This window comes from Oncorhynchus mykiss, chromosome 19 (genome assembly GCF_013265735.2).
Source record: "Oncorhynchus mykiss isolate Arlee chromosome 19, USDA_OmykA_1.1, whole genome shotgun sequence".
Lineage (NCBI taxonomy): Eukaryota > Metazoa > Chordata > Actinopteri > Salmoniformes > Salmonidae > Oncorhynchus > Oncorhynchus mykiss.
Window position 1 is genome coordinate 28435246 of NC_048583.1, and position 121896 is coordinate 28557141.

Sequence of the window (121896 nt, forward strand, 5' to 3'; positions counted from 1 at the left end):
AATTAGAGGGATTACACTAGTGGAAAGACAAGTGCTCCTCGCCTCCTCTCGACTCTCCTCTTGGTTTCACCTTTCCTCCCCATTCTCCTTCATTTTCCTCCCCTCACAGCTCTCATCCCTCTCTCCTTACCTATTTCTCCCCTTCTCTCCCATCTCTCTCTTCCTCTCCTTCCATCTCATCTCTTTCCCTTTTCCTACCCCCTCCTCCTCATCCTTCTTCCTCCCTCCTTAACCCCAGCACTCTACATTGACCCCCTGACCCCACCCCCCATCACACCCACATCACGTACGGGTCATCAGCTTTAAGAAAAGGAGATTTAATGGCTAGTCTGGTCCTGGCAGAGGGAAGGGAGTTGGGGGGGGGGGGGGGGGGGGGGGGCTACCAACACACATACCACATACATATACACACACACAGTTTGTCTACAAACAGTGAATCACGATCCAACGGTTAATATGTATATAGTGGATTGCATTGCAAGGCATTGGTTCCTGGTAGCCTATATTCCATATCTCCTCTCTAACTCAATAGTTACCTGCAGAACTAGAACAGAGCAAGGGACTTGTAGGATTACTGCTCCGATCATTAACACTATTAAAGCCTAATGCATTCAGTGGGGGCGGTTAGTACATAGTCAAGCCTTTTGGAGCAAGGCAGGAAGCTCCTGCACATCAAAGAGACTCTTTGTGAGGAGAAGTCCCGATTAGATGCTCTGACGCAGGTATAGGACACCCCCACACAGCGATGGGACGGGAGGTATGAGTGGCAAGGGAGGGCTGGAGGGCCATGAATACTGACACGCTCAGATCACATCACCCAGGACAACTGCATGGTTCAAGGCATGGCTCCACTGCACTTAAATTCAATCTTTTCATTACAGTCTAATGTGATGAATGACTGTCTCACTGTCTGACTGTCGTATATGATGAATCACTGTCTCATTGTCTTTCTGTCTAATATGATGAATGACTGTCTCACTGTCTTACTGTCGTATATGATGAATGACTGTCTCACTGTCTTACTGTCGTATATGATGAATGACTGTCTCACTGTCTTACTGTCTAATATGACGAATGACTGTCTCACTGTCTTGCTGTCTAATATGATGAATGGCTGTCTCATTGTCTTTCTGTCGTATATGATGAATGACTGTCTCACTGTTTATCTGTCGTATATGATGAATGACTGTCTCACTGTCTCACTGTCTAATATGATGAACGACTGTCTCACTGTCTGATGGATATCCACATTGATTCACACTGAAGGCTCACAAACAATTCCTAGAACCACTGCTAATGTCATTATGTAGATTCATGCATGGAAGTAGCAACAGCTGCATTCGCATACACACTCAAATCAAGTCATACATAGTTCCCTGTTTTATTACGGTACATTCCCACTTTGATCTAATTTGAACATTACATTCTATTAAAATACATTGCATTAGGCCTGCTACATATCTGTAGGCCATGAACCGGAGGGTAGAACCACCCGGATCAACAGTACCACTGTCCCAAAAACAGACCCAAATAGAGATTGGGAAGAAATACACTATTTCATTAGATTAGAAACAACGAAAAACCACCGCTGAAGGGACTAGAAATGAAACCCAACCCCACCAAGTAAGTTATATGAAGCTGATTTCCCAAGGGTGGTTAATGTAAATATTCTGTAAAACCAAGCAAAACAAAAACTAAGCCCTCCCCCTTCCCCCTCATCCCGACTACCCCCCTCCTTCTCCTCCACATTTCGCCTCCTCCTCCACTCTCCACCATTCTCCTTCTATTCTTCCCTCTCTCCTCCTCCCCCCCCCCCCCCCCCCCCCCCCCCCCCCCCCCCCCCCCCCCCCCCCCCCCCCCCCCCCCCCCCCCCCCCCCCCCCCCCCCCCCCCCCCCCCCCCCCCCCCCCCCCCCCCCCCCCCCCCCCCCCCCCCCCCCTCCTCCCATTTTTACAATGCCCAGCTTCCTAATAAACTTTTGTGGTGTTTGGAATCCATTAAGAGCAATATCCCTCTTCTCAAAACATCCTGACTCCTCATGGGGGGAGTGGGGCAGGGAGACGGGGGACAACAGCGGAGGGAGGGGGGAGCAGAGTGGAACCTGGGAAGAGGAAAGTGGGGGGCAGATTTCCATTTCTATTGAATACAGACAGAGCGGAGAGAGAGAGAGAGAGAGAGAGAGAGAGAGAGAGAGAGAGAGAGTGAGAGAGAGAGAGAGAGAGAGAGAGAGAGAGAGAGAGAGAGAGTGAGAGAGAGAGAGAGAGAGAGAGTGAGAGAGAGAGAGAGAGAGAGAGAGAGAGAGAGAGAGAGAGAGAGAGAGAGAGAGAGTGGGAGGGAGGGAGGGAGGGAGGGAAGGTGGGAGGGAGTGAGTGAAGGAGAGTGGGAGGGCGAGTGGGAGGGAGGGAGGGAGGGAGGGAGGGAGGGAGGGAGGGAGGGGTGCCATAAGATTACAGATAAAGCAGGAGTAAACACTCCTTCAAAAAAAAACAGCCTCACACTTTATAACTATAGCTTCCTGGCAGGGAACAGCAACAAAGACACTTCCTCCATGCATGCGCCGTTACTTCCTGAATGAAGCGTCAGGCCGCTCACTTCCTGCTCATGTGCCCTCATTTCCTGTTTGGGGCCAGGGCCGGCAATCCAACATGTGCCTGACACAGTCGCAGTCACCCCTCCATCTCCTAACCAGTCATCGTTCTCTGACCCCCCCCCCCCCACACACACACAAACAGACACACAAACAAACAAACACACACACACACACACACACACACACATACACACAGACACACACCATCACTATCACACCAAGACCTTTACTTCACCCAAAACTATAATCAGACTCCCACGCTTCCCTATGTTCCTCCGTTCTGGTTCCACTTGAGTTCCCATGTGAGTCATGAGACAATAAAACACTGAATGACACATAGAACGTATTATACACTGAGTGTACAAAAAATGTGGACACTACAAGGTGTCGAAAGCATTCCCACAGTTGTGTCCAGTTGGCTGGATGTTCTTTGGGTGGTGGATCGTTCTTGATACAAGCAGGAAAAGGTTGAGGGTGAGAAACCCAGCAGCGTTGCAATTCTTGACACACTCAAACCGGTGCACATGTCACCTACTGCTATACCCTGTTCAAAGACACTTAAATATTTTGCCATGCCTATTCACCCTCTGAATGGCACACATACACCATCCATGTCTCAACTGTCTCGAGGCTTAAAAATCCCTCTTTAACCCGTCTCCTCCCCTTCATCTACACTGATTGAGGTGGATTTAATAAGTGACATCAATAAGGGATCAAAGCCTTCACATGGATTCACCTGGTCAGTCTGTGTGATGGAAAGAGCAGGGGTTCTTAATGTTTTGGACACTCAGTGTACATTCAATGTTGAACAGAGAATGAACCTCACTCTGGGATTGCTTTCAGATGTTATATCTGTTGCATCTCACACTGGGTATCTCAAACACAATCCCTGTGTTGGCCTTGTATTTCATGTCCTGAGTCATGTCCTGACATGGTGTTAACTAAATGGCACGTTTCTGGATGGCACTTTCTTATGGACACAATAAGTTTCCTCCTAAATCAGGACCCCAGAAGACGATTTCAGCACTGCACACTTTTATGATTCTAGTGGAGGAGGGGATATGAGGATCATCAAATAGAGAAATGGAGAACAGAGGGGTTGTTGGTAATTATGGTTGGTAGTGGGAGAGGGAGAGAGAGAAAACGAGAGAGATAGAAAGAGAGAGATAGAAAGAGAGAGAGAGAGAGAGAGAGAGAGAGAGAGACAGACAGACAGACAGACTCGGCCAGGGCCAGATGTGTGAGGAATGTTCTGGCTGCTGGTGTGTGTGTGTGTGTGTGTGTGTGTGTGTGTGTGTGTGTGTGTGTGTGTGTGTGTGTGTGTGTGTGTGTGTGTGTGTGTACACCACCGCCTGCAGATTGTTAAGGAGCTGTCAAGCCTCCAGTGCTCTACTGTGTGTTCCTTTAACATCATTTCCCACCAGCCACACCACACACACACACACACACACACTAATAACACACACACTAATAACACACACACACACACACACACACACACACACACACACACACACACACACACACACACACACACACACACATGCTCCTGTACTCCTCGTCACATGACTGAGGACTGAGACCCTCTAAACCACACAATCGCCTCACCACAGCACCACAGCATTCTGGGAACATCCTCACAGACAGACCAGACCCATATAGCACCTGGAGAGCAGAGCCTGCGTCACAGACTGAGGTTCTTTTAAACCGCACCTTCCATCTAGTTCTTGTCATCCATCCATGTCCTCCCCCTCTCCCTCTCGGCTCCCTGGATCCATAAATCCTGCCCTCTCTGTCTCTCCTTTTCTCCCTCTCTATCTCTCCTTCTCCATCTATTTTCCTTCACATATCCATCCTGCCAATTATCCCTTTCCCTCTCCACTCTTCTTGAGCAATGCCTTCAAAGTAGATCTACACTGCTTACTGCATCCTACCACAAAACCCAGAGACCAACTGAGACCATGGCATGTATATAAAGGACTCCACAGCTGTCCCTTACTCTACATTTCCTGACCTGACCACTAGACCACCAGACCACCCCTCCAGCCGTTCATATCCCCTCCAGACCACCCCTCCAGCCATCTTATTTTCAATGACGGCCTAGGAACAGTGGGTTAACTGCCTGTTCAGGGGGAGAACGACAGATTTGTACCTTGTCAGCTCAACTTGCAACCACTAGGCTACCCTGCCACCCCTCCTACCCTATCATATCCACCCCATCAGCTCTCACCATACTCCCCAGCTATCCAATCATATCCACCCCATCAGCTCTCACCATACTCCCCAGCTACCCAATCATATCCACCCCACCAGTTCTCACCATACTCCCCAGCTACCCAATCATATCCACCCCACCAGCTCTCACCATACTCCCCAGCTACCCAATCATATCCACCCCATCAGCTCTCACCATACTCCCCAGCTACCCAATCATATCCACCCCACCAGCCCTCACCATACTCCCCTGATACCCAATCATATCCACCCCACCAGCTCTCACGATACACCCCTAATACCCCATCATATCCACCCCATCAGCTCTCACCATACTCCCCTAATCCCCAATCATATCAAATCAAATGTATTTACATAAACCTAGAGAGTATCCAGGCTATGAGGGTGGCCAGTCCTCTTCTGGTTGTGCCGGGTGGAGATTATAACAGAACATGGCCAAGATGTTCAAATGTTCATAAATGACCAGCATGGTCAAATAATAATAATCACAGTAGCTGTCGAGTGTTCAACAAGTCAGTACCTCAGGAGTAAATGTCAGTTGGCTTTTCATAGCCGATCATTGAGAGTATATCCACCCCCTCAGCCTTCACCATACTCCCCTAATACCCAATCATATCCACCCCACCAGCCCTCACCATACTCCCCTAATACCCAATCATATCCACCCCACCAGCCCTCAGCATACTCCCCTAATACCCAATCATATCCACCCCCTCAGCCCTCAGCATACTCCCCTAATACCCAATCATATCCACCCCACCAGCCCTCACCATACTCCCCTAATACCCAATCATATCCACCCCACCAGCCCTAACCATACTCCCCTAATACCCAATCATATCCACCCCACCAGCCCTCACCATACTCCCCTAATACCCAATCATATCCACCCCATCAGCCCTCACCATACTCCCCTAATACCCAATCATATCCACCCCACCAGCCCTCACCATACTCCCCTAATACCCAATCATATCCACCCCACCAGCCCTCAGCATACTCCCCTAATACCCAATCATATCCACCCCACCAGCCCTCACCATACTCCCCTAATACCCAATCATATCCACCCCACCAGCCCTCAGCATACTCCCCTAATACCCAATCATATCCACCCCACCAGCCCTCACCATACTCCCCTAATACCCAATCATATCCACCCCACCAGCCCTCAGCATACTCCCCTAATACCCAATCATATCCACCCCACCAGCCCTCACCATACTCCCCTAATACCCAATCATATCCACCCCACCAGCCTGTACCATACTGCCCAGCCTCCGTGTCCAACTCACCACCACAACTACTACTAGCCCTCCCGTGTTCTCAAAGCCATTTGTCTTGAGAGCATTGGCCTACTGGTATTTGCTGCCAGATTTCAGTGCTAGAGAGCTCAGGCTGGGGCTGGAGATGGGATATGTTTGGGTGGCTGGTGCTGGGGCTGGGGATGGGATATGTTTGGGTGGCTGGTGCTGGGGCTGGGAGACTGGAGCTGGGGCTGGGAGACTGGAGCTGGGACTGGGAACTGAGGTATAGGGCTGGGGAAGACAGGCTCAGGCTGAGTCTGGGTAGTGGGGCTGGGGGGAGGGAAGGCTGAGCTGTTTGTTCAGCTGCTGAGGAGCTCTGAGAGAGACCCAGGGAGGCCACAGAAAATGTATACCTTCCATTCATCACAGAAGAGAGGATGGGATAGAGAGAGAAAGAGTTGGGGTAACCAAACAACGACAGTGCAGTGTTTCCCCCCATATTATTTTCCCCTGAATGCTGACTGAGAAGACATATTCAACTAGAAGAATAGATGGACTATCTATCTATCTATCTATCTATCTATCTATCTATCTATCTATCTATCTATCTGGTAGATTGAGGGCTCTGCCAACTACTGTCTGACTCATACTATGAGTATGTCTGCTCATGTTGGATTCATAGTGTGCCTTGACACTTTACTGCCATGGGTTGGACACCATCTGACTGGCTGGAACTCCCAAATGACCAAACCTGCCCATACTGGTGACCAAGGAGTGACATTACAACCTTGTCGTTTCCAATCATGATTCAGACTTTTTATTTCACTAGTGTTTTGAAACCATGCTTGTGTGATGAGTAATCTTGTCTAAGACTTGCATTTACTCCACGAGCGGACTTACACAGTTCAGGAGACCCGGGTTTGAATCTTAGTCTGTCACTCACATAAGCAACTCTCATCTCCACACCTCCCCAGTTACTAATGGCCACACGGACCGAACCCTCTCTATCTCTGTCTCTGTCTCTCTCTCTCTCTCTCTTGCTCTCTCCATCCTGTTGCTCTTCAGTCAGATAGCAGCCAGCCAGCCAGCCAGCCAGTACGCCAGGGGGTTCGGCTTATACTGTCCCGTCAGCACCTCTCACTTTCCTGCAAAAACACGGCTCCATGACTGATCCCGGATCAGATTAAATAAGGCTGCAGTCAGAAAATAACACCAGCCACGTGAGCGACACACAGCAAGCACTAAGAACAGCTGTGTTACCATACTGCTGATTCAACATAATATACCAGCCCAGTGGAGGGAAATTCATACATAATATCAACCTTGTGGACGGAGTGAATTTCATTTTCTAACCATTAGAAATGAGTTTGTAGATAAATATTTTTTACGTAATCACATTTCCTCTCTATAATAACATGAGCAGCACCAGTTTAGCCAAAATCTGCAGCGTTATGGCTTTCTATTAAAGTAACCAATGGAGGAATGGGGAGAAAAACCAGGGCGGGAAAACCACACAGAGGGGTTGTTTTGAGAGCCAAATAGTTTGTTAGCCTCGATTTTCAGCCGCTGAAATTTCAGGCTCTCTGGGAGGGGAAGCTAGACCCGCCAGTCATCCCTGAGCTATAACAGCTCTCACCCACCACACACGGCTCCCGTCCCTGTCTCCCTCTGTGTTTCATCCTTCTCTCTCCCCCGCTATCCATCTTCTGACGGCCAGTCATCCCAGAACAAACCACACTCAGCTCTCACCCCACCCCCTTTCTCTCTTGTCTATCTACCTCTTCCTCCACTTTCCACCCATCTCCCTCCCAGCCAGGTAATCAATGGGATACGCCCACACACATGAACAGCACAATATGGCCATAAGAACTATCTGTTAGGCCAGAAATCTCAGATGCCCATGCTGTTTGTTCCAAAACTAACTGTTGTCACACTGACTCCACAAAACAAATCTGTCACCAGTCAGTCTACAGACTGTGTTTGCCTGTTTGTTTCTATGGCTACTGAATGTTCATTTGTATTCTTGCTTTGTTTTCTTATCGTGACATTATTATATTAGTCACACATTTACCGGTCAGAATTTATCCGAGCCTTTGTAAAGATAAAAAATGGCTGGGAAGGCGATATTGAACGTTTTCAGAAGAAGAATGGCTTATTACAGTATAGAACTCCATAACACACTGCAATACAAAGAGGCTGGAGGTTAAAGGGCATATTTAAAGAGTCCTAGTAAAATGGGCCATAAAAAAAGGAACATAAGGGCATGAAGTCTCCTCTCCTCTCCTCTCCTCTCCTCTCCTCCTCTCCTCTCCTCTCCTCTCCTCTCCTCTCCTCTCCTCTCCTCTCCTCTCCTCTCCTCTCCTCTCCTCTCCTCTCCTCGCCTCTCCTCTCCTCTCCTCTCCTCTCCTCTACCCTCCCATGCTGTCCTCCTCTCTTCCTCACTGAAGGATTAGCACCAGACACTTTGGTGTTATTATCAGGCAGTTAGTCTGGCACTTGAGGAAGGCTGCCTACACATATTTAGCAGATGTTATTGCGGGTGTAGCGAAATGTTTGTGTTCCTAACTCCTACAGTGCAGTAATATCCAAGAACAGACAACAATACAAACAAATCCAAAAAAAGTAAAATAATGGAATTAAGAAATATAGAAATACTAGGACGAGCAATGTCAGAGTCCGGAAAGTATTCAGACCCCTTGACTTTTTCTAAATGTTGTTGCGTTACAGCCTTATTCTAAAAAAAAAAAATTTTTATTTGAATCCTCAGCGATCCTCAACAATACCCCATAATGACAGAGCGAAAACAGGTTCCTAGAAATCTTTGCAAATGTATTAAAAATAAACAACAGAAATACCTTATTTACATAAGTATTCAGACCCTTTGCTAAATTGAGCTCAGGTGCATCCTTTCCAATGATCATCCTTGAGATGTTTCTACAACTTGATTGGAGTCCACCTGTGGTATATTCAAATTGATTGGACATGATTTGGAAAGGCACACACCTGTGTATAAAAGGTCCCACAGTTGAAAGAAAATGTCAGAGCAAAAACCAGGCCATAAGGTTGAACGAATTGTCTGTAGAGCGCTGAGACAGGATTGCGTTGAAGCACAGATCTGGGAAAGGGTAACAAAACATTTCTGCAGCATTGAAGGTCCCCAAGAACAAAATGGCCTCCGTTATTCGTAAATGTAATTAGTTTGGAACCACCAAGACTCTTCCTAGAGCTGGCCGCCTGGCCAAACTGGTAATGGAGGTGACCGAGAACCCGATGGGTTCCTCTGTGGAGATGGGAGCACCTACCAGAAGGACAATCATCTCTGCAGCACTCCACCAATCAGGCCTTTTATTGTAGACTCGCAAGACGGAAGTGACTCCTCAGTAAAAGGCACATGACAGCCCGCTTGGAGTTTGCCAAAAGGCACCTAAAGACTCTCAGACCATGAGAAACAAGATTCTCTGCTCTGATAAAACCAAGATTGAACTCTTTGGCCTGAATGCCAAAAGTCACATCTGGAGGAAACCTGGCACCGTCCCTACGATGAAGCATGGTGGTGTGGGGATGTTTTTCAGCGGCAGGGGCTGGGAGACTAGTCAAGTCTCTGAATGTCCTTGAGTGGCCCAGCCAGAGCCCGGACATGAAATCGATCGAATACCTCTGGAGAGACCTGAAAATAGCTGTCCAGAGACCCTTCCCATCCAACCTGACAGAGCTTGAGAGGATCTGCTGAAAAGAATGGGAGAAACTCCCCAAATACAGGTGTTCCAAGCCTGTAGCGTCATACCCAAGAAGACTTGAGGCTGTAATCCCTGCCAAAGGTGCTTCAACAAAGTACTGTGTAAAGGGTCTGAATACTTATGTAAATGTGATATTTCCGTTTCGTATTTTTTTATTCATTTACAAAAAAATCGGTTTTTGCTTTGTCATTATGGGGTATTGTGTGTAGATTTATGAGGATTTTTATTTGTTTAATTCATTTTAGAATAAGGCTGTAACGTAACAACATGTGGAAAAAGGGAAGGGGTCTGTGGTGTGTGTGAGTGGGGACAGGCCTACTAGGAGAAGGGTGCAGTGGGTGCCAATAGTAGGAGAAGAGGGTGCCAATAGTAGGAGAAGAGTCCAGTGGGTGCCAATAGTAGGAAAAGAGGGTGCCAATAGTAGGAGAAGAGTCCAGTGGGTGCCAATAGTAGGAGAAGAGGGTGGAAATAGTAGGAGAAGAGGGTGCCAATAGTAGGAGAAGAGTCCAGTGGGTGCCAATAGTAGGAGAAGAGGGTGCCAATAGTAGGAAAAGAGGGTGCCAATAGTAGGAGAAAAGTCCAGTGGGTGCCAATAGTAGGAGAAGAGGGTGCCAATAGTAGGAGAAGAGGGTGCCAATAGTAGTAGAAGAGTCCAGTGGGTGCCAATAGTAGGAGAAGGGGGTGCCAATAGTAGGAAAAGAGGGTGCCAATAGTAGGAGAAAAGTCCAATGGGTGCCAATAGTAGGAGAAGAGGGTGCCAATAGTAGGAGAAGAGTCCAGTGGGTGCCAATAGTAGGAGAAGAGGGTGGAAATAGTAGGAGAAGAGGGTGCCAATAGTAGGAGAAGAGTCCAGTGGGTGCCAATAGTAGGAGAAGAGGGTGCCAATAGTAGGAAAAGAGGGTGCCAATAGTAGGAGAAAAGTCCAGTGGGTGCCAATAGTAGGAGAAGAGGGTGCCAATAGTAGGAGAAGAGGGTGCCAATAGTAGTAGAAGAGTCCAGTGGGTGCCAATAGTAGGAGAAGGGGGTGCCAATAGTAGGAAAAGAGGGTGCCAATAGTAGGAGAAAAGTCCAATGGGTGCCAATAGTAGGAGAAGAGGGTGCCAATAGTAGGAGAAGAGTCCAGTGGGTGCCAATAGTAGGAGAAGAGGGTGCCAATAGTAGGAAAAGAGGGTGCCAATAGTAGGAGAAGAGGGTGCCAATAGTAGGAGAAGAGTGCAGTGGGTGCCAATAGTGGCAGCTAGTCCTCAATCTGGTGAGATGCGTTACCATGGTGATAGGATGACACTTAAAGAGCAGTCTGGGAAAGGTTGCTATGGGAGGTTGATGGGGGTTTAGTAGTGGTTGTCTGGGGGTAAAGAGGTGGTGGTGCTCTTGGGGCATAGTGGTTCTTCATTGTAGGGTGATGGGCGGAAGAGAAGAAAAGGGTAAGGAGGGTACAGGGCCCAGCAGATGTTTCAGCTTTGGGTTTTTGGCTGGAAAGGGCAATTATGAGCGTGTCTTAATGACTGACGCTGGCAGCCGTCTGTGTATGTATGTGTGTGTGTGAGTGTGTGTCTGTGCGTGTGTGAAGGACTGAAGCTGGCAGAGCCCCATAAACCTGGTTAAACCTGGCTCAGTGAGGAGAGCTGCTCATTACACTGACCGGCCCACAGAACACCACTCAACACACACACATACACACCCTGGGACAGGAAGTACCAGAGCAAGGTCTGAAAGACAGACAGGGGGACAGAACGGTCTGATGCTGGGGCTGAACTAAACATAAAGACCTGTGTTCCTTTACGTCTCGTCTCCCCGGCGATAATGACTGTGTGTGTGTGTGTGCATGCGTGTGTGCGTGTGTGTGTGTGTGTGTGTGTGTGTGTGTGTGTGTGTGTGTGTGTGTGTGTGTGTGTGTGTGTGTGTGTGTGTGTGTGTGTGTGTGTGTGTGTGTGTGTGTGTGCGTGCGTGTGTGTGTGCGTGTGTGCGTGTGTGTGTGTGTGATTGTGTGTGAGACTGCCAGACTCAGTGTGGTAACTGGTAATGATGCAGGTTTTCCATGATGTAGCTCTGTGCCCAAGACCCAGAAAGCTGGAAGACACAGAGAGCCCGTCAACTATATGGGGGAGGGATGGGATAGTGGTGGGGATTAGGGTTAGGGGAATTGGAGAGCTCAGCTCAGCACATTACAACACCAATATAAAGCATCCTGTAATTTACACGAATGATTTTCCCACCCTTTTATGCATACAGTGGGGCGAAAAAGTATTTAGTCAGCCACCAATTGTGCAAGTTCTCCCACTTAAAAAGATGAGAGAGGCCTGTAATTTTCATCATAAGTACACTTCAACTATGACAGACAAAATTAGAAAAAAAAATCCAGAAAATCACATTGTAGGATTTCTAATGAATTTATTTGCAAATTATGGTGGAAAATAAGTATTTGGTCACCTACAAACAAGCAAGATTTCTGGCTCTCACAGACCTGTAACTTCTTCTTTAAGAGGCTCCTCTGTCCTCCACTCGTTACCTGTATTAATGGCACCTGTTTGGACTTATTATCAGTATAAAAGACACCTGTCCACAACCTCAAACAGTCACACTCCAAACTCCACTATGGCCAAGACCAAAGAGCTGTCAAAGGACACCAGAAACAAAATTGTAGACCTGCACCAGGCTGGGAAGACTGAATCTGCAATAGGTAAGCAGCTTGGTTTGAAGAAATCAACTGTGGGAGCAATTATTAGGAAATGGAAGACATACAAGACCACTGATAATCTCCCTCGATCTGGGGCTCCACGCAAGATCTCACCCCGTGGGGTCAAAATGATCACAAGAACGGTGAGCAAAAATCCCAGAACCACACGGGGGGACCTAGTGAATGACCTGCAGAGAGCTGGGACCAAAGTAACAAAGCCTACCATCAGCAAGGGCATTGAAGATGAAACGTGGCTGGGTCTTTCAGCATGACAGTGGCCTAGCCAGTCTCCAGATCAAAGTACGTGTTGCCCAGCACCAGCCCCAAAACATCACTGCTCTAGAGGAGATCTGCATGGAGGAATGGGCCAAAATACCAGCAACAGTGTGTGAAAACCTTGTGAAGACTTACAGAAAACGTTTGACCTCTGTCATTGTCAACAAAGGGTATATAACAAAGTATTGAGATAAACATTTGTTATTGACCAAATACTTATTTTCCACCATAATTTGCAAATAAATTCATTAAAAATCCTACAATGTGATTTTCTGGATTTTTTTTCTCATTTTGTCTGTCATAGTTGAAGTGTACCTAGGATGAAAGTTACAGGCCTCTCTCATCTTTTTAAGTTGGAGAACTTGCACAATTGGTGGCTGACTAAATACTTTTTTGCCCCACTGTATAAATGTCTGGACTATGGCAATTTCGGAGAATCTCTTATACAATGGGTTAAAGTTATGCACTGTGCATTCAGAAAGTATTCACAACCCTTGAATTTTGATCAATCCGGATCAATTGACACACAATACCCCATAATGACAAAGCAAAAAAAAAAAAAAGACATTTTTGCAAGTGTATTCAAAATAAAAAACTGAAATATCACATTTACATAACTATTCAGACCCTTTACTCAGTACTTTGTTGAAGCACCTCTGGCAGCGATTACAGCCTTGAGTCTTCTTGGGTATGACGCTACAAAATTGGCACAGCTGAATTTGGGGAGTATCTCCATTCTTCTCCACAAATCTTCTCAAGCTCTGTCAGGTTGGATGTGGAGCGTCTCTGGACAGCTATTTTCAGGTCTCTCCAGAGATATTAGATCGGGTTCAAGTCCGGGCTCTGGCTGGGCCACTCAAGGACATTAAGAGACTTGTCCCAAAGCCACTCCTGCGTTGTCTTGGCTGTGTGCTTAAGGTAGTTGTCCTCTTGGAAGGTGAACCTTTGCCCCCAGTCTGAGGTCCTGAGCGCTCTGGAGCAGGTTTTCATCAAGGATCTCTCTGTATTTTGTCCGTTCATCTTTCCCTCGATCCTGACAAGTCTCCCAGTCCCTGCCACTGAAAAACATCCCCACAGCATGATGATGCCACCACCGTGCATCACCGGAGAGGGTGCAAGGTTTTCTCCAGACGTGACGCTTGGCATTCAGGCCACAGAGTTCAATCTTGTTTTCATCAGACCAGAGAATCTTGTTTCTTATGGTCTGAGAGTCCTTTAGGTGCCTTTTAGTAAACTCCAAGCGACTGTAATGTGACTCATACTGAGGAGTGGCTTCCATATGGCCACTCAACCATAAAAGCCTGATTGGTGGAGTGCTGCAGAGATGGTTGTCATTCTGGAAGGTTGTCCCATCTCCACAGAGGAACTCTGGAGCTCTGTCAGTGACCATCGGTTTCTTGGTCCCTGACCAATACACTTTTCTCTCGATTGCTCAGTTTGGCTGGGTGGCCAGTTCTAGGAAGAGTCTTGGTGGTTCCAAACTTCTTCCCTTTATTAAGAATGGTGGATGACACTGTGTTATTGGGGACCTTCAATGATCTTTGAGAAATTGAAGATGGACCACCGGAAGATTGAGGTGGAGCACGCCCACAGGACTGGAAAACCCACCACCGTGACAGGCCCAGGCCGACAGTGGTCAAGTTCCTGAGGTCAAGTTCCTGAGGTCAAGGACAAGGTAGCTGTTCTGGACGATGTGATATGATCACACAATTGACCATTGAAAATAAGTTATGATCACACAAACATGCTCAGAAGGCCTAGCTAGATAAGATATGGTGAGTGTTGCAGACTGGCCTGTTGTATGTGTGAGCCACCATCTGAGAGAAACACTATGTAGGGAATAGTGTACCATTGAGGCAATGAAGTTGTAGTTCAACGCGGACTATCCTGAAGCTGTGCGCCAGAAGAGGAAAGAACTGATCCCAGCCATGAAAGCTGCCAGAGCCATTGCTTACATTGCTTTCATCTGCTATGACAGGCTCATTGTCTAACCTCCCTCCCAGAAGCCTGGAAGCTATGAGAGAGTCAAGCCTATGGGTTCAAAGCTTCAACAACGCAGCACACACACACACACACACACACACACACACACACACACACACACACACACACACACACACACACACACACACACACACACACACACACACACACACACACACACACACCAACTGATTAATGGACTGCTGAATGTATATTTTTTCTCTTGCTTTGTCTGCTCTTTTCAGTATTATGTCTATCTTTGATAAGCTACCCAGGAAATGGCTGAAAATAGCCCATATTAATACATGTAGCCTTAGAAATAAGGTTTGTGAAATCAATAACTTGCTAACGTCAGATAACATTCATATATTAGCCATTTCTGAGACTTACTTGATAATTAATTTGGTGATACAACAGTAGCAATACAAGGATATAACATCTATAGAAGATACAGAAATACTTATGGGGGAGGTGTTGCTGTATATATTCAGAGCCATGTCCCTGTAATGCTTAGAGGAGATCTTATGTCAAGTGTTATTGAAGTGTTGTTGTTGCAGGTTCACTAAAGCCTTTTCTTTTTGGGGTGTTGCTATAGGCCAGCAAGTGCTAACAGTCAGTATCTAAATAATATGTGTGAAATGCTTGATAGCGTATGTGATGTAAACAGAGAGGTTTACTTTCTTGGGGACCTGAATATTGACTGGTTTTCATCAAGCTGTCTGCTCAAGAGGATGCTTCTCACTAACCAGTGCCTGTGATCTGGTTCAGGTTATTAATCAACTTACCAGGGTGTTTACAAACACTACAGGAACCAGAACATCCACATGTATAGATCACATTTTTACTAATACTGTAGAACTTTGTTCTAAAGCTGTATCCACACCCATTGGATGCAGTGATCACAATATAGTGGCTATATCCAGGAAAGACAAAGTTTCAATAGCTGGGCCTAAAATACTGTATAAGAGATCATACAAAATATTTTGCTGTGACTTATGTGGATGATGTAAAAATATGTGTTGGTCTAATGTGATTAATGAGGAGCATCCAGACACTGCATTTAATGGATTTATGAAATTGCTTCTTCCAATTATTGCTAAACATGCACTTGTTAAAAAACTGACTGTTAGAACTGTTAAGGCTCCATGGATTGATGAGGAATTGAAAAACTGTATGGTTGAAAGAGATGGGGCAAAAGGAGTGGCGCATAAGTCTGGCTGCACATCTGACTGGCTAATTTACTGCAAATTGAGAAATTATGTAAATTATGTGACTAAACTCAATAAAAATAAGAAGAAACTGTATTATGAAGCCAAGATCAATGATATGAAGAATGATGGAAAAAAACTTTGGAGTACTTTAAATGAAATTATGAACAGAAAGAGAAATCACTAATCGAATCAGATGTCTTATTCATCACAAAATAATTTGATATTAACAATTATTTTAATGATAACTTCATTGGCAAAGTTAGCAAACTTAGGCAGAAAATGCCAACAACAAACAGTGAGCAATTGTTTTCATGCATTAAAAATAATTATGAAAGAAAAGCATAGCAAGTTTGAATTTTGTAAAGTTAGTGTGGGAGAGGTGGAAAAAGTATGGTTAGCGATCAATAATGACATTGACAGCTTAGATGGAAATCTACTGAGGATGGTAGCTGACTCTATAGCGACTCCTATCTGTCATATCTTTAATCTGAGCCTAGAGGAAAGTCTTTGTCCTCAGGCCTGGAGGGAAGCCAAAGTAATTCCGCTGCCCAAGAGTGGTAAAGCAGCCATTACTGGTTCTAACAGCAGACCTATGAGCTTGCTGCTAGCTCTTAGCAAACTGTTGGAAAAATGATGTTTGGCCAAATACAATGCTATTTCTCTGTAAACAAATTAACAACAGACTGTCAGCATGCTTCTGGAGAAGGGCACTCAACATGTACTGCACTGACACAAATGACTGATGATTGGTTGAAAGACATTGATAATAAGAAGATTGTGGGAGCAATATTATTGACCATAAACTGTTGTTGGAAAAACGTATGTGTTTTGGCTTTTCAACCTCTGCCATATTGTGGATTCAGAGATATCTATCTAATAGAACTCAGAGGGTCATCTTTAATGGAAGCTAGAGATAATGTAAAACACGTCAATTGTGGTGTACCACAGGGCTGCTCTCTAGGCCCTCTACTCTTTTATATTTTTACCAATGACCTTTCACTGGCATTAAACAAAGCATGTGTGTCCATGTATGCTGATGATTCAACTATATATGCATCAGCAACTACAGCTAATTAAGTCACTGAAACCCTTAACAAAGAGTTGCAGTCCGTTTTGGAATGGGTGGCCAGTAATAAACTAAGAGCATTGTATTTGGTACAAATCATTCCTTAAGCTCTAAGCCTGAGCTGAATCTGGTAATGAATGGTGTGGCTGTGGAACAAGTTGAGGAGACTAAATTACTTGGTTTTACCTTAGATTGTAAACTGTCATGGTCAAAACATATGGATTCAATGGTTGTAAAGATGGGGAGAGGTCTGTCCGTAATAAAAATATGCTCTTTTTGACACCACACTCCAAAAAGCAAGTCCTGCAGACTCTAGTTTTGTCTTATCTTGATTATTGTCCAGTCGTGTGTTCAAGTGCTGCAAGGAGCTACAGCCCAGAACAGAGCTGCACGTCTTGCTCTTCATTGTAATCAGAGGGCTGATATAAATACTATACATACCAGTCTCTCTTGGATAAGAGTTGAGAGACTGACTGCATCTCTTCTTATTTTTATAAGAAACATGAATGTGTTGGATATCCCAAATTGTTTGCATATTCAACTTACACACAGCTCTGACACACACACTTACCCCATCAGACATACCACCAGGGGTCTTTTCATAGTCCCCAAATCCAGAACAAATTCAAGAAAGCGTACAGTATTTTATAGAGCCATTATTGTATGGAACTTCCTTCCATAAACAGCAAACGTGGTTTCAAAAACAGATAAAGCAACACCTCATGGCACAACGCCTCTCCCCTATTTGATCTAGATAGTTTGCGTGTATGTATTGATATGTAGGCTACATGTGCCTTTTTTTTTAAATGTATGTAGTTCTGTCCTTGAGCTGTTCTTGTCTAATGATGTTCTGTATTATGTCATGTTTCATGTTTTATGTGGACCCCAGGAAGAGTAGCTGCTGCTTTTTCAACAGCTAATGGGGATCCTAATAAAATACCAAATACCAAATGCTGCAGACATTTTCTGGTGGACTTCCCCAGATCTGTGCCTCGAAACAATCCTCCCTCAGAGCTCTATGGACAATTTCTTCGACCTCATATGGCTTGGTTTTTGCTCTGACATGCACTGTCAACTGTGTGACCTTATACAGACAGGTTTGGGCCATTCCAAATCATGTCCAATCAATTGAATTTATCACAGGTGGACTACAATCAACTTCCCGAATGCCTTGTAAAGTAACCCTAGTTGGAAAATAACCCTAGTTGGAAAATAGTCAATAATGGCTACTTCTCAGAAAGTATTAAATTGTGTAAAACAAGGTTGTCCATTATCAGCATATCTATTTGTTATGGCCATTGAAATGTTAGCTATGAAACAATAATATCACGGGGCTAGAAATCCAGGGCTTAAAAACAAAGGTGTCATTGTACGCTGATGATTCATGTTTTCTTTTAAATCCACAATTTGGATCCCTCCACGGCGTCATAGAGGATCTAGATAAAAACATTTTTTAGATAAGATCTTGCTACCATGGAAAGGACACCTGTTTAGTTGTGAAAAAATCACTCTGACTAATTGTTTAGTCATATCCCAGTTTACCTGTTTACTTATGGCCCTGCCTAAACCCTAACGACTTGTTTTTGAAATTATATGAGCAAAGAAAAAAATCCACTTTATTTATCTGGAACAGCAAGCCAGACAAATTAAACAGGGCTATTTATATAATGAATATGATTTCGGAGGGCAGAAAGTATTAAATATTAAAGCATTGGACCTCTCACTAAAGGCTTCAGTCATACAAAACGTTTACTTAAATCCAAACTGGTTCTCCAGCAGATTAGTAAGAATGGGAAAATGTTTACATGTGAATGAATAAATACAATTAGTCAGACACATTAGATTTTCAGACACGTACATTTTTCACGTTTTTCTCTTGTGAAAAAAAATCCCCAAGATGGGATTTTTTTCCCCCAGGTTTATTTTTTACAGTTTTATGTTTCATCACTTCCAGCTACATTTGGTATTGCATCCAGGGACAAACCAGGACTGACCCTGCCTAGCTTCAGAGGCAAACCACCAGTGGTAAGCGTTGTCAGTCCCTGCTTAGCTGTGTCAGTCCCTGATTGTTCCATCCCAGCACCAGAGATCTTCTATTCTCACGCTATCTGGCAGGGCCTTGTCCCAGACGTATGTTTCTGGGTTAAAGTTCTGGCACAGGAAACTGTTTGACACAACCACTCTCTACTGAGTTCTCATAAAAGTAGGTCAATGCTGAAAAGCTTTAGCTGGAGCTGAACTCATACTCATACCACAGGAGGTTGGTGGCACCTTAATTGGGAAGGATGGGCTGTCCTCTACTCAGCAGCCTCTACTGACTCTCTCTCACACACACACACACACACACGCACGCACGCACGCACGCACACACACAGACACGCACACTCACGTACACACACACACGCACACATGGATTGCAAGCTCTGTGACTTCCTCCCTGGCTGGGTCACAGTGGGGATAGAGAGAGGAAGACACAGACGTCACAGATAACCCTTCATGGCCTGTAGAACTCTTTCAAAGACACACACACACACACACACACACACACAAATACACAACCTGTTTGATCTCTAATAAAGGAGAATGCTGGAAGTTTATTGTTTGTCTGAGCACACAGACTTGTGAACACCTTGAACAAATCCTTCTCAGAACAACATTTGAACACATTGCATACAGAACACTGGTGCCCAGATGCTGCTGCTGTCATCCCCATGGAGACAGAGGCTCTAGAGCGATACGGTGGGACTGGAAACAGGCCAAGCAGGAAGTGAGAAGAGAGACAGGAAGTCAGGTGGCGGGACAGTTTCTGTCTTGACAGTCCCCCTCCGAAAGAAACTGAGATTGGAGACAGAGAAATATAGCACTGCACATAACAAGCCCCACAGCCCAAGTCTCTTTCACGCTGATGAAAGCCATCTGCTGCTTTTGAGCAGGTTAAAAGATATTGAATACTTTGTAGTTCCATAATGGAAACACTACCAAACCAATTTTAGTAGGCTCTACTACAGGCTCCCTTCCCCCGCATCTCCACTGTTCACCGCCATAAGCCTGATGCATTCGTATGTCGTCCAGATGTTGATAGTGACTAGAGAGGAGGAAAAGAAAAGAAGGATTTGAAGGCTGCCAGAGGTGTCTTATATCAGAGGAATTATTTTTGCAAGGATATAACTTAACACATGGCGTCAGTCCTTCATTCCAGGAGATATAAAAACCTGATCTTTATTAACATCTGAGTTAGACACGTGGTCTTTGGACACGGTGGGACGTTTCACCGGAATTTTTCACGCAAACAAAATATGTGGGAAAGACATGGATTATTCACGTGACTCAGACGCGTGGTTTCCCAACATTTCACATGTGACATTACACAGGGGCGGCAGGGTAGCCTAGTGTTTAGAGAGTTGTACTAGTAACCGGAAGGTTGTAAATTCAAATCCCCGAGCTGACAAGGTACAAATCTGTCGTTCTGCCCCTGAACAAGGCAGTTAACCCACTGTTCCTAGGCCGTCATTGTAAATAAGAATTTGTTCTTAACTGACTTGCCTAGTTAAATAAAGGTCAAATAAAAAATAAATCAAAAATTTCACATGTGGATTTATGTAACCGGTGGGATTATAATCCAGGTCTCCCAGGAGAGAAGCTAAAGTCTTGACCATTAGACCAAGAGGGACAAGACTCATTTTGAAGTTGAAGGCAGGGCTAACTCATCACGTGACCATGAGCAACCATAACCAACTCATGTCCGCATCACTTTCTCATGTGCATTTTCACATTTTAATGTAAATTATAACTAGGGCTTTTCATTTTTTTGCGTTATTATTATTTATTATAAATTATTCAAAAGTGTAATCGAATTTATTGCAGGATTTGCTGTGATTATTCACAATTAATCACAAATTGAGATGTAATTTAAGATGATTAATACAAAAATCATTCCAAGAATATTCACGTCTTGATTTGGTCCAAAGTAACAGTTAGCAAAATCTGGTTAACTGATAAACACACTTTTTAAAAAACTTTAATGTCAACTTGTTTTGACATCGAAGTGTTGTTTTAGCTGTATAGATTATGTATTTTGGATGTTTTCAGTGTATTTTGAACATTTTCAGAAAAGGCAATAAAAAAAATGGTGCATTAAAATGACAAAAGGTTGAGTTAGCGGATTTACTCTGACAGTGCTAATTTGAACATGTTAAAAAGGATAAATGAGGAGACGCGGAGCACTAGTGTCACACCCTGACCTAAGAGAGCCTTTTTATTCTCTATTTGGTTAGGTCAGGGTGTGACTAGGGTGGGCAATCTATGTTGTATTGTCTATGTTGGCCTGGTATGGTTCCCAATCAGAGGCAGCTGACGATCGTTGTCTCTGATTGAGGATCATACTTAGGCAGTCCTTTTTGCCACCTTAGTTTGTGGGATCTTGATTTTGTATAGTTACTGTGTAGCCTGCAGAACCTGTTTGTTTATATATACAGTGGGGCAAAAAAGTATTTAGTCAGCCACCAATTGTGCAAGTTCTCCCACTTAAAAAGATGAGAGAGGCCTGTAATTTTCATCATACGTACACTTCAACTATGACAGACAAAATGAGAAAAAAAATCAAGAAAATCACATTGTAGGATTTTTAATGAATTTATTTGCAAATTATGGTGGAAAATAAGTATTTGGTCTTCACAAGGTTTTCTTACACGTAAAACAGCAAATGTGATTTTTTGGGGAATATTACCCCCTTTTTCTCCCAATTTCAATCTTGTGTCATTGCTCCCCAAAAGGCTTGAGAGGCAAAGGTCAAAACATTACCCACCAAACCACGCTTCTTAACCAGGAAGCCAGCCGCAACAATGTGTCGGAGGAAAAACTATTCAACTGACGACAGGATCGAACCCAGGTCTGTGGTGACACCTCTAGCACTGTGACGCAGTGCCTTATAGAGCCCTGCGCCACTCTGGAGGCCAGCAAATGTGATTTTAACATGTGATTGTTTTTCACATGGAAACTTACAATTTCACATGTGGAAGTGAGATTTTCACATGAGGAGTTTTCTTACATGTGAAACTGCATATCCAATTTTCACATGTGATTGTTTTTCATATGTGAACTTGCAATGCCACATATGAAAGTGATATTTTCACATGTGGAGTTCACTAACATGTGAAATTGCAAATTTCACATGTGCAACTACAATTCACATGCGGTAACAACACGTTTTTCTTCTCACATGTGAAAAGGTGGCGTTAACATGTGAACTGCACATTTAATACATTTAAGCTCTGCATGTGAAAATGTTAACTTGACATGTGTGTTTTCTGTAAGGGCAGGACTTCCCAGGATGTTCTTTCTAGACCCGTCTTATGATCTTCTGGCTGCCCGAGAGGCTGTCTGACCTCATATTGGATAGTAAATGAGTATGTGATGTCGGGGATATTCGCTAACAGTGCCATCCGTCATGTCCTGTAGCAGCAACTGTCAAAGTTCCATTTAAAAGGGACAGTTCAAGATTTTGTCAATGAAGAGGTACTTTCGTGAGCCAACGCTAACTAGAGTTAGCACAATGACTGTAAGTCTTCAGGATCAGCTAGCACATGAAACTACCTCTAACTTTCTTCATACTGGAGTTCAAAGGGCTATAATTGGCAATATCTCAAACTATCCCTTTAAGTACACTATAGGTAAATCAATGTTATCTTAAATCTACTTTTATCTGAGTTTATGCCCACCTAACCGTTCATACATATTGTACAATGTGGACAGTGAGATCAAGTTGGTATGGAACACTCTCTCATATCACCCCTACAAGATGAGACTAAATATTTGGTGAGGTGGAGGCCAGACACAGCCTGACTTTTAAGAGGCCTCTGTTTTTGAGGAAATGACAAACGGTAGAAGAAAAGAGAAAGGGAAAAGAAGGATAGAAACAGAAAATGGTCTGGGGTGGTGTCGGAGGACAAGATGTACACAACCGTTCAAAAGTTTGGGGTCACTTAGAAATGTCTTTGCTTTTGAATGAAAAGCAACTTGTAGCTGGAAACGGCAAAAAAAAAATGTTATGGCACGTTGTGTTAGTTTATCATTTTAAAAGGCTAATTGATCATTAGAATACCCTTTTGCAATTATGTTAGCACAGCTGAAAATTGTTGTTCTGATTAAAGAAGCAATAAAACTAGTCTTCTTTAGACTAGTTGAGTATCTGGAGCATCAGCATTTGTGGGTTCGATTATAGGCTCAAAATGGCCAGACACAAATAACTTTCTTCTGAAACTCGTCAGTCTTTTCTTGTTCTGAGAAATGAAGGCTATTCCATGCGAGAAATTGGCAAGAAACTGAAGATCTCATAGAACACTGTGTACTACTCCCTTCACAGAAAGGCGCAAACTGTCTCTAACCAGAATAGAAAGAGGAGTGGGAGGCCCCGGTGCACAACTGAGCAAGAGGACAAGTACATTAGAATGTCTAGTTTGAGAAACAGATGCCTCACAAGTCCTCAACTGGCAGCTTTATTAGTAGTACCCGCAAAATACAACACATAATTGCAAAAGGATTTTCTAATGATCAATTAGCCTTTTAAAATTATAAACTTTGATTAGCTAACACAACATTGGAACACAGGAGTGATGGTTGTTGATAATGGGCCTCTGTACGCCTACGTAGATATTCCATTAAAAAATCAACCGTTTCCAGCTACAATAGTCATTTACAACATTAACAATGTCTACACTGTATTTCTGACCAATATAATGTTATTTTAATGGACAAAAAAATTGCTTTTCTTTCAAAAACAAGGACATTTGTATGTGCCCTCAAACTTTTGAACGGTAGTGTACATCTGAACGGTCTACACTCCACTGTCAAACACTTCTTCTGTATGCCCTGGGAAGGTCACAGGGAAGACAGAATGATGGAGGGGTGAAGAAAAGGAGAGAGGGTGCAGAAACGGAATCTGAGTGTAGGGTTAGGGAGGCAACGTCTTGTGTATTACATGGGTTGATTACGGACACGCAAGCATGCACACACACAAACACACACACGGGGAGAGACAGACAGACAGACAGAGAGAGAGAGAGACATACAGACAGACAGAGAGAGAGAGAGAGAGATAGACATACAGACAGACAGACAGAGAGAGAGAGAGAGAGAGAGAGAGACAGACAGAGACAGACAGACAGACAGACAGACAGACAGACAGACAGACAGACAGACAGACAGACAGACAGACAGACAGACAGACAGACAGACAGACAGACAGACAGAGAGAGAGAGAGAGAGAGAGAGAGACAGACAGACAGACAGACAGACAGACAGACAGACAGACAGAGAGAGAGAGAGACAGACAGACAGACAGACAGACAGACAGACAGACAGACAGACAGACAGACAGACAGACAGAGTGAGAGAGAGAGAGAGAGAGACATACAGACAGACAGAGAGAGAGAGAGATAGAGAGAGACATACAGACAGACAGACAGACATACAGACAGACAGAGACAGAGGATACCATCTCTTTAGATGCAATGCTTTCACTTCCTCAATGCTTTCAATGTTACGGTTCATTAAATAAAAACAAAGAAAAATCCCCCACCCCTGATAGATAGTGAGAAACTAAAACCATAGAGAGATGTGACCTCAGCCACACACACATCCCACAAGTCTTGTTTGTGTTCAAACTGATTCATTTATTCCACCCTGCCTGTGCGTGTTGGGGCTAAATTTGGTCTAGTAACCAAATTAGAATAAATTAGAAGGACATGGACAGACAGAAAGGGAGGCTGGCAGGCAGGCAGTCAGGCATGCAGACAGACAGACAGAGAGAGAGATAGATAAACACACAATAAAACAGGCTGCAGTGTACTGTGTCTAAGCAGTGTGAACGGCCTGGCTAACATCCCTACCGTCATCTCTCCCTCCACAACAACAGCCTTGGAATCTGTCAGAGAAAAGAGGAAGGGAAAGAGGAAGTAGACAGACAACCGGACAACGTGCTGAAAGGAAGTGAGACTGGGCCAGAGTAGCATCTGCTGTACTGTATATCCTATGGTTTAACTGCTGTCCACCCCCTTACACACAAACACACACACACACCCCTCCAAAGCAGTTTGTTTGTCTCTGGGTCACAACACGGTTCAAACACACAAACACACACACACAAAGAGATGCTCAGAAATGGGAATACACACAAACACACACACACACACACAAGCGTACGTACACACAGAGAGAGAAGGAAAAGTTCATGAGTAAATAAGCTACGCTCCATCTCTGAGTTGGCCACAGAGTCCTAGAGAATAATAAACGGGAGTGACACAAATCAATGTTATCTTTTCACTCATGAGAGAGAAGAAAAGAACCAAAGGAGAAAAGAAAAAGGAACAAAAAGAGGGAGAAAAAAGGGATGGAGCGAGAGAAAGAGGGAGAGAAAGACCCCTTTCTGACTCCCTGTAAACCTACAATAATTTCCCCAGCTTTCCAGGGGCTCTCCCTGTCTTGGCAACCAGAAGTCTCTGTGAAAGAATCCAGCGCTCAGCCAAAAGCAAAGGCGACGTGAGGAGGGGGGGGGGGGACACTAGGCCCAACCAACTCCACCCCATGGCTTGTTGCCCCGAGCAACCTGAGCTGAATGGATTCCTGGATCCAATTCTGAGAGCGTTCAACTGTATGTGTCAGCAACATGTCCGAGTGCATGAAAATGGTGGAAGTGCAGACATCTACGACTGTGACACGGGTCCTGTAATACCCTGGGGACATCTTTAATGCCCTCGTCCAAGATGAAGTAAGCATGGAGGGATTGTAGTTGGCGTGTGTCTGTAGCCACATATTAGCTAGTAGAGACACAGTTGAGGTGCAGCGTAATGGAAGGGGAGCAAGAGACAAAACGAGAAAGAGAGGTGAAAGAGCGGTGGAAAGAGAGAAAGAGTCCATTCATGACCAACCGTTCATGGATGCTAATCAAGTTGATTAGCAGTCCGTTTGGCTACACGCTCTGCTGCAGTGCACTGTTCAAACTAGGGCATCAGTCTGTCACACACTCACGCTCGCGCGCACACACACGCGCTCAAAATCGGATTCTTTATTTGAATCACTTGAACTTTCCTTGGTTACCTAAATACTTCAACGGTCCAGGGTTGGGTGATTTTTACCTTTCCCTTCCTCTTTTCTTGACATTTTTATCGGTTTGGCTCCATTCCTTATCTAGAAACACTTTTCTTGGTCCAAAACACCAAGCTCTTTGGTTTGGCCCCTTCCCACCTAATAATACATATTCCCTCTGTGTCTCACTGCCATTAGTGCTGTAGACAGCCAAACCCACGTCCCAGCTGTAGAACCTGATAGTCGTGGAACCCATGCAGCTTCCTCTCACCTCCCCCTCTCCTCCTCTTTCTCCCCCTCTCCTCCTCTCTCTCCTCCTCTCTCTCCTCCTCTCCCTCCCCCTCTCCTCCCCCTCTCTCTCTCTCCTCCTCTCTCTCTCTCCTCCTCTCTCCTCCTCTCTCTCATCCTCTCTCTCTCTCTCTCTCTCCTCCTCTCTCTCTCTCTCCTCCTCTCTCTCTCTCTCTCTCTCTCTCCTCCTCTCTCTCTCCTCCTCTTCTCTTCCTCTCTCTCCTCCTCTCTCTCTCCTCCTCTTCTCCTCTCTCTCCTCCTCTCCTGCTCTCTCTCCTCCTCTCCTCCTCTCTCTCTCTCTCTCTCTCTCCTCATCTCTCTCTCCTCCTCTTCTCTTCCTCTCTCTCTCCTCCTCTCTCTCTCTCTCTCCTCCTCTCTCTCCTCCTCTCTCTCTCCTCCTCTCTCTCCTCCTCTCTCTCTCCTCCTCTCCTGCTCTCTCTCCTCATCTCGTGCTCTCTCTCCTCCTCTCCTCCTCTCTCTCCTCCTCTCTCTCCTCCTCTCTCTCCTCCTCTCTTCCTCTCTCTCCTCCCCTTTCTCCTCCTCTCCTCCTCTCTCTTCTCCTCTCCTCCTCTCTCTCCTCCTCTCCTCCCTGGACTGCTTTTCTGCCACTCTGCACTTTTCGCTATGTACTACACACAGACATATGTGCACACACACTCATGCATACATAGACACACACTCAAGCACACACACACACACACACTGCACTTTTCACCATATCCAGGGAATGATTGCAGCTGCCCTTTTGAGGGATCGCCTTCCCAGCTCGGTCAGACACACATACTTAACCCCCATAACCACACTCACTGTCACACACAGATATGCAGACACACACACATGCACGCACTCTCTCTCTCTCTCTCTCTCTCCCCCCCCCTCTCTCTCTCTCTCACACACACACACACACATACACTCAAATGGATAGACCTGCAAGCACCAACAGATTCCTCCCCATCCCCCACACACATCTTCACCACAGTGGACTTGAAGCACTTATGCTAGCCACAGCTCTGTCCGAGAATTGACCGTTTTGGCCAGGCTATGGTTTCACCTCTTTTAAAAGCATTCGATCTTGTATTTCAAGAGACACAATGTGAAGTGTTCACTTTAACACCCCCGCAGGCATGAACACTACTACACAAAGACGCCCCATACAAGCACAAGAGATATACAGCCCACAGTCTTCACTTGATTACTGTTTCACATAATGTGTGTGTGCGTGTGTGTGTGTGTGTGTGTGTGTGTGTGTGTGTGTGTGTGTGTGTGTGTGTGCGTACGTGCGTGCGTGCGTGCGTGTGTGTGTGTGTGTGTGTGTGTGTGTGAGAGACAGCTATGAGGATGTAATGAATAAACAAAGGTTTATAGGATGTGAGAATTAGTATTAGAGTTCCAGTTTGTGGGGAGATTGGACAAAGAGAGTGTGTGGTATGGAGCATCACCAGCCTGCAGACAGCAGACCAGAGGCCCTACAACTCTCATCTCCTCTGGGAACTCTTCTACTGCCCCCTGGTGGGACTGGACACTCCTTGCCTAATGCACCAGGGCTTGACTGTTGCCTTGGCTCCTTCCCCTCCAGAGGAAGAAGCTCTTTGATGGGCCATGTATAGAGATGGTTAAGGAAATATTAGTTTTGGCCTCAGAGAGAAGCAGAGAAGATCTTTGGTTTGACCTTTTGAATGGCGCCTGCGGACTTAGAGCTCACCACAGACAGACAGAGAGACAGAGAGAAACTGACGACCCACACACACGCGCACCCAAAGACACGCGCACACACAAGACACGCGCGCGCGCAGACAGACAGACAGACAGACAGACAGACAGACACACACACACACACACAAACAAGCAAGACAATGGTGAGTGTGTTGCGTAAACTGGAAGAGCAGGTTTTCTGAACTGAACCATGTGAAAATGAACGTGTGTGAATGATGGCCTTCCAGAGAACTAGGTGAGTCAGCATGTCTGTCAGTCATCGTTCCATTGTCTGTATCTCCATCCCCGACCTCCTTCTGAAACACTGAAGAAACTATTACCCTGTTGTTATACCTAACCACTTCTGGAACAACTTGTGAAAAAGACTGGGTTAACATTGGTTTATAAATTACCTATCAAATCGTACACAATGTGTGATGGCGGATGGTTGTAAAATCTGAGTCCATAGAGGTGTGCTCAGGTGTTCCGCAAGGTTCTATTTTGGGCCCACTGTTGTTCATTTTGTATATCAACAACATTGGGGATCTTATTGAAACAGTTAATTTTTATGCAGATGATGCTGTTCTTTATTCAAGTGGTAGTAGTTTATCTTTAGCTTTTGAAAATGCCCAAAGAGCATTTAACATCATACAACAGAATCTGTATGATTTAAAGCTTATTCTAAATTCGGGTAAAACAAATTGCATGGTATTTTCAAATGCCGGGCATTTTACTAATCATGTCATTGCCACATTGGCTGGACATACTATAGAGCAAGTTAAAGTGTACAAATATTTGGGTGTGTGGGTTGATGACAAACTGAGCTTCACTGTGCATGTAGAGAACTTGATAAGGAAGCTCAAGCTGAAAATAGGATTTTATTACCGGCATAATGCTTGTTTTTCTTTTGAGGCCAGGAAGGAGCTGGTACAATGCACATTACTGTCGGTTTTAGATTTTAGTGATATTATATATATGCAGGCCTCAGCCACTACCCTGAGAGCACTTGATTCAGTGTATCATGCAACCCTCGGGTTCATTACAAATCAGAAACGTCTAACACATCATTGTGATCTCTACAGCGCTGTTGGCTGGTCGTCATTGACCTTGCGTAGGCTTAAACACTGGTATACACTGATTTATAAGGCCATATTGGGTAAAATGCCACTTTATCTCTGTTCTTTTTTAGTCAGGTCAGTAAATAAATATCAATTACGGTCCCATTCTGATTTGCTTCCAACAGTACCAAAACCTAGAACAGGTCATGGTAGAAATAGTTTTAGTTACTTAGCACCGTGGTCCTGGAATTCTCTCCAGAACATTTTAAAATGTGATGATCTAGTGTTGTTGGTGGAGTTTAAACACTTGATCGATGTATATATCATAGAAGAGTGTAATTGTTTTTAGGTCAGCTGTTTTTAGTCAAGATGTTTGTGTTTTTAATGTAATATGTTTTTGTTGTAATGTATGTGTGTTTATAGCTTTGTTTAATGTTGTGTTAGTGTATGTAAGTTGTTTTGTCTGAAACGTTGTTCCCCCTGCTGCTATTGGACCAGGTCTCTCTTGGAAAAGAGATGTTATCTCAAAGAGAAAAACCTGTATAAATAAAGGTAAAATAAAAAATAAAATCATTTCAGGGCAGTAGCAGAGGGTAGAGGTGTTGGCTGCCCAGGCAGCAGTGCTGATGTGCCGGGGCTGTTGCTGCTCGGGGTTAGAGGGCGTAGGGTCACGGGGTCACCCCCCCTCCACCCCACCCCACGCCCCTCACCCTCTCCTGCAGGTGTCACAGTGTGACCTGGGCCGAAACGCTGTGTGTGTGCCTTGTCCCTTAAGGAGTGTGGGAAGCGGATCTGTGACATGGCCGCTGTGATCTAGGCATGCTGTGGGCCTGGAGTGTGTGTGTGTGTGTGTTTGTGTGCATGTGCATGTGTATGTGTTGTGGGTGACAGACTGGGACCAGTCTGGGCAAGCGGGTCATTTTCCACCGGGCTGCTGGCTCCCCTTTGATGTCTGCTCCTTGGAACGCCTGACAGTTGGTCCCTCTCTGCCCCTTTCTGCCCCTCCAATGGACCCACATCAGACCACCCAGACCCCCAGGAATGTCCCGCCAGGTTTCTGCTTTCCTAGGAATGTGTCTCCCTCTGCCAGGCTCGTCCCTTCCAGACCCCAGCCCATCTGTACCCCTCTTAACCTGGGAGAGTCCGCAACGATCAGTGTTGCTGTGTGTGTGGTGTACAGCGATCAGTGTCGCTGTGTGTGTGGTGTACAGCGATCCGTGTCGCTGTGTGTGTGGTGTACAGCGATCAGTGTCGCTGTGTGTGTGGTGTACAGCGATCAGTGTCGCTGTGTGTGTGGTGTACAGCGATCAGTGTCGCTGTGTGTGCGGTGTACAGCGATCGGTGTCACTGTGTGTGCGGTGTACAGCGATCAGTGTCGCTGTGTGTGTGGTGTACAGCGATCCGTGTCGCTGTGTGTGGGGTGTACAGCGATCGGTGTCGCTGTGTGTGTGGTGTACAGCGATCAGTGTCGCTGTGTGTGCGGTGTACAGCGATCAGTGTCGCTGTGTGTGTGCTGTACGACGGTCGGTGTGTGTGTGGTATGTACAATGTGTGTGGCCTGGCCTCTCAAAGTCGGATCATCAACTGACACGAGTTGTAAGTTAATACCTGAGTTTGAATTTTTATCAAGTCTAACAATGTCACCTGAGATAGACTAATGGGCCACCTCCTGTTGTATTACGATGTGTGTCGCTAACGTTATCTGTACCACAATCTTTCCATGTGACTGATTGACTGTGAAGGGTGCAGCAGGCCTTGGGGACTGTAAATGACTCAGGGTTCACCTATGTCTTCTGTTCTGTATGTGTGTTAATAAGTTACTGCATGGTGTGATAATAATGTATACATACTGATGTACTCATCCTTCATGTGAATGCTAAAGAGGAAAGCTCTTTCTGTTACACACACACACACACACACACATGCACGCACAAACACACACACACACGCACTCACAAACACACACACACACTCACGCACACTCACACACAAACACACACACACACGCACGCACAAACACACACACACGCACAAACACACACACACACGCACGCACGCACAAACACACACACACACGCACGCACGCACAAACACACACATGCACGCACCAAAACACACATGCACACACAAACACACACACACATGCATGCACAAACACACACACACATGCACGCACAAACATATATACCCTGCTCCATCGTGTTAATAGTTGTGTGCGTGCATTTGTGTGTGTAAGTCAATGGCAAAGCTGTTTAGTGTGTGTTTTCCTAATCGTTGGTTTGGAGGACTTTAGCCTTTTTCCCTCTGGCACACACACACACAAATACACACTTATTGGTTGTGTTTATAGTCGTCTGGGACAGATATAGAGTGGCGGAGGCCATAAAGACAGAGATAAAGAAACAACGCCCGTGTTTGAGCAGAACCGACCAGGAGTATCTGTTGTCTGAATGAGGGGAGAGAGGAACTCCACCCACCCAGGTGCACCTGTCCTGTCTGCAGTGGCCATCATTCAGGGCAAGTGGGGTGGAGCTTGTTTTGGATGTTATTTTGGCATTAATGCGTGTCACATATCAGTTTGCAAACCATATCTATCATTGAGTTAATAAAGACGCATAAAACACGGTCTCTTTTTTTGTTTTCTCGATTAAGGCATCTCCAGAAAATACGGAGCGTTGCGCCATGATTGGCTCAGTGTCACTGTCACTCATGGGGACACTATGTCACCGCCAAGTCTAAAGGTAGAGCTAGTAAAATTCTAGCCCCTTGGGTGCTTCCATAGAGTTATATTAGAAGTGTCCATCCAAGAAGGCTCAAGGTCATTGGCCACAGATAACATGACGTCAAATCACGTTATCTCTACCGTAGCTTTGATTGGACTGATCATGTCAACGTCATACTTTCAAAATCTTAGCTAGCAGTCATCATCATGAATCAAGTCGAAAATCTACTGGCAAATCCTTTTCAATCCTTGTCATATTAAGAGAAATAATGAAGAGAAATTATAGATTAAATGTATAGGTGCTCATCGGCCATTGGACATAAACATTAAGTTGGAAATCGCAAATTCAACAGTGAGTGGTTTGGAAGGAATCAGTGACATTGGCTGTGTGGTCCCAAATCTGGGATTAAGGTGCTCTTTTCCAAGTTTAAAATTAAAAACATTCAACATTGGATATGCTGTTAATGAAGCAAGATTTTTGCCGCGCTCAAAACAACTGTTAACTTAGAAGTGCGAAAACTTGATTTCAGTGAGTTCAAGACAACTGGGAAGTCGAGAATAAATGAGCTCCGACTGGGAAAATACGTTTTGAACGGTCATCCAACTCGGAATTGTAGATCCGTCCTCTTTCTCGAGCAATGACCTGAAGATCAATGACGTCATGATTCAACCTGTTTTTTTCTGAGTTCCCAGCTGTTTTGAAAGCAACGTAAATCCATAGAATACCAGACTTTGATGAAAAGATTTGCCCACAAAGAACTGCCGCACCACCTTCCTGTTCAAATGAGCACAACACAACAAGGTGAGTCCAAACATGTCTTGTATGCTGCTGCATAAAGGATGTAATGTTACTGTAGCTAAGAAAGTTATACTCTTAGTAGACCATGTGCCTCACCCTAATAATTTGGTCTATTTACCCCTCTTAATTTCGCCTACTGTTCTGACTTGGTGGTGCACATGACCTGTTTTAGTGAAATGTAATCATCGAATAGTGTAAGAGCTTTCATTGTCTGCTTCTATGCCCCCTTTATTTATTCTATGGTTCTGATTCAGGGAGAACACTGTAGAACGGCCGATGTTCTGAATTCTTTCACTGTACATTTCAAAAGTGCTAAATAAATAGTTATATTGACTACGTCCATCCTAGCTTGCTCATTATTGTCTTAATCAAAATTACGGATGGCCTCTTATGAGCTTGTCGTCCCCTTATGCCATAGTTTGTACATCTCAATTGTCAGTAGAAACCACATTTGTTTAAGCAAGTCAGCCATATCAGCTATGTTATTTTAAAAGGCAGTAAATGAAGCTGAATGAACTGTTTCGCTGCCAGAAAAGGCTCCGCTGATAGCCAGGTGTAGCGGTGATAAGGTGTTGGGACTGCTGTTGGGACTGGACAGTTTGTGGGCACTATTTGTCACCGTTATAGTGCAATGAATGTATTGTGAATGTCATGTAATGTATTGCTGTGTTGTGTAGTGGCTTTGCTGGCATGCACCCCACTTCATTTTTTTCCCCCCCCACAAAGATTTACATGCTAAAATCTCCACTGCCTTTTCAGGTTCTCAGTGTCTATCAGGGATGGAGTATTGTTCTTCGTTTTTATGGAATCATCCAGAACAGTGCAATGAGGAAGTGAAAGCAGTGCATCTACAGTATGTGGCTCCTCTATCTCTGTCTGTCTGTCTGTCTGTCTGTCTGTCTCTCTGGGTCGGCCTGAGTCCTGTGACTATCTGTCTGTCTGTCTTCCTCGGGGACAGCCTGAGTCGCCTGTCTGTCTGTCTGTCTGTCTGTCTGTCTGTCTGTCTGTCTGTCTGTCTGTCTGTCTGTCTGTCTCTTCCTCTGGGATTGCCTGAGTCCTGTGACTATCTGTCTGTCTTCCTCTGGGACGGCCTGAGTTCTGTGACTATCTGTCTGTCTGGAGAAGGAGGACAGGACAGGGCCATGTATACAAACCACTTCCTGACTCTGTGGACACTGGGACGATAAGCCTTCTCTCTCTTTCTCTTTCCTTCTCTCACTCTCTCTCACTCACTCTCTTTCCTTCTCTCTCTCTCTCTCTCTCTCTCTCGCTCTCTCTCTTTCCTTCTCTCACTCTCTCTTCCTCTTCCTTTCTCTTTTAGACTACCACAGAGCCGTCCTAGTAATAGCAGGAGCAGTTCTGTGTTGTCCACGCCAGGGTGGTTGTGGGTAAGGTAGTGTAATGACTCCCCCTGCCACCATCAGACATGCCGGTGTGTGTGAATCATAGCTTTTGTTTGGTCTGTGTCTGTCTCTCTGTGTCAGACTCTCCTACAAGGTTGTTGTGGTTGTGTGTCACCAAGTCAGTGCTCTCTGGAACCAAGTTGACTCACTTCACACACACACACACACACACGCACACGCACACGCACACACACACACACACACACACACACACACACGCACACGCGCACGCACGCACACACACACACACACACACACGTTGCGTAATGCGTGAAATAGCATTTATAGTACAGTACCTTGTTCTATGTCTTCTCAATGCCAACAGGTATACCATGTATATAGCTAGTCATTACCTCAAACAAAACGTTACCCAACAAAACACAGCAGAGAAAGTGAGGGGAGAAAACGAGTCTGTTTTTTGTGAATGATTCCACCAACGTTTCCAACAGTTTTTGATTCTCTCTCTTTCTGTGTAAAAAGCAAGTGAAATAAGTTCTGCTCCAATATACCCAGAGCTATTTTTCCTATGTTTCCTGTCAGAAAAGGTGTAAAAACAACCACCCTCCTGTAAGAGTTTTCCCCTCACACCTAATGTTCTTTAATTGGTTCTTTAAAACCTTTTACAATATGGCTGACTCGCAGGGCAGCTCACAAAGCTGGCTGGCTGGCAAGCAGTTTGACTGAGTCAATGGGAGCATTATGTTCCCCTATGGTGCTGTGGCCCTATAACTACAACCCTATAACCTGTAGACTACTGCACCACAGCACAGCCAGACTGCTGCTGGGGGGAAAGACCCCATGTGGTACTATGAAACCCAGCAGGGAAGCACACAAACACACACACACACACACACCCACAACACACACACACACCCACATACGCTCGGTAATGCCCATGCATACGTGCACACACACACACATGTTAATGCCCAAGCACACACACACACACACACACACACACACACACACACACACACACACACACACACACACACACACACACACACACACACACACACACACGTGCACACACTAATGTCAATGCAAACACGCGCACACATGAGAAAATACACAGGGGCACAGACTCACACGCTTACACAAAAAAAAAACACCCAAACACAACACAACATTGGAGTCATTTAGCAGACAATCTTATCCAGAGCGACTTACAGTAGTGAGTTCATACAAGCGCCATGCTCTACCAACTGAGCCACGCGTATTTCATAAGAGCATCATGACCTGATTATTACTGTGACCACAGGTATTGTGGGACTGGCTAAAGTGACAAGGACACTAGTTCTATTTTTAGACAGTTTCCCCACCCCAGGGCTGCCACTCCAGGTGTGCACTGCAGTATCTGTGTGCATGTGCGTGTGTGTGTGCGCGCGTGCACGTGTGTGTGTGTGTCTGTGCTCTTTCATTCAATTGTGTGTGTGTTTGTAGACCAAACCAATCCATCACTTAAGACGTTTAGAGAGGTCAGAGGCAGACAAAGGCAGAGCCCTCAGGAAGAGTTTCCCTGTGACTCTCAACAAACTCCCCACTCTGTCTGGTGACTGGCTCTGAGCCAATCAGAGCCCAGTGTGAGGTGTCTCCGGGTAGGACAAACAGCACAGTGGGAAGGGCCCGTCGTGAATAGTTGATGGATGTGGATCAAGAGTACTCGTCTTGTTCCCTGTGTGTGTGTAGATAAAGAACAAACCTCACACGTTTCAAATCTCACAGGTCACATCCTGTCTCTCTATCTCTCCCCTGATATCCAGACAATTTGATAGAGCACATCTGTGGGAGGGCCCAGTCTCCTAATCCACAGTCTGAACACGTAGAGAAACCGCTTGGTCATTTGGTGTTATTACACCGGAAGTTCCACATTTCTAAAGTTCCAGACTAACCTTCCGGACTGGTTCCAATCAACAGGTTCGCTCCAGTCACCTGCGGGCAATCACTCATCTCATGTCTCCCATTCACACACACAGACACACACACAGACACACACACAGACACACACACTGAGACACACACACAGGAACTATTATATGGCTCAACCCTAGCGTGCAAAGCTGCAGAAAGCTATATTTTCTTAATGACAAGGGAGATTTGTAAAGGGGGGGTGGGAGGTGAGCTGAAATGTTGTTGAGAGTAGACATGATGTAAAATAACTTGACTGCTTCATAAAGCATGGAGGGAGAGAGAGAGGGGGGGAGGGAGAGAGAGGGGGGAGGTAGAGAGAGAGGGGGGAGGTAGAGAGAGAGGGGGGAGGGAGAGAGAGGGGGGGAGGTAGAGAGAGAGGGGGGGAGGGAGAGAGAGTGGGGGGAGGGAGAGAGAGAGGGGGGAGGTAGAGAGAGAGGGGGGAGGGAGAGAGAGAGGGGGGAGGGAGAGAAAGTGGGGGGAGGGAGAGAGAGAGGGGGGAGGGAGAGAAAGTGGGGGGAGGGAGAGAGAGAGGGGGGAGGTAGAGAGAGAGGGGGGAGATAGAGAGAGAGGGGGGAGGGAGAGAGAGAGTGGGGAGGGAGAGAGAGAGGGGGGAGGTAGAGAGAGAGGGGGGAGGGAGAGAGAGAGGGGGAGGTAGAGAGAGAGAGGGGGGAGGGAGAGAGAGAGAGGGGGGAGGGAGAGAGAGAGGGGGAGGTAGAGAGAGAGCGAGAGAGAGAGGGGGGAGGTACAGAGAGGGGGAGGTAGAGAGAGGGGAGAGGTAGAGAGAGAGGGGGGAGGGAGAGAGAGAGGGGGGAGGTAGAGAGAGAGGGGGGAGGTAGAGAGAGAGGGGGGAGGTAGAGAGAGAGGGGGGAGGGAGGGAGAGAGAGAGAGAGGGGGAGGTAGAGAGAGGGGGGAGGTAGAGAGAGAGTGAGAGAGGCGGGGGGGAGAGAGAGAGGGGGGAGGTAGAGAGAGAGAGAGAGAGGGAGAGAGAGAGAGAGAGAGAGAGAGAGAGAGAGAGAGAGAGAGGGAAAGGGACATTCCCCTAGCGCCAACAGGAGAGTTGGGAGTCACAGGCTGTCTACAAAAAGCAAGCTGAGCTCCACGGACAAAATCAACTTTGGTTATGCCAAGCAGATGCTTCTCTTCCCTCTAAACGATGCTCTTATACTTCACTATTTGACCTTGTTAATAAACAGCGAAAGGCTTCGTCCCAAAAGGCCACCTATTCCCTATATGGTGCACTACTTTTGACCAGAGCCCTATGAGAACAGAGATTACTTTAAGGACTGGAGGAAGGAAAGGACGCATTTGTAACAAATCTGAACATGGCCCTAGAACCCCACAGGATTGGATCAGACTATGACGGGACTTGAGGTTAAACTAGAGACTTTTACTTATAGAATGACAGCTCAACACTGTCCTGGATCATCTAAACTGGCCCTGTTCCAATCGAGTGCACTACTGGCCCTGTTCCAATCGAGTGCGCTACTGGCCCTGTTCCAATCGAGTGCGCTACTGGCCCTGTTCCAATCGAGTGTGCTACTGGCCCTGTTCCAATCGAGTGTGCTACTGGCCCTGTTCCAATCGAGTGTGCTACTGGCCCTGTTCCAATCGAGTGCGCTACTGGCCCTGTTCCAATCGAGTGTGCTACTGGCCCTGTTCCAATCAAGTGTGCTACTGGCCCTGTTCCAATCGAGTGCGCTACTGGCCCTGTTCCAATCGAGTGTGCTACTGGCCCTGTTCCAATCGAGTGTGCTACTGGCCCTGTTCCAATCGAGTGTGCTACTGGCCCTGTTCCAATCGAGTGCACTACTGGCCCTGTTCCAATCGAGTGTGCTACTGGCCCTGTTCCAATCGAGTGTAGGGTGCCATTTGGCACATATCCTATATCTCTATCACACTTCTGTCACATCAGACATTTCGGTAAATAAACCCACTCTCCCCCTGAAACTCAGTTTCTCTACTGGTATAATACACGCTCGCACAAACGCACGCACACACACTTGGTCCTCAGCCTGTGTACTGAGATACTAGAGCCACTCTCCCAGTGACCCACAGAGGAAACCAAGCTGTCTTTCTTGACTCTTAATGGCTGTTTTTTATACAGACCGAGTGGTTGAAAAAACAAAGGTGATGAATGTCTCACATATTTCATAATTGGACGTCATACATGAGCCACACACCTGCACAAACAGCACTCCCCCGTAGTCCTCCTGGTCTGACACAGGCCCAATGCCTTCCATAGGACAGTACATTATAGAAGTCCCACTCCCTACTGTCTCTCTCACACACACACACACACACACACACACACACACACACACACACACACACACACACACACACACACACACACACACACACACACACACACACACACTTAATGAAATTCTGGAGTACCTCAGGAGCACAGTGACGCCCACACACACTGGAGCCAGATTGGACAGTTGGTATGGAAAACTCAACAGTCAACTTTTCTGCTGGAGGAAAACCTTCTTCCACATGCGGATCCTGTCTAGGAGGCTTAAGCAATGAGCTTACAGGCTGCAGGCGTTGTTCGAAAGAGATGACTGGTACAGTAACGTCTGCTTCAGTAGATAGTTCAAGGTTACTAAAGGTTTTAAAAAGCAGGCAAAACCACCTAACCATTCACCAAGATCCTCCAGTTGTCATCCCTACCCCTAACAGGACCTACAGTGATTGCTGTACATAGTGCCGATATGACTTTATCTCCTTCCAGTCGACCAGGGGAACTAGACTGTGACTAGCTTCTTTATAGACTGACGTGATGGATACAGTATATTCCAACATGTCTGGTTGTACGATCAGGCTCACCATGTGTTGGTTAGCTAGCTAGCCCAAATGGCCTGACTTGGTCTGGGCATGGAGACAGACAGACAGACAGACAGACAGACAGACAGACAGACAGACAGACAGACAGACAGACAGACAGGAAGCCCTGACGTTTGGAACTTGAGTTTGGACCCTATCAGAACCGCCTCTGACGTCAGAATGGGCTAAGTGTAAGGATCCCCACTTCAAAGTTCTGGCAGTGGGGACTAGGCTCCAGGGTTTCCTCCCAAATGGCACCCTATTCCCTATGTGGTGCACACGGGGCTCTGGTCAAAAGTAGTGCACTGTATAGGGAATAGGGTGCCATTTGAGACTAGCACTGAGCCTGGTCTGTTTGGAAAACCGGTGGAGAATGTGAAGACACTAAGCAGACTGGGGCCACAGGCCAGGGTGACTGAGGAATAGCTGGCATTAGAGCAGGATGGCGGGTGAAGCATTAGAAGTGTTAAAAAGCATAGCAGAAGAGGCACACACACACACACACACACACACACACACACACGCACACACACACACACACACACAGGTTGTTGAAAGGTCTAGCACTAGTTAAGCTGAGACCTCGAATACCTCCACACACACACACACACACACACACACATACAGCTCTCCAAGTAGTTGGCAGAGCGTGAATTATGGAAATGATTTTTTGCAGGATTGAAAATAAGAGCAGTTATTAAAATAAATGGGTGCTGCTTCTCCTGCGGTCTGGGGGTTGGAGCAGGGGTGTGTACCAGCCTTGATGTTAACAGGCCTTGATACAACTAATAGAGAATGACAGAATAAAAAAAGAGAAAGGGAGAGAGAGAGTGCACAGACGCGTTAAACACACTTGAGCACTGGTGTTTACTGTACAAACAAAGCTCGCCGGCTCAATTTGAATATGGGAATCGGCGTGATATAAATGAAAAAGGTTGTTTTGGAGGCACACATGACTGTTTGGCAAGTTATCCTTTGAGTACAGGAGGTTGTGATTGAGTACAACGATCTATACTGTTAGCTTGAGACGCACACTACAACAACTACTACGACTGGAGATCCTACATTAACCCTCTGTATTGTGACCTGGGCTGGATGGTTCTGCTGCCTTCAGAACACATGTAGCCCACACTCTGAAGAAGAAGAAAGAAGTGTATTGTGACCCAAATCACCATCTTCGGAGGACCCACAAGGGTGTGCCCTCAGCCCCCTCCTGTACTTCCTGTATACCCACGACTGAGTGGCCTCACACGGTTCCAACTCCATCATCAAGTTCGCTGACGACACGACTGTAGTAGCCTGATTACCGACACCGATGAGGCGGCCTAAAGGTGCCAGGTAAACAACCTCTCCCTCAACACCAGTTAAACTGATTGTGGACTTCAGGAGGAACCCGGGATGGGCACACCACCCATCCGCATCAAGTTCCTAGGCGAACACATCTCCGAGGAGCTGAAAATGGTCGAACCACACAGACACCGTGGTGAAGAAGGCATGACAGCGACTATTCAACCTCAGGATGCTGAAGAAATTTTGCCTGTTCCCGAGGGCCCTCACAGTATTCTGCAGGAGCACCATCGAGAGCCCGTTTCCATCACTCAGCCATGGGCTGAATAGCCACCACTAGACAGCTACTGCTCCCCCCTTCTCCCTACTCCCCCCCCCCCCCCCCCCCCCCCCCCCCCCCCCCCCCCCCCCCGCCTTCCTACCCCCCCACCCGAATGGACATTTATCATTGCACAATTGTTAACATGTTTATGTTATTGTTTCAACTTGTATTACTATAAATGATTTACTGTTGTCTCATTGTTTTATTTCACTGCATTGTTGGAATGTCACTGTACCCTGTAAATACATCTGCCACATATGACTATTAATCCAATCTATTCTACTCATGTGACACAGTTGAAGGAGAGGGAAACTGTTGCAGTTCTTCTCTTCTTTATCATGGGACAACCCTGTGTGCCATGATGCAAAGCAGCGTGGGAAACCTCTGTTCTCTCCGCAGTGGCGCTGTATCTCGTTATGCAAAGCTTGGTGGGAGATAAGAACATGGCGACAACCGTTTCCATTACGGAAACAGCCTGCTATGAGTGAGCGTGTGCGCGCTCGCCCTAAACTGTTTTGTGTGAAACCTTTTTTTTTCTCTGAAAACAACCGTTTCTATTTGACAAATTCAAGTAGGTCCCGCCCCGTTTCGTTCCATTTGCTTACGTTTGGATCACACTGAATACACACCAGGGTAGTACTATTCCACCGAAGGCTATGCACAGAATACAGGCCACAAACAAAACAGGCTCAAGAACATTTAAAAGAAGTGACTTATTCTGTATTGTTTAATGTGCCTTGAAAAGGGAAGTGGGATAAAGAAGGCTGCTTCTCCCAACAGGCCTATTGATTCAGCAATCAAAGTAGCCAATGAAACTCTGAGGAAGACTACTACAGATATGTACATAATAGCGATTTCAGAGATACATGCTAAAAAAACAATGGTGCTATATAGTGCCAAATAGAGGTTATTTGGCTTGTAACCATAGCAGAACCCTTTTTGGTTCTGCTAGCAATAGTAGAGTATTATATTTCTCCTTATTCCATTTGTTAACAAGTTGTATCAGGTGTGCTTGCTCAGGAACAGCTGGCAGTCCCAGAGGAGAGAACTACTGACTTAGTCAAGCATTCTCAAGTAACACAAGGCCCTCCGTGAGTCATTTATAAGACATTATCTCTTCCCCTGCCATGTTTCACACTTGATATCATAACACAACAGATTAGATCAACTGGAATGACACTCTTACTCATGGTTGCACAAAAAAAGAGCTGTGTGCAAACCACGCCCCAAAATATTCTAATGAACCACTTCCCCCTATATTTGAATTATAACTAAAAAAGGAAAGAACCCTTTTTTTTCTATCATTGAAGGGCTCAAAGGGTTTTGGGGTCAGTATGGTTCCACATAGAACCATATCCCCTTCCCAAAGAACCCTTGAGGAACCCTCGTTTCTTAGTGTGTAGTCAGTCTAGTCAAAAGCATGAGCTGAAGCACACCAAATGTCTGACTAACAGAGAGTAAACTGTAGAAAAAGAAAGAAAAGACAGTGGTACACTATGTATGGTCCTAACAATTGAATGGGTCAAAGTTCCAGCACATTAGTGCCTACTTCAGGTTAAATTGTTGGGTGTGCGACTTTATTTCGATGTTTTTATAGAGCCATATGCTCAAACTGAAAGGTCACACAGACCCAGAGAGAAAACCATTAAGTTACACTATAGCTCCAAAAGTAGCTGTAATCTATAACCCACACCCTGGTCTTCTGTACAGTCCCAACCAGACTGGAGGAGAAGAGGAGACCCAGTTCAGTTCAGTTTGCCAAGCGGACCAGATGGGGAAAAAGTGACTCAAGAGTCACAGTTTTCCAAAGGTCTCAACTAGACACACACATGAACGCACACACCTAAACTTCTGACTGTCTACGGCTGAGGCATACGAATGTGTTCCAGCGAAATCCAGAGGCATTCATTCATTTATTCAAACACGTCTTTCGCTTGTTTTATCCCCCCCTTTCCTTCTCGACCTGCATCCCGAAGGACAGCGAATGGACCAGGCCTTGGACTTGTTGAAGGAGCGATTCACTTTGGCAACCAACCAATGCTCCCACCCCTCGTACACACGCACACTCCCCCAACAACTAACAAATTCACCGCGGCGTTGTCACTCGCTCCACCTCTCTCCACTGCCAACGCTGACATGCAAGTGTTTAACACGTTTTGAGGACACCTTATACCCCTCTCACACCCCCTCCTCTCCCTTCAGACGCAGGGATCCAGTAACACTATATCTGTTCACCTCATTCATGCCTTTACGAACCACATGTGATGTGGGAAGGTGCTTTAATGTCGCTGTGGCTACTTCCTCCTTGCTGCTTGACTGAATTGGAAACTAGCCAAGACGAACACAAAGAAGTCACAAAAAAATGATCACTACACACACACATGTACACACACGGTTGAAAGACAAGTACAATTGTTCCTGGAAGAGTAGCTTCCATTGTTACAGGTGGACAACACCACCTTTCCATATTTGGAGTGCTGGACTGTGATTGGAGGGGAGATGGTAAAGTAATCCAGGTAAAGAGGTGGGGCATGACCAGGCTCTGTGTGTGTGTGTGTGTGTGTGTGTGTTTTTGTGTGTCTATGTGTGTGTGTGTGTGTATGTGTGTGGTTTTTCTTTGTGTCTTCAAGTGCAGTAGAGCGCAGGGCATAGTGGACACACCCTCACCTGAGATTCAGGTGAGTCATAGGTCTACTAATCCCAGGGACAAGCCCAGGGCCCAGGGGCCAGCAACTGGCAATTAAAGGATTTGTGAAGAGTAATTGACCTAGATTCCAGCTTAAGCGCAAGCAAACACATACACACACATGTATGAGATTCTGACACACACGAAAGGTGAGGGAGGCAGTGAAAGTAGGAGAGGTAGAAGAAACACCATTCAAGGCATTGTCATTGAGATTTTAATAGGAGAAAATAAATTGTCTTTAAAGGCCTAACTGAACATAAGATATGATGGAGTGGATGGAAACAGTGCTGGTGTGAATAACCTGTGTTGAGTGTGAAAGTGTTATCGTGTCAGTTTAACTCTGTGTAGAGTAAGGGTGTTTTCACATATAGTCCTCTTTAAACTCTTGGGTAAAAACAAAAAGCTAAATAACTCAGGTCTGTTTGTATTCACACTGTCCTTGCCTTTGAATGAGGGCTCAACTCTTTTGCCAGTTAACTTCACCTATTTTGAGTCGTCTTTGCATTCATATTGCTACGTTTAGAAAGGAAACAAGATTTTTTTCCAAAATTCACTCAATGCATTCTGGGTTTTGAACAAAGTGCAGGACAAGCCATTCCATCAGAACGTGTTATCGGGCAGCTGGACAGACCTACTTACATTTTGGAAGCTAATAGATTGCATTTAGTTAAAAGATGAGACATAATAATTATTTTCAGAAGATAATATTATTATGTAAATATTATTGGTAACAGAATACGTAGCAGAAGAATAATACCGATTAAATACTGCTGCAATTGAACATTTTACACCCAGTGTAGGCTACTGCCCCTTTAAGGGCTAGCCTTGATTTTTGGGTAGGTGCTATCTGTGATCCTTGGGACGTCCCTCAATCCTAACCCCTACCCTTACCTTAACCGTTACCTTAACCCTTTTAAATGTTAACTTCAGTAGGAGAGGTAGAAGAAACACCATTCAAGGCATTGTCATTGAGATTTTAATAGGAGAAAATAAATTGTCTTTAAAGGCCTAACTGAACATAAGATATGATGGAGTGGATGGAAACAGTGCTGGTGTGAATAACCTGTGTTGAGTGTGAAAGTGTTATCGTGTCAGTTTAACTCTGTGTAGAGTAAGGGTGTTTTCACATATAGTCCTCTTTAAACTCTTGGGTAAAAACAAAAAGCTAAATAACTCAGGTCTGTTTGTATTCACACTGTCCTTGCCTTTGAATGAGGGCTCAACTCTTTTGCCAGTTAACTTCACCTATTTTGAGTCGTCTTTGCATTCATATTGCTACGTTTAGAAAGGAAACAAGATTTTTTTCCAAAATTCACTCAATGCATTCTGGGTTTTGAACAAAGTGCAGGACAAGCCATTCCATCAGAACGTGTTATCGGGCAGCTGGACAGACCTACTTACATTTTGGAAGCTAATAGATTGCATTTAGTTAAAAGATGAGACATAATAATTATTTTCAGAAGATAATATTATTATGTAAATATTATTGGTAACAGAATACGTAGCAGAAGAATAATACCGATTAAATACTGCTGCAATTGAACATTTTACACCCAGTGTAGGCTACTGCCCCTTTAAGGGCTAGCCTTGATTTTTGGGTAGGTGCTATCTGTGATCCTTGGGACGTCCCTCAATCCTAACCCCTACCCTTACCTTAACCGTTACCTTAACCCTTTTAAATGTTAACTTCAGTGGGTTAATGTCAGAGTTTGGACGTCCCAAGGCTCCCGGATAGCAAGCGCCTTGATTTTGTACCCTATGTTCTGATTCTCACCAAATACGAACCGGACCACGGAATTCAAGCAAACCGTAGTTGACAAAACCGCAGTTCACAAAAATTGTCTGAGAAGGACCAAGTGTGAAACAACCTCAAACACGACCCTCAAAAACCACACCCATCATGATCTTATTTCCCAGCATGCTCTACTGGAGATGGATATCAACGCAAGGCCGTATGATAAGCATCGTCGTTGACAATGTTATGAGAACATTTCCCGACCCGTTAGTGGAAGTGTTTTACCAGTTTAAAAGGTCTGCGGTTTTGTTGAATCCAATTCAAGTCTTTTTAAACACTTAGATTTTTATTTTTTATTTTACCTTTATTTAACCAGGCAAGTCAGTTAAGAACAAATTCTTATTTTCAATGACGGCCTGGGAACAGTGGGTTAACTGCCTGTTCAGGGGCAGAACGACAGATTTGTACCTTGTCAGCTCAGGGGTTTGAACTCGCAACCTTCCGGTTACTAGTCCAACGCTCTAACCACTAGGCTACCCTGCCGCCCCAGATAAGAGTATCTGGCAATTATTTGTTATTGTAATGTCCTTCATCCATCACTGAGAGGTCTTGTCAAAAGGTACGGATATCTAGTGATATCCAAGGCTTTCTTGAAGGCTTCAGAGCTTTCACCAAATTGTGCCCAAAAATGCTTCATTACTTTGAGCTTCATTATCAGTTTTACACGTGAGTGAAATCTGCTGCTCATCAATAAATAACAGCGTGTGAGGATCAGATAGATGTTTTTTTCCCCACTGTTTTCATCAGTACTCTGGCGCAGCGGTAAGTTGTTGGCTTTGTTGGCCTACAGTCAGTTGGAATACCAGGTTCACCTCTTACACTGCTTCGAAGTTAGCTGCTCAACGATTTTGATGCGTGACTCAGAGCTCCGGTATCAAACGTAACATCACTATGGGATCTCAAATTGTAGTTAACAAAGTCAGAAACCCTGCCTATTTATTCAATTTATCTTCTTAAAATGTGATTTTAAACCTAACCTCTGATAACCTCAACCACACTGTTAACCTTATGCCTCACCTTAACCTTAAAAGAAGACATTTTCATGAATTTTGACAATATAGACAATTTTGACTGTGTCACGCTCTGGCTTTAGATATCTCTGTTTTCTTTGTATTTTGGTTAGGTCAGGGTGTGACGAGGGTGGGTATGCAAGTTTTTGTATTGTCTAGGGTTTTTGTATGTCTAGGGGTTTTGTAGGTCTAGGTCATTTGTATGTCTATGGTGGCCTGATATGGTTCCCAATCAGAGGCAGCTGTTTATAGTGGTCTCTGATTGGGGATCATATTTAGGTAGCCATTTTCCCTTTTGTGTTCGTGGGATCTTGTCTATGTGTAGTTGCCTGTCAGCACTCGTTTGTATAGCGTCACGGTTTGTTTTGTTATTTTGTTAGTTTGTTCAGGGTTCATTCTTTTAATAAATAAGAATGTACGTATACCACCCTGCACCTTGGTCTGATCCTTATAACGAACGTGACAGACTGTGGCTGTGGTAACTATTGGAAACCTTGTTAACCCCCTAGAGTCGAATTAGCATAACACAAAATCCCCATAAAAAAATCTGTCAATTTAAGCGAGAGATATCTGCACTTCCACATCTGCGCTGAGAGGTGAGAGCTAGAGCGGTGTTCGTCAGACCATGACACATCCTGAAAATCAGACTTCTCACAAAATTGTCTGTAGCTTCCGAACAGTTTAGCTATTATGACCCCTTTTTATGGAAAGATCAAATCTCCCGAACACGATGGTGTTCTCCGTTTTCCTCTCCGACCCCCACAAGCGTCTTGGGACTCGTCTGAAAGTCTGTACAGATGATCTGCCAACTTCTGTTGTAGCGGCCGAACAGTTTTGGCTACACACTAACATGACCCCTCATGTACGAACACGTACATGTCGGTTGTTTGGCTCTAGGACGCTCACAAGACTCGTCTGAGGGTCTCCTGGTACAAGTTGAAAAAAATTTATGGAAGTATATATGGAGACTGTTTAATACCAAAAATATGGGGTTAAATACCTGTTTTTAATCAGGTATTATATCTCTCAGATATAGTACTGACACTTCAATTCAAACTTCAATGCATTTGTATGGGCTAATAGCAGTAAGGCCCTCAAAAATATATATCTTTTTTTGATACTTCAAGGGGTCAAATAGCAAAATGATCCTTGGTATGACTTTCTTAAAACATTTCCAAAAAGTTTAGTAGAACCCTGCGTATGCTTATATACACCAACAATATATACTAAGAATGATGTGCAGTAGATATATTAGAGTGAGCTATGTCAATAATTCAGTACATAAATATGCAGTGTGTATAAACAGTGTAAGAAAAATGCAATGTACTGTACAGTAGTAGATATACTAGAATGAGCTATGTGAAGAATACAGTATACAGTATGAATACAGTGTGAAAAACAACAGTATAAAATAAATAGTGTCCAGTGTGTGTGTGTGTGTGTGTGTGTGTGTCCGTGTTCGTTTGTGAGTATGGGCGTATGCGTGAGTGTATATGTGAGTACAGGAATCTGTTTGTGTATGAGGTGAGTGTGTGTGTGTGTGTGTTTTGTTTGGGTGAGTCTGTCTTTGTCACTTACTACAGGAGGGCTCCCTCTTCTTTTTAATTTAAATTTAACCAGGTAGGCCAGTTGAGAACAAGTTCTCATTTACATCTGCGACCTGGCCAAGATAAAGCAAAGCAGTGCGAAAAAAACAATAATACAGAGTTAAACATGGGATAAACAAACATACAGTCAATAACACAATAGAAAAATCTATATACAGTGTGTGCAAATGGAGTAAGGAGGTAAGGCAATAAATAGGCCAATAGTAGCGAAGTAATTACAATGTAGCAAATTAACACTGGAGTGATAGATGTGCATGTGATGATGTGCAAGTAGAAATACTGGTGTTCAAATAAAAACATTATGGGGATGAGGTAGGTAGTTGATTGGGCTATTTACAGATGGGCTGTGACCAGCTGCAGTGATCGGTGAGCTGCTCAGATAGCTGATGCTTAAAGTTAGTGAGGGAGATTTTTGCAATTTGTTCCAGTCATTGGCAGCAGAGAATTGGGAGGAAAGGTGGCCAAAGGGGGTGTTGGTTTTGGGGATGACCAGTGAGATATACCTGCTGGAGCGCGTGCTACGGGTGGGTGTTGTTATGGTGACCAGTGAGCTGCAATAAGGTGGAGCTTTACCTAGCAAAGACTTATAGATAACCTTTTCTGTCTCCTGGAGTCCACAATCAGCTCCTTCGGTTTTTTTTTATCTTGATGGAGAGGTTATTTTCCTGGCACCACTCCACCAAGGCTCTAACCTCCTCCCTGTAGGCTGTCTCATCACTGTTGGTAATCAGGCCTACCACTGTCGTGTCGTCAGCAAACTTGATGATTGAGTTGGAGTCGTGGGTGAACAGTGAGTACAGGAGGGGGCTGAGCACACAGTGCAATGGCGATTGTGTCATCTGTGGATCTGTTGGGGCAGTGTGCAAATTGTCGTGGGTCTAGGGTGTCGGGAAAGTTGGAGGTGATATGGTCCTGGACTTCATGGGTGAGTGAGGTACAGGCACAATGGTGGACATCTTGTGGGGACAACAGATTGGGATAGGGAGAGGTTGAATATGTCCACACTCCAGCCAGCTGGTCTACGGGCCGGTAGCCTTCGGAGGATTAACACGCTTGAAAGTTCTACTCACGTCGGCTACAGAAATGAGGAACCCGCGGTCCTCGTGAGCAGCAGGGGACCACGACGGCGGCTATGTGTTGTTTTCCTTGAAGTGGGTGAAAAACGTGTTACGTTTGTCTAGGAGGGAGGCGTCTATGTGGCTGGTGTCCCTTTCTAATCCTTGTTTGTCTGAAGTCCATGCCACGTAGGTGTCTGAGCCATTTAATTGTGACTCCACCTTGTCCCTGTAATGTCTTTTTTGCCTCTTTGAATGACTTACGGAGGTCGTAGCTGGTCTGTTTGTACTCGTACTCGTTCCCAGTTACCTTCGTGTGGTTAAATGCGATGCTTTCGCGATTTCAGTTTCTTTGCGAATGCTGCCATCTATCTTTGGTATTTTGGGTTGAATGTGTTCTAATCCTCACTGTAGGGACAACAACTTGCCTACAGCTAAACTTTTGCTATGTTTTTACATTGTTATAATTCTAACACGTTGTCATGAAATGATTTATGTTGTCTTTGGCATATATGACAGAGTCAGGAGAGAATGACTGCCCCCTCTCATTGAAGTAACAACGTTCAAGCCAGAATGCAGGCATTGTTTGCAGGAAACAGCAGTCCCATATTATAATGAATAGGAAAATGGCAATCTTCATTGTCAATCTTTCTGTAAAAAAATAAATAATTTGGAGACAATCATGGTACCAATAATTGCTTATTGCACCCCAGATGTATGTCCTTAAACCGATTGTTTTAAAATCGCACACAGAAGAATTTATAAGGATAATTTAGTAACTAATGGCAGCCTGCAGTACCCCGGTCGGCCTTCAACTTAAAATACTCAATTAGAGGATGCGTCACTGAGCTAGCCTCTGCAACGTCACTTCCTGGAGTAGCTCAAACGTCGCATGTAAGACACCATCTACATCGAACACGTACATGTTGGTTGTTTTGCTCTATGACTCCCACAGGTCTCACAAGACTTGTCTGAAGGTCCCGCATTTAAAACCTTCAGAACAGGTGTTCCTGTTTTGAACATTCACTGTGTAGTTTTGCAACAATTTTTTTTCTTCCATACACATCTAAAATCTATTAATAAAAAAAATCTGAGAACAGTAATATTTTGCACTTCCTTGGCTTCAAATGCACTATTGAGTCTTCACATAGGAATGAATGGTGTCACGTGATCGATGGCTTTGTCCATTCGTATACATGGCACAAGGAGTGGAATGCTACTGAGACTGGTACCCAGGCTACGTTGCCTGACGACTCGGACTGAATTCTTCTGCTGCTCTATCAATCTCTACATACTTCATTAATGCATGAATTACTTCATTTCAGAGTAGAAACGAACGTTCGCGGGTATGTCGTGGCATTTGGCCGGAGCAATGGGCCAGTTTGTTTTGCAACGGGCCCTGTGCCCCGGGTGGGTGGAGGTTTCACTTAAGGACCAATGGAATGGTATAAAATGTGCCAGGTAAAGATGTGACATAGTATGACATTTTGTGGTCATTCAAATACATTATACTGTTTCTAAAAACTTGCTGTAAATGTAAAATAAATGTTTATTGTCGGCCCTTCTCGTTTTGAGGTTCTTTTTATTTCATTTGTGCTGGTTCCACCTGCAGTTGGTTTTTCTGGACCATTTCTGGTTTCAGGGTATTTAAGCCATTTGCTCTCAGGGTGGCTGATCATGTGTAGACAATGTGCTGTTGCTTTTGTGCTCATGTATAGAGTGCAATAGTAATCGTGCCTTTTTGTAGACACTAACGGAGGCTAACTCCGCCATGGCTTGTTGGCCAAACCCTATGAGAGAATTCTGGGATAATTGCAGGAAGAAAAAGGTCTGTGGTACACACAGGCTTAGGAGATATTATACGTTTTTGATCTATGACGTAATCTTCATCTGCTAACATCCCTTTTTGTGAGTTTGAAAGCATTTATATAATTGAAACAAGCATATAAAGCACATAAAGGCTTCATAATTCATAAAGGTCATGTTTAACCGACTGACATTATCTCAAATTTTATTTTCGGCGCATATACCAAAACCTGATTGTTTCCCCATTAATTTCCCCCAACAAACAAGTAGAAAATGTAGAAAAGGCTAATTAATGTCAGGTTTTTGGGACTACAAGCTGGCGAGCTATATTAGACTCATGCACAGGAAGAGTTTTTCTGAAGTTCTTGCCGTGTTTGGGCGTTTTGCCATGGTAACCTAAGTCTAATCCTTTTTTTGTCTGGTCTTTTTACATTTTTTAACTACAACCATTCTTGCCCTGAAATTCTGGACTACACATTTAGCAAATATCGTCATACCTTTTGCACAGTGGGCTTAAATAAAAACAGATTTTTTTTCAACCATCTTGCTCCAAAACCCAGCATTCCCACTGGCATCTTCTGACAAGACAAAACCCACTGATCTCATTATTTTGTAGTGCGAGAGCGACACCATGTGGCAGGATAATATCCCTGCAACACTACAGAAAGGTGGGTGAGAAATAATAGTAGCTCACTAGGAAAGTGCATCATCATCACTGCCCTCCGCTGTGTCCTATTGACATGCAGTGGATCTAGGGTTTCTATATTGAGATATAAAATATGTCTGGTCTGCTTACCCTCGTCACCCTCTTGTGTGTTTTAATGTGTTTACCTGGCTTGCAGACAGAGTGGACTTCGTCCGACGACTAACAGAGGAGAAGGAGACAAGAGGTTAGCCGAAGGGGCCTGTCGGTTCCATATAGCATCAATATTGTTAATGATTTCTCCACCCTTGTTAAGCATATGTACATTTACTGTACAGCCAAATGGTTATTTCTAAGTCCCAAAACCAGCTTTTTAAAAAATAAAATAAATAAGTTTATTCCAAAGACTTATTACAAATTAAACACAATAAATACACACTTGAAATGTATGATACAATACAGTGCAGTGTTTTCACAATATTTGTAAAAAAAATAAAAAAAATAAAATAATAATAATAATTAAGACAAATAAATAATTTCAGTGACTGATCAAACCAAGAAAATAGACAACTTGGTTTGGGAAGATTTACAACTGAAAACATTCTGTCATGCATGAGTCTTAGATTTATGTGGTGAGAGATCAGAAACAGCCTCTCTCCCAGCGTCACTAAACATGCAAACATACACACACACGCAACACTACGTGTAAGTTCTCATTTATAACTGAAAAGATGAATTCCAAAAGGCTACAGTACATAGGCATTTTCAGAAATGTTGGTCAATTACTGTTTAAAGAAATTCTGAAAGAGATTGGTGTGTTTTTTTCACTATCTACATAGAATGGGGTTGTTCAATGACAGACATCTATTTGTTTAAAATCTATCACTTGATGGTTTCATTTCAGATACAAATAATCACGTTTTTTTTCCTAAACGATATATATATCCGCCTCACTCTCAAGAGAAATAAGGAGTACTGCTAGGTTTTACAAAGTCAAATGTAACAAATAACTACATTTTTTAATAAAGAAATGTACAAATGACAGAGCTGGCCGTCTGAAGGAAAACTTCGGAAAGTATTCAGACCCCTTGACTTTTCCCACATTTTGTTACGTTAGTCTTATTCTAAAATGGAGTAAATAAAGAAAATCTAAATCAAATCTACACACAATACCCCATAATGACAACGCGAAAACAGGTTGTTAGAAATAATGGTACATTTATTTAAAAAAATGTAAAACAGAAATACCTAAGTATTCAAACCCTTTGCTATGAGACTCGAAATTGAGCTCAGGTGCATTCTGTTTCCATTGATCATCCTTGAGATGTTTTTACAACTTGATTGGAGTCCACCTGTGGTAAATCCAATTGATTGGACATGATTTGGAAAGGCAGACACCTGTCTATATAAGGTCCCACAGCTAGCAGTGCATGTCAGAGCAAAAACCAAGCCATGAGGTCGAAAATAATTGTCCGTAGAGCTCAAAAATAGGATTGTGTCGAGCCACAGATCTAGGGAAGGGTACCAAAACATTTCTGCAGCATTGAAGGTCCCCAATAACACAGTGGCCTCCATCATTCTTAAATGGATGAAGTTTGGAACCACCAAGACTCTTCCTAGAGCTGGCCGCCCGGCATAACTGAGCAATCGGGGGAAAAGGGCCTTAGTCAGGGTGGTGACCAAAAACCTGATTGTCACTTTATCAGAGCTCTAGAGTTACTCTGTGGAGATGGGAGAACTTTCCAGAAGGACAACCATCTCTGCAGTACTCCACAATCAGGCCTGGTAGAGTGTCCACACGGAAGCAACTCTTCACTAAAAGGCACATGACAGCCCGCTTGGAGTTTGCTAAAATGCACCTAACGACTCTGACCATTTCAATAAAAAAATGTTTTTAAAGGGAACCTCTACCACTGTGATGCAATGCCTTAATGCCTGCAATGCTTTAAACCGCTGCGCCACTCTCTGGTCTGATGAAACTAAGATTGAACTCATTGGCCTGAATGCCAAGCATCACGTCTGGAGGAAACCTGGCACCAACCCTACGGTGAAGCATGGTGGTGGCAGCATCATGCTGTGGGGATGTTGTTCAGCGGCTGGGACTGGGAGACTAGTCAGGATCAAGGCAAAGATGAGCTGAGCAAAGTGCAGAGAGATCCTTGACAAAAACCTGCTCCAGAGTGCTCAGGACCTCAGACTGGGGCGAAGGTTCACCTTCCAAAAGGACAATGACCCTAAGCACACAGCCAAGACAATGCAGGAGTATCTTCAGGACAAGTCACTGAATGTCTTTGAGTGGCCCAGCCAGAGCCCGGACTTGAACCCGATCGAACATCTCCTGAGATACCTGAAAATACAGTTGAAAGTCGGAAGTTTACATACACCTTTGCCAAATACATTTTTCACAATTCTTGACATTTAATCTGAGTAACAATTCCGTGTATTAGGTCAGTTAAGATCACATTATTTTAAGAATGTGAAATGTCAGAATAATAGTAGAGAGAATAATTTATTTCAGCTTTTATTCAATTCATCACATTCCCAGTGGGTCACAAGTTTACATACACTCAATTAGTATTTGGAAGCAGTGCCTTTAAATTGTTTAACTTGGGTCAAACGTTTCGGGTAGACTTCCACAAGCTTCCCACAATAAGTTGGGTGAATTTTGGCCCATTCCTCCTGAGAGAGCTGGTGAAACTGAGTCAGGTTTGTAGGCCTCCTTGCTCGCACATGCTTTTTCAGTTCTGCCCACAAATTTTCTATGGGATTGAGGTCAGGGCTTTGTGATGGCCACTCCAATACCTTGACTTTGTTGTCCTTAAGCCATTTTGCCACAACTTTGGAAGTATGCTTGGGGTCATTGTCCATTTGGAAGAACCATTTGCGACCAAGCTTGAACTTCCTGACTGATGTCTTGAGATGTTGCTTCAATATATCCACATAATTTCCCTTTCTCATGTTGCCATCTATTTTGTGAAGTGCACCAAGTCCCTCCTGGAGCAAAGCACCCCCACAACATGATGCTGCCACCCCCGTGCTTAACAGTTGGGATGGTGTTCTTCGGCTTGCAAGCCTCCCCCTTTTCCCTCCAAACATAACAATGGTCATCATGGCCAAACAGTTCTATTTTTGTTTCATCAGACCAGAGGACAGTTGCAAACTGTAGTCTGGCTTTTTTTATGGTGGTTTTTGACCAGTGGCTTCTTCCTTGCTGAGAGGCCTTTCAGGTTATGTCTCTATAGGACTCATTTTACTGTGGATATTGATACTGTTTCCTCCAGCATCTTCACAAGGTCCTTTGCTGTTGTTCTGGGATTGATTTGCACTTTTCGCACCAAAGTACGTTCATCTCTAGGAGACGCGTCTCCTTCCTGAGCGGTATAACGGCTGTGTGGTTCCATGGTGTTTACACTTGCGTACTATTGTTTGTACAGATGAACGTGGTACCTTCAGTCTTTTGGAAATTGCTTGTGGAGATCTACAATTTATTTTCTGAGGTCTTTCTTTTGATTTTCCCATGATGTCAAGCGAAGTTTGAAGGTAGGTCTTGAAATACATCCACAGGTACACCTCCAATTGACTCAAATTATGTCAATTAAGCCTATCAAAATATTCTACAGCCATGACATCATTTTCTGGAATTTTCCAAGCTGTTTAAAGGCACAGTCAACTTAGTATATGTAAACTTCTGACCCATTCCAATTGTGATACAGTGAATTATAAGTGAAATAATCTGTTGTTGGAAAAATTGTTGGAAAAATGACTTGTGTCATGCACAAAGTAGATGTCCTAACCGACTTGCCAAAACTATAGTTTGGAACTCTCTCCAAAAATTTGTGGAGTGGTTGAAAAACGAGTTTTAATGACTCCAACGTAAGTGTATGTAAACTTCTGACTTCAACTGTAGCTGTGCAGCGATGCTCCCCATCCAACCTGACAGAGCTTGAGAGGATCTGCAGAGACAAACGGGAGAAACTCCCCAAATACAGGTGTGCCAAGAATGTAGCGTCATACCTAAGAAGACTCGATGCTCTAATCGCTGCCATAGGTGCTTCAACAAAGTACTAAGTAAAAGGACTGAACACTTATGTAAATGTGATATTTCAGTTGTTTTTGTTGAATAAATTAGCAAAAAAATCTAACAACCTGTATTTGCTTTGTCATTATGGGGTTGTGTATGTAGATTGATGAGGGGAAAAATCTACTTAATCAATTTTAAAATAAGGCTGTAATGTAACAAAATGTGGGACAAGTCAAGGGGTCTGAACACTTTCCCAAATGCAGTGTATTTAAACAAAGGTTGTTGAAAGTGATTCTATACAGTAATAAGAGATCTGTATGTAAAACATTTACATTTGACATTTTAGTCATTTTAGACGTACACCGAGTGCATTTATCTTAAGATAGCTTCATGAGACAACCACATATCACAATCAAATACACAGGAAACAAACATTCCATTGAGTGTAGAAAACATAGGGAGCATGAGATTGACTGACCAGGGGAATCCAGGTGAAAGCTATGATCCCTGTTACGTCACCTGTAAAATCCACTTCTATCAGTGTCGATGAAGGGGAGGAGACAGGTTAAATAATTATTTTAAAGCCTTGAGACAATTGAGAAATGGATTGTGTGTGTGTGCCATTCAGAGGGTGAAAATATTTAAATGCCTTTGAATGGGGTATGGTACAGTAGTAGGTGCTAGTTGCACCGGATTGAGTGTGTCAAGAACTGCAATGCTGCTGGGTTTTTCACGCTCAACAGTTTCTCAACATGAACGGTCCGCCACCCAAAGAACATCCAGCCAACTTGACACAACTGTGGGAAGCATTGGAGTCAACATCCCTTTTTAACGCTTTCAACACCTTGTAGAGTCCATACCCCAAATAATTGAGGCTGTTCTGAGGGGAAAAGGGGGTGCAACTCAATATTAGGAAGGTGATGCTGTTTTGAACACTCACCGTATAGAGTTTTGCAACAAAACAAAAAAATCATACACAAATCTATGAATAAAAACATTTGAGAACAGTAATATTTTACACACACATGAACGTACCCATAAGCAATCATTTCTGATGAAAAAACACAAATGTGAATAATTGGTGGACATGGCGTTTTGGAAATAAAAGCAGTGCATTTTTGAATAAAGACATTATCTGCACAAAGTTATATACTGGTAGACGGTAGTCAAACTACAGACTTCTATGTTGAGTCAAGGATTCATATAATCATTGCTGAAAGGCCCAATGCAGTCAAAAATGTGATATCCTGTGTTTTATATATATATATATATATATATATATATATATATATTCACACTACGAGACTGGAATAATACTGTGAAAATTATGATAATGCCCTTTTAGTGTAAGATATGCTTGAAAAGACTGCCTGAAGTTTTTGTCTGTTTTGGTGGGATAGAGTTCTGGCCCTCCATCGTGACATCACTAGGCGGTAAATTAGTTAATAAACCAATAAGAAAGACAGTTCCAAATCTCTGCCAATAACAGCTAGTTTTCAGTTTTCCCCTCCTCACTCAGACCACTCCCATACAGTCCTATCTAAATTCTTGCTTGAGAAATTGACCCTTTACTCCTTTACTAAGAAGCTTGTTTTGATTCTTTTTGACCATTTTAATTGAAAGCGATCACGGTAGGGCACTTAATTGTTACACAGAAATGATTTGATATTGAGATAAAAACGGCTGCATTGGGCCTTTAATGTATTGCGTTTGAATCCACTCGGTGGTTTGAGATCCACATTATTTTGCATCATCAAAACAGTGCCAGAGGCCATAAAGCAAGGGCCATTAATAGTGAAAAACCAAAGAGATATCTGGGAGGAATACAGCTCCTGTCAGTCTATTTTTGAGACTTCAGATGACACTTTCAGATGCAGTATCATGTCAAGTCCACAAGGCAGCAGCAGCTCTTTCAGTGTGGTGACAACGTCCTTGGCTAATAGTGAATGATTGCATCACATGAAAATCAGAAATCCTGATTCGAACAGATATACAGTAGAAATAGCACACAATTTGTTGAGTAAGTTACCTGAGACCTAATTTCTCAATAGGCAAATAGCTTATGAGTAAACAGACTGCAGTGCATACAGAACCTTTGGGGTAAACACCTCCCTCATTGCATTTCCAAATATTGTGGGTTATCACTAACTGTAGAAAATCATTCTCCATGACAATCAATTATGAACATATTGCATATTGCACCTTATTCAGATTGCTTTTGAAGCTATACAGAAATACAGTACTTGTGTATTTCGTTTAAAAAAAAATGTGTTATACATTTCCATACAATGTTTTAGTGCTTGAGTGTGATTCCAGAGTGATTCAGATTGAGTGGCCTTTCCTCAATTGGATATGCTCAACTCCTGTGTCCTCCCTCCTCCAGCCTCTCTGGCCTCCTTTTAAAAAAGGTTCAAGGTAATCGTGGAGAGGTGGCGAGGAGAGGGAATGTGGATGAAAATGGGCTTGTGTGAAATGAGACTCTCCTTCTCCAATCATGAGTCATCAAGCAAATGACTTTTAAAGGGTGGAATCCCCAAATAAATGTATAAAGTGATCAAAACAACTGTAGCCAGTCGTGCAAGACATTTTGTAGATAAAAGGATAAGTAGCATATCGTTTTTAAATGTTTGTATGATTTTCTCCTTTTTGCTGATTCAAAGCGGGTATGGCAGATTTCAAAACTCTTCCTCAAAGGACTCAGGTATGATACACTTGTGCTTCCTTGCCAAAAGGAGGCTACCATTTTTCCACTAACAAGTTGACACACTCCTCGACCAAGAGACCACTTATTGGTTTCCAGGTCACAGAAGAGAGAGGGCGGAGGTGCGAGGGTGGAGGACGGACTTTCCCCAAATGAGGAAATGCCCTTGTTCTTTGATCAGTCCAATTTAAGATAGCAGTTGGCTTCTCTTTGTTCGCCCCACACTTTCCTTCCTCCTCCCCCGCCTTCATCCGACTGGTCCCCTTCCACCCTGTCCCTGTCCATCCGTAACCGCAGTGTGTTGCGTATAACCAGTCGCTCCGTCATGAAAGATGCACAAAACCAGGGCAGGGCGTACTCCGCTGTGATCAACCCCATAAAGTTATACTGAAAATGGGAATAATCCCAGGGACAGGCGTCGAACTGGGTCAACAACAGCCCTGTACCGAACTCCCAGATATACGTCCATAGGGTATAGATGAGGCATCGCAGCAGCACGGGGCAGCGGAGAGCTCGGAGGGCCAGGTACATGTGCTCCACGATGAGGATGCAGGTCCCGTAGATTAGCAGAGCCCATACACTGGTCACACCAGGAAACTTCCAGTTGCGGTTGACCACGAACTCCCAGGCGGCGGTGAACATGACCTCGCAGAAGTAGCCGTGGATGGCGTACAGGTACCAGCGAGACAGGACCGTCAGAGGCACTGGTGGGGGTGCCGGGGTTGCCATTGCGGTGGACACGATTTGGAATTACGCCCTCGTGATAAGGCAGTCCTGCCTGAGAGACGGAGGCCCAAATGTCACCCTCAGACCACGAGGATTTCCTCTTGGTCTAATGGTTGGTTTGGCGTGCCATACTGTAGGTCTAGTTCAACGACACCCGTTACACCATGGTGACCGCCCCTCGCTCTTTATCTAGTGGAGGAGAAGCGTAGGTCTGTAAGGGAGAAAGGACAGAAAAGTGAGTTAGTCAGTTTGGTGTTATAGAACGAGATAGCAGAGGTACTCCAGCTGCCTAAGTCAAATGCCTACCGTATGCATGTGGGGCAAAGGGAAGTGTTTCATAAGGGCAATACTACACTCTTAGAGAGAAAAACAAGGTGCTAGGTCGAACCATACAGGCCTCTTTAAATTGTCCCTATAGGGGAACCCTTTGCATAGGGTTCTATCTAGAGCACTCTATATAGGGTTCTTCAAAGAACAACCTGTACATAGTTCTACCTAGAAACCTCTATGAAGGCTTCTGCCTAGAACACTCTATGAAGGGTTCTACCGAGAACCCTTTTATCTTTGGACGGTTCTTCCCAGAACCCTCTACGGAAGAGTTCCACCAGCCTTATTAGCCTTTAATATCATAATGACTTTTTTTAGGGCCTATTTATAACCTAAGCCTGCTGGCTTGTAAAGGGATGTGTAATTCCAATAGGAAGCCAGACAGAACTGGGATATCCAACAGGTGGAATTGTTAATCAACCGCAACCTGCACTCCGAATGGCTGCCAGAGTAGGGAAGATTGAATACTGAGACTAACCCAATCATTTAAACTGGGACATCCACCTCAGTAACGGGTGCAATAAATCCAACAGATTGGATTCGTTTAGAAAACTGTGTTACTTATCTTTGTGTAGCATACAAATGTATCAACCATCAATGTACATGCAAAAATACTGATATTATAGTAAAATAAACAATTCTGAAAATCTCCCTGCAATAGAGCATGCTGGGAAATATTAGATATGATTCTATGTAGAACCCTTCTTGCCTTCTAAAGAATCATCAAAGAACCCTTTCTCCCAAAAACGGTTCTCAGGATGTTAAAGGTTCTAGGTAGAACCCTTTACCTTCCAAAAAGGGATCTTCTGATCAAAACAGAACCCTATCCCTCTGCAAATAACTGTTTTGGAGCCCTTTTTTCTAAGAGTATGTGGAAACTACACAGACTGCTAATGATTAACCTTCAGATGACTTGAGGCCTCTTAGATATCCCTTCCAACATTGTTGGCTGCTGGTACAAGGTCTTACACTGACCACTTGACATTTGAATTAACGTCAGCTTGCATTTCTTTCCATGTCCGTTTGCAATATTAGAACCCGTGAGAATCAACGACTGATCATAAAGGAGTAGGTTGAAGTGGCCTCTAGAGCCTGATCTTGGGTCAGTTTCGCATTTCCCCCACCAGTGGTTAAGGTTAGGATTTGTCGTGGATCTGTAACTAGAGAAAACTTCACTCCTCAGCAATCAGAATGTTGTATCAGCCACACAATGCCATTACATCACAAGTGGTATCGGGGGTCAGACTAACACAATGCTATCCCATGTAGAGAGAGTTAGAACAGCCCCCCCATGATCTGTGTGCATAATGTGCCCTTGCTTTCTGCAGTGTAAATCCCCAGGTCAGACCAAAGACTATATAAATAACGGGTGCAAGGCCAGACACAGGCAGTAAGCACCACTGGTATCAAGTGTCAGGAGGCCCTAGCAGGGATGCCATCTCTCAACCACTCCGTCATTGTATATAACCTCGTCCCCAGGCCCCATTGGTTTTGACAGAAAGCCTAAAGTATATCAAGATTCTATAGTATTTACAGTATGTCTGAATCTGTTTGATTCCACTGCATAGGCCTACTGACTGGCACAGGCACATTGGAAAATGGAACCAGTTTACAAGAGGTCAAAAACGTTCAGCTCTAACAGTCACTAAAAAAGAAACACTGAGTGTACAAAACATCAAGAGGATCTGCTCTTTCCATGACATAGACTGACCAGGTGAATCCAGGTCAAAGCTATGATCCCTTATTGATTTAAGTGCCTTTGACTGGGGTATGGTAGTAGGTGCCAGGCGCACTGGCTTGTGTGCAGAGCTGCAACGCTGCTGGGTTTTTCACACTCAACAGTTTCCTGTGTGTATCAAGAATGGTCCGCCACCCAAATGACATCTTGACACAACTGTGGGAAACATTGGAGTTAACATAGGCCAGCATCCCTGTGGAACGCTTTTGACACCTTGTAGAGTCCATGCCAAAATGAATTGAGGCTGTTCTGATATTAGGAAGGTATTCCTAATGTTTGGCATACTCAGTGTATATATAGTTCTGTAAATATTAGTAAGTAAAAGGAGACAATTGTTTCATAATAGTCAAGATTGTAGTTCACAATCGTCAAAGGGGATGATTGTGGATTACAGGAAAAAGAGGACCGAGCACGCCCCCATTCTCATCGACTGGGCTGAAGTGGAGCAGGTTGAGAGCTTCAAGTTCCTTGGTGTCCACATCACCAACAAACTATCATGGTCCAAACACACTAAGACAGTCGTGAAGCGGGCACGACAAAGCCTATTCCCCCTCAGGAGACTGAAAAGATTTAGCATTGGTCCTCAGATCCTCAAAAGGTTCTACAGCTGCACCATCGAGAGCATCCTGAATGGTTGCATCACTGCCTGGTACGGCAACTGCTCGGCCTCTGACTGCAAGACACTACAGAAGGTAGTGCGTACGCCCCAGTACATCACTGGGGCCAAGCTTCCTGCTATCCAGGACCTCTATACCAGGCGGTGTCAGAGGAAGGCCCTAAAAATTGTCAAAGACTCCAGCCACCCTAGTCATAGACTGTTCTCTCTGCTACCGCACGGCAAGTGGTACCGGAGCGCCAAGTCTAGGTCCAAGAGGCTTCTTTAACAGCCTCTATCCCCAAGCCATAAGACTCCTGAACAGCTAATCAAAGGGCTAACCAGACCCCTAGTTTACACCGCTGCTACTCTGTTAATTATCTATGCATGGTCACATAGTCACTTTAATATCTCTACCTACATGTACATATTACCTCAATTACCTTGACTAACCATTGACTCTGTACCGGTGTTATCTTACTGCTGCTGTTTAATTATTTGTTACTTTTGTTACTTTTGTCTATTTTTTTTTTTCTTAACTTCTGAAAGCATTGTTGGTTAAGGGCTTGATAGTAAGCATTTCACTGTAAGGTTGTATTCGGCACATGTGACAAAATAAAATTAGATTTTGATTTGAAGATTATACATCCAACCGTAATACAATAGTACAATTAAATCCTATCAGAGAGAGGTTGTGAGTGTGACCATGTACAGTAAGAACTGGCTTGAAGAGCAGATGGGGGCTCAGCGAAGTGGGCAGAGAGCCAGGCTAATGAGGATTTTCCTAAGAAGGAACAAATGGGCCAGGAGACTGGACTGACCTGTCGCAACCCTGTTTCCCTCACCTTCACATTCTTTCTGCCTCCCTCCCTCTCTCACCCTGTCTTGCCCCACTGGATCCTAACTCCTGCTCCCTTGAATTCCCCTGAGCTCCTTCTAGTTCCCCTCTCTCCCCCTCTCTCACCCCATAGCCCCCGTTCCCTCCCTCCCCATCTGTCTCCTGCTGCCTCTAAAACATTCATAGCGTCCCTACCACCACAGTGTCACCTGACCCACACCCAAACACCCTTTAGCATGCCTCTGTAGCCCAGCTTGACCCAGAGCTAAATCGTGACATACAGTGGCTTGCGAAAGTATTCACCCCCTTGGCATTTTTCCTATTTCGTCACCTTACAACTTGGAATTAAATTGATTTTTTGGGAGGTTTGTAATCATTTGATTTACACAACATGCCTACCACTTTGAAGATGCAAAATTTTTTTTTATTGTGAAACAATCAAGAAATTGAGCATGCATAACTATTCTGACCAGAGTACCTTCTTCCATATGTTTGGGGAGTCTCCCACATGCACTTTGGCGAACACCAAACGTGTTTGCTTATTTTTTTCTTTAAGCAATGGCTTTTTTTCTGGCCACTCTTCCATAAAGCCCAGCTCTGTGGTGCCTACGGCTTAAAGTGGTCCTATGGACAGATACTCCAAACTCCGCTGTGGAGCTTTGCAGCTCCTTCAGGGTTGGTCTCTTTGTTGCCTCTCCGATTAATACCCTCCTTGCCTGGGCCGTGAGTTTTGGTAGGCAGCCCTCGCTTGGCAGGTTTGTTGTGGTTCCATATTATTATTTTCTTTCCATTTTTTAATAATGGATTTAATGGTGCTCCGTGGAGATGTTCAAAGTTTGGAATATTTTTTATAACCTAACCCTGATCTGTACTTCTCCACAACTTTGTCCCTGACCTGTTTGGAGAGCTCCTTGGTCTTCATGGTGCTGCGTGCTCAGTGGTGTTGCAGACTCTGGGGCCTTTTAGAACAGGTGTAAATATACTGAGATCATGTGACAGATCATGTGCCACTTAGATTGCACACAGGAGGACTTTATTTAACTAATTCTGTGACTTCTGAAGGTAATTGGTTGCACCGGGTCTTACTTAGGGGCTTCATTGCAAAGGGGGTGAATACATATGCACGCACCATTTTATTTTTTGAAACAAGTTATTTTTTTCATTTCACCAATTTGGACTATTTTGTGTATGTCCATTATATGAAATCCAAATAAAAATCTATTGAAATTCCAGGTTGTAATGCAACAAAATAGGAAAAATGCCAAGGGGGATGAATACTTTTGCAAGGCACTGTGGTGAGCTGGAACTGTTGGGTGTTGTTGTTGTTGATGATGATGATGATGTTTTTGTTGTAGGTCCTCTCCAGTGGTAGAAAAAGTACCAAATTGTCATACTTGAGTAAAAGTAATGATACCTTAATAGAAAATGTCTCAAGTAAAAGTGGAAGTCCCCCAGTAAATTTGATGAAAATCCTATTCGACTAAAGGTCAAAACAATATTTGGTTTTAAATATTCGTAAGAATAAAAAGTAAAATGGAATTGCTAAAACACACTTACGTATCAAAAGTAAAAGTATAAATAATTTTAAAATTCCTTATACTAAGCAAACCAGGCAGCACCATTTTCTTGTTTTTCTAATTTACAGATAGCAAGGGGCACGCTCCAACACTCAGACATCATTTACAAACTCAGCATGTGTTTCGCTAGATCAGAGGCAGTAGGGATCACCAGGGGTGTTCTCTTGATAAGTGTGTGAATTAGACCATTTTCCTGTCCTGCTAAGCATTCAAAATGTAACGTGTACTTTTAGGTATCAGGGAAAATGTATGGAGTAAAAACTACTTTCAAGTATTTTTTTTACTTAATTAAGTACTTTACACCACTGGTCCTCTCCCACCTCCCCACCTCCCAGTTGTCATGTCAGTTTTGGTATTGCTCCTTCCCTGGCATTAATGGACAGTTTAATGGCTTCTCACTGCTTTTTATTGATCATGATGATCTGTTCTTGTTATTCTATTTGTGTGCTGCCTGGCATGAGGTGTTGGGTTATAGGTCCAGATCAATAGGAAAGATAGCTCATAAGCAATTACTTCTGGACTGCCTACTGGGTCTTGGCACTGCCCCCACTCTGAGTCCCACTGCCACCTGGGACCCCTACCTGCTTCTGTACATTGGGCTCAGAGGGTGTAAGAACAGGCCAAAAATAGCACTAATATCTGCTCTAATACATACTACTACGCACCAACAGAGATGTGATGCAGAAGGAATGAACTGGTGATCAGGTCAGTCTGACTGTGAGAGTCATCCACTGGGAGAAAATTGCTGGGTGGATTATATAAAAAGAACCGGGTGATGCTGATGGAACAGAGAGAGAAAGATTCAGCGAGGGATTAAAATGCTCCTATAACGCTCCAGTAGGCAGGTTTAAAGGTTTAAACTGCTACGTATGGTCTGCGTTCCCATAATGACTCAAATGTGCTACCTGTCCAAAATGATTGCACAACTGTGATCTACTATTGCTAGGGATCCTCAGGAACAACCGCACAAACTTGACAAGTTCCTTTCATGTTTTCTTTGAAAGGTAAACCAAAGATGTAATGTAATGATGCAAAATGTAAGGAAACTAACACTAAGGTGGAAATAACTGATTAAGTAGGCCTACCATGGTGGCTAATATTTAAAGCTGCAATATGTCACTTTTTGGGCAGCCCACCCAAATGCACATAGAAATGTGTGTTATAGATCTGTCACTCATTGAAAGCAAGTCTAAGAAGCTTTATATCAGGGCAGCAAGTATCCAAGCGGTTAGAGCGTTTTTACTAGTAACCAAAAGGTTGCAAGATCAAATCCCTGAGCTGACAAGGTAAAAATCTGTCGTTCTGCCCCTGAACAAGGCAGTTAACACACCGTTCCTAAGGTGTCATTGAAAATAAGAATGTGTTCTTAACTGACTTGCCTAGTTAAATAAAAAATAAAAATAAATATCTCTTCTATGTGTGCTATTTCTATGCCCGCCCCTTCTTTAAGTTTGATTATTCTCCTGACAATGACTAACACCTGCCTCTGATTGAGAACCATATCAGGTCAAACATAGAAATAGACAAACTAGACATACAACATAGAATGCCCACTCAGCTCACGTTCTGACCAACCCTAAAACAAAGAAAACACAAAAGAACTATGGTCAGAACGTGACAAACTGAAATTAAGTAAACTATTCAGGGGCAGCTCAGGACCGAGGGGCAGCTCAAGACCGAGAGGCAGCTCAGGACCGAGAGATAGCTCAGGCTGGTTGACGGCTCTGGCCGATCCTGGCTGAATGGCCTGGCGGATCCTGGCTGACTGGCGGCTCTGGACAGGCGGGAGGCTCTGGACAGGCGGGAGGCTCTGGCGGCTCTGGACAGGCGGGAGACTCTGGCGGCTCTGGACAGGCGGGAGACTCTGGCGGCTCTGGACAGGCGGGAGACTCTGGCGGCTCTGGACAGGCGGGAGACTCTGGCGGCTCTGGACAGGCGGGAGACTCTGGCGGCTCTGGACAGGCGGGAGACTCTGGCGGCTCTGGACAGGCGGGAGACTCTGGCGGCTCTGGACAGGCGGGAGACTCTGGCGGCGGCTCTGGACAGGCGGGAGACTTTTGGGGTTGACTCTCGGGCTTCCATCCGCGCCGCCGTGCTGCCTCGTCATACCAGCGCCTCTCCGCCTTCGCTGCCTCCAGCTCTTCTTTGGGGCGGCGATATTCTCCTGGCTGTGCCCAGGGTCCTTTCCCGTCTAGGATCTCCTCCCAAGTCCATGTCTCTAAATAGTGCTGCCTCTCCTGCTGCTGCTGCTGCCTCTCCTGCTGCTGCCTGTTACCACGCCGCTTGGTCCTTGGTTGGTGGGTGGTTCTGTAATGGTTTTCTTCCGTTGAAGGTGAGGAGGACCAAAATGTGTATGTGCAAAGTTTTCGACAGATCCAATGAACCATTCCATATCTGTTCAAAATGTTGTATCAAGACTGCCCAAATGTGCCTATTTGGTTTATTAATAACTTTCTAGTTCATAACTGTGCACTCTCTTCAAACAATAGCATGGTATTCCTTCACTGTAATAGCTACTGTAAATCGGACAGTGCAGATAGGCAGAAAGCTTGAATTCTTGTTAATCTATATCGGATATGTCTGTCCTGGAACTTTTTTTTTGTTACTTACAACCTCATGCTGATCACATTAGCCTACGTTAGCTTAACCGTCCCGTGGGAGGGACACCGATCCCCTGGAGGTATATCAAAAAGCATTATGAAGATTCCATAGGTAGATGCAAAAATGTGGATGGGTTTTTCTCTTACATGGTAGGCCTACTGTGTTGTCTGTATCCAAGTTAAATCTGTAATTCAATGATTTACAGAAAAGTACAATCTGTGGTCTTTCTTTAATTCTCTCAATTTTAATGAAAGACCCTGGAGATGTGGAGTTAATCCCGGACATCTTTGTCATGTCCCTGGGATTAGGAATCTGTATGCTCAAATTGAGAGGAGAAGACTTTGTTAAGATTTTGTTAACTCTTTAGTAGATTCACATATGCATATCTGGAGTGAATAATGATTTCCCTTTATCAAAATACACAGGGAACAGGGTGTGTAAATAAGGCTTGCAGGTTGGCTGCGACTCCTTGTGCAGGCCCAAGAGAGGAGTTACCGTTACTGCAGAATCACTGTGACGGCTGCCCCATAGAGATACTAATTTGGGGGATGCCCCTCTCTCTCACTTTTGAAACTGTGACAACCTCAAATAACCTCACTGCGGCAACCCCACTGATAGTGGGAGAAATGTTGATGCCATATAGGACTGTGACAGTCATGGAATATTGGAGGACAGTAATTGGCCAGTAATAATCCTTTTTATTAGATTTTTTGACACATTATCTCCTCTCCTCTCCTCCACTCCCGACTGCATGTGCCGCCATATACAGTGCATTCGGAAAGTATTCAGACCCCTTGACTTTTTCCACATTTTATTACGTTACAGACATATTCTAAAATGGATTGCAATTGTTTTCCGCCCTCACCAATCTACACACAATTCCCCATAATGACAAAGCAAAAACTGTTCTTTATACATTTTCGCAAATGTATAAAACATTTAAAACTTAAATATTATATTTACATAAGTATTCAGACCTTTTACTCAGTACTTTATTGAAGCACCTTTGGTAGCGATTACAGCCTCGAGTCTTCTTGGGTACGACGCTACAAGCTTAGTACACCTGTATTTGGGAAGTTTCCCCCATTCTTCTCTGCAGATCCTGTCAATCCCTGTCAGGCTGGATGGGGAGAGTCGCTGTTCAGGTATTGTCAGGTCTCTCCAGAGATGTTCGATCGGGTTCAAGTCCGGGCTCTGGCTGGGCCACTCAAGGTCATTCAGAGACTCGTCCGGAAGCCACTCCTGCATTGTCTTTAAAGGGTGCTTAGGGTCGTTGTCTTGTTGGAAGGCGAACCTTCGCCCCAGTCTGAGATCAAGAGCACTCTGGAGATTTTCATCAAGGATCTCTCTGTACTTTGTCTGTTCATCTTTCCCTCAATCCTGACTCTTCTCCCAGTCCCTGCCGCTGAAAAACATCTCCACAGCATGATTCTGCCACCACCATGCTTCACCGTAGGGATGGTGCCAGGTTTTCTCCAGACATGATGCTTGGCATTCAGGCCAAAGAGTTCAATCTTGGTTTCATCAGACCAGAGAATCTTTATTCTCATTGTCTGAAGAGTCCTTTAGGCAAACTCCAAGTGGGCTGTCATGTGCCTTTTACTGAGGAGTGTCTCCCGTCTGGCCACCTGATTGGTAGAGTGCTGCAGAGATGGTTGTCCTTCTGGAAGGTTCTCCCATCTCCACAGAGGAACTCTGGTGCTCTGTCAGAGTGACCATCGGGTTCTTGGTCACCTCCTTGACCAAGGCCCTTCTCCGATTGCTCAGTTTGGCCAGCTCTAGGAAGAGTTTTGGTGGTTCCAAGCTTCTTCCATTTAAGAATGATGAAGACTACAGTGTTTTTTGGGACCTTCAATGCTGCAGACATTTTTTGGTACCCTTCCCCAGATCTGTGCCTCAACACAATCCTGTCCTGGAGCTCAACGGACAAGTCCTTCGACCTCATGGCTTGGTTTTTGCTCTGACATGCACAGTCAACTGTGGGACCTTATGTAGAGGTGTGTGTTTTAGAAAAAGGCTGTAACGTAACAAAATGGGGAAAAAGTCAAGGGGTTTGAATACTTTCAGTATGCACTGTAAATAAAACGAATAGAACAGGCACTCCCATTCAAATCAATGATAGCATAATGAGTGGACACTCGTCTGGCGGCTATTGCGAGTGTACCCATTGGAGCAAAGCAGAAAGTAAAAGCAGGAAGTGTACCCATCAATATGTGCTGTGATTTGTTGATTCAACTCAACTGACATTACAAATACATTCCATTGCATGAGTCACATCAGATAACACATCATTTGAATTAACATTCTACATTTCATTAAGGAGCAACAAAGTTTCATCACGTTGTTAGGGGTCCAAGTTACCGCAGAAACGGACTCAACCGAATGCTTAATTTTTCTAGTTCATGACTTCTCATCCATAACCTTCGGTTATACGGTTATATGGTAATTGTGCCAGCCCTAGGCAATGCCTTGCCTACTCCCCCCAAATCAAATATTGATTGCTCATGTGATGGCTTGGGCTGCATTTATATTAGGCTATCCTACAGTAGCCTATGCCAATAGTACACATTTTTCACATGTATCAGTGAGCATAAAAATGGCTAATATTATAGGAAACACATACAAATAATGGGAAATGCGAAAACTGTTATAACCGCGGGAAATATGTGCTATTCATATTGTCCTCCCCATGGACAGCGCGTCAAGTGGGGCAGCATAGTAAAAAAAAAAACAATGAATTTAATCAACTGTATTCCTATGTCAGGATGACCAAAATACAGCCTGTCTAACCCCTGTCCTGTGCTGTTTCAAGTAGGCAGTAAAGTGGAACAAAAATTATATCAACCCGCACATCTTACCGGGAGATTGTCGCCCACGGTTGTAGATTCCACGGGAATGCACCTCAGGACCAACGGTCAATGTGAAGAATCACCATCCGCAAACAGGACATCGTCTGACCGTCAGTTACAGGCTCATTCACCATTCCGGAGGGGACTACTGTCCAATGAAAATTGACACATTTTCCTTCACTGCAGTATCAGCCAGGACAGCAGCACATGCTCAGAGACAGAACGGTCCCTACTCCTGCTGTTCTTGCATCTTTCATTAACTCTTTCTTCACCTCAGTGAGTAGTGGGTTTTATTGAGCTCTGGCAGAATTCAGAGCTGGGTCATGTTCAGTAGGGAGAAACGTTTTAAAAAGCAGAGGTACAGTGCTACTTGAACTTGTCCAGTATGAACAGGTTTTAGTTTCAATCTTCCATAGCTAAACGCTTTGCTACAGTGGGCCTGTTTGAAGAGGACCCAGGCCTTTATACCCCAGGAAAACAGTTTCTCTTGACAGTGGGGACATACAAAACACAGTGTCAGAGTGCATAACTTAAGCACCGTTATATGTAATACCTTTGGGAATTGAACTCACTATCTTGGTATTTCTATTGCGACGCGCTTACCAACTGAGCCACACTGAACTCCAGTCACCATAAGCATTGACCAGAGAAACCGCTCAGGAATGGGAGTTTCCATTAGAAATGAAATGGACCCATACCCTGAACATGATATAGAGCCTTGTCTCTAAAACGGTCCGTCATTGACAGAACCTCTGTGACCTCTAAGCACTTTTAGAGGGAGTGGGCAGGGCCAAACCACTGCAGTTGTAAAACAGTAAAAAAAAAAATTTAAAAAAGATCTCAGCGCCCAATCAGAGGTTGCATATGGCAGATTGGGTTTGTATCAGGATTGAGATCCACATATGGAGGTGGTACGGTATAAATTGGAAGGCAAAAGATCAGATTCAATATAGTCCCTATATACACCCCTATAGTAGGACTGGGAATTGCCAGGGACCTCACAATAAGATATCAAAATACTTAGGTGGAATACAATGTATTGTAATCACAGGTGGTTGGTGGCACATTAATTGGGGAGGACGGGCTCATAGTAATGGCTGGAACAGCTTATTGATATGGTATCAAACGTGTTTGATGCCATTCCATTCACTCCATTGCCGCAATTAGGAGTCATCCTCCCCTCACCAGCTTCCGGTGACTGCCATTCTATATGCATCACGATGTACTGCGATTTGATAGTTTGGTTTTATTCTGATTCGATGTTTTAAATACATTGCTCATGGTGTCTGCTGCAGAGGTACAAGACACCACGAGAAAAAAAAAGTTGATTCATCATGGCAATAAAAGTGGTGAAAAGATGTTGGCTCACCACTTAAAAATAATATTGAGGCCAACCTATAGAATGAGAAATACTGGAGTTTTGGCACAGGTACAGCTGACTAGCACTAGCCAACTACCCCAAAACATATCTTATAGAATCTTTACTTGGGAGTAACTCTACTATAACGATTTCTATTGTGCATGACTTTTGCCCAGAACCCTGAGCCCTATGGTCAAAAGGACTGCACTATGTAAAATTTAGGGTGGCAAAATTTTGGGACAAACCAAGGTGTTCCACAACCAGAACAGTAATCCCACACAAGAAAAAATAAATAAAAAATCAATCATCTTTTTAATTACATCATTGAAGCATAGATGCATTACTTGTGAAAAAGGTAGAAAAAACAGCATGTTTCAGTTTTTCTCAATAAGTTAAACCTCTCGGGCCAAATAGGGTCGGGCCTGCTCACAAAAAAACAGAATCAGAAAACTCTAGAAGCTTTCAAAAGAATAAACAATAACAACCAAGGAATTATTCTTATGTCATTGAAATTAATTCTCATTGTTGTGTATTTAATAAACATGTAAAAAAAAAAAAAAATTGCAAATGGCTTTATATTACAATACAGTCGTTCTTTCACCCTTTTCCACAGGGGTTTTCCACGCAACAACGCCAAGAAGTTGTCATGAAACTTTTAAGTTATCGGTTTTTTAATTAACAATTAAACTGATAAGCTGTCGGGTTATAGTTGGTAAAAAAAAACAAAAAAATAATTATAATTACAATGACGACAGTAATAACAAGGTTAAGTAATAAACACAGTCCTGTAGAGTCAGGAAGTCTTCTGATAGGCCAAAGCCTTAGAGCCACTCCTTCTATTCCCAAAAACAATTGGTCCATTGGTCTTTGACAGTTTTGCAGGCTCGTGCCGATTGGGTGAGATGATGGACAATCAATGATGGTGCTGCGGCTGTCAGCTCTCCTCCACTCAAATCCCCCCAACTCCATCTCTGGATGTGGAAAAATACATTCCCCGTTTCATTTACCTGGGGTAAGAAAAGAAAACAAGAGGGTTTAGACTTCATCTCTTATACTCCACTATATGATTCTACTTCAGAACACAAAGTACTATTTAACAATGTAAAGGCATTACTTTTGGAATATCTAGTATCTTATGAGCCCATAAAAATCGACAGGACATCTTAAAAGATGAAAGTCAGTGAAATAACAAATACACCAAATCAATCAGCCAACAAATGAATCCTTGAACGAGAGGTGTCCTACCTTGTGTAAAGGTTGTAGTGAGGTTCCTGCTGTGGTCAGTCAGTCCAGCTCATGTACCTGCTGCATAGGGGCAGAGGTGGTCCGGCCTGGCTCAGCGGTCCTCTTGGCCATGATATCCCACTGAGGGGCTTTGGGCTTCATACCTGGCAGAGGAGAGATGGATATTAATACAGTCACAGACACTAGGGAAGGGCATGTGAAATTATTGCACCATTTAAATAATATCAGGATTTTTGGAATGCACAGAGAGACCGAGTAGCCAAACGTGCGCTAGTTAGACAAACGTGTTGCTGCAACAGGTTCTCTCATCGGGTAGTGGTGGTCTCGACTGCATCAAATCGATGTGAAGAAGATAGCTAGCTAACGTAACGAGGCTAATTGAGGCTATTTTGCTGCGCTCCCTGTCCTAGTCTACAACAACTCCATATTAAATCATCATATACCAGTTGGTTGATCGTTGTAATTGTAGCCTACTCCCTCATTTCGCCAACCAAATCCCATCATTTTAAATTCCATTTTGCATTGATTAGAAATCTCCCACTTCACTTACTTCACAGAGCCTCTGACTGTACTGCCGCTTTGATTGACAGACAATAACACGCCACAAGTGTGAAGTGCGTAGGCTACCGGTACAGCTTTTTGTTAATAGGGCACGCTCATAAAAACTGTCATAAAACTGCTTTATTAAAATGTCTAATGTAATGGTCTATCCTTGCAGACTATGTAGCAATGTCATATACATCATTTCACTTTAGACAAAGCCTTTTGTGGATACTCTTGCAAGTAATGGAATACTAACGTCTGCTCGGATACTGAAATATTCTAATACCCGTGCCCATGGCTAGCAGACAGAATCAAGATTCTAGTCTATTGTAAAGCCTTTGCGCTGCCTTCAGCACTGAGCGACTGATGCTGATGGAGCAGCAGAGTTAAAAGGTTACCTCTACTGCCCCGTTGATCTTCTGTAGTACTGCATGTTCATGCCTGACCTCTCCTGCCCCCTGTTGGTCTTCTGTAGTAATGCATGTTCATGTCTGACCTCTCCTGCCCTCTGTTGGTCTTCTGTAGTAATGTATGTTCATCTGCCCTGCAGCAGGAGATCCACTCCACCCAGTGACACATCTCCTGTCCCAAACCCTGACCCCCACTCCAGACAGAAGGGTGTCTTATTAGATATCAGACAATTGTGTGAACAGGGCTATAATCAAACTGATCTATACAGCATATCAATGAGATTGATGGAAACTTGCTGTAGCATATTCATGTTAATAATGTAGTTGTGCAGTCCGTAACGTGTGCGTAACCAGAGGACAGATCAATTAATTTTCCTAAATGAAAATGAGTCATGAAGTGGCGTTCAGACAGACAGCACATACAGTTGAAGTCGGAAGTTTACATGCACCATAGCCAACTTCATTTAAACTCAGTTTTTCACAATTCCTGACATTTAATCCAAGTTCAAATTCCCTTCCTTAGGTCAGTTAGGATCACCACTTTATTTTAAGAACTTGAAATGTCAGAATAATAGTAGAGAATGATTTATTTCAGCTTTTATTTCTTTCACCACATTCACAGTGGGTCAGAAGTTTACATGCACTCAATTAGCATTTGGTAACATTGCCTTTAAATTTTTCAGTTCTGCCCACAAATGTTCTATAGGATTGAGGTAAGGGCTTTGTGATGGCCACTCCAATACCTTGACTTTGTTGTCCTTAAGCCATTTTGCCACAACTTTGGAAGTATGCTTGGGGTCATTGTCCATTGGTTGGGATGGTGTTCGTCGGCTTGCAAGCATCCCCCTTTTCCTCCAAACATAACGATGGTCAAACAGTTCTATTTCATCAGACCAGAGGACATTTCTCCAAAAAGTACAATCTTTGTCCACATGTGCAGTTGCAAATCGTAGTCTGGCTTTTTTATGGCGGTTTTGGAGCAGTGGCTTCTTCCTTGCTGAGCGGCCTTTCAGGTTATGTTGATATAGGACTTGTTTTACTGTGGATATTTGATACTTTTGTACCCGTTTCCTCCAGCATCTTCACAAGGTACTTTGCTGTTGTTCTGGGATTGATTTGCACTTTTCACACCAAAGTACGTTCATCTCTAGGAGACAGAATACGTCTCCTTCCTGAGCGGTATGACGGCTGTGTGGTCCCATGGTGTTTATACTGGCGTACTATTGTTTGTACAGATGAACGTGGTACCTTCAGGCGTTTGGAAATTGCGCCCAAGGATGAACCAGACTTGTATAGGTCTACAATTTCTTTGAGGTCTTGGCTGATTTCTTTTGATTTTCCCATGATGTCAAGCAAAGAGGCACTGAGTTTGAAGGCCTTGAAATACATCCACAGGTACACCTCCAATTGACTCAAATGATGTCAATTAGCCTATCAGAAGCTTTTAAAGCCACAACATTTTCTGGAATTTTCCAAGCTGTTTAAAAAGCACAGTCAACTTAGTATATGTAAACTTCTGACCCACTGGAATTGTGATACAGTGAATTATAAGTGAAATAATCTGTCTATAAACAATTGTTGTAAAAATTACTTGTGTCATACACAAAGTAGATGTCCTAACCGACTTGCCAATACTATAGTTTGTTAACAAGAAATGTGTGGAGTGGTTGAAAAATGAGTTTTAATGACTCCAACATACGTGTATGTAAACTTCCCACTTCAACTGCATTCTAGGAGTCTTGTCTCCTGTCCAAACCCAGAGAAGATGTCTGTAGACACCAGCAGCACTGCAGGGTTACCCAAACTCAGTCCTGCTCCTCCCTGGGTGCACGTTTTGGTTTAATGCCCTAGCACTACACACGATTCAAATAACCAACTCAGCATCAAGCTTTGCTTATTTGAATCAGAAGTGTGGTGCTAGGGCCAAAACCAAAACGTGCACCCAGGGATGGGCAGGACTGAGTTTGGGAGACCTTGTATTAGAAGACACGGAAGACACTATAGCTCCCTCCCTCCCTCCCGCCGTTACGCTCCACATCTTCCCCCTCCACGTTTCTCCTTCTATCTCTATGTAACACACACATTGACAGGTGCCCCCTCCTTCCTGATCATGGACATAGTCCCTAGTGAGTGTGGACTAGCCCTGCTGTGGTCCAGGAGAGAAGGCTTATTAGGGAGCAAGGTCCCAGCGAACCACACCACCCCTCTGGTCTCAGATAGGTCCTGGCTACCGCACCGTTACCATGACAACACCCGTCGTAGCCTAGAGCGATATACACCACAGAGAAAGAAACCAGCCTTCACTACAGCCTACTGAGATGGATGTACAGAGACAAAGAGAGAGACACGGAGAGAGCAGAACAAACAAAAAGAAGAGAACGGTGCAAGAGAAGAAGAGGGGGTAAAGGAGAGAGCGACGGAGACAGATGGTGCAAAAATAATAAACTGTCAAGGGAGAGAGAGAAAGTGAAAGGCGGAAAGTTGGTGAGCGAAAAAAGAGGGGCATGTATAACCAGTTACATTGAGACAAAGGGAGATGAGGGGGAGGGGTGGAGAAAGGGAGGCTGCAAAAAAAAAAAAAAAAAAAAAAAGAAAGATGGCCGCTAAGACAAGACGTTGGGGTGCCAACTCAAACCCCAATGGAGTGCAGCAATGACCACAACGGTTTTCCATCAACATCCCAAGGGCTCCAACCCCTTTCTACTCCTCTCCCGCACCTCGGTCTCTCACCATCAATGCCGTTGTGCTGCTCGTAGGTGCGTTTGCCCAGGATGGTGGGCGAGCCGTTGTTGAGGATGTTGGGTGTGGACTTGATGGGTGTCAGGCTACCCGTGGTGACCGTCTGGCCACGCGGGGGGTCATGTTTGGGAGGACACGGGTGGGCCTCTGGGGACCCGGAGAGAGGAGGAGGACAGAAGACACAGGAGAAGAGACAGGTGGGAGAGAAAGGAAGAGAACGGAAAGATATGAGTTTAAATCGCAAAATCAACACTGGCTAAAACAGACAAGACAATACAGTATACCATTTAGCAGACTGAAAATTAAAGACTACAGATGGGCGTAACAGATCCTCACCTAGATATCGGACAACAGACTCCAGAGGCTTCCTCTCAACTGGCTTCAGCGGCAAGGGCTTTTTGGGCTCGTCTGGCAACCGCAGCACACCTGAAATGCACCAGAGTCAGAATGCATGTACCACATTTCAGCAGACCGTTACATAAGACAGCCACTGAGACCTTTCAAAACATTTTGCACCAGGAAAATAAAACGAGCGTTTCTTATTGGACAATTCCAGGTAGTCCCTCCCTGTTTTACTTAGTTTTCGTCCGTTTGGTGCCTTAATGAACAGGACCCAGGTCCTTGTCGTACTCTCGCTACGCCTTGATTTTGGGTGGTGAGGAGGAGGGTAGGGGGTTGAGGGGTACAGTACTCACACTCTTGTTTGATTTGGGCTGTATTGAGAGGGAGGTAAGGGTGTCGGGCGAGGAAGCGCGGTCTGATGATGTCCTGACAAACTCGTCGGGCGGCGCGTGTCACCTGGGTGGTCTGTAGGTAGAAGGCCTGTTTCGTCTTCACAGCAAACTTGGGGCTCCCACCGTGGCGCATGGGAACACTGTGAGGAGACTGGCGGGTGGGGGAAGAGAGAGAAATTGTTAAGAGAATGGACAACAAATCAGAGACAAGAGTGGAGTCCAAGACAAAAAGTTGTTATACAGAGGGGCTGGGAAGTTTTCTGGTCAGTTTCGCATTATCCTTGAAAATGGTTTTATCCAATACATGATCTCTCAGTTTGAGTTGTTTACCATGTTGTTGCGGTTGGGTCCAGGTCGCTCTCCTTCTAGTCTGGTTGGCATCTTCAGTCCTCCATACTTCTTCCAGTAGGTCCAGCAGGAGGCACACAGACGACACTGCATGTTGGGGGGACCCCACGAGTACCACTGGTACGAGCTGGTGGCTACACGCACAGAGAGAAAGGAGGACACACACACACACGTTGAGAGACACCCACACACAGACTCAGTGAGTCTTTAAATCATTTAAGACTTTATTAACACTACTAAAATGGCTCTGAATAGATTCTACTGCAGCGTGAGCTGAGCTTTGCCTCGCTCTCCCGTCTTAAAAACTCCCACTCCTTCATTGTTAAAGAACAGCAATAGAGATGGAGGCTTGGCTTGGAGCCTTGCTACCCAAGCATGGGGAAGAGATCATACTAGGATGAGAGTGATTCTCACGGTTCTTCAGGAGGTACTGTATATCTGTACTAGGAGTACTCTTGACTCCCAGGTTTACTTCCTGGTCTCTTTTCTAACATCATCATGGTCTTTATTTCATCATCCAGGAAACAGGACAGTTGTGGCGTTACTCACTGTAGCAGCTTTCGCAGGCGCGGCCCAGACCTGGGGTCTGTCCTGGGGGAACTGATATCACCCCCAGGGCTCCAGGCAAACCCCCGGCTCCGACTGCGGCTCCAGCTGCCGCCCCAGAGCCGTTCACCAGGCCTCCCACACCTCCAGGCTTTACACTGTTAACACTCAGCTGGTTGGGGTTGGGCTTGTTGCTATGAGGAAGTGGGCAGAGGATCAGAGACAGAGATGCAACGTACTGTATAATCTGCGGTCGTCACTATCTGGGCAAGTTGCAAAGTCATAAACCCTGCCTATTTCTACAATTTATCTTCTTAAAATCAGATTTTAAACCTAACTGATAACCTTATGCCTAACCCGAACCTTAAATTAAGACCAAAAAACTTTGCAGCTTGACCATCTAGTGGGAACCGTCATCTGCAGCCAGTCCCAAATATCTCCCTAACCCTTCGGCACCATCCCTCCATTGTTTGCAGACTCTCCACCATTGCCGATTACACTTATACAGAGCATTCCGATCTGCAAAGGCCGAAGACTTAGCGGCAGGGTGCAAATTGGGACCCGCTGTAGGAGCCTGACAAGAAATCACAGTATCCCAGTCCCCAGTAGCCAGCCAGACAGATACTCACTAGTTGGGGATGTAGACTTGCTTCAACTTGCTCTCTGCCTCTGCTGCTTTTAACCGTTTCTGCTGTACGTATCTGTCTGTGGTCTTCCACATATAGTAGTACTCTATGATACTGGTCAGGGATTTCCAGGGGAGCTGTCGGGGAGGACGAGACACAAGCGGTTTCAACATCACAGATATCCCACCGTCATGCTTTAGAGCCGTTTCCACCTCACAGCAAAGCGGTCCTCGCCATCATGCTTTAGGGCACTACATTAGTACATTTCCTACATCTTTGTAAGCAAATACTTTGATCTTCGGCAGGGGGAAATGAGCACTGCGCTCTTAAAAAAAAAAAAAAAAAAAAAAAAAAAAAGTTTGAAAGAGGCAACTGAATTGTCAGGATGCCAGAGAGCAAGCCCCACCCCTAACAGCAGCCCGTGGCTGTGGGCTGAGTAGTGCACCGACTAACCCACCACCAGGTGGCAGAATGAGGCACAGTGTAAAGACAGCAGAAACCTCATTTATTCTTTCCCCTCAGGGCAACAGCAGCACCTGGCTGACAGAGATAGACATACAGTATCCATCTCTATGGCTACAGCAGACATGCTGGGCTCTCAATAGGATGCCTGTGAGTCTCTGAGTTGAGTGTCTCACTATTAGAGACAAAGGATGGGCAGCTTTGATGGGGGTGGGGGCCACACAAAAAAAATAAAAAAACATTGGCCCCCCCACCCACCTTGCGAGCAAAACATGTTTACCCTCTTGAAAACAGAGAGAAAACATTTATGTTTTACAGTTCATTTCCTGCAATGCTACAGATTTTGCCATGGGGTAAAGATTTAGCTATTTTATAACTAATTTAATGTAATAGTCATTCTGCCATGGGGAAATTGATCCGCGGGCCACCAGTTGCCCATCCCAGAGATACATATTGTGAGCCTTGAACTGAGCCGGTTCCATGTAGATCAGAGCCTCCTTGTCGAGGCTAGTCCAAGCCAAGGCAGCAGAACCTTCCTGACTGGCTACCCGTCGGTCTGTACTCACAAAGTCCTGTTGTATGTCTGTGAAGTCTTTCCCGTATTTCTCCAGGGCCTCTTCAAACAGGTTGGCCTCGGAGGCGCTCCACTCCTCCATCTCGTCCCGGCAGAGAACAGGCCCTCCCTGGGGAACCAGCGCAGCGATGGCCCGCGTCATGTCATAACGTGTCTTATCCAGGCTGTCCATGGCATGGAACTGGGGAGAGGAGAGGGGGGGTAGTGTTCGGTAGGCACAAAACAGAAGAAACGCATCATAACTGGGGAGGTACCATCTGTACTGGTTCAATATGAAACACTTCTGTGCGTTTTTTAAAATTCTATTTAACATTATTGAGGCAAGTCAGTTAAGAACAAATTCTTATTTACAATGACGGCCTACCAAAAGGCCTCCTGCGGGGACGGGGGCCTGGGATTAAAATAAATAAATAAATGCAATATAAATATATTTTACCTTCTAGGCAAGTCAGTTAAGAATACATTCTTATTTTCAATGATGGCCTAGGAACAGTGGGTTAACTGCCTGTTCAGGGGCAGAACGACAGATTTGTACCTTGTCAGCTCGGGGATTTGATCATAAAACCTTTCGGTTACTAGTCCAACGCTCTAACCACCAGGCTACCCTGCCGCCCCACAACAAGACAGACAACACAACAAACAGAAACCTAGGACAACATAGCGAGGCAGCAACACATAACATGGCAGCAACACAACATGGTAGCAGCACAAAATAGGGTATAAACATGATTGGGCACAGACAACAGCACAAAGACGGTAGAGACAACAATACATCACGCAAAGCAGCCACAACTGTCAGTAAGAGTGTCCATGATTGAGTCTTTGAATTAAGAGAGAACTGTGTGCCCTAATGAACACAACCCTGGTTTACGGTGTGCCCTAATGAACACAACCCTGGTTTTTCCACATACACCCAGCAAACAAAACCCACCCTCGTAACATACAATTCAAGCAAAGGGTCCCCATTATTCTGCTTGTCAAAGCCATCAAATGTAAGGAACAAAGCATAGTCAAAAAACAGAAGTGGATGGGCTGTTATCTTGTCACTTGACTTAGTGTGAGCGTCTCTATTGGCGAGTCTGAGAGGATGTGTGTTGTGCGCATGTGTTCATGGATGTGTGTACTCTGAAAGCTGTAGCTCGGAGGCCTGCGTTTCATGTTTTATATATGAGGTGCAGAAGTGGGCCGGAACGTGTGGCGTCTGGGGCAGGCTGAAGCCTGCTCGTTACTGATCCTCACACTATGGCAAGCGAACACACACAAACAAGCTCACATACACACCTTCTACTGTAGCTCCCAGCATACCCCTGGGCTAACAGCACTCAACTCTGGCCTGACCCTACCTAGGGAAGTGGGCAATGTGTGTGTGTGTGTCTTACCAGGGTGATGTCTCGAGAGGCAGCAGCAGCACTCATGTGAAGACTGGGCTGCCGGACAGAACTACTGCAGTCTAGAGCCCGCGCAAAGGTACCGACTGACCTGAGAGAGAGAGAGGGAGGAGGAGGCAGAGGGAAAGAGATGGATGAGACAGGGATACAATTTTTACATTTACGTTATTTAGCAGATGCTCTTATCCAAAGTGCCAGATATCATGTTTTTGGCAATAGTGCAAATCTGACTAGATGGACCAGTCTTCTTACTGATCCGATACCCTTGCACCCCGTTTTACCGAGCCTGACAAAAAATGTCTTACTGAAAAATATTTTACATTGGCTATCCAGTTCACAGCAGTCTTACCAAGGCACTGCCCCTACAGTAGAACCACTTACCCATTCACCACAGCCCACCGGACCGGAGCCACTTACCGAGCCACAACCAGGAACTGGTCGATCTGTTTCTCTGTGAGGGGACTGCTGGGGTCCCACACCCTCTCCTCCAGCTCGGCCAGGTCCCTGCCATCCTCCTCACCTGGGGGTCCAATTAGCACAGTCACCAGTGAGTAAGCAGTCAGCACAGTCACCAGTGAGTAAGCAGTCAGCACAGTCACCAGTGAGTAAGCAGTCAGCACAGTCACCAGTGTGTAAGCAGTCAGCACAGTCACCAGTCTGATACACTATCAGACTAGACAGCCCTGTGGTTAATCAAAGTCAATTTAGTTCTGGCTTTCCAACAGTCTTGGGGTGTTGTGGTTACGATTCCTTCAATAGAGGGATCCACAAAACTGTGAATATCCTGCCCTTTGACCCTCACCAACACTATTGGTGTGACATGGCTCCTCAGTAAAACTCACTTTGATAACACACTCCTTGTCAAAACGTTGCAAAACTGTTCCAATTGCAGTGGGTTTATTAGGCAGTGGGACAGACGCCCATGCCCTCCCACTGACTGAGCCTTGAGATGAGATCGGACCCTGCTTGCACTACCAGAGAGAATACTAGCCAGGAGGCTAATCTACCAGCTAGCGTGTCACATTTACCTATGGAAAATGCTAACAGTCCAGTTTTGTGTACGAGTGTCTCTGGCGTGCGTACCCTCTTTAAGGAAGTCTGTGATGTCTGCCTGGTACTTGTTCCCCACCCTGATCTCCCCTTTATCAGCCAGCAGAGTCTTCTGTTGGGGGTCGTAGACCAGGGAGTAGAAGAACGCATCCTGGAGAGAGAGGGAGAGGGAGGAGGAAGAGAAGTGAAAAAAAAGGAGGGATAGAGAGAGGAGACATTAGAAAAGAGTTAGAGAAGTGGGAATTAAGAAATTGAGTGGGGTTGTGGATTGTTTGCATGTATGCATGTATGTAGAGAGCAGTCTTTCGTTTCCTCATTACTGACTGTGAGAAGAACATTCTGGGTCAACACACTGAATTATTCATACAGCACTAAGACTCACAACTAACACACATCACAGTCAGTAGGACACAGGCACACAAACTCACCCAACATGGTCATACAGTACCAGTCAAAAGTTTGGACACATCTACTCATTCCAGGGATTTTCTTTATTTTTACTACTTTCTACATTGCAGAATTATAGTGACATCAAAACTATGAAATAACACACATAGTAACCCCAAAAAAGTGATAAACAAATCAAAATACATTTTAAATTCTTCAAAGCTGCCACCCTTCGCCTTGACAGCTTTACGCACGCCTGGCATTCTCTCAACCAGTTTCACATGGAATGCCTTCCCAACAGTCTTGAAGAAGTTCCCACATATACTGAGCACTTGTTGGCTGCTTTTACTTCACTCTGCAGTCCAACTCATCCCAAACCATCTCAATTGTGTTGAGGTCAAGGGATTGGGGAGGCCAGGTCATCTGTTACAGCACTCCATCACTCTCCTTCTTGGTCAAATAGCCCTTACACAGCCTGGGAGATGACAAAATATATCCAATCTGGTTTGCGCTTAGTGGGACTATCGCTGCAGAATGCTATGCTAGCCATGCTGGTTAAGTGTGCCTTGAATTCTAAATAAAATCAATGAGTGTCACCAGCAAAGCACCATTACACTTCCTCCTCCATACTTCACAGTGGGAACCACACATGCGGATATCATCCGTTCACCTACTCTCAAAGACACAGCAGTTGGAACCAAAAATATCAAATTTAGACTCATCAGATTAAATGACAGATTTCCACCGGTCTAATGACCGTTGCTTTTGTTTCTTGGTCGAAGCAAGTCTCTTATTCTTATTGTCTGTTACTTGAACTCTGAAGCATTTATTTGAGCTGCAATTTCTGAGGCTGGTAACTAAAGAACTTATCCTCTGCAGCAGAAGTAACTATGTGTCTTACTTTCCTGTGGCGGTCCTCATGAGAGCCAGTTTCATCATAGCAATTGATGGTTTTTGCAACTGCACTTGAAGAAATGTTCAAAGTTCTTGACATTTTCCGTATTGACTGACCTTCAGGTCTTAAAGTAATGGACTGTTTCTCTTTGCTTATTTGAGCTGATCTTGCCAAAAAATGGACAAAATATCTTCTGTATTCCCAACCCTACCATGTCCCAAGACAACTGATTGGCTCAAACGCATTAAGACATTCCACAAATTAACTTAAGGCACACCTGTTAATTGAAATACATTCCAGGTGACTACCTCGTGAAGCTGGTGGAGAGAACGCCAAGAGTGTGCAAAGCTGTCATCAAAGCAAAGGGTGGCTACTTTGAAGAATCTCAAATATAAAATACATTTTTATTTGAATAATATTTTTTGGGGGGTTACTACATGATTCCACATGCGTTATTTCCTAGCTTTGATGTCTTCACTGTTATTCTACAATGTAGAAAATAGTTTAAAAAATAAAAACCCTTGAATGAGTAGGTGTGTCCAAACATTTGACTGGTACTGTACATCAAAGCCATACATAAGAGGCTATGGCACACACCATTCACTCTCTGAGAAGACAGTAAAGACAGCCACCTACCTCCCGGTCCAGATATGACTTCAGAGCCTCAGTCTCATTGAGCAGAGTGACACAACACTTCCCCCTGAGACAGACACACAATCTGATTGAGATGTAGCTCTTAAATACAGTACAGCTGTATAACACCAATGCGTTCCTATAATACAGGTGAAAGTGCCATCTGTTTTCCAGGCTGTGTTTAAACATATACCAACTCTCATGGTCTGTAGCAAGGAGCTAACATAAGGTGAGATGGTAAGGACATGTCATACCGGATGTGTGTAGCAGGTAATGACTCTAGCTGCCGGGACAAGAACAACTCTCTGTGTCTCAGCTGGTGTTTCTGTTTCTCTGGCAGGTCAACTGGGTTCAACTCAGGGTTCTCCATCTCCTCCTCCAGCTCTCCTGATAGGGGTCAAAGGTCATATTAGTTAACTCGCTCGCTCACACACACAAACGGGGGTTTCGGGCAGAACTGGCAAGGACTGAGCCAAGTGCGGGCACCACATACTGAAGAACCAGAGACCTAGAGCCAAACTAAAGGATTAGATGCTACAGAGATTTGTTTTCAAGGAAAACAGTGACGACAAACAAAAACAGTATTCACACCATGAAGGTAGCTAGGGTAATGAGGCAGATGAGCTAGGGTAATGATCCGGAGGAGTTCACGTCAATGCTTTGTGGCACTGCAGGTGCCAGGCTCATTTAGTAAATGAGAATATTGATCCCTGCCTGGACTGGCGAGTTTCTCTATAAGCCCCTCTATTCTCCCCCAGCATGTTTCTCTCTAACCTCTCCCTCTACTTCTTTCTTTATACCCCCTCTCCATGTGGGAGAAGACACAGAAGAGACTATTGCAGCAGGCATTGGATGCGTGTGATCTATGAGGAAGGAGCTCAAGGCGGGAGGGAGACGAGGGGGGAGGCGGGAGAGCGTCAGTGCATTCGGAAAGTATTCAGACCCCTTCACTCCGTTACGCTACAGCCACATTCTAAAATGGATTCAACTGCCCCCCCCCAGTCTAAACCGAACAGGTTCAGGTTTGGCCTCTGGCTGGGCAACTCAAGGACATTCAGAGACTTGTCCCGAAGCCACTCCTGCATTGTCTTGGCTGTGTGCTTATGGTCGCCCCAGTCTGAGGTCCTGAGCGCTCTGGAACAGGTTTTCACCAAGGAGCTCCCTGTACTTCGCTCCATTCATCTTTCCCTTGATCTGGATTATTCTCCCAGTCCCTGCTGCTGAAAAACATCCCCACAGCATGATGCTGCCACCACCATGCTTCACCGTAGGGATTGTGCCAGGTTTCCTCCAGATGTGACACTTAGCACTTAGGCCAAAGAGTTCAATCTTGGTTTCATCAGAGCAGAGAATCATGTTTCTCATTATCTGAGAGTCCTTCAGGTGCCTTTTGGCAAACTCCAAGCGGGCTGTCATGTGACTTTTACTGAAGAGTGGCTTCCGTCTGGCCACTCTACCATAAAGACCTGATTGTTGGAGTGCTGCAGAGACGGTTGTCCTTCTGGAAGTTTCTCCCATATCCAAAGAGGAACTCTAGAGCTCTGTCAGACCAAGGCCCTTCTCCCCCGATTGCCCAGTTTGGCCGGGCGGCTAGCTCTAGGAAGAGTCTTGGTGGTTCCAAACTTCTTTAATTTAAGAATGATGGAGGCCACTGTGTTGTTGGGGACCTTCAATGTTACAGAAATGTTTTGGTACCCTCCCCCAGATCTGTGCATCAACACAATCTGTGCCTCCCGGAGATCTATGGATAATTCCTTCTCTCTCATTGCTTGGTTTTTGCTCTGAGATGCACGGTCGACTGTGGGACCTGATATAGACAGATGTGTGCCTTTCCAAATCATATCCAATCAATTCAATTTACCACAGGTGGACTCCAATCAAGTTGAAGAAACATTAAGGATGATCAATGGAAACCAGATGAACCTGAGCTCAATAGAGTCTCATAGCAAAGAGTCTGACAACAAAAGGATGTTTTTTTATTTATAAATTTGCTAAAAAAATTAAAAACCTGTTTTTGCTTTGTTATTATGGGGTACTGTGTAGATTGATATGGAAAACATTTAATTTAATCCATTTCAGAGTAAGGCTGTAATGTAACAAAATGTTAAATAAGTGAAGGGGTCTGAATACTTTCCAAATGCACTCTGTGTGATTAAGATCCACATCTATATATAAGGAGCGAGGGTGACCGAGAAGGGAGAGGGAAGACGAGAGAGACCAGCAGGCACGTACTCCAGCTCATTTGAAGTTTCATTAGAGAAGGCGCTAGACCGGAGACAGGGAGACCCAGGAGAGAGGGAGACTGAACCCAGAGAGAGGGAAACCGAGACCGGAGAGAGGGAAACCGAGACCAGAGAGAGAAGCAATCAAAGGATTTCCAGGAGAAGGGAAGTGGGACCAGAATCAATAAGTGCTCACTCTCGCCAACACTCACTCAGCACCCACCAGACAGACTCTTATAGAGACTCTCTTCTTATAGACACCATCACAGAATGGACAGACACTACAGTCCATAGTCCCACAGCCAAACCAATCTGACAAATCATGTACGGTCAGGCAATAGATAGTTGGCCAATGGGCATAAATGAGGGATCTTTTACAGCATTTAAGCTTGCTTCTGTGTAGTTGCATGCACGATATATATCGGTTAACATATCGGACAATATTAGCTAAAAATGCCAACATCGGTATCGGCCCGATGTCTAGTTTAACACCATGCCTAAACCTGATGCGCGCATGCGCAAATTGATTTTGTCCCCCCCCCCCACACCAAACGCAACCACGACACAGGTTGAAATATCAAAACAAACTCTGAACCAATTATATTACATTTGGGGACAGGTTGAAAAGCATTAAAACATTTATGGCAATTTAGCTAGCCAATTTGGGATATAAACGTTGATTTGTTATTTTACCGCTACTCCGACAATTAATCCACACATACAACGGTCAACCGAATCGTTTCTAGCCATCTCTCCTCCTTCCAGGCCTTTTCTTCGTGGACTTTATACGGCGATTGGCATCTAACTTTCATAATATGTATTACCAGAACCGACCGACCTCAGTTCATCTTTCAAATCACCCACGTGGGTATAACCAATAAAGAGCTGGCACGTGGAGATATTCTTCTATAAACCAATGAGGAGATGGGAGAGACAGGACACAAACGGTGTTTACACAATACCGTGTTGGTAATAAAGTATTATTTGTTCGACCGCAACTTCTGGGGTAGCTAGCTAGCTTTAGCTTGGTACCTGGCTAGCACCAATACAACCAGCCTGAAAACAATGACCAGTAGAAACTGCAGTCATTTTCATTATTCTTAGCAATGATTTAGGAATCCTTGTGAGTAAGTATTAGCTAGGTAGCCACTTGTTCACCTTTTGAAATTGAACTTCAGTTCAAGAAAATAAATAGCTAGCCAGCTACTTAGCCCTGTTGCCCAAAGCTAACGTTAGAAGCAGCCAGCCAGCGCCATCTGGCTAGTAGGCTCGACCGGACCGGGTTGTGTTGTGAAGCTAGCCACAATAAGGATTAGGCACAATAGTTGAATTTGCAGTTTGCCTTCAACATAAAAGTACCTCTTTGAAAGAACTGCAGAAGGTTACAATTGATGGAATCATGCCATATTTAGACTAGATAAATGTTAAACAAGGTTGGAATCTGAAGTTGGAATGTGAAGCAATGAAATGGGGTATCAGTCTACTCGGTGCCACCCACAGAACACAACTGTTAAGAGTTTACACAAATATTAGCGTTGTAGCTCTTATCTCGGGACTGTGTGTGTGAAATCACCTCCCCAGTCAGCCCATTGCGGGTATTGACATTCATAATGCACTGTTCAGCTTTACCTAAGGATTGGGGACTAATGAAATGGGGTATCAGTCTACTCAATACTAGAGGTCGACCGATTATGATTTCTTAACGCCAATACCGATTATTGGAGGACCAAAGAAGCCGATACCGATTAAATCGGACGATTTTTTAAAATGTATTTGTAATAATGACAATTACAACAATACTGAATGAACACTTATTTTAATCTAATATAATAGATCAATAAAATCAATTTAGCCTCAAGTAAATAATGAAACATGTTCAATTTGGTTTAAATAATGCAAAAACAAAGTGTTGGAGAAGAAAGTAAAAGTGCAATATGTGCTATGTAAGAAAGCTAACGTTTCAGTCCCTTGCTCAGAACATGAGAAAATATGAAAGCTGGTGGTTCCTTTTAACACGAGTCTTCAATATTCCCAGGTAAGAAGTTTTAGGTTGTAGTTATAGGAATTATAGGACTATTTCCCTCCATACCATTTGTATTTCATTAACCTTTGTTCTTATAGGCACTTTAGTATTGCCAGTGTAACAGTATAGCTTCCGTCCCTCTCCTCGTACCTCCCTGGGCTCGAACCAGCAACACAACGACAACAGCCACCATCGAAGCAGCATTACCCATGCAGAGCAAGGGCAACAACTACTAGAAGGCTCAGAGCGAGTGACGTTTGAAACGCTATTAGCGCATGCTAACTAGCTAGCCATTTCATTTCGGATACACCAGCCTCATCTCGGGAGTTGATAGGCTTGGTCATAAACAGCGCAATGCTTGACGCACAACAAAGAGCTGCTGGCAAAATGCACGAAAGTTCTGTTTGAATGAATGTTTACGCGCCTGCTTCTACCTACCACCGCTCAGTCAGATACTTAGATACTTGTATGCTCAGTCAGATTATATGCAACGCAGGACACGCTAGGATAATATCTAGTAATATCAACCATGTGTAGTTAACTAGTGATTATGATTGATTGATTGTTATAAGATAAGTTTAATGCTAGCTAGCAACTTACCTTGGCTTACTGCATTCGCGTAACAGGCAGGCAGTCTCCTTGTGGAGTGCAACGAGAGAGAGGCAGGTCGTTATTGCGTTGGACTAGTTAACTGTAAGGTTGCAAGATTGAATCCCCCGAGCTGACAAGGTGAAAATCTGTTGTTCTGCTCCTGAACGAGGCAGTTAACCCACCGTTCCTAGGCCGTCATTGAAAATAAGAATGTGTTCTTAACTGACTTGCCTAGTTAAATAAAAAGGTATAAAAATAAAATACATTAAAAAAATAATAATAATAAAAATCGGCGCCCAAAAATACCGATTTCGACTGTTATGAAAACTTGAAATCGGCCCTAATTAAAAAATCGTCCATTCCGATTAATCGGTCAACCTCTACTCAATACATGTTGTTTTCCCAACGTCCTCCTCAGAGTTATCAGACTCCAAAAACATCCACGCTGTATTGTTTTTCCTCTGGAATAGTGTTCAATACACATAGGTTGACAAAATGTGGCTCAATTCACAGTTGTTTCAGTCCCGCAATAAGAGCTACGACGCTAATGTTCTCTGGGTGTCACTGAGTAGACTGATAACTATGGATTGTGGATCAATGACATGGGTTAAGACTGTACAGTGAAATAAGTATGCCCCCAATGTAATTCTAAAGAATAATACATTCCGTGTGATTAACAGATGTGAAATTAACAAATTAGTGTCTTTTGTTGATTTTATAACATTCCATCCTCATTTAGCATGATCTATTCAATTATGGCATACATCTACTTTGTATTCATTTACATCACTGTCTATGACATACTTTTATTTTGAAGGCTAACCGCAAAGTCCAATATTGGGCTTATCCTTATTGTGGCTAGCTTCACAACTGGGTCCGACCCACCATTAATCAAACAAGAGCCGTTTTATGGTTATGGTTATTTAGGGTTATTTTTAGATGACACCTAGCTATATAGTTAGCTAGCAACTATAGCTACTGAAACAGATGTCGTTTTGCAATGTTCTTGTGGAAGAACATTGTTTGCATCCATGATCTAGCTAGCTTTTTTTTATTTTTATGACCAGCCCTGTAGGTGAGCGAGACAACTTTACCAGCATCACAGCATACGTATCAATGAAGCATTGTGACATGAAATACGAGTGTGTGTAATCAATGTGTAATAGCCACGGGGAAAAAAATGAATGAACACGTTAAATTATTCTGTGACGTGCAGTCATATTCAGGTCCTGATTGGTCAACAAGCTTATTTGACGTGTATCTTATTTGACACGCAACGACTCAAACGGCGTTCCATAGAAATCCTGGTTGAGAATGAAACGACTGTACAAATGAACAACGAAACAGCACAGCAAATATATGAAAGAAATAGGTTTTGATTATGTTTTACTGGTAATGGGGACATACGTAAACGGTCAGAGTGGTGTGTGTGTGTGTGTATGTGTGTGTGTGTGTAACCTTTATTTAACTAGGCAAGCCAGTTAAGAATGATTTTTTACAATGACGGCCTGGCCTACCCCGGCCAAACCCGGACAAAGCGGGGCCAATTGTGCTCCGCCCTACGGGACTCCCAATATTAGTTTTGGATTACATTATATTTGACTAGTCGGCTGTACCTGGTCAATAATACAGTCGCAGTACATATAGAATCACAATACATATTGTATAGGCAGAATTGTGTTAATATCGTCCCAGGCAATTCCCAGCCCGAGTTGAAGAGGGTCAACCATCAGGCCTGCTTTGGCCTGGGGGTATGTAGCCAGGTGGTAGACAGGTGCAGTGGCACCATTATCACCAGTCCCTGACTGACTCCCTGAGCCATGACCCACTCTATCCATAAAAAGACACAGCCAATTTTCTGGCACAGCACCAAATCCATACTCTCCACAAATTGCCTCTCCATCTCACCTGCCCGTACCAATTCTCAATTATTGATGAATGAGAGGCCTTACGAGTAGAGGGAAAGAAGAGAGGAGCGACACCTCAGATGCTGAGCTCTGAAGGACTTTTACTTTATTTCAACGATGCATTCTTCTAAAAGTTCTGAAGTCTAGCCTACATTGAGAAACAGTTCTGTACTTCCCCACTCGTTTTTTTGTGTGTTTGTGAATGGATTCATCGTCACCATTGGTGTCTATCGTTTACTGAAACCAACGGCCTAGAGTTCTAGAGCTCTCAGAATAGAAACGGAAATTAAAGTGAGGCTAAGTCATATGGGCCTGAGGGAGGGGCCAGAGGAGCAAAAGGCCATGTCAGTGGAACCGACCACTCAGGAGGCAGCTCTGCCGACCGGGGCGGGGCTAAGACCTGGAGTAAGGGTGCAGTCACAGGCCCTCTTAGGGAAGGCTCCAACCGAATCCCGGCAAGGGAAATATTTGATCTGTGACTCACAGCACACACACACACCGCACAGGCAATAATCCAGAATGGAGAAAGAAAGCCATCCGGTACAACACAAGGACAATGTTCCACAGGGCCACTCTCAGAGTGTAAAGTTCCCTCTCCCATTTCCAAACACACACACTGTTTGGGAAAGCCAACAGGCCCTCAAATTTCCCCCTTTTCCCTCTTTGTCCTTGGGCTGACGGCTCCAGAACTCAGACAGGATACAGCAGCAGCCCACCACCACACCCATGGGGTGAAGAGCCATTCCTTACATGCATACTTCACATATTGCAAATGGCTGTCTGGGGTAACGTCCCAAACGGCACCCTGTTCCCTACATAGTGCACTGAGTCCAGGTCGCAAGTAGTGCACTATATAGGGTGCCATTTGGGACAATTAAGAATTCTGGAGGGACTGACTGATGGTGCTGGCTGCACATAGAACCAAGAGGCCCATACTCCACACACAAACCAGCACAAGTTGGGACTGTCCGGGTCACACACGGCTCTCAAAAATGAACAGTGGATCTCCCGCAGGAACACACAGAGAAAGAGAAGAGAGGAGAGAGCTCATCGGCTCCTTGGTTCTTCTGTAAAAAATATTAGAGTTGGATAAATGTAGATAAACTTGCCTTTTTTCACAAGGACTTATACAGGAAACTAACCTAAACATTAAAACCTCCAATCCAATTTTTTTTTAAACTTGATTTTGGACAAAATGACCTGAATGGACTATTACTAACAAGGACTATCAAGGAAAAAGAATTCTAACAAACCAAAACCTGCAGAAGAAACAGTGGAACCTGGAAATACCCTCCAACACAAAACTGAGTGAGTAATATTCAGTCCGAAGCTACTAGACAAAAATGAAAGGACAATAATCTCTAGGTAATTTTGTTATGTAAAGCTACACTAAGTCTGATCACACCTCTTCAAACTAAAGGATAGTCACACACCACCCACCCCCGTCCAGCACTGAACACACCCAGGTCCCACAACTGCACTACTCCTCCATCACTAAGAGAGAGAGACACGGTGGAGCTCAGAGCGAGAGACACGGTGGAGCCCAGAGCGAGAGACACGGTGGAGCCCAGAGCGAGAGACACGGTGGAGCCCAGAGCGAGAGACACGGTGGAGCCCAGAGCGAGAGACACGGTGGAGACACGGTGGAGCTCAGAGCGAGAGACACGGTGGAGCCCAGAGCGAGAGACACGGTGGAGCCCAGAGCGAGAGACATGGTGGAGACACGGTGGAGCTCAGAGCGAGAGACACGGTGGAGACACGGTGGAGCTCAGAGCGAGAGACACGGTGGAGCTCAGAGCGAGAGACACGGTGGAGACACGGTGGAGCTCAGAGCGAGAGACAAGGTGGAGACACGGTGGAGCTCAGAGCGAGAGACACGGTGGAGCCCAGAGCGAGAGACACGGTGGAGCTCAGAGCGAGAGACACGGTGGAGACACGGTGGAGCTCAGAGCGAGAGACACGGTGGAGACACGGTGGAGCTCAGAGCGAGAGACACGGTGGAGACACGGTGGAGCTCAGAGCGAGAGACACGGTGGAGCCCAGAGCGAGAGACACGGTGGAGACACGGTGGAGCTCAGAGCGAGAGACACGGTAGAGACACGGTGGAGCCCCCCCCCCCGCCCCCCCCAACAAGATCTGGAGGGCAGAAGGTGGAAATGGACGGCTGTCAGAGAGCTGGCTGCTCTACGGACTGAGGTAAGAGAACCTAAAGAGGTACAGATGGCACTGAAGGACGAGGTCAGAAAGCTGAGGTGTGACAGAGAGCAGGACAATCCCCCAGACAAGACAGCAGAACAGCCCACCTCAGACCTGGACCACAACCTCAACACCACAGTGGGACAGACAACAAAGGACCCGTCAACCCAACAGACACCACCCCCTCCTAACAGCCCCCCGTCAGCTCCCCCGATAGCCCTCCTGACAACACCCCCCCCCCCCCCCCCCCCCCACATCCACTGAGGACACACATGACAGAGATTGTGCTACATTGACTTAAAATGGCAAATACACTCAATAGGATAAACTTTTTCCCAAACACAAAGTGGCTAAACCCTGGTCCCCAAACACAAGGCATGTCCTGGAGCTATTGTCAGAGGACAGACTAGGGTTCCACAGCCACATAATTCACACAGGCACAAATGACCTGAGGGGCCAGCAGGAAAGGGTGACAACAACACTCAAGGGAGTAATCGAAAAAGCTTCTTCCACTTTCCCCAACGCACAAGTGGTAATCTCCACCCTGCTACCACGAAAATACTTTCACACTGACACCACACAAAGGGTGAATGCAAGAATTTCACAAGACTATACCTCAAAACCTAATGTCTACCTGGCCCACCACTCCACCCTGGACTTGAACAGCCTTTACAGCCAGGTCCACCTCTACAAGGCAGCAATCCAAACTTTTGCCAGGACCCTGAAGGACATCACCCTCAGCTGCAGCCCCAGCACCTACGAAAGGAGCAACGGACACCAACGCCCAGACCAGCGAGACACCCTCCCAGACCGGCAAAACCCCCTCCCGAAGGACATGCAGAGAGAACCCACGCCAAGAGGACCTACACCCAGACCACAGCATCACCAGCCACACCCCAACCAGCTAAGACCACCCCAAGCAAACCCTCACCACACCCTATGTAGGCCACCCATATCAGACCTATGACCCTTCTGCCCGACCTATGCCCCCCGCCCCTGCGGCAAGGACCTCAACATAACAGGCCATGAGCAGAGCAACAGGCCCAACCCTCACTATTACCCCCACCCAAGCCCATCCTGCGACCTAAGCGGTATGTATCAGATGCTCAACATGCTCTGCTCACACTTACTGTGATGGTCTGGGCCTAAACCACACAAAAACAACACTAGACGCTATGGAACACAAAGCTTCGACTATCTCATCCAGGAATATACAAGGTCTGAGGTCATTTGCATTTGGCCTAAAGAGCAGCAAACTAGACTTCAAAGAAATTGGAAATACAGACAGTCATCCTACAAGAAACACTGTATAAAAGAGCTGGATGCACTGGTTGCCCTCTAGGTTACAGAGAGCTGGTAGTACCATCCACCAAACTACCAGGTGTGAAACAGGGAAGAGACTCAGGGTGTATGCTAATTTGGTATAGAGCAGACCTAATCCACTATTAAATTAGTCAAAACAGGAACATTTTACATCTGACTAGAAATTATTAAGGAAAAGATGTCAGAGAAAAATGTCCTCATGTGCTAGCTATATCCCCCCAACAGAATCCCCATACTTTAAACGATGACAGCGTCTCCATCCTAGAGGGGGATATCAACAATTTCCAGGCTCAGGGACATGTACTAGTCTGTGGCGAACAAAATGCCAGAACTGGACAAGAACCAGACACCCTCAGCACACAGGGGGACAAACACCTACCTGGAGGTGACAGCATTCCCTCCGCCACATGTCTCACTAGACACAACATACTGTAACCAACAAAAACGGGTCACAGCTCCTGTAGCTCTGTCACACGCTGGGTAAGTACATAGTCGATGGTAGGCTGAGGGGACTCCTACGGTAGGTACACCTATAGCTCATCTCTTGGCAGTAGTACTGTCGACTACTTTATCACTGACCTCAACCCCAGAGTCTCTTAGAGCATTCAGTCAGTCCACTGACATCACAGAAATCATGTGGCATTAAAGCCGAAAGGAATTGAAAAATAAATAAATGCTATAGATGGAAGGAAAATAGTGTGGAGAACTACCAAAAAACAATTAGGCAACAACAAATTCAATCCCTTCTAGACAATTTCCTGGAAAAAAGGTTTCACTGTGAAGGTGTAAACTTAGCAGTAGAAAACCTAAACAGCATATTTGACCTCAGCTTCCCTATCAACATTTTTTAAATGTAAAGCAGACAACCTAAGAAATTAACAATGACAAAAGGTTTAATGAAGAATGCAAAAACCTAAGAAATTGAGAACCTATCCAACCAAAAACAGAGACCCAGAAAACCTGAGTCTACTCCTTCACTATGGTGAATCACTAAAGACAGAAATACACTACGGAAGAAGGAACAGCACATCAGAAAACTGCTCAATGTAATTGAAGAATCCATCAAATCAAACCACTTCTGGGAAAATTGGAAAACTCTGTTTTTGAGTTATCTAAAACAGAGATGTATGGATATACCACTTCTCCAATCTTTTTTGCTCTATAACAAAGATCAGAAAAAAACATATACATGATCAAATACAAATCTTAGAATCAACTATTAAAGACTCCCAAAACACACTGGATTCTCCAATACATTGAATGACCTACAGGACAATATACAAACCCTCCAACTCAAAAAGGCCTGTGGGGTTGATGGTATCCTCAATGCAATTGGCTATACTTAAACTGTTTATCATCCTCAGCTCTGGTATCTTCCCCAATATTTGGAACCGAGGACTGATCACCCAAATCCATAAAATTGGAGACAAATTTGACCCCAATAACTACCAGGGGATATGCGTCAACAGCAACCTTGGGGAAAATCCTCTGCATTATCATTAACAGCAGACTCGTATGTTTCCCTTAGAGGTCGACCGCTTAATCGGAATGGCCAATTAATTAGGGCCGATTTCAAGGATTCATAATGAGCATTTTTGGACACCGATCATGGCCGATTACATTGCACCTGTTATGCGAGTGCAGCAAGGAACCAAGGTAAGTTGCTAGCTAGCATAAAACATATCTTATTAAAAAAAAATGTATCTTAGCATAATCACTAGTTAAACTAGTAATATCATCAATCATGTGTAGTTATCTAGCTTGTCCTGCGTTGCATATAATCGATGTGATGCCTGTTAAGTTATCATTGGATCACAGCCTACTTCACCAAACGGGTGATTTAACAAGCGCAGTCGCGAAAAAAGCACTGTCGTTGCACCGACGTGTACCTAACCATAAACATCAACGCGTTTCTTAAAATCAATACACGAATATATATTTTTAAACCTGAATATTTAGTTACTATTACCTGCTAACTTCTCTTGCGTTCTGTGCAACAGAGTCAGGGTATATGCAGCAGTTTGGGCCACCTGGCTCATTGCAAACTGTGTGAAGACCATTTCTTCCTAACAAAGACAGCCAACTTCACCAAACGGGGGATGATTAAACAAAAGTGCATTTGCGAGAAAAAAAAGCACAATCGTTGCACCTAACCATAAACATCAATGCCTTTTTTAAATCAATACACAAAAGTACATTTTTTTAAACCTGCGTATTTAGTTAAAATAAATGCATGTTAGCAGGCAATATTAAACTCTGGGTAATTGTGTCACTCTTGCGTTCATTGCACGCAGAGTCAGGGTATATGCAACCGTTTGGGCCGCCTGGCTCGTTGCGAACTAATTTGCCAGAATTCTACGTAATTATGACATAACATTGAAGGTTGTGCAATGTAACAGGAATATTTAGACTTATCGATGCCACCGGTTAGATAAAATACGGAACGGTTCCGTATTTCACTGAAAGAATAAATGTTTTGTTTTCGAAATGGTAGTTTCCGAATTTGACCATATTAATGACCTAAGGCTTGTATTTATGTGTGTTATTATAATTAAGTCTATGATTTGATATTTGATAAAGCAGTCTGACTGAGCGATGGTAGGCAGCAGCAGGCGCGTAAGCATTCATTCAAACAGCACTGCATTTGTCAGCAGCTCTTCGCTGTGCTTCAAGCACAGCGCTGTTTATGACTTCAAGACTATCAACTCCCGAGATTAGGCAGGTAATACTATAGTACCTATAAGAACATCCAATAGTCAAAGGTATATGAAATACAAATGGTAGAGAGAGAAATAGTCCTATAATAACTAATAGACAAACAAAAAGGCAAAATCCTTATGCTTTGTTGATTTCAAAAAAGCATGACTCAATTTGGCACGAGGATCTGCTATACAAATTGATGGAAAGTGGTGTGGGGAAAAAAAACCAAAACATACAACATTATAAAATTGGCAAAAAAAATGTTTTATTTCCACAGGGACAGGGGGGACGGGGAGACAGGGATGCAGCTTAAGCCCCACCCTCTTCAACATACAGTGCCTTGCGAAAGTATTCGGCCCCCTTGAACTTTGCGACCTTTTGCCACATTTCAGGCTTCAAACAAAGATATACAACTGTATTTTTTTGTGAAGAATCAACAACAAGTGGGACACAATCATGAAGTGGAACGACATTTATTGGATATTTCAAACTTTTTTAACAAATCAAAAACTGAAAAATTGGGCGTGCAAAATTATTCAGCCCCTTTACTTTCAGTGCAGAATCCTCAGTGAGGATCTCTGAATGATCCAATGTTGACCTAAATGACTAATGATGATAAATACAATCCACCTGTGTGTAATCAAGTCTCCGTATAAATGCACCTGCACTGTGATAGTCTCAGAGGTCCGTTAAAAGCGCAGAGAGCATCATGAAGAACAAGGAACACACCAGGCAGATCCGAGATACTGTTGTGAAGAAGTTTAAAGCCGGATTTGGATACAAAAAGATTTCCCAACCTTTAAACATCCCAAGGAGCACTGTGCAAGCGATAATATTGAAATGGAAGGAGTATCAGACCACTGCAAATCTACCAAGACCTGGCCGCCCCTCTAAACTTTCAGCTCATACAAGGAGAAGACTGATCAGAGATGCAGCCAAGAGGCCCATGATCACTCTGGATGAACTGCAGAGATCTACAGCTGAGGTGGGAGACTGTCCATAGGACAACAATCAGTCGTATATTGCAGAAATCTGGCCTTTATGGAAGAGTGGCAAGAAGAAAGCCATTTCTTAAAGAAATCCATAAAAAGTGTCGTTTAAAGTTTGCCACAAGCCACCTGGGAGACACACCAAACATGTGGAAGAAGGTGCTCTGGTCAGATGAAACCAAAATGGAACTTTTTGGCAACAATGCAAAACGTTATGTTTGGCGTAAAAGCAACACACCATCCCCACTGTCAAACATGGTGGTGGCAGCATCATGGTTTGGGCCTGCTTTTCTTCAGCAGGGACAGGGAAGATGGTTAAAATTGATGGGAAGATGGATGGAGCCAAATACAGGACCATTCTGGAAGAAAACCTGATGGAGTCTGCAAAAGACCTGAGACTGGGACGGAGATTTGTCTTCCAACAAGACAATGATCCAAAACATAAAGCAAAATCTACAATGGAATGGTTCAAAAATAAACATATCCAGGTGTTAGAATGGCCAAGTCAAAGTCCAGACCTGAATCCAATCGAGAATCTGTGGAAAGAACTGAAAACTGCTGTTCAAATGCTCTCCATCCAACCTCACTGAGCTCGAGCTGTTTTGCAAGGTGGAATGGGAAAACATTTCAGTCTCTCGATGTGCAAAACTGATAGAGACATACCCCAAGCGACTTACAGCAGCTGTAAGGTGGCGCTACAAAGTATTAACTTAAGGGGGCTGAATAATTTTGCACGCCCAATTTTTCCGTTTTTGATTTGTTAAAAAAGTTTGAAATATCCAATAAATGTCGTTCCACTTCATGATTGTGTCCCACTTGTTGTTGATTCTTCACAAAAAAATCAAATGTTATATCTTTATGTTTGAAGCCTGAAATGTGGCAACGGGTCACAAAGTTCAAGGGGGCCGAATACTTTCGCAAGGCAGTGTATATATCAACGAATTGGCAAGGGCACTGGAACAGTCTGCAGCACCCGGCCTCACCCTACTAGAATCTGAAGTCAATTGTCTGTTTGCTGATGATCTGGTGATACTGTTCCCAACCAAGGAGGGCCTACAGCAGCACCTAGATGTTCTGCACAGATTCTGTCAGACCTGGGCCCTGACCGTAAATCTCAGTAAGACAAAAAATGGGTGTTCCAAAAAAGGCCCAGTTGCCAGGACCACGAATACAAATTTAATCTAGACACCGTTGCCCTAGAGCACACAAAAAAACTATACATACCTCGGCGTAAACATCAGCGCCACAGGTAACTTCCACAAAGCTGTGAACGATCTGAGAGACAAGGCAAGAAGGGCCTTCTATGCCATCAAAACAACAAAATTCAACATACCAATTAGGATCTGGCTAAAAGTACATGAATCAATTATAGAACCCATTGCCCTTTATGGTTGTGAGGTCAACTCACCAACCAAGAATTCACAAAAAAATTCTCTGCGTACAACGTAAAACAGCAAATGCCTGCAGAGCAGAATTAGGCCGATACCCGCTAATGAACAAAATCCAGAAAAGCGCTGTTAAATTCTACAACCACCTGAAAGGAAGCAATTCCCAAACCTTCCTAACAAAGCCATCAACTACAGAGAAATTAACCTGGAGAAGAGCCCCCAAGCAAGCTGGTGCTGGGGCTCTGTACACAAACAGACCCCACAGAGCCCCAGGATAGCATCACAATTAGATTCAATCAAATCATAAAAAAACAAAAAGATAATTACTTGACACACAGCAAAGAATTTACTGGCCCTAAATAGAGAGTACACAGTGGCTAATACGTGACCACTGTTCCCGACCCAAAATTAAGGAAATCTTGACTGATGTACAGACTTTGTGAGCATAGCCTTGCTATTAAGGCTACCACAGGCAGACCTGGCTCTCAAGAGAAACAGGCTATGTGCACACTGCCCACAAAATGAGGTGGAACTGAGCTGCACTTCCTAACCTCCTGCCAAATGTATGACCATATTAGAGACACATACTTCCCTCAGATTACACAGATCCACAAAGAACTCGAAAAATAATCAAATTCTGATAAACGGCCATATCTATTAGGTGAAAAACCAGTGTGCCATCACAGCAGCAAGATTTGTGACCTGTTACCACAATGGCAACCAGTGATGAAAAATACCATTGTAAATACAACCTGTTTATTTATTTTCCCTTTTGTACTTTAACTATTTGCACATCATTGCAACACTGACATATGACATTTGAAATGTCTTTATTCTTTTGTGAGTAAAGTTTACTGTTCATTTCACTTGTTTTTATATTTTATCTATTTCACTTGCTTTGGCAATGTAAATCTGTTTCCCAAGCCAATAAAGCCCCTTATAAAATGTAGAGCTCCTCCTTGCTGGTCCACAAAAAACAACCCACTGCCACAGAACACCCCTTAGGCTCCCTTAGGCTTTGGAGTGCTGCAGTCCAGAAGGCTTAAATTCTCTAGTCAGTCAGACCCTGGGTCTGATGCAGAGCTCCCTCTTCTCAGTCTCAACATAAAAAGGTCCAGTAATGAGCAACCCAGTGAAACCACATCCACCACCCTCACAGCTACCGCTCCCCCCCTCCCCATCACCCTCAACAGCTCCCCCCTCACAGCTACCATCCTCACAGCAACAGCTACCACCCTCACAGCAACAGCTACCACCCTCACAGCAACAGCTACCACCCTCACAGCAACAGCTACCACCCTCACAGCAACAGCTACCACCCTCACAGCAACAGCTACCACTCTCACAGCAACCACCCTCACAGCAACAGCTACCACCCTCACAGCAACAGCTACCACCCTCACAGCAACAGCTACAACCCTCACAGCCTCAAACACTGCAAAGCTAGCTTATATATACACACACACAAATAAAGCAATGCTCGCATGCACAGTCATTCACACACGACGACGACACAAACACTGCATAGACGAGCAAACATACACAAAACACTGACATTTGCCTAGATTAGTCCAAGACGGATACATAGGTCGTTCACTACACATTCACTCTTCAGGCAGAAGTCATTAGGTTAAATTAGGTTTAGATTGCACATCTGAAAACCTTATACACCGAGCACTTGTGTTAAACTGTCCATTTGATCTATACAAGGCGATGAAGTGTCATTGGATGCTGAATGGTGGTTAGTGAACAGGTCTCTCTTGCAAGACGTTTAATCGGAATGAGAATAGCCTGTTTAAAGGTTCCATCCATTTAAAAGTGGTTTCTGACTGAACAGTCACTCTACTAGGGGATTTGAATTTTGGCATTCGATGTTGAACAGTGGTTAGACGGTGAAGACTTCTGACTGAACAGTGAACCGTGCGTGTCACTCACGTGCGTGTTTGTCGGCCAGGGCGATGAGTGTCGAGGAGATGTCCCTGCGTCGATAGAAACACACCACTTTAGCCTCCACGTTTCCATTGGCAGTCTGCAACACAACACAACACGAGAGAGAGAGATGAGATGGAGGGTTACCATGGTAACGACCGTAATCCGCCAGCCCAGCCTGCCACACGTCATTGGTCACACACCGAGAGAGTAGAGTTGGAGTTTGCTGATGATCTGAGAACAGAAAGATCAATACCAGCTAGGCTTATACGTACTAATGAGAAACTAGCCTGGTGAAGTTTTACATGTTGTAGAAACAGTAGCACAACTAGGCTAGGCCTACGTAATAACTAAACTATTTGACATTTCAGTGTTGATTGGTTGATCAAAGTGGGTCAACTACTCATTGATGAGGTACATTTTTCTGAATTAGTCTTCGCTTGATTCATCACCTCCTTCCTTCTCAAACGGATTCGGAGTAGATGACCCAAAGTCCCTCCCCTCTTACCTTTTCCTCCAATGCGTTGAGGATTCGGAGAATGAGGGATCCAGGAGAGACTTATCGGGAAAGAGACAGTGTTATGCCTGTCTGGGCAGACTGACTGAGTGACATGAGAGAGGCAGCTTAGCTAGGCCTACACTCAGCTCTGTGTCTACTGTCAATCACAGACACTAGTCTCCAGTACAATTAAACAACCAGACAGGACAGTTGGCACCTGTTAGGACAAGGGCTGTTACAGTGACAGTATCACCACCACACCGGCAGTCATGAGTCATACCTCACCAAATTCCACATGACCGTTGAATCACAGTAACTAGGCTTCTCCAAAACTGCACTCTGATGTCGCAGATGGTCATTAGTAGCCTACCAAACTTGCTAACAGCTAGTCGCTAATGGTCTGGTACTCAGCGCTCCACTGTCCCGCTAATCACTCGGACGTCAATGCAAATACAATCGAATTAAACACTTCATGAGAGCCCTGGCATTCAGAGTTTGAGCGGAATAGGATCCCCAGTTGCCCAGCAAAAGACCGGCTCCTCATAGCTGGTTGATGCATGGAATGAAATAAGTGTTCCTATAAGTAAGTGTTGCACAACATTTCTTCTATAGGCTTTGCAACAAAAAATAAGCTCTCTCTAGGCTTGGCCTATTATATTTATTTCTCAACTTTCCTAATATTAAGCACATTGCTACGCTTTACAACTGGAGTAGCCTACCTGGCTGGCATGAAAAATAACTGCCGTAAAAGCTTGTAGATGGTGGTTGTAAGATGGCTGCCGTATCATGGGCTCTTCACCAACCTTGCTATTTTGTTAGTTTTTTTGACTTTTTTTGTACATAATGTTGCCGCTACAATCTCTTATGACCGATTACTCACCTTGAACTGGACAAAGAATTTCTCTTTAATGGAGTCGGGCAAGAGGGATTTACTCCAGGCACCCGAACAGGCCCTCATCTCCGTCATTCACAGGAGAAAAAGACAGAAGAGGTATAGCGGAAAGAGATCGGGGTGTCTTGTGAGGATACACAGCCGAGTGGCTAAACTGCCTTTGCCATCCGTACTATTGGCCAACGTACAGCCGCTGGATAATAAATTGGACAAACTAAAAAGCAACTATATCCTACCAACAGGAGATTAAAAACTGTAATATCTTGTGTTTCACCGAGTCGTGGCTGAACAACGACATGAATGACATACAGCTGGCGGGATATACACTATCGGCAGGATAGAACAGCGGCCTCTGGTAAGACAAGGGGTGGTGGTCTGTGTATATTTGTAAACAACAGCTGATGCATGATATCTAAGGAAGTCTTAAGGTTTTGCTCACCTGAGGTAGAGTCTCTCATAAGAAGCTGTAGACCACATTATCTACCTAGAGAGTTTCTACATTTTTCGTAGCTGTCTACATACCACCACAGACCGATGCTGCCACTAAGACCGCACTCAATGAGCTGTATACAGCTATAAGCAAACAGGAAAACGCTCATCCAGAGGCGACACTCCTAGTGGCCGGGAACTTTAATGCAGGGAAACAAATCCGTTTTACCTCATTTCTATCAGCATGTTAATTGTGCAACCAGAGAAAGAAAAATAACTAGACCACCTATACTCCACACACAGAGAAGCGTACAAAGCTCTCCCTACATCCTCCTGATTCCTGCTTACAAGCAAAATTAAAGCAGGAAGAGTGACTCAGTCAATATTATATATTTTTTTTAAGCGGTCAGATGAAGCAGATGCTAAGCTACAGGACTGTTTTGCTAGCACAGACTGGAATATGTTCCGGGAGTCTTCCGATGGCTTTGAGGAGTACACCACATCAGTCACGGCTTCATCAATAACTGTAACGATGACGTCGTCCCCATAGTGACTGTACGTACATACTCCAACCAGAAGCCATGGATTACAGGCAACATCCGCACTGAGCTAAAGGGTAGAGCTGCCGCTTTCAAGGAGTGGGACTCTAACCTGGAAACTTATAAGAAATCCCGCTATGCCCTCCGACTAACCATCAAACAGGCAAAGCATCAATACAGGACTAAGATCAAATCGTACTACACTGGCGCCGACGGTCGTCCGATGTGGCAGGGCTTGCAAACTATTAGAGACTACAAAGGGAAGCACAGCCGAGAGCTGCCCAGTGACACAAGCCTACCAGATGAGCGAAATTACTTCTATGCTCGCTTCGAGGCAAGTAACACTGCAACATGCATGAGATCATCAGCTGTTCCGGGCGACTGATCACTCTCCGCAGCCGGTGTGAGTTTGGGCTTTAAACAGGTCAACATTCACAAGGCCGCAGGGCCAGACAGATTACCAGGACGTGTACTCTAAGCATGCGCTGATCAACTGGCAAGTGTCTTCACTGACATTTTCAACCTCTCCCTGTCTGAGTCTGTATTACCAACATGTTTCAAGCAGACCACCATAGTCCCTGTGCCCAAGAACACTAAGGCAACCTGCCTAAATTACTACCGACCCGTAGCTCTCATGTCTGTAGACATGAAGTGCTTTGAAAAGCTGGTCATAGCTCACATAAAAAAACATTATCCCAGAAACCTTAGACCCACTCCAATTTGCATACCGCCCTAACAGCTCCACAGATGATGTTCTCTCTATTGCACTCCACACTGCCCTTTCCCAACTGGACAAAAGGAGCACCTATGTGAGAATGCTGTTCATTGACTAGAGCTCAGCGTTCAACACCATAGTACCCTCAAAGGTCATCACTAAGCTAAGGACCCTGGGACTAAACACCTCCCTCTGCAACTGGATCCTGCATGCCCCCATGCTCATCGACTGGGCTGTAGTGGAGCAGGTTGAGAGCTTCAAGTTCCTTGGTGTCCACATCACCAACAAGCTATCATGGTCCAAGCACACCAAGACAGTCGTGAAGAGGGCACGACAAAGCCTATTCCCCCTCGGGAGACTGAAAAGACTTGGCATGGGTCCTCCGAGCCTAAATAGAGATTGGATCATCAGTGGATCGGTTGGTGCGGTATGTAAATTGGAGTGGGTCTACGGTTTCTGGGATAATGGTGTCGATGTGAGGCATGACCAGCCTTTCAAAGCATTTCATGGCTACAGACGTGCGCGCTACAGGTCGGTAGTCATTTAGGCAGGTTACCTTAGTGTTCTTGGGCACAGGGACTACGGTGGTCTGCTTGAAACATGATGGTATTACAGACTCAGACAGGGAGAGGTTGAAGTGGATACAGGTGCATGAAAATGGCCCATTCTAAGTCCAAAACTAATTTCACACATATTATTTAATATATGTAAAAGATTAAATTGAGAATAGTCTGATGGGTGAGAATATCACTTGTGAATGACAAGAAACTGCACATACATTACGACTTTTTTCAAATCCTAGTGGCATGCATCATATAGTCGATCTCAAAGAAACCTCAAAAACATATAGGCCCATCACAACTAAAGAGTCCAAATAACTCCAAAACATAGCCAATAGGCCTAGGAGTCCTGGAACATGGTTGCTCATAACCTACACACAGAGCCTAATGGAACGGATGTGTGAAAACAGAGCTTTGACTCCCCGCTATTTAAAAGAGGATGCCAGCTTCCTCGTGCTGCTATATTTATTTGCTCAATTCTTAAAATGAAGCACAATCAATCTGCTTTACAACCGGTGTAGCCTACCTGGAACATTAAAAACATAGCCATGGGAAGCTCTTCCTCCATTCCCTATTCAAGTGCAGCCTACGGATTACATGGTTATTTTTTTGTGGGCCATTCTAAATAACATAAATCCACACATAATACTAGATTTGTAAAGACCAGATTTAAATTGACAATAGTCTGACAGGTGAGAATATTATCAAGTGCTTGTCAAATTGTGGATGAAAGACTGATGACGTGAAATAGCAGAGCTCTTTCCTTTCATGCAACTTTTGTTTCAAATCATTAGTTGCATCATGCAGCCTTAGAATGTAAAAAAGGCAAACATGTATGCATAGTTTGTATTAGTGTTGTCACAATAGGGGGGGGGGGGGGGGAATACTTGTTGACACTTGTTCCCGTTCTGCGCGTGTGCTATGCAAAAACCTGTCACTGAAATTCACACTTCTACTCAATACAGCAGATTGAATTTACTTTCACACTGTTTAGTGAATAATAGAATACTGCATAGAACGCAAATATGAGCAAAATCAGCCAAAGGCCTACCTGTGATTTGGCTGGAGGAATGGGAGGAAGGAGTATACAGTTGAAGTCAGAAGTTTACATACACCTTAGCCAAATACATTTAAACACAGTTTTTCACAAATCCTGACATTTAATCTGAGTAAAAATTCCCTGTCTTAGGTCAGTTCGGATCACAACTTTAAGAATGTGAAATGTCAGAATATGATTTATTCCAGCTTTTATTTCTTTCATCACATTCCCAGTGGGTCAGAAGTATATATACTCAATTAGTATTTGGTAGCATTGTCTTTCAATTGTTTAACTTTGGTCAAATGTTTTGGGTAGCCTTCCACAAGTTGGGTGAATTTTGGCCCATTCCTTCTGACAGAGCTGGTATAACAAAGGTTTGTTGGCCTCCTTGCTTGCACATTCTTTTTCAGATCTGCCCACAAATTGTCTATATGATTGAGGTCAGTGTTTGGCGATGGCCACTCCAATACCTTGACTTTGTTGTCCTTAAGCCATTTTGCCAAAACTTTGGAAGTATGCTTGGGGTCATTGTCCATTTGGAAGACCCATTTGCGACCAAGATTTACCTGACTGATGTCTTGGGATGTTGCTCCAATATGTCCACAATTTCCCTTCCTCATGACACCACCTATTTTGTGAAGTGCACCAGTCCCTCCTTCAGCAAAGCACCCCAACAACATGATGCTGCCACCCCCGTGCTTCACGGTTGGGATGGTGTTCTTCGGCTTGCAAGCCTCACCCTTTATCCTCGAAACATAACAATGGTCATTAAGGCCAAACAGTTCTATTTCATCAGACCAGAGGATATTTCCCCAAAAAGTACAATCTTTGTCCCCATGTGCAGTTGCAAACCGTAGCCTGGCTTTTTTATGGCGGTTTTGGAGCAGTGGCTTCTTCCTTGCTGTGTGGCCTTTCAGGTTACGTAGATATAGGACTCGTTTTACTGTGGATATTTGATACTTTTGTACCTGTTTCCTCCAGTATCTTCACATGGTCCTTTGCTGTTGTTCTGGGATTGATTTGCACTTTTTGCACCAATGTACGTTCATCTCTAGGAGACAGAACGCGTCTCCTTCCTGAGTGGTATGATGGCTGTGTGGTCCCACTATTGTTTGTACAGATGAACGTGGTACCTTCAGGCGTTTGGAAATTGCACCCAAGGATGAACCAGACTTGTGGAAGTCTACAAATTTGTTTCTGAGGTCTTGGCTGATTTCTTTTGATTTCCCCATGATGTCAAGCACAGAGGCACTGAGTTTGAAGGTAGGCTTTGAAATACATCCACAGGTACACCTCTAATTGACTCAAATCATGTCATGTTCTGATAAGCTAATTTACATAATTTTCTGGAATTTTCCAAGCTGTTTAAAGGCAGTCAACTTGGAGTATGTAAACTTCTGACCCACTGGAATTGTGATAGAGGGAATTATAACTGAAATAATCTGTCTGTAAACAAATGTTGTAAAAAAATACTTGTGTCATGCACAAAGTAGATGTTCTAACTGACTTGCTAAAACTATAGTTTGCAAACAAGAAATTTGTGGAGTGGTTGAAAAATGAGTTAACGACTCCAACCTAAGTGTATGTAAACTTCCAACTTCAACTGTAGATGCATAATGATCTGCATGTCATTGTGTTAGTAAGGGAAACACTGCATGAAACCTTCTACTCTTCAGTTAAAACACACACACACACTCTCCTTCCTTTCCTCACACACTCTACTTCCCACACCGTCTCCCTCATACTAAACACACACCATTCTCACTCTCCCACAAACACTGCTCCCAACTTTTAATACGTTAGGCCACAAACAAAATTTAAAGGAGCACCAGAAAGAAATTGATTTGTGATACAGTTTAGGCTTACATTAGGCCTATATGAATCCTACCTTTGAAGCACATCTCACGAGTAGCAGACTCTTTTCCTTTCTTCCTGTGCCAATCAAATTAGCCTAAACCTACTGTCAAGTTACATTACCAGGTTGTTAGCTAGCTAGGTGACATGACTGAACAACGTTTGTTATCAAAGCAATAGTTTGCGAGCCAGGATTAGTTTAAAAACGGCCCGAAAACACAGTTTGTGAAACTATATAAAAATGCACGTGAAACTCGATAGAGAGTAAAATATGCTGGGCGCTGCTCCAATGTAACAAATCCCCCCCCCCCCCCTATGGTATCGTGATACCACTAGGTATTGTAATACTTGGCCTGGAATCGTTAGTTACATTTTGGTATCGTGACAACACTAATACAAACCTTAGAATGTATTCGAAAAAAAAGAATATAGGCTGACACAGCATGGTGCAACTGGTCTCCCCGAGTGGCGCAGCGGTCCAAGGCACCGCATTGCCGTGCTCGAGGCGTCACTACAGACCCGAGTTTTGTTCCCGGGCTGTATCACAACGGCTGTGATTGGAAATCCCATAGGGCACGCACAAATTGGCCCAGCGTCGTCCGGGTTAGAGGAGGGTTTGAACGGGCAGGGCAGAATGTCATTTCATATAAATAAAGAGGTAGTACCATACGAAACAGAACTACAGTATTGTAAAATGTTGGTATCATAAGTATGACATTTTGGTAACATGATATTACTGTGGTACCGGTATACCATGCAACACTAGTGTTTATCACAAATAACTAAATTAGGCAATAAGAGGATCTGTTTCTTCATTAACCTCGCAACACAGAATATTTGGAAATAGTTCCGGGAAAATATCCTTGCAATTTTACTCAGCCATGTTCAACTGTATTCTCCTTACTTTAAAATAATGTAATGCTACAGGAATTAGAAGCAAATCTTACCTGCCAAATGAACTGCTGCAGCCCACGGCCATATAGCATAGCTAGATCAGAGCCTAACATAAGACTCAGAATATGCCATTTCTGTTCTTCTGAAATATGATATGAGATAATGTAGCCTAATGTTTCTTCAGCCTAAATTAAATCATGGATTTATTGTGATGGTGTCGGCTATAATAAATGGATTCATGTTCCAAAGATCCGAATCGGTGGCTTGCTTGAAGGCTACGCGTGGAAGCCCTGCGATGCTAAAACGTGTTTATGTTCATTTAAAAAAAGGTAATTTACTGTGAGACCAGCAGTTATTTGAGTGACAGTTACCGGCTGACAATTTCATGACCACCACAACCCTAGTTAGGGCCAGAGAGACTGTACACACACACGCACCACCGTCTCACCTTGTTGAGCTCTTCTATCCGCCGGATCAGCAGTGGGTTACTGGATGAGTTTTCAAAATAAACATAATCTGTTGAGGAAAAGGGGTGGAGGGAAGAGAAGTAGGAGGAGGGAGAGAGAGAGAGAGAGAGAGAGAGAGAGAAAACACGTCAGTAGAGCGTCTTAACAAGGTTAGCCTACTCTGTATAGCCAACAGACAGAGACAGCGTCAACTGTATTCTTGCGGCGTGATTTGGCCACCTGGACCAATGGAGGACTTCAATAGCTTGTACAGTATATCAAAACACTATTTTCAATATTTTCTTCCCATTCTTTGTCCACTGCATTTCTAGCTCCCTCTCCTCTTTCCCTCCCTCTCCTTGCTCTAAAACTAGCCCCTGTCCTCCTCTCCCGCCCTGCAGTCCTCCCTCGCTCCTCTCCGCTCTCCCTCAGGCCCTGGGCTTAGTAGAGTGCGTGCCTTTCCTCTTAAACCTGCATGCAACTTGACTAATGTCAGATTATCATACCCCACACTTGATAGGCTGCCTGGAGCTAACCCCCGTAGTCTCCCTCCACTGTCTACCCCCATCCTCTCCGGTCCAACTCTTCATCTCTTGTCTGACTGAGCAGGTCTCTGTTCTCCTAGGAATTATATATATTATATATATACACACACACACACAAAAGTTTGGGGTCACTTAGAAATTCATGTTTTTGAAAGAAAAGAAAATTGGCCATTAAAATATCAAAATGATCAGAAATAGTGTAGACATAGTGAATGTTGTAAATTACTATTGTAGCTGGAAATGGCTGATTTTTAATGGAATATCTACATAGGTCTATAATCAGCAACCATCACTCCTGTGTTCCAATGGCACGTTGTGTTAGCTAATCCATGTTTATCATTTAAAAAAATGCTAATTGCTCATTCGAAAACCCTTTAGCAATTATGTCAGCACAGCTGAAAACTGTTGTTCTGATTAAAGAAGCAATAAAACTGGCCTTCTTTAGACTAGTTGAGTACTTGGAGCATCAGCGTCTGTGGGTTCCGATTACAGGCTCAAAATGGCCAGAAACAAATAACTTTCTTCTGAAACTCATCAGTCTATTCTTGTTCTGAGAAATGAAGGCCATTCCATGCGAGAAATTGGCAAGAAACTGAAGATCTCGTACAACACTGTGTACTACTCCCTTCACGGAACAGCGCAAACTGGCCCTAACCAGAATAGAAAGAGGAGTGGGAGGCCTTGGTGCACAAGTGAGCAAGAGGACAAGTACATTAGAGTCTAGTTTGAGAAACAGACGCCTCACAAGTCCTCAACTTGGAGCTTCATTAAATAGTACCCGCAAAACACCAGTCTCAACGTCAACAGTGAAGAGGCGACTCAGGGATGCTGGCCTTCTAGGCAGAGTTCCTCTGTCCAGTGTCTGTGTTCTTTTGCCCATCTTAATCTTGTCTTTTGATTGGACAGTATGAGATATGGCTTTTTCTTTGCAACTCTGCCTCGAAGGCCAGAATCGCCTCTTCGCTGTTGATGTCGAGACTGGTGTTTTGCAGGTAAAAATAAAGAAAAGCCCTTGAATGAGTAGGTGTGTCCAAACTTTTGACTGGTACTGTATATATCACCCCCACCCCCAGTTCATATAAACAAAGAGCTCTGTCAGGTTGGATTGGGAGCGTTGCTGCACAACAGAAATGTTAGACCGGGTTCAAGTCCAGGCTCTGGCTGGGCCACTCAGACATTCAGAGACTTGTCCCCAACCCACTCCTGTATTATCTTGACAGTGTGCTTAGGGTTGTTGTCCTGTTGGAAGGTGAACCATCGCCCCATTCTGAGGTCCTGAGCAGGTTATCATGGATTTCTCTGTCCTTTGCGCCGATCATCTTTTCCTCAATCGATCCTGACTAGTCTCCCAGTCCCTGCCGCTGAAAAACATCCCCACAGCATGAAGCTGCCACCATCATTCTTCACCGTAGGGATGGTGCCAGGTTTCCACCAGACATGACGCTTGGCATTCAGGCCAAAGAGTTCAATCTTGGTTTCATCAGCCAGAGAGTGTTGTTTCTCATGGTCTGAGAGTCTTTAGGTGCTTTTTGGCAAACTCCAAACGGGCTGTCATGTGCCTTTTACTGAGAAGTGGCTTCCGTCTGGGCACTCTACCATAAAGGCCTTATTGGTGGAGTGCTGCAGAGACTGTTGTCCTTCTGGAAGATTCTCCCATCTCCACAGCCTAACTCTAGAGCTCTGTCAGAGTGACCATCGGGTTCTTGGTCACCCTCCTGACCAAGGCCCTTCTGCCAGCACTAGGAAGAGTTTTGGTGGTTCCAAATTTCTTTAATTTAAGAATGATGGAGGCCAGTGTTCTTGGGGACCTTCATTGCTGCAGACATTTTTAGTACCCTTCCCCAGATCTGTGCCGACACAATCCTGTCTCGGAGCTCTACGGACAATTCCTTCATGGCTTGGTTTTTGCTCTGACATGTACTGTCAACTCTGGGACCATTCCAAAGCACGTCCAATCAATTGAAATTTTCCACAGGTGGACTCAAATCAAGTTGTAGGAACATCTCAAGGATGATCAATGGAAACAGGATGCACCTGAGCTCAATTTGGAATCTCATAGCAAATGGTCTGAATACTTATGTAAATAAGATCTGTTTGATATATTTTTTATAAATTAACAAAAATGTATAACAACCCGTTTTCTCTTTGTCATTATGGGGTATTGTGTGTAGATTTGAGGATTTTTATTTATTTAAAACATTTTAGAATAAGACTAATGAAAAAAAATTGGAAAAAGTCAAGGTGTCTGAATAGAGGCACTGTACATGTTCAGCCATGCACTCACGTGTGTACTCCTGTAGCAAGTACACTAACCAACTCAATTTGAGCGGTTTACTAATGGGAAACATCCAGCGAATCTTACGCTGAACATGCTCAACCACAGCCTTCAAAAGAGCTCAAAAATGCAATAAAAACATACAGAACAGGCAAACCTGCCTGTCCGTCTCTCCAGCTCACTCTGTCGATCTCTCTTCCTGCCTGCCTGCCTGCCTGTCTCTGCCAGCCCTCGCCTACCCTCCTGCCAGATCAGCCTGCATGTGCCCACAGCCCGCGTCTGCTACCCCCACCCCTCCCCCACTGCCTGCCTCAGCCAATCATGCGCCATCACTACCCGCCACGTCACAGTGCAGTCAAATTCCCTCAGAGCCAATCATAGCATGTAGCTGAGCCCCAAAGACAGTGTGTCCATCCATCTCACTCAGATAAAATGCAGGGCCTATTCTCTTTACCCAACACCAGCCAAACTTGGCATGATCATCCATACTGTCTGTGACTGTTAGGGAAAAGGTGGAGGCTATGCCTTCTATCTGAGCGGTGTGTTCGCCCTCTGTCAGAGAGCCTGTATCAATTCTGCTGCCAAGGAGATGCTATGTATCTATGCCGTCTACCACAGTTCGGCTCCAAGGAGACGCTGTGTATCTATGCCGTCTACCACAGTTCGGCTCCAAGGAGACGCTGTGTATCTATGCCGTCTACCACAGTTCGGCTCCAAGGAGACGCTGTGTATCTATGCCGTCTACCACAGTTAGGCTCCAAGGAGACGCTGTGTATCTATGCCGTCTACCACAGTTCGGCTCCAAGGAGACGCTGTGCATCTATGCCGTCTACCACAGTTCGGCTCCAAGGAGACGCTGTGCATCTATGCCGTCTACCACAGTTCGGCTCCAAGGAGACGCTGTGCATCTATGCCGTCTACCACAGTTTGGCTCCAAGGAGATGCAGTGTACAAACGTCTGTGTTGCTACTGGTCACTTGTCATTTTACAATATGTTCTCTCTGGGAAAATGTTTTGGTTATTGCTGTGGATCGAAATCACATCAAATGTATTAATAAAGAACCTTGTCACAAAGTACTTATACAAATACCCAGAGAGCAAGCAACACAGAAGTACATCACACTCAAGGGGTCAGTGATTGACATTTCCACTGATGGCCACTTGCTGAAGATACTGCTGCTTTTTGTCCTTACGGTCTTCCTTTACCCAAACATCGATCCCATCATGCACTCTCTGCATGACATGTAGCCAATCACATCTGTAAGGAAGATGCCATGTGATAGTGCCATGGGGGGGGGGGGGGCTTTCACCAAAGAGCCAATTCAACTGAATAGTCAAGCTTGTCCAAGCAACCAACTACCTGGATCCTCTCCTGAACTTTGACCCCAGGGGGCCTGAGTTTACACACCTACAGGGAAAGTGGCCATGGTGCTTTCAATTTGGTGCTCATTCAGTGCATGTTAGCCAAGACAATAAGCTGAAAATGCCAGATTGATGCTACTGATCAAGCAACTTTCCTCCTATGCCAGAGACAGCACATCGGTTTAGGATATTATGATGTTAGTTCACAATAATGCTGTGTGAATCCAAAATCAAAAGAAACCATACAGACCCTTGTTGTTATCATTTTCCTTGGGTTTTGGAGGGTAAAAATGGTCAGGGACCCTAAATGCCAGGTGAGGCTCGCTCTCCAGAAGAGTGATCTACAGAAAACAAAGACATAAGCGACCTATCGGAAGGAATAAGGGTAAATGGACTTTGGGGTGTAAAATGTTGAGGGCCCAGAAGAGTGATCTGCTGTGGGAAACAAAGACATTAGGGCCTAGTTAGCCTACTGTGTATGTGTCACAGGCTTTGTCTATACTTCAGCCACAAGGGAAGTCCTCCTCATTGCCTCTGATGATCCAGCATTGTCCACAGCATTGTATTTTTAAGTGTCAGCTATCTTTGAGGGGAACCCAGCTTTGCTCAGATGCCAGGCATTGCCCTAGACTGGAGAAGGGGACAAGGCACCTACCCAGAGAAGCATCCATTTGATCCTGGACCTTATTAGATTTCAGTGTACTGCCATGAGCGGTTCGACATTGAACCAAAGAGCTGAGGCAACGACTGTGGTTGTCGGGCCAAACGCGACCTAAAGGGGATGTAAGCAGGTCAGAAGAGGACTGGCCACCCCTTGGGAGCCTGATTCCTCTCTAGGTTTCTTCCTAGGTTACTGCCTTCGAGGGAGTTTTTCCTAGCCACTGTGCTGAACGGCCTCTGCATTGCTTGCTCTTTGGGGTTTTAGGCTGGGTTTCTGTAAAGCACTTTGTGACATCTGCTGATGTAAAAAGGGTTTGAGAAAATACATTTTATTGATTGACATGGCAATTCAAAATAATTTCTCCCTCTAAAATGTAGGCTTACCTTTACTATCTTGGCACTGATTGATTGAATGGCTATTCAGAGGTTCTTGAGAAACTGTCAAAACAGTTCCATCAAAAGTCCATTTCTAAAAATGAGTGTGCAGCAGTACTGAATCTGCTGTCAAAAAGTTCCATCCCCCAGCTATCAATTAAAATGATATGCTGTAAACTACTCTGTGTGCACCAACTGTGTGCATAGCAATGAGTGGCTTAAATTCCCCACTTTCCAAAACAATTAGATGGGTCCTCTATTCAGCAGAATCAGCATGATCACAAGCAGACAGACAAACTGTCACCATTTCTGTACAGTGCCAACTAAACTATATATCTTATGAACACTAGCTTGATTGTCTCACTCTGTCTGACAAACAAATGAGTCATAACACAACTGGAAGCCAGTTGACATGAGTTAATAGTAAGAGACTAGGCTAGGCCATTGTTATATAGTAGTGTTTCCTCCGTGTTAAATAATTCCGATAAAAATAAGTAAAACATCGTTTCCTCTAGGACTGGTCACATTGACCCCATCCATCACAATCCACAACTGGTGCTGCTGAACACACACTGTCGTGGTCGAACAGAAACATGTTCACACACCAGCTAACAATGAATGAAGCTTGGTTTAAAACCTGTGGCATGACTAGCCTACTGCTGGATACAGTTGCCAATTTGATGATTCAAATGTATTGCAAGGGAGAGGGAGTGTGACACCGGACCACAGTATGCACCGAACGAGCCAGGTGAGTTGAAAACTAAATTTAAGTCAACTTGAACCCGAGTAGATTAACCTTGCTAGGTAGCTATTGTTACTGTAAAGTGGTACATATTATGAAATGCAAACGCTGATCCATTTGATATAGACTTTTAAAAAAAAGGTCGGTCTAATATAAAATACAGATGCTCTGATTAGACAATAGGCACCATCGTAATGTATTTTCATTACTCTGAAAGTACAACTTCAGAGGCCAGCAGCAGTTACCGTGCTCTGCCTCAAAATGCTCAACTCTCTCACCAGAGCCAAATAGCCTGTTAGCCAACTAATGCGTTAGCCAGCCGACTGGCAAGCCGAACTTACTTTTAAAAGCGAAACCGTTGAATAATTACTTTAATAGAAACAAAAAAAAATGTTAACTCTGAAGACGACCATATTGGTTTGTGACAACAACAGCGAGACGTTTAGAAACAACGAGGGGGGGGAACCCGGGGTCCCTACGAGACTCTTCATCACCATCCTCCTCCTCACAGTCACCATCATCTTCATCACCGACTGAAAGCACAAGGCACTTTAGCTTTAGGAAATAAAATTTAAAAAAGACAAAACCATGCTGCAAAACCCGCGACGAACTAGGGAGAACGAGACACAAAATTGTCCATAGCTGTGTTCCCCTTACCTCCAACCCGGTACATGTTCGCTGCCATGACTGCCCCGGGTCCTGGCGTCTCCAGGTAGGGCTATCTCTCGCAGGAGCCGTCGCTGTTACCACTGCCGCCGCTGTGTGTTGGAAAATGGTGGATTGATCAATACGAAGCAGACTAGCCAAGAGATCTTAAAGAGACAGTACGCGTTATTTCTCCAACACCTACTCGTCCGGGTAGTCCTGCTGTATTTTTTAATTGAGACGGACTTGAGTAACCCGCGTAAAATGTGGATACAGTTCGTAACAAAGCGGTTTCCCCTGGAAAGTCAGTGCACGAACGAGGAGTGGGCTGCAGTGGGAGGGGGGGGGGCACTATTCAGCATCGTTGCCCTCTCACTACCCCGCCTCCCTACCTGCACGCAACACAACAGTGCTGTGTTATTTCAAAACTAACGGGAACATTTATAAACTATTAAACTGTTGCTGTTTGAGTAGCCTACAAAAAAAAAAAAACATTTGATTGTGGCCAGTTCCTTTAAAAATGTATGTTCATATCTCCCTCTGTCTAGCCCCCTCAACCTCACTGAAGCCAGTTCCACTGCTTTTTTTCATTGTTCCCCTCGAATCAGAGATTTATTTAGACCTGGAAAACCAGGTGTGTGCAATTAATTATCAGGTAGAAGAGAAAAGCAGGCTCCAGATCTCTTAGGGTAAGAGTTGAATAACCCTGATCTAGCCTTTTCATTGTCCCGTCATCTTCAAATGGAAGAGAGAGATGGATAATGCTGTAGTCTTTAACTAGACTATATTGTAGGCTATGTGTTTTCAATTACTATCAGACAAAGTATAGTTTAATTATCGTATGATCACTCCTTTGTTTTGTAAAGGATAAGAGCAAAACAGAGTAGAATAGAAGACCATGATTAGGCAACACATGTCCTGGACTGGTAGGCCAACATTGATGTCACATAACAGCTAATTCTGAACTAAATTAGGTAAAACATCATTATGGGAGTTGCTGTTTAAAACAGTTTGATAGTGGCCTTAGGTATCCACTATCCACACCGTAGTCTTTCTGGTTTGGAGAGCTTCATGCCTTCAAGAACTGTGGTGTGTGTTATAGCCTATGTCTGAGTCCAAGGAGATGTAGCTTGCTCTGAAAACATGATCCTGGGTGGTCTCCTTAGAGAGAGAGATAGAGAGAGAGAGAGAGACAGACAGACAGACAGACAGACAGACAGACAGACAGACAGACAGACAGACAGACAGACAGACAGTGACACAGAGAGAGAGAAGGAGAGAGCGAGAGAGAACAGAGAAAGACTGGGAGAGAGATAGAGATACATAGAGAGAGAGAGACAGACAGACAGACAGACAGACAGACAGACAGACAGACAGACAGACAGTGACACAGAGAGAGAGAAGGAGAGAGAGAACAGAGAAAGACTGGGAGAGAGAAACCCATGGAGAGGAGAAAAAGAGAGGAGGGAGAGTTTTTTTTATCCAGAGCAGAGAGTCTATTCCAGGAAGACAGTGCTTCCTCTGATGGTGTACTGAATCTCTACCGTGTTTTATGAGGTGGTTTTCAATGTAAATGTAGGCATGGAGGAATTCCCCTGGTGTACATCTGATCTATACCATATGGCAGAGTTCCCAAATAGGTGGCCTGCGGGCCAAATTCAGCCCGTGTGTGATTTTATTTGGCCCCTAAAGTCACCTGAGAACAAAACAACATGAGCTCAAAGTGATTTTAATTTAGGAAATCTGTTCCCAAGTATCCCCACACCTAAGCAGAGAGGCATATGTGATTGTGTATCCCAATGCAATCAAGGTTTGAAATTATTATATTTTTCTCAAATGCTATATCTGTTTGAGATTCTGCAGTGTACAAATTATTTATAACTCTGTTCCGACCCCCTAAAAAAAGAAAAAATAGACCAACTGCCGAATGTAACTGAGCACCCTTCCATATGGAAAGCTCAACTACTAGGCCAAGCGTCTGCAGTCATATGACCATGGTAAGCCAATCACAAGTCTCTCTATATATTTTACCACCAGTGCACTCAAAGTGAAGTAACTCTTTGCAACAGTAGAGAGGGATACTATTGTCTACTTGCACATTCAAGATTAAGTAACAGTGTGTGTGTGTGTGTGCGCGCGCGCTTACCTATATCCCACTGTAGGCTGGCACTTCTATACTTTTACCAACGTTGTTGCCAGTGTGATGTAATTATAACTAGACAGCATCTTCCTGTGACTACACAATCCTAGCCTGCATTCATCAGAGATCTAACCCAAGCCAATATGCTCTCAATTTGAACAAGAAGAAAGTTGTTTCCAACTTGTTTACCTGCTTTATACTATGAACTGTTAGTGTGCACGTGCGCGTGCATGTGTGTATGCACTCGTGCAGATGTGCGTGTGTGTGTTTGTAGGGAACTGGGAACTGTGAATAGGAGTTCCTGCGTGATGCTGTTTGTTTTCTTGGCTGCGCTCTGGCTGCTGTGCAGACGTCTTTGATTGGCTGGCTCCTCTTCCAGATGTTGGTGATGTCAGAGCTCTGTATAGGCACTGTTCCTAGGCCGTCATTGAAAATAAGAATTTGTTCTTAACTGACTTGCCTAGTTAAATAAAGGTCAAATAATAAATAAATAAATAATATTGTTACTGCACCATGCATTACTCCGTTCCTGTACTGGTATGAATGAGACAGCAGGTGGCACTGTTGTCCCATTTTCCATTACTTCCATGATGCACTAAGATGCAGTTTCCTATCTTCACCAGCAGAGATCGCTACAAACACATTGTCCTCACATGCTCCCTTGACAGCAGTGCTGAATGGACAGCAGACAGGGCAGACTGTTCAGGCTGTGCAGCGATCCCTGAGGATCCAGACATGACACTTCATTAATTGATTTATTATGTATTTTGGGGCTGTTTGAGTCACACAGTCAGTGTTTTTCAGACTGAGGCCCAGACCAGCCAACAGAGCTTTAGCCTCTGCTGACCTCCATTAACATCATTTTATTAATTGAGGCACTGTTTTTATTTCCACCATTATTGCCCTCGCCTTCCCGTTCCTTTCCCTGTTGGTCTGTTATATTAGGAGGAAGAAAGAGTTTTGTGGGTTGTGCGTGTGTGAGAAAGTGCGAATGATAAAGGTTGGCAGTTTGGGTGTGGAGAGACAGTCCATGGCAAGATAAGGGCAGTGCCATGAAGGAGGGCGGTTATACAAGGTTAGTGGAGATTTCACTCCTTACCAGAACCAGCATCTCAGCCTATGTTGTTTTCATCCCAAATGGCAGTATTTCCTTCAGAAACCCTTTCATCATATTTATTAAATATACTGAACAAAAATATTAACGCAACACGCAACAATTTCAAAGGTTTTACTGAGTTACAGTTCATATAAGGAAATCAGTCGATTTAAATAAATAAATTAGACCCTGGCTGGGCCTGGGAGGGCATTGGCCCACCCACTGGGGAGCCAGGCCTTGCCAATCAGACTGTTTTCCCCACAAAAAGACTTTAGTACAGACAGAAATACTCTTCAGTTTCATCAGCTGTCCAGGTGGCTGGTCTCAGATCATCCCGCAGGTGAAGAAGTCGGATGTGGGGGTCCTGGGCTGGCGTGGTTACACGTGGCCTGCAGTTGTGAGGCCGGTTGGATGTACTGCCAAATTCTCTAAAATGAGGTTGGAGGTGGTTTACAATAAGGCTGGGCCATATATCAAATTAATTTGATTGAATATAATTTATGTTATTGCTCGATATTCCAAACGTCTGTATAGCAGAATCAAGTATTATTTTTTTTTTATTTTTTTTTTTAGCATTTATGTATGCTTGCTCTCTTGTTGTATTTTTGGTATCGTCTCATTCGCTCCTTCTGTGCTGTGTGCACCTTCCCATTTACACCAGAGATTTGTATAATGACGAGATGCTCATGTCTAAGCCCTAACAATGGGAGTCGTTGTTCCAAAGGCGAGAAGGCAGGTGACAAGTTTACGTTCAAAATAAGCGCATAGAAACGTATTGGGCTGATTTTGGACAGATTTTGGCGTGAGTGAAACCTCCCGCTTCGCCTCTTTCTCCCAAGCCCCTCTCCCTACCACTCACAACAACAAAAATGAGTGATTACTTCTTCCTGGTATTATTTTACTGTATTAGAGGAGAAGTTAACCTTTCAAACCATACCCTGTTTATGTTTCAACCCCTAAAATTTTGAGAAGAGCAGACTATTAAAATGGATGTACCAGTGAACATTCATTCTGACAAATGAATGCTCAGTTGGCCGTGCGCACATTACGGTACCACGTATCTCTAGCAGCATTTTAGTCAAATAAAGATTGCTATACTAGCTGTTTAGTCTGTGTTTTATAAATGTGCAATATGCATAAAACAATTATATAGGGTACTGGCAACTCGTTCTCATTCTGAGAAATAAGGTAGGCCACTTGATTGAAACATCTGAACAAAGTGGACAGGCTAGCATGCTGTTCAAACTGGTGGAGACGGACAGAAGGGTGTGTTCATAACAACTGTTTTGCCTTGTTAGCTGAATTCAGAGCTTGTGAAATTACACCTAGATCCCAGTTGGCTAAACTTGAAATATAAATATTAGCTGGCTACTCACTAGCACGTGGACTTGTGCTTGAGATATTGTTTATGAGACAGGTGTTAATTGTCTAAAATATTAGTGAATGGGCATTATGCTTGGTTCTGGTTAGAACTGTAACAAAAAGGGCATTTTTATAGACAGACCTGAAAGCCAGATCAGTGATTATTGCAAAAAAAATATTCAATTATTAGTGGGTCTTACGGTTGTGTAAGGCCTAGGTATAATTTCAAAAGCTCTGATTTCATTAGATTATTGCTGGCTGTTTTAAATACAGTGTATTTGACCTTTAATTGTACATCAAAGAGTTTTTATACAGTACCAGTCAAAAGTTTGGACACACCTACTCATTCAAGGGTTTTTCTTTATTTTTACTATTTTCTACATTGTAGAATAATAGTAAAGACATCAAAACTATGAAATAACATACATGGAATCATGTAGTGACCAAAAAAGTGTTAAACAAATCAAAATATATTTTAGATTCTTCAAAGTAGCCACACTTTATTTAATAGCACACTCTTGGCATTCTCTCAACCAGCTTCACCTGGCATGCTTTTCCAACAGTCTTGAAGGAGTTCCCACATATGCTGAGCACTTGTTGGCTGCTTTTCCTTCACTCTGCTGTCCAACTCATCCCAAACCTTCTCAATTGGGTTGAGGTCAGGTGATTGTGGAGGTCAGGTCACCTGATGCAGCACTCCATCACTATCCTTCTTGGTCAAATTTTTATTTTATTTTATTTCACCTTTATTTAACCAGGTAGGCTAGTTGAGAACAAGTTCTCATTTGCAACTGCGACCTGGCCAAGATAAAGCGTAGCAATTCGACACATTCAACAACACAGAGTTACACATGGATTAAACAAAACATACAGTCAATAATACAGTAGAACAAAAGAAAACAAAAAGTCTATGTACAGTGAGTGCAAATGAGGTAAGTTAAGGAAATAAATAGGCCATGGTGGCGAAGTAATTATAATATAGCAATTAAACACTGGAATGGTAGATCGGCAGAAGATGATTGTGCAGATAAGAGATACTGGGGTGCAAAGGAGCAAAATAATAAATAAATAGATACCAGTATGGGGATGAGGTAGGTAGATAGATGGGCTGTTTACAGATGGGCTATGTACAGGTGCAGTGATCTGTAAGCTGCTCTGACAGCTGGTGCTTAAAGCTAGTGAGGGAGATGTGAGTCTCCAGCTTCAGAGATTTTTGCAATTCGTTCCAGTCAAGGGCAGCAGAGAACTGGAAGGAAAGGCGACCAAAGGAGGAATTGGCTTTGGGGGTGACCAGTGAGATAAACCTTAGCCCTTACACAGCCTGGAGGTGTGTTGGGTCATTGCTCTGTTGAAAACAAACGATAGTCCTACTAAGCGCAAACCAGATAGGATGGCGTATCGCTGCTGAATGCTGTGGTAGCCATTGCTGGTTAAGTTTGCCTTGAATTCGAAATAAATCACTGACAGTGTCACCAGCAATGCACCCCCACATCATCACGCCTCCTCCATGCTTCACGGTGGGAACCACACATGCGAGATCATCCGTTCACCTACTTTGCGTCTCACAAAGACACAGCGGTTGGAACTAAAAATCTCACATTTGGACTCATCAGTCCAAAGGACAGATTTCCACCAGTCTAATGTCCATTGCTCGTGTTTCTTGGCCCAGCAAGTCTCCTGTTCTTATTGGTGTCCTTTAGTAGTGGTTTCTTTGCAGCAATTCGGCCATGAAGGCCTGATTCACACAGTCTCCTTTGATCAGTTGATGTTGAGATGTGTCTGTTACTTGAACTCTGTGAAGCATTTATTTGTGCTGCAATTTCTGAGGCTGGTAACTCTAATGGACTTATCCTCTGCAGCAGAGGTAACTCTGGGTCTTCCTTTCCTGTGGCAGTCCTCATGAGAGCCAGTTTCGTCATAGCGCCTGATGGTTTTTACGACTGCACTTAAAGAAACTTTCAAAGTTCTTGAAATGTTCCATATTGACTGACCTTCATGTCTTAAAGTAATAATGGACTGTAGTTTCTCTTTGCTTATTTGAGCTGTTCTTGCCATAATATAGACTTGGTCTTTTACTAAATAGGGATATCTTCTGTATACCACCATTACCTTGTCACAACACAACTGATTGGCTCAAATGCATTAAGAAGGAAAGAAATTCTACAAATTAACTTTTAAGAAGGCACACCTGTTAATTGAAATGCATTCCAGGCGACTACCTCATGAATGATTGAGATAATGCCAAGATTGTGCAAAGCTGTCATGAAGGCAAATAGTGGCTACTTTGAAGAATCTCAAATCTAACTTTTTTGATTACTATATGATTCCATTTGTGTTATTTCATAGTTTTGATGTCTTCACTCTTATTCTACAATTTTTGCTGAGGTACTCGAAAATTCAAGCCCCTTGGGTGCTGCCATAGAGTTACATTAGAAGTGCCCATCCAAGAAGGCTCAAGGTCGTTGGCCACAGATAAAATTGAGTCAAATCACGTTATCTCTACCGTAGCTTGAATGGACTGATCATGTCAACATCATATTTTCAAAATCTTAGCTAGCAGTCATCATCATGAATCAAGTCGAAAATCTACTGGCAAATCCTTTTCAATCTTGTCATATGAAGAGAAATGAT

At 44.2% G+C, this 121896-nt stretch overlaps 2 protein-coding genes across 3 annotated transcripts; both read right to left on the reverse strand.

The window, feature by feature from the left end:
• Positions 1-55855: 55855 nt before the first annotated feature.
• Positions 55856-70323, reverse strand: tmem229b (transmembrane protein 229B). Its single transcript, XM_021573860.2, has 2 exons — positions 68998-70323; positions 55856-58674 (listed from the first exon to the last, which is right to left on the reverse strand). The coding sequence occupies exon 2, from the start codon at positions 58464-58466 to the stop codon at positions 57915-57917; it is 552 nt and encodes a 183-aa protein (XP_021429535.2). The 5' UTR covers positions 58467-58674; positions 68998-70323; the 3' UTR covers positions 55856-57914.
• Positions 70324-70641: 318 nt separating this feature from the next.
• mta1 (metastasis associated 1) lies at positions 70642-115212 on the reverse strand. Of its 2 annotated transcripts, XM_036954596.1 has the most exons (19): positions 114873-115211; positions 114680-114780; positions 114364-114555; positions 108066-108133; positions 100203-100296; positions 83183-83315; positions 82932-82995; positions 81047-81164; positions 80381-80483; positions 79955-80054; positions 78568-78756; positions 77543-77676; positions 76917-77107; positions 76350-76501; positions 75981-76170; positions 75622-75711; positions 75277-75432; positions 71594-71736; positions 70642-71355 (listed from the first exon to the last, which is right to left on the reverse strand). In XM_036954596.1, the coding sequence occupies exons 6-18, from the start codon at positions 83296-83298 to the stop codon at positions 71633-71635; spliced, it is 1707 nt and encodes a 568-aa protein (XP_036810491.1). In that variant the 5' UTR covers positions 83299-83315; positions 100203-100296; positions 108066-108133; positions 114364-114555; positions 114680-114780; positions 114873-115211; the 3' UTR covers positions 70642-71355; positions 71594-71632. The 2 variants fall into 2 exon arrangements, with proteins under 2 accessions (XP_036810491.1, XP_021429536.1); XM_021573861.2 differs by lacking the exon at positions 114364-114555 and having other exon boundaries at positions 114873-115212.
• Between the last annotated feature and the right edge of the window lie 6684 nt (positions 115213-121896).

Excerpts from the sequence above, each read along its gene's own strand:
- mta1 (XM_021573861.2), bottom strand. The coding sequence starts at position 114,707 with ATGGCAGCGAACATGTACCGGGTTGGAG. Across the intron at positions 77,677-78,567 it reads CAGACATACAACAGGACTTT|CTCCCCTGGAAATCCCTGAC; the intron begins GTGAGTACAGAC and ends CCTCCCCGACAG. Across the intron at positions 75,433-75,621 it reads GTCTGTTGTCCGATATCTAG|AGGCCCACCCGTGTCCTCCC; the intron begins GTGAGGATCTGT and ends CCGGGTCCCCAG.
- tmem229b (XM_021573860.2), bottom strand. The coding sequence starts at position 58,466 with ATGGCAACCCCGGCACCCCCACCAGTGCCTCTGACGGTCCTGTCTCGC.